At 37.7% G+C, this 126,145-nt stretch overlaps 3 protein-coding genes across 8 annotated transcripts; 1 reads left to right on the top strand and 2 right to left on the bottom strand.

Moving 5' to 3' along the window:
• Positions 1 to 8,909: 8,909 nt before the first annotated feature.
• LOC127662101 (protein NDNF-like) lies at positions 8,910 to 26,756 on the bottom strand. 2 transcript variants are annotated; one of them, XM_052153078.1, is made up of 4 exons: positions 26,582 to 26,756; positions 22,118 to 22,315; positions 13,320 to 13,444; positions 8,910 to 11,015 (listed from the first exon to the last, which is right to left on the bottom strand). In XM_052153078.1, the coding sequence occupies exons 2-4, from the start codon at positions 22,279 to 22,281 to the stop codon at positions 9,568 to 9,570; spliced, it is 1,737 nt and encodes a 578-aa protein (XP_052009038.1). In that variant the 5' UTR covers positions 22,282 to 22,315; positions 26,582 to 26,756; the 3' UTR covers positions 8,910 to 9,567. The 2 variants fall into 2 exon arrangements, with proteins under 2 accessions (XP_052009038.1, XP_052009039.1); XM_052153079.1 differs by lacking the exon at positions 26,582 to 26,756 and having other exon boundaries at positions 22,167 to 22,298.
• Positions 26,757 to 37,143: 10,387 nt separating this feature from the next.
• On the bottom strand, positions 37,144 to 51,620 carry sparcl2 (SPARC-like 2). Of its 5 annotated transcripts, XM_052153082.1 has the most exons (10): positions 51,573 to 51,589; positions 51,399 to 51,444; positions 50,463 to 50,561; positions 47,772 to 47,844; positions 47,521 to 47,632; positions 46,344 to 46,480; positions 45,047 to 45,201; positions 43,000 to 43,112; positions 37,968 to 38,062; positions 37,144 to 37,425 (listed from the first exon to the last, which is right to left on the bottom strand). In XM_052153082.1, the coding sequence occupies exons 3-10, from the start codon at positions 50,541 to 50,543 to the stop codon at positions 37,373 to 37,375; spliced, it is 819 nt and encodes a 272-aa protein (XP_052009042.1). In that variant the 5' UTR covers positions 50,544 to 50,561; positions 51,399 to 51,444; positions 51,573 to 51,589; the 3' UTR covers positions 37,144 to 37,372. The 5 variants fall into 5 exon arrangements, with proteins under 5 accessions (XP_052009042.1, XP_052009043.1, XP_052009040.1 ...); XM_052153083.1 differs by lacking the exon at positions 51,399 to 51,444 and having other exon boundaries at positions 51,573 to 51,620; XM_052153080.1 differs by lacking the exon at positions 51,573 to 51,589 and having other exon boundaries at positions 51,399 to 51,566.
• Positions 51,621 to 55,308: 3,688 nt separating this feature from the next.
• Positions 55,309 to 118,559, top strand: LOC127662099 (serine-rich coiled-coil domain-containing protein 2-like). Its single transcript, XM_052153074.1, has 12 exons — positions 55,309 to 55,964; positions 72,513 to 73,592; positions 73,720 to 74,002; positions 74,982 to 75,190; positions 93,200 to 93,299; positions 101,570 to 101,675; positions 104,003 to 104,174; positions 104,412 to 104,477; positions 104,677 to 104,775; positions 106,013 to 106,123; positions 109,426 to 109,507; positions 118,324 to 118,559. The coding sequence occupies exons 2-12, from the start codon at positions 72,555 to 72,557 to the stop codon at positions 118,410 to 118,412; spliced, it is 2,355 nt and encodes a 784-aa protein (XP_052009034.1). The 5' UTR covers positions 55,309 to 55,964; positions 72,513 to 72,554; the 3' UTR covers positions 118,413 to 118,559.
• The last annotated feature ends 7,586 nt before the right edge of the window (positions 118,560 to 126,145 follow it).

Below are 126,145 nucleotides of genomic sequence, written 5' to 3'. Positions count from 1 at the left end.
CAACATTTGGAGAACTTTCCCGTGTGCCTGTTACCTCGGGATAGACCTCTCCTGTGCTTCCTCTAGCATGATCTGGACTGCAGATCTCATCCAACTGTATGAATGGCATGTTCTCCAATTTGGCACGACCTCAAGCCCTTGCTGTGCCATTTACACCCTCCAGAGGATAATCAAAGATGCACAAGCAGATGTACGCATTATCCATTCCATACATAATTGCTTCTACGTGGATAACTGCCTGCAAAGTCTCCCCACACCAGAGGACACCAGAGACCTTCTTCACAGCTTGCGCACTACCCTCTCCTCCGGTGGCTTTGAAATCAGACAATGGGCCAGCAACGACCATGGGATCATCTGTGACCTACCTCCAGAAGCCAGGTCAAATCAAACTGAACTCTGGCTGTCACACCATCCTTACCTTGATCCCTTGGAGTCTACCCTAGGCCTCCCCTGGAACTGCCAAGCAGACGCCATTGAATCTACCACTCCAACTATTGCCATATTTACAATGTTCTTGGTAGCCAGTATGATCCTCTCGGCTATATCCTGAGAATGGGATGACCCAAACCTCCCCCATGATCTTCTAGAAGCCTAGCTTTTGTGGGAAAGGGAACTACCTAACCTCTCCACCATCATCTTGACTTGATGACTCAAACCTCAGTCAGTAGACACCTCCTTAGCCATCCAAGACCTTCACATCTTCTGTGATGCATCAGAGCAGTCCTATGGTGCGGTTGCCTATATGCGCAAAGAAGATGGTCCGCAGCAAGTGGATGTGTCCCTCCTCATGGCGAGGTCCAGGAGTGGTGCTATGTGGATTCTCAGAACAACCCAGCAGATGACCTAACTAGAGGAATGCTACTGGCTGATGTTGGTAGGCTCTGCAGGTGGAAGCAAGGACCTGCCTTTCTGTTTCAATCCCCTGAGCTTTGGCCCACTAGCCCTGCTGTAGATCAGTCTGATGACCCCGTAGAGCTGTGTAAGCCCAGTTTCTGTGGTACCATATCCCTCAGTCAATCCCCCTCCATCCCTGATCCCAACCAATTTGCCACCTTCCAGGACCTCCTTGACATCCCTTCATGGGGCGGCAAAGCCCCCATCAGCAGAAAACTACCGTGATGCAGGGATGGGCATCCTAAAACAAGCCTAAGCGGATTCCTTTGGGAATGATTTAGCCCACCTTCAGACCCAAAAGCCCATTCTACCTTGAAGCCGTCTGCTCTCCCTTGCTCCGGAGTTAGACCCAGCATCAGGACTCATTCGAGTAGGCGGAAGGTTACAGCAAAGCAGTGATGTACCCCATGATGCCATTCATCCAGTTGTCCTGCACCCTGCCCATCCAATCACAAAGCTTATAATTAAGGATTGTGATGACCACCTACAAAATACTGGATCAGAGAGGCTTTTTGCTGAGTTAAGGAGACTGTACTGGATCCTGAGGGGTTATGAGCTGGTTTGGAAACATCAGCATTTTGCCAGCAGTCCCGTGCCAGCCCCTTATTCCACAAATGGCGGATCACCCACACACTCACAAACTCCCATAAATACATAAATAATCTGAAATCTTACCTGACTAGACTGGATCTGTTCTCACTGACAGTCCCACTGGTTTCAAGCCAGCTACCTACTCATTAAACGGTCAGCTGTCCTCCATTAAACAAGCCTCGTTTAAATGAGACGGCCTTCTTTGGACAAACGGAATGTAACACAGGTTCTGGCATATGGTTTTATAAATCTGATTTTTTTTTTTTTTTTTTTTTTGTGCGTACGCAAAATCTGACTTTTGTGCTTACGTATAAGTTTTACATTCTTTGAGAGCATTGTCTGAAATCATCGGACTACTAAGATTTTATATTTGACTGGTATAAACAGCTGAACAGCAAATGTACTTTTCATCATGTTTTTATTAGACTAGAATGGGGGTTTCGTTGCGATGAGGGTCAGGATGAAGTGGAGCAGACAGCACATTTGATGCGCATATTATGTGCATTGCTGTACCTGTTTACAGCTGTACAATTCTGTTTCTGATGAGGCATATCTCTCCAATGGTCCGTTCAACTTCAGAATGTGGCCATCAGTGCCTTATAGCTAAGAGAGTGTGAGAGTATTATAGCTATACTGTCCGTTTTACTGAGACATTTCACGTCAGAGACAAGTGCACATCGCATTACAGATAATCTTTATTCAAATGCTGTTCTTACATCAGTACATGATTGTAATAGAACAGAAAATATCTTAGCTGTCTTCTATTTCATACTTCTTTTTCAAGTGCTTAACTACATAGGTTTTATTCTAAATGTGAATTAAATGAAAATCAGAGTTTAAAATCAGTCTGTTCATTTAATTATTTGTCCAGCTGAAGTCGCCAACACACACACACACACACACACACACACACACACACAAGAGTAAAAGAGTGCGTACGCACAGTCAAGAGTGTCCGGACGGATTTATTTTTCATAAATCACGATATGTTTGTGGGAAATTGCTTACGAACATTTCAATGCCAATTTTGTGCATAGGGGCCTACGCAACTTTTAAACATCAGGCCCCAGAAGACTCAAGAGGTTGAATATTGAAAACGTATGTGAATTTTGTGGTAATGCCAAAGAATCTGTAATGCATCTTTTTTTTGATTGTATATATTCAAAAATGTTTTGGTTGGATGTTTCAAATTTCGTTTCTAGGTTGTTTGAAACATGTTTACAAATTAATCTGTATGATGTAGTATTTTTTTTTGTACAGGAAAATGTTGATTCCAAAAGTATGATGTGCTTCCTTATACAACTTTTTATTTTACTAGGAAAATATCACATTCATGTGAAAAAATGGACTAAAGCTAAGCCAAGCTTTGAACACTTTATAAAAGAGATTAAACAGTATGGTAATACATTAGATCAAATTAAGAACAAAAAAGCAAGAAAGACCTATGAAGCTTTGTGTTACTACAAATTATTGTAATTTTTTTTTTTTTTTCATTTTCTTATGTTTGTTAACTTCTATTGGTTGAGAAGTGTATATTCATGTACACATTTTTTGTATATTTTTTTGTTGAAAAAAAAAAAAAAAACTCTTGTAAAAAATAAATAAATAAAAAAAAGACTCAAGAGATAAACAAATAATTTCTGTTTCCTGTGTGTGTGCATAGCATAGGCTATACGGCTGTCACGTGACAAAAGACCGAACGACTAGTAACAAACGAGTTGAAAGGTGAAATAATCAGTTTCATGTTCAACGCCTATGCGGGTTTCATGTAACAAACGGAGGTTTCATAATGCGCATGCACGGGCAAAATAAAAAAATAAATAAAAATAAAATACATTTTACGAATCACTTTCTGAAACTACTCGTTCTTCTGAGTCACATAAAAGATTCGAATCATTCATGAACGGCACAACTATAGCACAATCTTCTGCTGGCTGGAATTTATTAAGGGAACTATGCGCCGATTCTTTGGTATCTACGGTTTTATAAATCTGATTGTTTTTTGTGCGTACGCAAAATCTGACTTTTGTGCTTACACACACACTTTTAGGGAGAAATCTAAGCACACTGTTCTCTAAGTTCACACTGGATGAAAGCAGCACACAAAAAAAGTGTAAATCAAGTTTCCCAAATAGGCCAAAAGCAACCACAAAAGTGATGGGGAGGGAAACCATGGCAATGTGCATAAAGGTTTTTAATACAGCATTATTAATACAGTCTTTTCACAGCATTGTAGGATCATACAAAAACACAAAGCCTTACATCTACATAAATTGCACAGCAATGTGTTTCGAGTTGCACTCTTTTTCAGGCAGCAATGTTTGCTTCATAAATAATGTATGTAGATTTAAGGCTTTGTGTTTTTGTATAAGCCTACAATGCTGTGAAAGATGAGTATATTGAGGGTGTATTAAAAATATTTCTGCACATTTCCCACTTGCCTTATCACCTTGCTGGTAAAATACAAATGATTGAGTACAAATGATAAATAACACATCTGCTAATAAGGATGCATCTGCAGTGATGATACTGTGATATGAGCAGTGTACATTGTTGTTGTTAGGGGCATTCCCAGACGGCATATTAACATGTGACTGCAATGAGATGGGTGAGTTGGAGGTAAAGGTGTCAGCAGCCTTCAGAATAGTACTTTGATGGAGAAAAGCAAACAGGATAGCACATTTTGAGTGGTTCACATTAACAAGAGGTTAAGAGTAAATTTTCAATTAAGAGGGACCATCAATACTTCTAACAGGAGCAGACTCAAATTAATCTGACACAAGCAAGCTACTGTGACTTTGCAGTCTGGGGACCAGGGAAAGGAGGCAAAGGGGAAATCCACATTGAGAGAATTCTGCCTGATACTGACTTTTTTTGAAACCATGTGTGAAAAGGTTCCATGTGTGAAAAGGCTAGTAGCAAAAGTGTTTACAGCTCCTATTCTAGCAACATCACATGATGACACCAAACCATCTGAAGGCAAGGGCTGATACTGTAGGGTGCCTGTCATGCATAATGAAGAAAGACTTCAGTGTAAATCAGGATTCTGTAAAAGACAATACATTCATAGAAGTTGTTTAAAACTTGACACCACTCATTTAAAAATTTCAAGTTGGAAATGCACTATGCAGACAAATAGCTAAACAAAAGAGGGATAACAGAAAACAACTGAAAAAAGTATAATTTTGAAGTGTTTTATTGAACACAGGACACATACTAGTGTATATGTGTATGTATGTATGTATATATATATATATATATATATATATATATATATATATATATATATATATATATATATATACACTCACCTAAAGGATTATTAGGAACACCATACTAATACTGTGTTTGACCCCTTTCGCCTTCAGAACTGCCTTAATTCTACGTGGCATTGATTCAACAAGGTGCTGAAAGCATTCTTTAGAAATGTTGGCCCATATTGATAGGATAGCATCTTGCAGTTGATGGAGATTTGTGGGATGCACATCCAGGGCACGAAGATCCCGTTCCACCACATCCCAAAGATGCTCTATTGGGTTGAGATCTGGTGACTGTGGGGGGCATTTTAGTACAGTGAACTCATTGTCATGTTCAAGAAACCAATTTGAAATGATTCGAGCTTTGTGACATGGTGCATTATCCTGCTGGAAGTAGCCATCAGAGTATGGGTACATGGTGGCCATAAAGGGATGACATGGTCAGAAACAATGCTCAGGTAGGCCGTGGCATTTAAACGATGCCCAATTGGCACTAAGGGGCCTAAAGTGTGCCAAGAAAACATCCCCCACACCATTACACCACCAGCCTGCACAGTGGTAACAAGGCATGATGGATCCATGTTCTCATTCTGTTTACGCCAAATTCTGACTCTACCATCTGAATGTCTCAACAGAAATCGAGACTCATCAGACCAGGCAACATTTCTCCAGTCTTCAACTGTCCAATTTTGGTGAGCTCTTGCAAACTGTAGCCTCTTTTTCTTATTTGTAGTGGAGATGAGTGGTACCCGGTGGGGTCTTCTGCTGTTGTAGCCCATCCGCCTCAAGGTTGTGCGTGTTGTGGCTTCACAAATGCTTTGCTGCATACCTCGGTTGTAACGAGTGTTTATTTCAGGCAAAGTTGCTCTTCTATCAGCTTGAATCAGTCGGCCCATTCTCCTCTGACCTCTAGCATCAACAAGCCATTTTCGCCCACAGGACTGCCGCATACTGGATGTTTTTCCCTTTTCACACCATTCTTTGTAAACCCTAGAAATGGTTGTGCGTGAAAATCCCAGTAACTGAGCAGATTGTGAAATACTCAGACCGGCCGTCTGGCACCAACAACCATGCCACGCTCAAAATTGCTTAAATCACCTTTCTTTCCCATTCTGACATTCAGTTTGGAGTTCAGGAGATTGTCTTGACCAGGACCACACCCCTAAATGCACTGAAGCAACTGCCATGTGATTGGTTGATTAGATAATTGCATTAATGAGAAATTGAACAGGTGTTCCTAATAATCCTTTAGGTGAGTGTATATGTGTGTGTATAGTTTTTGTATATAGATGCATATAGTTATAAAGATGTATATAGTTATTTATGATTAAAAGTATGAATTTGTCATAATAATAATAATATATAATAATAATTTCATTGATGGAAATAGTGCAGTAACACACACTTTTTTTTCTCATAGGACCTAAAAGGACCTATTGAGGGAGCCAAATTTGTCTTATGGACAATTTTTTCTAGAGGTGTAAGACCTTTAGGATGCTCAGCTTGGTTGGTATACCGATTCCTTGCCTCACCGATAACTCTCTCTACATGGATCCTAACCGATGCAAGTCCTTGAGTGGACTCCAATTCCAGTGGACCCAGTTACCTTTTCCCGTTTGTAAAAGCTGGGATCTTAAGCTCAGCATTGTACAGACCAACTAAATCTGCCACATCAAACCCTCTATCAGCTAGTATCACATCTCCTGGGCTGAGGTGATCCAAAAATCCACTTCTTTCAGTCAAGTGGTTGTCTGATATTCTTCTACCCCGTCCTTTTGATATCAAAGAGACCATTTATTATGGTGTTATGCCAATTATACACCAAATATAAATGCACCATGCATTGAAAGCTAAAGCTCTTCTCGATTTGGCCAAAACATAAATGCTGGAACAAGCCTTGCATTCAACACTTCTGCTGGCAGTTGGAATTAATATCTTAAAGATACAAGATCAAGCAGTGAAAGGGGAATGTTCATTTTCAGCCTCATAAGAGTTACAGTTGTTGGAAGGGAGAGAGGTTTGTTCCAATCAGCAGAAATGATATCACAAACGTTAAAACTACTTGTAACTTGGAATTCCAGTCGTTGCCTTCACCGTTTCATCATCTTTTTCAAAAGCCAGTTCATCAAATGTTCCTGATTTAATAATGCTCTTCAGCCTATGATTTTCCTCCCTGAGGTCATTACATTCCTTTTGTAATCTTGCAATCTTTTCCTTGCATGGTTTGTTGTCACACTGTTGTTTGTCCTCAACAGGTGCCGCAGGCTCAGCATCTGGCACTGATGACAATTCTAAGAGGACATCCACTGCATCTTGTTCTGCTGTGTTGCTCATACCTTTCCATGTCTTTCTCACTTTTCCTCTTCTTGGTGGCTGGTGTGTGCGAGAAGATGGATGGAACCCAGTCAGGGTACAACGGGTCATCAGATTTGGCACCTACGTATATGATACAAGAGGGTTTATGTCCAACATATGCAAACATGTTAGAAGTAATGTTAGTAAGGTTTGTGACATCATTCCTGCAGACTGGCAAAACCCTATCTACCTTCCAACAACTGCTGTTAACTCTTCAGACTGAAAATTAACCTTCCTCTTAACTAGATAACTTATTATTTAGCTAGTATAATTCGTGTCACTCCGCGAAAATGAACCATGTCTGAACTATTACGTAAAGATGCAATGACTAAAAATACAACAATTAAAATTCTCAGTGTTTACTTGAGCATACCTTTGATGAAATGGTCACTACAAACTTAAGACGTGTGTACTTTGATGGTTGCCATTCTTTGCCCTCCCCAGGGACGGAGGCACGTCTAATAGCACAAATCCACAATCTCCTCCTGTCTGGGTTTTCTTTCTCGGACGGGATTCTGTAGAAGCATCACCCAGGCTTGTCTGATTGTCAGTTAGTGCATCCGATTGAACAAAAACTATCCAGCATTTTGGCTAAACAAACCGGGTAACAGAAGAAAGCCTTGTTTTGCCATCCATGTGGGCGTTCCTATAAGGAATTGCAGCGTCACATGAAAACTATGAATTATGATGCCAGTGAGACTACGGCTTTGACTTTTTGTAAAAACTGTATATACTGTATTTTTCATCTGATCAATCCTGGTTTACATTAATAATGCCTCCCCGTTTTTATTATTTTTTGTATTGTTACTTGTAAAGCTTGCTATTGGCTTTTGGTAAAAATGTGATAATACAATATGATTCTTATTTGACATAACCTAACCTAAATTCAGTTAATTTTAAACTCAGAGTCATAGACCTTATTTGGTGTAGCGCCCTACTTAATATTTGATGAATGAAAACAAGGTTATAAGCGATAGACTACAATTTCTTCAATGACATTTAAGGATAATTCACCCCAGTATTACAATACTCTCATTCTCTCAATATAGGTCCACATAATGCAGTGAATGGTGGCCATAACTGTGAAGCTCAAAAAGCACATAAATGCTGAATAAAAGTAAACAATAAATCTTCAGTGAGAAACAGATCAATAGTTAGGTCCTTTTTTTACTATAATCTCCACCTTTGACCAGTCTTGACCAGTAGGTGGCGATATTTCTCCAAAAAACAAAAGAAGAAGAATGTAGAAGTGAAAAGGAGATTTATAGTAAAGTGTTAAATATTGATCTGTTTCTCACACACACATAATTAACCACTGAATTTTTATGGATTAATTTTATGCTGCATTCACATGCATTCACATGCATTGTATGAACTTGCAGTGCTGAGATTTTCAAAAATCTTTGTTTGTATTCTGTAGAAGAAATTAAATCATACACATCTGGGATGGCATGAGGGTGAGTAAATGATGAGAGAATAAAAATTCTGGGTGAACAATTTCTTAAACAGTAAAAACTCGCACAGGCCGAAAGATCCTAGATCTAGATCTAATTTTCACAACTTGTGTTTTTTTGTCTTCTGAATTTTTTTTTCAATGTTTTGTCAACGGAATGATCAAAAACAGTTTAAACAACAGAACAATATGTTGAGCAGACAATGCTTGTATTCTTCACAGTCTAGTTTTCATTCCAGTCTAAATTAAAAATGGCGCTACTCCGATTAAGCGACATGAACATTTTGCAAAAGTAACTTTGAGTCAAGGCTTGACACATCTTCAAATAATTTTCATGTCTGATTGGTAACTGGGTTTTTATTAGTGTGCAAAAGTGCAGCACAACAATCACATCAAAGACAATGAAGCAAAATGTTAACTTGTTTTTCCCTGCCGCATGCTTTAGCAGAGCATAATCAACACACTGACTTCAAACAGCACTTTCACACTCTCTCCATCTCTCCATCTCTCTTCTCCCCCTCCCTTCCCTCACTCTCTGGGACTTTCTTTGATACTGCTGGTAGATTGAGAGATCTGATACACAGCTCTGGTTAGTGCTCTCCCCGTATTTTGGCACAGTCTTCTTGGGTGTAAGAGATGAGAGAGTTTCTCTGTTATTCAGACACTCAGTACTGATAATTAAAAACAGAGACAGCATTACACACATAAACAAGTACATAAACATTAGTACAGCAACATCGTACAGTAAAGTCTTTGCTGGTGTGAGCTGGATCTCACCTCTCTTGGTATTGGTGTGTTTATGAGTGTTGGCATATGTCTCATTGATCTCAATGAGGATGTAGACTTCCTTTAGTGTGTTTATATGTCAGTGGTCACATCTGACCTCCACCGCATCAGATCTTGGCCCCCAACAGTTCCCTCTCTGGCCTTATCATGACTTTCCTGTGGCTTAATGTCTCTTAATTGAGTCCTTCTCTACTCAAGTGTGAGATGTTTCTGAGATGTCCCCTTGTCCAATCAGCATTTACTCCTGGTTCTCACCATCTTGCTGTGGTATTTAATTGGAAGTCCCCAGCGTCTCATAAGGTAGACGTCAAACACATGTGCCACCCCTGGATCCAGTCCTCCAATCACAGCTGTTGTGACCGCCCGACGTGGGTTAAGCTCTTGGAAATACTTACAGAGGACTCTCTCTTTGGCTGGTCGAGACTCTGGGTCAGTGCAGCGTCCTGTAGAGCTGTTTTTGTCTTTTGAATCAAGTGGGATCTGCCTCCGATAAACACAATAGAGACTTCGCTCTTCTGTCCCCATCCAGGCAATTGTAACGGAGTTGCAGGTGCGCAGCTTGTTGAAAGACTTAATCTGCAGCGTGGCAGGAAACACTGGCACGTCTCGGCGGTGGTATGCTGATGATGCCTGCATTTTGAGACTGAATTTGGACTTACTTGAATCAGTCTTAGAGACTGAAGATGAAGAGGAGCCTGGAACCAAAGCCTGAAGCTGGATGAGGTATGACGGGCCACCATGCAACCATATCTGGGCAAGTTGGTGTCCCACCTCCTCAGAAGACAGCACCCGTCCTTTACTGGAAATGGTAACTTTGACTTTACTAGTGCCAATGCAGGTGTGCAGGGTGAGGAGGCCATTCTGTTGCCACCCACGAGGCTTAAACCGGAACAGTTGTTTCCCCTGTTGACTGCTTGCATCCCCACTCAGGGTGACCCATTTGACCTGGCCCTCTCGTAACGATGTGACAGCTGGCCGAGCCTCCTCATGTGTGCGGGCAAAGGTGCCAGTGTATGCCGCACTAGTGCCGTTAACTCTGTCCACCACAAACACATCAAAGTAGTATTGTGTATCTGGAAGCAGGTCTGATACTGTGCACACACTTTCTACATCCCTGCACACACATCCAGGATCCTCAAAGTTGTCCCACAAGGATGAATCATGATCCTCAAGGGCATCAGGTTGCTGCCACCACCAGTCTTTAAGCGCTGCCAACGGAATCGCTTCGCCATGTTTTTCTCTCCTCTCTCTTTTCTGTACATTCTGTCTCTCATTTCTGATTCCATCACGAGCAGCGCAAAGACTACGGTAGTTATGTTTGTGGTTTACTAAGACACAGTATTCCTGATATGGCCGATTACCATCATGACCATTTTTAAAAACAACAGATGAGCTAGGAGGCCAACTCAAGGTGACACTGGTCATGCCCACCCCCAGTGTGTTCACTCTAGGGTCGGACGGAAGCTCTGGGAAAGCTCCTGATGGACCAGGGCCTTCATGGAGGTACGCAGACACCTGGGTGTCCTGCTCGTTTGATTTCAGCCGTAGGATGTAGATGGATGCTGGGGCATAGGCGGGACCGGTGTAGGTGTCTACAGCATTGCCAGTGTAAGTGTAGATCCTGACATCTCTGCCAGATCCTCTCCACCAAAGCTCTGGCATGCTCTTTTTTGAGCTCCCTGCAGAAAAGAAGCATTTTAGAATATGGCCGTGTCTGGATCAGTGGCTTAGTCACGGGTGTGCCAGGGTGTGCAACGGCCACCCAAAACATGTTGCACACCTAAATGAAATGACTGTTTTTTTATTAAGCTTAATTATAGTATGTAGGGGTGTAAAATGCATCATTATCATACTGAAACTTCAATGCATTGATTACAAAATGTAATAATCAATTATAATGACTATAATATTACCCAATGTGTTACAGAGGCTGTCTCAAATTAAATCGCTACAGACGGCGGACACATGACTGAGTTTATGCCATGGAGTTCGGATTATAGTTCATTACTCATTATTGCATGTGCTAAATAAAGTTAACTGTTGTTCCTTTCTTCTCCAATTACAAAATATTTTTCATATTGTGGAATATTTGGAGAATATGCTTGAAAAGGTAGGCAATATTGTCCTGCGTACCTTGGTTCAGTAAATATTGCCCTCATGATCTACAAATCTATTGCACATAATCAGCTGTCTTCTTACCTTCTGTTTGCATCAAGACATTATATTATCCTTTGTTTATATTGGCTTAATAATTCACGTAACAGTATTATTTTTCTTTTTGTTTAAATTATGATCCAAACCTCCCTGTACTCCATACAACTACAAAGAATGTTAAAAAAAAAGGGTTTGAATCTTCTTACTGTTGTGCATTTCTCTTTTCAACACAATGTATTATTGATTTATTTCTTATTCATAATTACGTTTTTAAACCAATTCATGTAAATATAACCTGGTGTATTTTTGTAATTGTTTCCATATTTTGCAAATTGTATCACCATTGTAATGATGAATTATTAAGCCTCATATTTTGATATATTAACAGACCTACCTATTTCATTTGATTTATTATTTTTAAGTCATTTAAACATCGCAGCATAAAAAAAAAATTATAGCCAAAATAACTGTTTTATTATATTTCACTTAATTGTACTTTAGTTCTTGCACACCCAGTTTTCTCTTTTTGTTTCTGGCTACACCATTGTTCTGGATCAAGCTTCTTTAACAGTCAGCTCTAATCAATAGACAGACCGAAAACACATTTGGTCTGCATACACACACACAGTCCTGTTTTCATGCAAACCATCATTACTTTTGTCAGCACACTTTTTGAGAGAACCTTTGATAATAAAAGTTAATAATTTAAAGGTGTAAATGGGGACATCCAAGTTCACAGTCTAAATGATTTATATGCCATTTTATGACTTTATAATGCTGCTTTGCCTGCTAGACTAACCCTTCATTGCAGTACATGCGTATGATTATGAAAGCAGAGTGCAGAAAATGCAGTCACCATAAACACCCAACAATAGCAAGAGAAGTCATCAGAATATTATTGAGATAGTTTGCCCAAAAATAAAATTCTATCTAAAATTCAATTTACTCATGTTGTTTCAAACCAACCCATGTGATTTCATTTCTTCTGTGGAACACAGAATATTAGGGACTGACTTTATGCCCTTTGTGTTCCATGGAAGGAAGAAAGTCACCAACAAATTATATCATCATTTTCATTTAGTAGGTAAACACTCCCTTGATGATACATAAAACATACACAATCCATACAACAGACGCTGTTTCAGAATAGTTTTCAATTAGAGATAGTTGCATTTTGCAACAAATGAGTTTAAAGTGTATTTATTAACCAGCATTTAGCTTGAATTAAAATGGACAAATAAATGAGTTATTCATTCAATGTATTTATGATGTTAAACAGTTTGTATCATTTGAAACTGCAAAGTTCAAATGCTTGCATGTGTTGTGTCTCTTTCAGGGGCGTAGCACCAAATTTTGGGCCCTGGGTACAAACCATCTTGCTGGGCCCCCGTACCAAATATGTATGTATAGAAAACTGACTTCTAAGGGGCCCCCCCTGCCTCGGGCCCTGGGTACTCGGTACCCTTTACCCCCCCAGTCCGACGCCCCTGGTCTCTTTGTATCTGTTTAAAATATATTTCTTCGCTCGACCAGAGGAACAGCCTGGAGATTTGGAGATTGATAAGAGGAAATCTACCAGCTACAGAAGTCCTAAAGCAGCACAACAGCAGTTTTACACCTGCTAATTAAATCAGTGAGCCTCGAGTGATTCTTTGTTTCTTCATTAGAGTCTCTGAAGGCATGCAACCTCTGAGTTGTTAGCCCTGGTAAGGTCTATGCCCAGATTCCCTAAAACACATACACCAACAAAATTGTGTTCGCATACATGCACAAATAAACCTTCAAGCAGATTTCAATGAATAAGTGTACATATGGACACACAAACTCACAATGGGGTTTCTTAGGTGGTTTATCCTTCAGGGTCCGAACAGCCAAGCTCCATTCGATGGGCACTGCGCAGGGGCTTACAGTAACAAACATCAAATCTGCTCTCTTCGTTAATGTGAAAAACAGTCTGAAACACAGATGGATTCATAAGTCTTAGATTTTTCAACACTTCTCTTATATGTTTTTACCTAATTGTTCAAAAGAGCTCTTATAATCATTTTCCTAAATTAATGGGATAGTTCACCCAAAAATATAAATGGGCATCTTTTACGCAACCTCATGTTTTTACAAACCTGTATGGCATTCTTTATTCCATTGAAAACTAAATGTAATGTAAGGCAGTATCACCATTCCCTTTCATTGCATCTCTGTTCAGTTCAATGAGTGAATGGTGACTCAGACTAACAATCTACCTAACATCTTTTATGTTCCAGAGAAAACAAGAGAATGTTCCAGAGAAAATTTTTATTCAAATTTTGGGGTGAACTATCCCTTTAATGATCTCCTGACATTGCAGCTTGTGTTTTTAAGATTTAAAAGGCTAATTTAATGAGAATTTGTATTTTGTAATAAAAAAGCTTGCACTCTGAAGACATACTTTTCTCCCTACAGGTAGTTAAAAAAAGACAATCTTATTGATACTAATCTACAAAAATGGTTTGTGGAGAATTTGTTTTAATGTTTGACCTCAGAAAACCTAAGATGGAACACATGATGGAAACTTGACTCACTCAGTCATAGTTAGGTAATTAGGTGGAAAGAGGGATAGATACTTTATTTCTAAACCCCAGAAGAACTAATTATAAGAGTAAAATGTGGGAAAGTCTACCAAACTTTGTCCTTCTGAAGGATTCACATTCAAAGAGTGGCTGAAGTTTATTAACCCTAAAAAGGTTTTTGTATCCTGGGGAAGAGGAGCAATAAGTGAGTCAGTCAAATTTTTGTGAAAAACATTGAAAAGGGTGCAAATACTGTGGACATGAGACTTTGTATAAAAAGTCTTATATCTACTCACTATCTTCATATAAATGTAAAAAGGCAGCATTTTTTTTAGAAGGCAGCTGACCTCGAGGCAAAATCTTATATCTTTTCAATGTTATTTTCATGATTTGTACAAGCAAGTAATATTTTAGCAAAAATTAAAATATTATTGTTAATAACACTCCTTCGGAACAGTTTGTGGATGTATCTACACATTCTTTGTGCTTATGCCTCCTATTGGATGGAGTTTGTTTGACTGCCTGAGGAAACCAAACAGCCTTTTTTTTTGCTGGTTCTGCGAGTGGCTGGAGTTTTTTTTTTGTGGAGGAACACACCTTGGGGACGTTTATTTGGATGTATCTACATGTTCTTTGTGCTTGTGCCTCATATTGGCTGGAGTTTGTTTTATAGATTATTTTCTGTCTTGTAATTCTGGCACCAGACTCGAGCAGTCCATCAGAAAAAATGTTGCGGGAACTCTCAGTTAGAGCTGTCATGCGCAGGGTTAATGTGCACGTTTTTCTTTTTTCTGTTTGTTTGGTTCGGGGGAAGTTTGTTGTTTGTTTGTTGCTCTAATGTTGGAATGTGGTCTTTTAGAATTTTGTTTTTGAAACACAATACATTTTTTCTAATATGTCAAAATGTCAAATGTAAATATGAGTGGATGTCTCTCTCCACGTGGAATGAGAATGGGTTGGGGCACACCATAAAAAGAAGGAAGGTTATTTCTTTTCTTAAAGTAAGAAATATGATATAGTGTTTCTTCAAGAAACACATCTTTCCCTGCAGGAAGCTAAAAAATGTGGGATGATATGGGGTTGACATTCTTTCTTTAATGCTGCCTCAAGTTAGAGCAGGGGAGTCATTACATTGATAAGTAAATATCTACAATTCAAATATCTCAACATTGACACTTCACAGGATGTATAAAAATATGGTCTTACAGATATTTGGAGACTTTGAACCCATCTGGTAGGGACTATATATTTTTCATCAGTCCATAAGATTTATTCTAGAAAATATTTTTTAATATATCCAAGTCCCTCATTTTATCTGTTGTTGATTGCTTAATTGGAAACATTTTAGTCTCAGATCATGCCCTGGTGAGTTTAGAGGTGTTGCAACATATGGAGAAAAGGAAATCATATAGTTGGCACTTTAATGTATTCCTTTTACAAAATCCTGAATTCAAACAAATGCTAAAGGCTGAAATAAGTGTCTATAAGGAGACAAACTAGACCTCATTATCTGCTGTGGGTGCTGCTTGGAAGGCACTTAAGGCGGTTCTTAGGGGTTGGATTATACAGTATGCCGCATTCATCAAAAAATCCATAGCTTTGACGAGGCATGAGGATCTAAACGCAGCTATATTAACAGCAAAGTAAATAAGCTAATTTAGAATAAAAAGAAAACCAAAACACAGGGAACCAAGCACAGAGCATAAACAATACATGCAAAGACTGACAAAAGAAACAGGGGGAAAAAAGGCTTAAATACACAGGGGTGAACAAGGGAATGAGGAACATCTGAGAAAACAATCAGGGGAAAACCAATCATAAAATGAAACTACAAAGGACTACAAAAACTAACAGGAAACAGGAACTAAACAAGAATTTCAACATAAAAGTCAAGACAAAAAACAGGGAATATGTGACAATATTACAGGAACTCGTGGAGTTGGAAGGGAATATTAAAAGTGCAGAGGCAAAGCTGAAGCACCGAATGTCATCTGATGGCCTCAGAGTTGACCCGATTGAAATACAGATATAATCCTGTTTTGTCACGGAATTTGGCTATTCAGGGCAAGACAGTCATATTTTGAGTCAGGGGGCAAAGCAGGGAAGCTTTTGGCTAGATATATAAAGCAGAGAGAGTCTTTTTATACCATTCCCTCAGTGAAATCGGCTGGTAGTGAAATATTTACCTCAGCTATTGATATTTATAATACTTTTAAAGAATTCTATCTTGATCTCTATAATTCCATGTCTTCGTCTACTGATGAAGACATTAGAAACTTTGTGGAACCATTAGAACTCCTTAAATTGACGAATGAACAAGAAAATTATCTTGATTCTGAGATAAACTTGCAGGAGCTTGGCGTGGTAATTAGAGGGACTCTCGTATGGGGAGAGAGAAGTTTAGTTTAATTATGTATGTTTACTATATATTTCCTTTTTTTTTGTGTTCGTTGGGGGTCAGGGTGAGATTGGTGATTGGGGAGGGATATTAGTGGGGGTCAAATTTTAAATGTTGATTTGATGTGTATGTGTTTTTCTCTGTTGTGTATTTTTGAATCAATAAAAAATTTGGCAATGTGAACTATAACAGAAACCCAAGTCCATGTGTAAGCTCAGCAAGGCATGGTTACTCATTTCATATGCAAAGAGGGTTTTAAAAGAAGTCTTAAAAGCACAGCAACAAAAACTGCTTGTTTAATTAAAATGATCAAAGAGAGTGTTTAAAATTTTGAAAAAACAAATAATCTAAACATTGTCAGTGGATTTCAAGGAAAATAAAAATTATGAAAAAACTAATAATGTAAACATTGTCAGTGGACTTCAAGGAAAAGACAAATGATGAAAAATGAATGATATGACACCTTTAAATAATATTGCTCAGAGCTTCCTTAGGGACTACTTGGTTTCTTTTGTTTGTACAGATTGTTCTGCTATTAAAAGAGAGGGGAAACAAAGGCAATGACTCTAGAATGACTGATCTCTGATAAGCTTCTATCGATCCATCACTACTTTTTAGATATGCATCTCCACAAACCCTAATGTTTACAGATCAAAGCTGATGCCAGGTGCACCATCACTGTAGCATGTTCTGCACAGACAGGAAACACATTCACTCCCCCCACATGAATAACATCACACTGGGTGGAATCTGGTGAATCTCCCTCTGAGCATTCTGGTAACACCAGTCATTTGGCAACCACCACTTCCTCTGACCTTGAAACTATACTTGTGTGGCTGTCTTCCATCATTGGTCTTTGAGATGTGCTCTGCACCTCCAACTGCTTCTCATTATATTGTTTCTATGGAAATATCCCGACATCAGATTTAAGACTCAGCATTTGTTTTATGCGATTAAGATTAAGATCTCTTATTTGCATGCCACTAGCTCACCGACATAGCAGATTATCATAACATTGACTTCATCCTTCTGTGAATCAGGGTTAACCTTGACGATAGAATTGAAGGGTGCTTGTTTTAGTTTGAGGGATTACTGCCAGTGTAACTCGTGCTGGCGTTTATCTCTGTCTTTTCAGGTGTGTACACCTTTTAGTGATATTTTATTGTGGGAGCTAAAATTACAATTCTTGTAATTGATTTATTGATGTTTGTATGATGGGGTGCTCCTGCCCTGTGGCTGTACATGAGAGATGCCTACACACACAAACTTGCTGTGTTCTTCTTTCTCACTTTCTCTCTTTCTCACACTCAGACTGAAGCCTGACACCAGCCCTGTTACGGGTGAGGGAGCAGTTCTCACTGTGTGATTCTCACTGGCTAATGTTGCTAATGGAAAAAGAAAGCTGTAATTTTCTCTTCTTGAATGGGTCTGATAAAGAGGAAACCAGGAAATCTGTGGTGTGGTTTTAAGGCCATTAACAAGAATATATTTGATAAGTATAGAAATGACTCTGTCACTGATTGAATCCCTCAAAGTCCATGTGAGATCACTCTTCGAGCATCGTTTTAATTTCTGCATTGAAGAATTTCCTATTGAAACAGGATGTTGGCGACTTTCCAAGATTTGCTACTTGCAATTGCTAGTGTCTGGCTGATTGCTTTTGGTGTGAAAAAGATAAATATTTAAGTACTTTTTTAAAACTCTAAATCATGCTTCCGACCAGCAGTGGTATGCATCTGTAACATAATCGCATTGGTATTTGAGACTTGTGAGAACTGAGGTAAGTGCATCACAGCCGGAATAGCAGCGCTGTTTACAAGTGAGAAGGAGGAACGCTTGGTTGGTTTTGGTTTAGATCTGTATTTATCTGTTTCTTTACTCACAATGGTGCCTTTATGTGCTTTTCCTGGATGTCTCAACTGAGTGGAGAATTAGTGTGAGATTACATCTGTATCATGGCAATGCAAATACATCACACAAGAGACCGCATGATCTCCACCCTCTCATGAAGCTCACCGAAAGTGTTGGATTATAGTTAAAAATAACGTAAATATTAAAATTTCTTAACACCAAAAGCGATCCTTATCACTTTAGAAGACATTAATTTAACCGCTGGAGTCGTATAGATGACGTTTATGCTTACTGTCTGTGATTTTTGGAGCTTCAAAAGAGAAATCACCATCCACTTGCATTTAAGAGCCTACTGAGCTAAGATATTTTTCTATTTTTTTATACACACCTGGGATATCACAAAGGTGAGTAAATAATGAGACAATTTTGAACTATCCCTTTAAATGTCTCTTTGCTGAGAAAAATAGCTTCAATCAGTCTTAGCTGGTCTCCCATCCTGGTCAGGGCAACTTGTAGCTCTTCAGGCTGTGAGAAGTTTGTCAAGTAGCTAAACCACCTAAGCACCAGCTTGGCCAGGCTGGGAGACCAGCTTAAATCAGCTAAGACCAGCAAACTATTTTAAGCCGTAGTCACATTAAGGCTTTTAGAATTAAATTATATTGAACCAAGAGTAAGTCAGTGCATTCCAGTCTGCACACTCCTGCACTATTCTAGTCATTTTGTATTGTAAGTACAGGGTTGGGAGTGTTACTTTTGACATTTTTTCCACTACAGATTACAGAATGTAATTTGTAACGTATTCCGTTAGATTACTCAGGCCAGTAATGCATTCTAAATACTTTGGATTAATTCTTCAGCACTGGGAGATTTTTTTCACTTGTTTTGACTATAAAAACTCTGCCAGTACAGTGACAAAATACACATGTTAAAAATACATTCTCTGAAAAACTTAAATATCTTATGCAGTGTTGTTTCAAAAACAAGGTAAATCAAACTGATCTTGTTTTAAGGATTTCTTTAAAAAAAAATTACAGGAAAACAATACAAACATTATTATCAAGAATACAATTTTTGCCTTACTAGAAAAAAAGAAATTATGATCTAAAGTGAATTTTCTTATTAAAAAAATGTGCATGAAAAATGGCTAGAAATAGCATTTTAGCTAAGCTAAAGGTTTATTTCTATTTCTTCTGCTCCAAACATACTTCAAACCTACTTCTCTGTCTGCTCGTATGAATGTAACACGTCACAAGAAAGTGTTTATCGCTGTTCAAATGCACTTTGGATCGCATCATTTATGTGTATAAATGTTTTCCATCTGAAAGGACTAAATATTAAATGAAACAAATGACAATAAAATGAAAAGTAATCTCTTCAGTAATCAAAATATTTTTTAATGTAACTTTAATCTAATTACAATTATTTAAATTGTAACTGAAGTGGGATACAGTTACTTATATTTTCTATTTTAAATATGTAATCCCATTACATGTATTCCACTACTCCCAACCCTGTGTAAGTAGTATGATAACACTGAATAGGCAAGAAAAAGAAATGTAGTATATGTACCCAGATGATGTTCAGCTTCTACTTCAACCATCAACACAAAGAGTGGAATGTTGTATACTTCCTGCACTCAGAGCTTGTGGCTTGCCTTACATAACGATTCAAAGCGCATTTGAACAGCAGTGAAACACTTTCTTATGATGCATACGAGCAGACAGAGAAGTACGTTTGAAGTAAGTTTGGAGCAGAAGAAATATAAATAAACCTTGTGTAATTTGTCAGCTTTATGCTAAGCTAAAATGCTATTTCTAGCAATTTCTAGGTACGATCATATTTTTTATCAAGACAATTCACATTGGATGATAATAAATATTTTTCTAGTAAGACCTTTGATATTAGGGCAGATATCATATTCTTTCTAATAATTCTTATATTGTTTTCAGGTAAAAATATCTAAAAAACCTTTTTTTTAAATCCTTTAATTTGATTGATCTTGTTTTAGAAACAACACTGCATGAGGTATTTAGGTTTTTCAGAGAATGTTTTTTTAACATGTGTATTTTGTCTTACTGCACTGGCAGTAAGTGAAAAAAAATCTACCAGTGCTGAAGAAGTAATCCAAAGTATTTAGAATATGTTACTGACCTTGATTAATCTCACAGAATATGCTACATATTACATTTTACAGCATGTATTCTGTAATCTAAAGTAACCCTCCAACCCTGCTTGGTATGGACAAAATTATCCAGCGTGTTTAATTTGGAGAATGTCATGAGGCATCAGTGTATTACTCCCTGCTAATTCAGAGTCTGAGTGATGGAGATTTAATTTCTATCAAGAGATTATGGGAGAAAGATTTAAACTTGGTATTGGAGAAGGGAGTGTGAGCTAGGATAAAAAAAAATGTCAAGTCTGCATCTAGAGATACAAATATGCCTTATGCAATTCAAGATAATACTATTGTAAAATAGAATCTGTCCTGACCTGTATTATGATAAATACATGGACAGATTTTTTTAAGGGGATGGAAGTCAGCTGAAGCGCCTTCATTTCGGGAGTGGGGAACGGAGATGGGGAGGTTGGCAGCTTTCGAGGAGGTGTCAAGTAGAAGGCAGGGGAACTGGGATTCATTTGATGGGAAATGGGGCAGTTATCTGGCATTTTTGGGGGACTCTCGGGGAGGGGCTGTGGAGAGAGAAGCATAGTTTTAAATGTGTATGATTATTATATATTTTATTTATTTATTTTGTATTTATTTTTTGTGTATTCTTATATTTGTCCACAGGGAAGTTAATTGAGGGTCAGGGTGGGGTTGGTGATTGGGGAGGGGGAGGGGTAATAGTGGGGGTATATATGTTTTGTTTTCCTTTGTTATCTGTATGAATCAATAAAAAAATGTAATCTGAAAAAGAATGTGGCAAGTAGCTTCTGAAACTTCTGTGAAGACAGCACCTTACAAATGTGAATTGAATGCTTTACGAGCACCACACACTTTGTGAATATGTTAATTATTTGAGATATATGTGTTGAACTGAGTTGAGCTAATACGCTAAAGCTAGCGGCAGCACATCACATGGATTTGAAATGCCACTTCACAGCTTTTAAATGTGGGAAAAAAAAACATTAAGTGTCAATAGTGCATGAATGTGTTCTGTAAGTGCATAGTGTAGCTATAGTGCATAATTTTGGACACCGCTCTAGTGTGATGTTTCAATCTTTTATTAGTCACACATTTCTCACTATACAAATTCACAGGTCAGAGTTCACCAAACTCGAATTTTGGTAAGCAGCAGAATGTGAAATTTCTTTGCATGTGTTTGGATGTGTTTGAATGGGAGTGTAAGGAATGTAAAGTGTACTTTTGTCCAAGCTAACAGACAAAGACTAAAAGCCACAAAACTGCAATTTTTCTTTCATGGGGTCTTTCAAGTTTATGTCTGAGTAGATCTCTCTCTTACATAATATCTGTTCTATGGACTATGGAAATATTGCACTTTCACATGGACTGTGTATCATCCATTGTTGAGAGAGATTCCCCTTGAGGACAGCTATTAGTTTCCTGTGATTTTCTGGTGAGTCTATACCCTGCTAAGTGATACTGTAGTATTAGTGAACTCTCTGGAGGTCTGGAATGTTTCTTTAAACTCTTTCTCTCAACTCACTACTCCAGTGCGAATAGAAGCGGGAAAACACACCCAATCCATTTCTCTCTTCAGTTTTATTTTGTTTGCAATGTCCTATCTGTGCTTTCCTGTTACTGGTCCACTTGATTCACTTTAGCTGCATGTGTGTGTGTGTGTGTGTGTGTGTGTGTGTGTGAGTTTACCTGCGAGCGCGTCCTTTAGGCAGATGTACTGATGTAACCTTGTTCTCACCTAGCCATGTTGTGGGGTGTAATGGCACTTCATTTTCAGGTGCCAGGGCAACGATGGCACCAGGGACAGAAAAAAGGGCCACAGCCAGGCAGAAACACCAGTAGAGTGTCATCATTATTCAGCACAAATGGCCACTCATTTACACTTTTCTGGAAAACAGAGAATTGCATTTTAAAACAAGAGAAAGGAGCTTTAATATATAAGTATATATACTGTAAGTATCCTTTTTTGTCTTGAGTGGTTTTCTTTCAGTAGTCTCTTGACTGATAAATAATATTCTGATTGAAAACCACAAGGGTGACATGATCACAGAATGGGAATAGAGAACAATGATGCTTTTTTTACAAATATTTATAACTCTGAAAACTATGACATTAACATTGCATTTGGTCCAGATTTTCACTGACAACTAACACAAAGAGGAAAATAGTGATATTTTATGCAGCTCCTGTGGTCAGTTCTCCCTGGAATGAAAAGCTCTGATATACAGTATCTTGTCAGTCAGTCCTATCACCATCCATTTAGATTAAAAATGTGCCAAACTGCAACTAATGAAAGCTGCATGACAAACGAGGACATCTGGAAGTTTAAAAAGAACTGACACTTCTGAATAATTTCGACTTTATCTTGTTTTACAAAAAGTAAATCCATCACATTTAAAACATCTTGTCCCTGATGCGAGAGTTGAAGATAAACTGCAAACTGCTTTAATTAAGATTAAAATCTTCTTAACTTCTAAACATTAGTGTTATCTGTGAAGCCTGAAGCGTTAAAAAAAATCTGGTTAAATTCTAGGAAGAGATGCACTCGGGGCTGATGTGGTGCTGTTATTTATCTCCCATGGTGCTGACAAACTCGGGTGTTTGTTTCTACCGACATACCGCACAAAGGTTATTTATTATGGCTGACAAGCGACGAAAAGAGCCATCAGTCAATCAGTTGATTCTCACACTCCATCTGTTGTGAGGGCAAGGTGAGAAAGATAGAGGCTGGTGCAGAGACGACGAGAGAAAAAAATCCATGAGGAAGAGGGGGAGAAAGTTAGCCTCAACCCAGCTGATGATTCATTGATAGCAGGAAACATTTGCTTTTATTCAGAGAGAATTATTTATATGAGAAAAGAAAATTTGCTATCCACTAACACACTCAGGGATCCTTCAGTGCTCTCTGCTTTGACACTTCACACAGAACGCTCGCTCTGTGAGACTAGAACAGTCCCGAGCACTTCAGTAATGCATGGCAAACACTCTCATTTGAATCTGTCTCTATTTTAACAGGCAAATTGAAATTGCTTTACTGTTGAAATAGAAAGTTTTTTATTTTCTCTCTTATTGAATCTGTCTCCTCTCATTATGTATAAATGTACTGTAGGCTGCCTGGTGTTTTTAAAAAAACACTTAAAAAAAAAGAACAAAACCGAACCAAACAGCACCTGGAGCTAATCCAAACACAGAGCAGAGTGGCAGTTGTGGGGTGGTGAGGAAGTTTGGAACTCTTAGATGTTCTTGCTATGTTTATCTGCAGCTGATGGGCCCAGTGATGTAAGTTCACATCCCCGGGGAGAGAGAGGCAGCGATCAAAGCTGTCGTGCTGAAAAGTGTCCCCATAACAACTCGCATGGTTGTCGCTCAGGAAATGTTGCCCTGTAGATCAGATGACAGGGGGCGATGGAGTGAACGCACACAAGATGCGCTCTCTTACTCTCAACCTCTGCTCTGATTATGACTGCTCGACAAACCCTCATTAGAAACAGAAGAGAGGGATGGAGGATGAAGAAGCAGGGGGTGGAAAAAAGGCAAGGAAAGTGTGAAGAGAAGAGAGAGAGAGTGATGGGAGCAGGAAAAGGTCCAAGATGGAGATGTGAAGGATTAAGAAAGGTGAAAAAAAGACAGTGGAGGTGAGAAAGAGAGGATCAGAGGGAAAAAAGAGGAGAGAGTGATGGAGGGAGGGAAGAGACGAACATGGGCGTAGGAGGTGAGAGAAAGAAGCAGGAGGAGGAATGGATGGATGGAATTGTAGAGGAAAAATGGAAGACTAAATTGACACATGCACATAAATGAAGAAGAAGGAGAGAGAGAGAGAGAGAGAGAGAGAGAGAGAGAGAGAGAGAGAGAGAGAGAGAGAGAGAGAGGATGCAGAAAAAAACCCTGGATGACTGATGATAAAGCATCTGTGAATCTCATGAATCCCGTCAGGGACTTGGGTGTATATATATATATATATAGGTTTGGGGAGTAACGAAATACATGTAATACAATAATTAAAAAAAAATACTATTTCTACCATATATATATAAATATATATATATATATATATATATATATATATATATATATATATATATATATATATATATATATATATATATATATATATATATATATATATATATATACAGAGAGAGAGAGAGAGAGAGAGAGAGAGAGAGAGAGAGAGAGAGAGTGGGGAGTAAAGAAATATATGTAACGGGATTATGTATATAAAATACAGTTACATTCAAAATGTATTTTGATTACTGAAGAGATTAATTAGCATTTTATTGTCATTTGCTTCATTTAATATTTAGTCCTTTCAGATGGAAAACATTTATACATATAAATGATGTGATCCAAAGTGCATTTCAACAGCAGTGAAACACTTTCTTATGATGTGTTACATTCATATGACCAGACAGAGAAAATTCACATTTGATCATAATTCCTTTTTTCTAGTAAGACCTTTGATATTAGGGCAAAAATCGTATTCTTGATACATTTTTTTTTTATTGTTTTGCTGTAAAAATATCTAAAAATCCTTAAAACAAGGTCAATTTGATTTATCTTGTTTTTTGAGTTTTCATAGTCAAAACAAGTGAAAAAAATCTACCAGTGCTGAAGAAGTAATCCAAAGTATATAATATACATTAATGATCTTGAGTTATCTAACGGAATATGTTAAAAATGACATTTTACAGTATGTATTCTGTAATCTGTAGTGGAATACATTTCAAAAGTAACCCTCCCAACCCTGTATATATATATAATGTTTTTTTTTTGGACACATTATAATAATGAGACTTTCAGGGGAGAATGTGCTTACTTGTCATGAAAATAATGTCACAATGCAATAATAATAATATCATAATTCTCATCATATTTTATTCAAAACAGAATTTCTTATTTTTTTCTTCTGATTTTCCCGTGAAATGTGTCCTGGACATATTTTGGTGAGATTCACCTATTCATATGTTGCTACAGTTGACTAAATGATCTGTATGTTCACTAAATCAATATTTTCTTATTTCTGTCTTTATCGCTCATTCTCTGTGTTTACTGTGTCCAGCAAACTTATGTTACTGTACACACTCTCTCTCGTCTCTCGATCTGTTCGAAAGCTTGTTGAGGCCGATGGTGGCTGTGGTGTCATGTGACACATGCTCTTTGCAGGGGTCCTGACTACTCCCAGGGGAGCCAGATATAAAAAGAGAAAGAGAAAAAAGGGGAGAGGTGGAAAAGAGAGAAGAAAAGACATAAAAGTGCTGAAAACATGAATGATATAGAATGGAAATGTGAGAACTCATGTAAAGATATGGGCTGTAGGGGGTTACATAGATAGAGAGAGAAAGATGGTGCACAGACCAAGGAGAAAAAAGGTTTGGTAAAAGATTGACGGAGAGTAAAGAAAGAAAGAGTGGCGAGGAGAGGAGATACCAGAAATGATTGTGGTCATGTAGTTTACATGATCTAATGTTTGACTTCAACAAGTCTCACTTGTCTCTCTCACTCTCTAAATTCAATTCAGTTCAGAAAAGCATGACCATCATACCTGTTCAGTTACAACACTGGCACAGCATACTGATGTCAACAAGTATAGAAAATGCTGTAATATTATAATGTAATAGAATCTTTAAAATAACGTTTCCATAAAGAGGGTTTAGCATCGATGCCATAGAAGAATCTTTCCACTACGAAGAATATGTTGTGCAATGGGAAGGTTCAATGGATGTTACAATCTCTTTTTATTTTGTGATTTCTTCATATGTTAGGATTGAAAAACAAAATTGAGTATTTCAGGTGTCAGTCTAAAATTCCCTTTTACACCTTAATTGTAGCTTTTTCTATTATTTTGATTCAGTTTGAGTTTCATCAGCACTAACTGGAGTTTCTCAGCCCTGTTCTGGATTTCCCAAAAACTGAAACATCATCCCAAACCACAGAGCATCTCACTGCTGTATGGTTATTTAATGGGCTGTTTAATGGTCAAACTGACATGGGTAAAAATGAGATAGCAGTCCCATAGCAAAGTATTTGGAAAAAACTGAGAGAAAGGTCTACCATGCTTTCGTTCATCTACCACAATCTTGTAGCGCACTAATCCTTGATCTCCACTGATATTTAATCACAGATATGTAAACACACACTACCACATAATCTTACCTCAGCCAGCACTCAGGAATTCTCTGAAGAAAAGCAATAGAGATGCAGAAGAGCAGAATTAAACTGAGCCTTATGTCTCCTCCACTTGTGTTCAGAGTCACAGAACTCCCCTGTCCTGCTGGAGGACAGAGTGAAAGAAAGAAAAAAACAAAGCCCTCCCACCCTTCTCCTCTCCTCTTTCTCTCTTATCCTCTCTCTTCTCTCGTTTCCTGTCCTTTTCTCTCCTCTCTTCTCTCCCCCGACCCAAATCGGCGCAGTCTGACAACTGAGGCACATTAGTCAAACATACACATGTAAAGTGAGTGTGTGAGTGTGTGAGTGCGTGAGAGAGAGGAGAAATAGATGGATGATGGATAAAAGAATGGATAAAAGTGTAGAAGAATGGGAGATCTCTTGATAAGAAAAGAGAGAATGTGTGTGTGTGTGTGTGTGTGTGTGTGAGCGTGTATTTATCACTTTGTGGGGACCAAATGTCCCCATAAGGATAGTAAACCAAATTTTTGACCTTGTGGGACATTTGTCGTCCCATGAGGAAAACAGCTTATAAATCATACTAAATTATGTTTTTGAAAATGTAAAATGCAGAAAGTGTTCTGTGAGGGTTAGGTTTAGGGTAGGGTTAGGTTTAGGATAGAATATAAAGTTTGTACAGTATAAAACCATTATGTCTATGGAAAGTCCCCATAAAACATGGAAACACAACATGTGTGTGTGTGTGTGTGTGTGTGTGTGTGTGTGTGTGGAGTTATTGCAGAGAGAATTGGGGAGGGTGTCTGGAGATGTATGTGTTTGTTGAAGATCAAACATGGATATCTTAATTACATTAGATGACCTAAACCCAAATATCATTTCCCATTGGTTATCATACAGTAGATTTGAGATAGAAATGGTAACACTTAACAATAAGGTTGTATTCGTTAACAACAGTTAACACAATAGATGGCAAGAACTAACAAAGAACAATACTTTTATGGCATGTAAAAATCTTGGTTAATGTTAATTACTACATAAACAAATGCACTATTTTATATTAAAAGATGCGAACACTATCATTAGTTAATTATCATTTGGGACATTTTTTTCTTCAGTTTTCTACAACTACACTGTACAGTAGTAAATAAAAAAATAATACTTAAATAAAAATTAATTCAATAATAAATAACAATTAATAAAAGTAAATAAATGACAAGTAAAAGTTATAACAGACGTGACATCACACAGACATTTCCAGTACAGCAGGGACTGAAAAATACACATTTCAATACACATTTGCACATTAACATTAGTTAATGGACTAACATAAACAAACAATGAACAATAGTATTTTGATAAATTCACTTTAATTGAGAAAAATAAATGCTTTGAAACATAATTGTTATTACTTCATAATACCTAATGCATTTATTAATGTTAAATAGAAGTGTTACAATAAAAGCTTACATTAGAAAATTGACATCTAACATATGTATAAACTCTCTGACACTATAGTTGCTTTATAACCTTTAGAGTATGACAACTTTTCACCTAATAGAACAGATTCTATTATTACATTTGCTCTGTAGGTTACATAAGCTAAATCATACAGCCCTATATTTATTATAAATATACGCATTGAGAATAAAGTCCTTCCACAGCACACACCCAAAGCGTGGGTGTGTGTGCATTTGTGCATATGTGTATTGTTCTATAGGTCAAGTGCTCTTCTCTGAGAGATTGAATATGTACATGTAATTGTAAGTGTTTATCACGAAATTGACACTGTGCCTCTCCTCCACACAATGCTATCACTCCATCTTCCACCCCTCCTTCACATTCTGTCCATCCTCCACAGCAGAATGAAAAGGGCTATATGCATTGTGTGTGCATGTGTGAATGTATTCCATGGGTGCTTCAATCATGCTATTGAAGTAATGTGAACTCTACACCCATCTGGGCATTGTGTGTGTGTGTGTGTGTGTGTGTGTATGCATGCATGTGTCTGAAAATGTGTGACCCCAGATCCAGCATGGCATTACAACACTCACAAGTAAAACCAAAGCTCAGATATCTTCCAGAACTCTGTCCAGTGTTTTTCCATTTTCTTGTCCATCAGATATGTCCTGATCATGAGAAGTGATTTTCCATAGCTGACCGCAATCGGTGGCTTTGGTTCAGATCAGGACAGCAGCTCTGCAGTGACGAGAGGAACCTGATATGACTGACTATCAGTCAGCATCAGTCGGTCCACTCTGTGTTCTCCAAAACTCACCAGGATCCTAATGAATGCAGAATGATCTTGAAGGTCACATTCATGCTAAATCCACTAATTTGAAAAGGGTCACTTCATCAAACGAAACACTCAGAATGTATTTGATATTGGCCTTGATTATAATTTTTTCTTTTGTCTTAGCTGCAGAAACTCTGTGGGTCATTTTTTTGTCTAAAACTAGAATGTTTGCTGGGTATGTGTGGATTATAATGTGTGGTTATTTGTGCTGAGATGCGTAAAGTGAAACTTTTGCCCTTGGTTCAAAATGGTCTTTTTTTAAACCCTGATTGGGGATGTTTTTAAGTGGGTAAATGAGAAAAAGATAAATGTACCCTTTTCTAACCGCCGCCCTCCTTGATTACAGTTGCTCGCTCTGACAAGCTCAGCGGAACTCCTTATAGGAATACATTTGACATTACCATGAATGGTGCAGTTTTTGGCACAATATTCTCATAAACGGAATGAATAATATTTTTACATTGGCTGGAATTAAGAGTGACACAGCAAGGCATATTAAGCTGACAATTTTGTAAAATACATGGGTAAATAATACTGTAATTTGAATGAAAACTGTGGAGACTGTGAATCAAAATTGAGGCAAACGGTTATTACAGTCACTTGAAAAAGAAAATTGTCTTTATATTGCAATTCCACATCTGATAAAATAAATGTAAGTGAAAAGAACTGTTTATAACGTTTCATAGCACACTCATTTACATGAGTTGTGAACTCTTTATTTACTATCACCTTTACTATAACCTGAATCAACACATAAATGAATTAATTAAGTTGTTAGCTTTAATTTACCTTGGAGCAAATTAAGGTGTCATAACATGCTCTTCTTCAGATTTATTTAAAGTTTTTTTTTAAAGAAAGAAAAGAACTGCATGTATCCTCTCTGGGTACATTCTATCACTATTACCAGTGACCCAGCAACATCTTTTTTTAATATTTGTTTTGATCATTTCGATAAAATTCGGCTTAAAACTATACTTAAACACACATTACTCTCATAGGCAGGCTATCATTGGAAAACAGCAAACGTATGTCAGAAAATTGGCGGATGTCAACAGTTGCTAAAACAGGATTGGTAAGAAATGCTTTTAAGGCAGGGCTTAGCAAAGGGTCAATTAGCTTTGTTCCAGAACATAGTCGGCTACTCAATAAGCAGTTGCCTATGAAGGCAGCATCCTTACTGAAATGGAACATCTCTAAGTGATTACATAGAGAGTAACTCTGTATGCCACATAAATAGTGCTCATCGTGTGAAGTGCACAGGAGAATCAGCTCACAATTCATTCCAATTGAGTTTGACATTATCATGGTCCTTAGGCCAGAAACATACTCTATGCAAGTATTCATACGCATGTCCAACACATTGCCATTGCATCCTTTAATTACTGTGGTGTTAAAAAACCTCATAACTCAAAGGGGTTATAGAGTTACCTTCAAAAGTTTGTTCCATAAAACTGGATGTGTTATTATTCAGGTAAGTTGCTATAAATGTATTAACTTGCTTGCTCAACAATATTCCCTTTAAACTGTTTTTCTGCCATGAAAGTAGTTGATCTGAAAGAGAAAACTCACTGTGGAAGTGGACAGTTTACACATGTCTGCTATAGCCTTTTGCAACAGCGTTGAGAATGCAAGGCATACTTCTATTGAAATAAGAATTGTGGTCTGGCACATTTTGAAAAGCAATGCGCAAAATCTTGCTTGAGTAGCTACAGTAGAAGCATCTGCGTTCACGTACTTAAATACAGTGTGCTTTGGCCTTACGATAACAATGACAAATACTCCTATAAATGAGCAATGCATATGGAATATAATATGCAATGAGGCTGCATATGGAACAGTCTTTGCATCAGGATCATACACATGATACTTTAAAACAATATATCAGTTTTCATGTTGGACTGAAATAGACCAAACTTACTCAGACAATTTATATTTTAAAGGGCCATGCTTTAATCAGGCAAGTGCTAAATCTTTGGGTGTTTTGATGTGCCCCCCCCACCCCCCCACCCACCCCGCAGAGCTGGTTGAGTGCTTTAAATGGGTCTGGCCCACTTCAAAATCCCTTTGAACTGCCTGAAGTCTGTCTCTCTCTGATACCGCAGGGGTTTTGCAGTTTTCATATATAACTGATTAACCTTTTTGGATTTCCCCAGAAAAAATGAAACCGACACACATGTACATGAATGCACACATACGCATCCCACCAGCTTTCCTTCCTCTGTCTCTAATTGAGGCTCTGTGTTATTCTCTCTCTCATCTCTATCTTTCTCTTTCTCTTGCTGGTTAGTTTTTTGATCATGCAGTTTTTCTCTTCTCTTGTGTTCTTCTTAATAATTCATTCCCCACAGCTGCTGGATGTTTCCGCCTCAGTACAGCAATGCTTTCAAATTAAAATAATTGAATTTTCAAGTTTTATCAGTTATTCATGACTTGTTAAAGTTTTTTTTTTTAAATGCTGCCATTAAAGAGGAGAATGTATTAAATGTAATATAATTTAAGTTCAAAGAGTATGACATTAAGACCTCTGTAGCTCAGGGAAAACTTCTGCATAACCTTACATAAAGAGAGAGAGGAGAGAGAGAAGCACAGATAGAAGAGAGAGATGTGATATTTGTGATAGTGATCCGAATTTTAACAGCAGATGATAAGCAGTTACCCATCTGCCAATGCAATACTGAACTCTCCCCAGGGACGGAAAAAGAGAGATAGGGAGAAGAGAAGATGCAGGTGATAGAATACACTACAAAATTCATGTTCTTAATAAGTATTGTCTTGTTTTCCTGGAAAATAAAATAAGCATAGTTAATAAAGGTATATTTACCTGACAAGCTAAACTTCAGAAGATATAATTTTTAACAAAAGTGTATTTTGTCTCATGGCACTGGCATATTTTTTCCAATTTGAGTTTTCGTTTTTAGGTGTTTTATTGGCATATGATCAATGTTTGTACATTAGTATTACAGCTGAGCTACATAAAGATAAAACAGTGGGAAAATAAACCCCAATGTACATAAATTAATAAAGGAAAATATAGTGTTTTTCCTCTAAAACATGTTTAGATATTTTAACTGGAAAAGTATACAGAGATTTTTATGATCTTAAAAGATTAGTTAAAGTACAGATAAGACAAGTTCAAGATTGTCTTTTGAAAGAATGTTCCAGGTTCAATATAAGTTAAGATCAATCAATGTTTCATGTGGACTATACACATATCTGACGAAAGCTATTTCAAAAAGTGGAGAGGACACGTCTCACTCTTCTCAAACCATAACTGACAGCGATGTATCTAATAATCATTCAGTGAAAATGTCTGCAACTTGAACTTTTGGTCGGATTATAGGAGTGAATGCACTTAGCTGAATAGGAAAGCCATAGGATGCTCCCTTGCTCCCTATTTAGTGAATGACTTGCTGTGTGCTGTCTATCTGCACTGGTCTCAGAACATACAACATCTACGCATGTGCACGCGGGGTCGCACAAGGTTAAGTGAGGTTAATGAAAAAATAGTATTTTTTAGGCATAATCTACAATCACGTATTTAATCAAACCACACAATGATGGCTTTAAGACATTTACAGACATTACAGCATAATTTTCTGTAAAGCTGCTTTGAAACAATCTGGGCTGTGAAAAGAGCTAAAGAAATTAAAATGACTTGAAAATTTATTTAATACCATGTGTAAAAATACAATCTATAAAAAGTTATTTGTTGTAATCTTACTGCTTGTATTTAAAAAATAGAATGTAATCTAATTACAAGTACTTGAATTTGTGTAATATGATTGTCATACATATTACATGTAGTACATTACTACCTAACACTGTGTGCACCTCTCTCTCTCTTAAACCAATCAACACGTCACTTTTACTCAAAGGTCACTTCAGCTTGACCTCCCAGTGTGTGATGTCATGGTTGCAGTAGGTCATGGTGTTGCTATGATCTCTCGTCCGATGGGAATTCGCTGAATGACGTATGAACATGATCTCATCCATACAGCATTTCCATTCCATATGGATCTGTTATTTCTGCATCTGTGTCCATTAAAAGAGCAGGGTATCTGTGTGTGTGTGTGTGTGTGTGGCCTCAGAGAAACACTGGAGATGTGACTGTAGAGGGGGTGTAAGGTTAAAACATGTGTGAATGTGTGCGTGTGTTCTTACAGGAGTCTAAGGCAGAGTATATGACAATGGAGCTGTTAATGAGAGAGTATGTGTGTGTGTGTGTGTCACCGTGAAACAGTTATGGCTGATTGAGTGGGAGGATCCCCGGAGAGCCGAGTGGGGTCTGATCTGACCCCAGGGGTTGTGTCTCCCCTCTAGACCTCATTTCATTATATTTTTACTGATAAAAAGACCCTTGTTTTCTCTCTTACACGCACATTCATTAAAAATCTGCCAAGCTATCAAATGTTACAGAGAATAGATGTATTATACTGCTTATTATCTTCTTAAACACAGACAGGACTAATTTCCGAACACACACCCTTAAGACACATAGTCTCATCTGAATAAAAGCATTAATTAATTAGACAAACACTCTTACACGACCAAACTAGACATCTGAAAATTCTGTTATCATTTACTTACCCTCATGTCATTCCAAAAATGTACCCCTGCATCTGCGTAATATCAGAGTGTGTACTGTATACGATGAAGAACTTCTTGACCATTAACAAAGTATGATCTTTAGGTATGCAGGTGAGTTTGAATATGCAGAACTGCAAATGAGATTTTAAAGCTTTGTAATAGAGAAACATTTCTAACTACTAGGGGTGTGCAGCGAAGCCATTATCTGTATCTGTATTTGCATCTGTTCATATGACAAAATGATCTGTATCTGTCTCTATATTTGGCGGGAACCGGGTGCGGGTGCCTTAAACTGGAACTGCAACAAAAAACTATTGAAATGCACATTTTAAAATGTTACTCTTAATTTATAATAAGAGCCTATAAATAATAATAATAAAAATAAATTATTATATGAAGCTGAATTTGTAGGCTAAATTAACTGTGGAATATGTTCCGGTTTCTCCTGTTATTTCTGATATTATCATCTGTCTGAAACAGAATTTTCATTCATATGTATAAAAACTTTATTCTGGAGGCAGAAGATGTCAAGCAAAATGTGAAATGTCAAGCACACATTTTGCAGTGAATAATAAGTACAAATTCAAACATTAAAAGAAATGAAAATAAATCAATAGCCTACAAACAGTTGAAAGTCCCATAAGTCTATCTGGAATTTTACAATAGGACACTATTATTTAATTAAATAATAATAATAAAAATAATTATTATTATAATGTTACATTTACAATGTGCCTTTCCAGAGCTCAAGAAATTTAGCACTGTTTAAAGAAGAAGATGAAAACAGACAGAGCATATTTCAGGTTCTTTGTTTTACATAAGCAGGAATATTCCGAATAGATCAATACTCTATGGAGCATTTAAAACTTTATGGAGCATTTTAATATGTTTTCAGAATAAAGTCTTAACCAGATAATAACCTTGTATATATGGTCTAAATTAGACCATATATACATGTGACGCTCCTGTTCTACCTGCTCCGTACGGGACTCGATCAAACGTCTCCGGCATGGGAGGAAGGTGCTCTAACAAGGGGGATAAAGGCTACAGCCTCTAGCGTCAGTGCACCATTTGAGGTCAGGAGAGTGAGGTTTACACCCTGCACAGCTACTGTATCTACCAGCTGGCTCCCGTTACACTCACCCCCCTAAACCGTACTCCCATCCGGGTCACGGCACCATTGTTGCCGGTCCTTCTCACCCTCGCTCCGAACGGGACTCGAACCAACATCTCTGGCGTGGGAGGCGGGTGTGCTAACGAGGAGGCTAAAGGCTACAGCCTCTAGTGTCAGTCGCTAGTGCACCTCTTGCTCCTGCACAGCTATTTACCAGCTGGCTCCCGTTACATACATATGGTCTACTTTAAGAGACGGATGGATGAGTTCCGGTGTGAAATCATCACTTCAGGTCAGGAATTTAACATCACGCTCAGGTTTAGGCTATAAATTAATACAGGGGAATCACTTGTGAATTGTGTGATACATTAACATAGACATTTCAAGAAGTGGAAAGTGTACATGATGTTGTATCTTAATGTTACCCTTGACAAGCTCCAGATGTGCACAATTAACGGAGACCGCAAATAGAGTGGAGACCGTGCCCATCCGATCTGAAATCACATTGTGGGCATTTTCCGGTGCACATTGTGGGCATTTATATTGGCTGCACAGATTCATAAATTTGTTGTAATTTAGAATATGTTACTTTTTCAGTGTTGCTTTATCCTTCTAGGTTAATCAGTCAAATTAATATTTTTTATATTATTCGGATGAATCCGTTATTAATTTTTAAGTCATTATTCATGCCTTTCCGTATAAGGTATTCGGCTTCGGGCACATCCCTACTAACAACTTAAATTTCTTAAGTGTCTGTTCCTCACACAAAGCTGTCGTCTAGCTTCTTGTGGAATACAATAATAAGTGACAATGAAAGGGACTGTAATAAGGGACAGTGAAAGATCTAGACAAACACACACACACACACACACACACACACACACACGCACACACTGTGATGTGGTCAAATAAATAATAATAATAATAATAATTTATATATTGCTGTTATTTATATATTACTAATAATTATATTATATACTGTCCAAGTTATTGGACAAAATGTATTTTGCTTTTATTCTATTTTATTTATTCTATATGATGCTTTGGCAACATTGTTTTTGAAACTTTCATGCCAATAAAGCCCATTGAATTGAATTGAATTGACAAATAAGTCATTTAGACAATTTTTATGGAACTTTTTTGTTCTTTTTAAAGCTTTACAGCCAGGGGCATAGATTAATCAAAAAAAGCAAGTACATCCCCCCATTATTTATACAATAATCAAATGGAAACATGTAAATGCTTCACACTGCAACCCCCCCAATATTCAGGGTAAATCTACACCCTTGTAACAGCTCCTGGTCACTATATGCTTTCACTGTATGAAATGGAGCAGCATAAGCATTCTTCTGAACACATTTGTGTTCCACAGGAGAAAGTCATGAGGGTACAGGATGACAGAATTTTTATTTTTGTTTGAACTATTTGTAACCGGTTCTGCCGACCTGCTCTGAGTGGGATTTGAACTGGGGTCGAGGTGAGCACGCTAACAAGGAGGATAAATGCTACAGCCTCTAGCGTCAGTCGCTAATGCACCTCTTGAGGCCAGGGGAGGGAGGTTTTCACACACTGCACAGCATGTACCAGCTGGCTACTGTTACATATTATATTATGTTATCAACATAATATAAGCGCATAAGACAAACACATCACACCACACATTAATAACAACTCACACAACACATAACCCCAAAATGTAAAAAAAACAGGGTAAAAAAAACCCACACCATAAACCAAACAATGCAGAAAAGGCAGCCAGATGAGTACTGATTGTTGACTGAACTATTTTGAAACCGAACCCAATTGAAAAGCTACAAATGTAATCAGATCTGAATCTGATTACACCACACCACTTCTTGGACTCATATTTAAATAGAAAACTTGATCAACTAGTTTTCAAATGTTACGCAGAATTTTTTTTCACACTTTGGCTGCAATGATTGGAAGCATTTCGTGTTTAAACAGTGACAGATATCAGGGATGTCCTGGAAGGTTACAGTAAGTTACTTTGTGGTGAGATGCCATTTAAGTACTCTCATGTTCTTTCTCTCCCTCCTCTAACAACCTCTTCCCACCCTTTAACACACCCTTCTGTAACTCTTTCCTTCTCTCCCTCTTACACCCCCTCCCCCTACCGTCTCTCTCTTTTTCTGATCCATTTTTCATGCTGCAATCTATTTTCTCTCCTTTGCTATGGTTTACAGTATCTTGTCCCCCTCCCTGTCTCATTCTCTGAGTGCATTATGAGATTATCTCTATCTCTTTCTTTGTCCTCTTTCTCTGCCATATTATCTATTTTTCTCATCCCTGCTCACGTAGTCTTTTATCTCTCTCATGGGTCATCCGTCTCTCTCTCTCTATCTCACTCCTATTAAACACCACCCCTCAATTAATCTGCTCTCATCCCTCTGTTTAAGGTTATAGCGCAATCTCTCTCTCTCTCTCTCTCTCTCTCTCTCTCTCTCTCGCTGCAGTACTTACTTGTGTGGTCCATGATACATGCCCTCTGTCCCTCAAAAAGCAGTTTCTGTTAAGCCCACACAATGGCACACAAATACTTCTGCAAAATGACAAAACAGCAACATGAATGTTTAGATGTTTATTATGTACTATTTGTTTAAAGCATATGAATTGATATCTGTCTTGAAAATGTATTTAATATCTCTGATAAAATAGAACCTAGTAGAATCATATCCCATTGGATGGAATCAAATATTTCCAGATTCTGATCATCAGCAGTGTTTCGTATCAGGAATTTGTACTGTTCCATCAGTACTCTATGAACAGCTGAAAATATGATGCCACCCAGCTAAAACGTCTGCGATCAAAGGTTATTTTCTGGCACAGGACATAACTTTGGTGAGCCCATCTTCATGGCTGAGATAGAGAAAAGAAGAATTGAGACAATGATTTGTACTGTATGTGTCTGTGGGTTTACTTACAGTAGCTAAAGTTTTGAGACAAATTTGTCCCCAGAAGTTGCCAAATCTGGTAGAACCTTACTTTAGCAACATTGTGGAACATCCTCAATTGGAAAAAACAATTAATGTATAAAATAAACATGTTATTGAAAAATAATTATAAAATTGATTAAAAAATATAGAAAGATTACAATTAACTATAATTACAGTAATATTTATAGTCAAAAAATCTTCTGTAGAATTTTTTGACCAAAACGTTGTTAATTAATAAAGATTTGCAATTTTTCTGTTGATCTCAATTCTAAACATGTATGAAGGTTTTAAATTAGAGGTAAGGTTAGTAAGAAGTATTTATAATTAACTTTAAATAAACAATAGAAGTCTGTGGTATATCCTCATTTAGATCGAAAAATAAATGTGTGTATGTGTGTGTGTGTGCGCATATCTGTACACGAAACTAGAGAATACCTTAAAAAAAAAAAAGAATCTTAGACTTACACATGAAATCCTGAAACCAGCGCTCTGAACGATTAACCAAACAGGAAGTCCACTCCCTCAGGGTCACCTTCTTATTTTTGTTCTTGTCACATGACCTGCACACACACATTATATTTGAAATCTACATGTGGAATCTCTTTGTCTCTCTCTCACTTTTGATTTGTATATCCCTCTATATCTCTGTCTGCAACTATCAGGCATAGAGGACACTATTCACATTAGAAGAGTAGGAAGGCAATAAGCATTCACAGCTCTGAATAGAGAGATATTGAGAGGATGAGTGAGAGAAAAGGATAAAGAGAGAGAGAGAGAGATTGATGGAGGGCTTGATGAGATGCTGAAGGCATGTGTACTTTAATCTGAATGATGTTGGGGGGAGTAATATTATGCAAATACATAATAAAGACAGGAGAAAACTTCACAAAATCACAATAGTGACATTACTCTGTGTGTGTGTGTGTGTGTGTGTGTGTGTGTGTGTGTGTGTGTGTGTTTACTGTCTATAGGCACAGACAAGGGTTGGTGTCATTTTCTTTTTTGATAATAAAATTAGTATTGATTCTTATGTGAAATATGATATAAACAGAACATACACACAGAATCAACTTAACTCCCATTGTATCCCCTTACCCCTACCCAACTCCACCTTGCCCCTCAACAAATATCCCTGTGGTCCAAGTCTACATCACACCATGCACACATATAAGCAAACAAACAAAATAAAATATTTGTGAACATAAAAAAAATATAAAAATCACCAAACAAAGTGAAAAGGAGGTATTCCACAAAGAATAGAATTTACAATTACCACCACAATTCTATTTCTCTCCACATGGTCCTCACTGAGAGCCCTCTAAAAAGGCCAAATACCTGTCCCATTTCTTACCATATGTGTCTATTTTGCCAAGCTATTTATATGACATCTTTTCAAATGCTGCCATCCTTGGTAAACCATACTTGAAATGAGGGAGCACTAACTGACTTCCATCCTCTAAGAATTATCTGTCTGCCAAACATTACATTAGTTTGGACCCAGCCTTTTGTATATTTGTGAACTACTTTAATGACTGCCCCATCACCCAATATACATAGTCTAGGGCAGAATGAAATTTGAGCATCTAAAACCTTACAAATCTTAGTGCAGAATCACAGATCATGGGCCATGTCTCCATCCGCCATCGCCTTCAGGTAGGTGTGTCTTTTAGACCAAGCCTAAACAATCTAGAGGGAGTCCAGTAGAAACGATGCAAAATCTTAAACTGAATAAGGCACACTCTTGCATCCCTAGATATAGTTTTAATATTTTTTATATTTCCCACTCCCCATCCTCCAATACCAAGTTCAAATCTCTTTCCCATAACCTCTTAAGAGCAGATAAAGCCCAGTCACCAAGACTCTGATTAAACGAGAAATAATACACCAACACTTCATGTCCCTTTCCAAAGGCTGTGAGCACCACACAGAGGGTGTCTGCAGCTTTAGGGGGCTGTGTACTAGCACCAAAAATAGTAAAAAGTAGATGGCGCAACTGTAAATACCTGAAAAATTATTATTGTAGCAGATGATATATATATATATATATATTATAATACCAGGAAAATCATCTTCTTTTCCTATTGCGGCTGCTAATGTTTCCAAGGCAAGACAGAACAATAAAGGGAAAAGAGGACAGCCTTGTTGGGTTCCCCTATCCATTATTTTGCACTGCCACTACCAGTTGTTTATAAAGTAACTTAATCCACCCTGTGGCAGGGTGGAGGGCGGGCCAGCGTGATTCAGCTTCCCGTAACTCTCGCTCTGTCGCACTGTTGTCTCCGGTCGCCTTTATCCCGCTAGTGCTTCATCAGCCTGGGTGTGTGGAATCACGACCCGGCCCTGCCCTCCGCCCGGCCACACTCGTCTGTGACATCGGCCTTTGCTTGGTAGCACCGTGATAATGGCTAGATCGATCAAGAATGAAACCTGATCACTGAGGGGCGGGGAGGCATATATTTAGGCTCATATTTTCTGCCTTTTTTCTCTTTCGGCCCCAAAAAAAATTTGGCAGCCGAAATTTCGGTGCATCCCTAATAAGCAATATCACACTCGCAATCGTGCGATATGGCCCTATATCAGCATTGCTGTGATTCGGCCACAGGGAATCACAGCAGTGCTGATTTAGGGCCAAACAGCATGATTGCGAGTGTGATATTGTATATACACTCACCTAAAGGATTATTAGGAACACCTGTTCAATATCTCATTAATGCAATTATCTAATCAACCAATCACATGGCAGTTGCTTCAATGCATTTAGGGGTGTGGTCCTGGTCAAGACAATCTCCTGAACTCCAAACTGAATGTCAGAATGGGAAAGAAAGGTGATTTAAGCAATTTTGAGCGTGGCATGGTTGTTGGTGCCAGACGGGCCGGTCTGAGTATTTCACAATCTGCTCAGTTACTGGGATTTTCACGCACAACCATTTCTAGGGTTTACAAAGAATGGTGTGAAAAGGGAAAAACATCCAGTATGCAGCAGTCCTGTGGGCGAAAATGGCTTGTTGATGCTAGAGGTCAGAGGAGAATGGGCCGAATGATTCAAGCTGATAGAAGAGCAACTTTGCCTGAAATAACCACTCGTTACAACCGAGGTATGCAGCAAAGCATTTGTGAAGCCACAACACGCACAACCTTGAGGCGGATGGGCTACAACAGCAGAAGACCCCACTGGGTACCACTCATCTCCACTACAAATAGGAAAAAGAGGCTACAGTTTGCAAGAGCTCACCAAAATTGGACAGTTGAAGACTGGAAAAATGTTGCCTGGTCTGATGAGTCTCGATTTCTGTTGAGACATTCAGATGGTAGAGTCAGAATTTGGCGCAAACAGAATGAGAACATGGATCCATCATGCCTTGTTACCACTGTGCAGGCTGGTGGTGGTGGTGTAAAGGCGTGGGGGATGTTTTTTTGGCACACTTTAGGCCCCTTAGTGCCAATTGGGCATTTTTTAAATGCCACGGCCTACCTGAGCATTGTTTCTGACCATGTCATCCCTTTGTGGCCAGCATGTACCCATCCTCTGATGGCTACTTCCAGCAGGATAATGCACCATGTCACAAAGCTCGAATCATTTCAAATTGGTTTCTTGAACATGACAATGAGTTCACTGTACTAAAATGGCCCCCACAGTCACCAGATCTCAACCCAATAGAGCATCTTTGGGATGTGGTGGAACGGGAGCTTCGTGCCCTGGATGTGCATCCCACAAATCTCCATCAACTGCAAGATGCTATCCTATCAATATGGGCCAACATTTCTAAAGAATGCTTTCAGCACCTTGTTGAATCAATGCCACGTAGAATTAAGGCAGTTCTGAAGGCGAAAGCATGGTGTTCCTAATAATCCTTTAGGTGAGTGTATATATATATATATATATATTTTACAAGTGTGATAGAAAGAGTCTTTCACTATAGAAATCGCAGTGTCCTCCTTTTGAACAGTACTTTTTCTCCTATGTGGAAACTCCAGTAAGAGGTAAGTAATGAGTTGTGTAATTAATCTGTCTGTTGTGCCTCTCAGCTGTTGTGCCTCTCAGCCATAATGCTGAAGTTGTTTGTTTAAAGCCATTTAAAGCTATTTTCTAGCTGTAGTTGTGTAGTAGTAGTAATACAAGCGATCACGGAGTGCTGTTGTATGTAAACAATGGCTGACGGATTCACTTCACATCACCAACTGCTCATATACACACAAAAATTATCTTTTGCCACCACCTGCTGGCTAACATATGTAATGTCAAAAAAATATAAACATGTAAGAGACACTTATACAGTAACTCTTAATAGATCTGCACTGCTCTTACACTTTAGTTTAGAACGGCACACACACAAGCAGAGTGATATACACACACAGTTTTCACACAGTTTTTTGCCCCAGTATTTCAGCCAAAACTATAATGATTCTTCCTAAAGGATTTTTGTGGGGATGGGGGCATGGTCGTGTGTCTGTTTGTGGGAGAGAGGGAGTGGGTTGACGTATTTCTAACAGCTGTTTCTTGTTACAGTGATAGTGGAGGGAGACAGGAGCTCAGGAAATCGTAGACCCGGTGGAACTGTTCATCTCCCAGCTACCTTGTGTCATGGCTGAGTGTGTCCGGTGCCACCATCCGGCTTCACTGGAGGATGCAGTCCAGCTGGCAGAGGACTTCATAACGGCGTTTCCGAGAAGCAATAAACCGGTGTCTCTCTTCAAAATCTCTTCCCCGGTTAGGGGGTCTTTTCCCTCACCTGTGTCCCCTGCAGGCCCTGTCTATCTCCGCTATCCCTCCCAGGTTGGAGAACCCAGCCCCATGGGTATCTGAAACAGCTGGAGCTGGATTAATTTAATTGTTTTAATTTAATTGATCATTTGTCACACATTATACATACATTTCTGCATATACATGGTGAAATTATTTATTTTTCACATATCCCAGCTAAGCTAAGCTAAGCTGGGGTCAGAGTGCAGGGTCAGCCATGATACAGCACCCCTGGAGCAGATAGGTTCAAGGGCCTTGCTCAAGGGCCCAACAATGGTGTCTTGGTGGTGTTGGGGCTTGAACCCATGACCTTCTGATCAGTAACCCAGAGCCTTAACCGCTGAGCCACCACATGCTCCACAGGTCACCCCTAATTTCTACAAAGCCCTCCATGTCAGTCGAGATTTTCATCAGCACTGCATAAATGTTCGAGATATCCCGTCCAACGTCATGAAGCTCGCTTCTGTCACTATCGACTGGACCTCTGCCATCATGACACCTGCAAGGTGTCTGACGAGTGAGAGCGTAAGTGCTTTTTAATGTCCCCACAGGCTGACAATTTCAAATTTCTTGACATCCTGCCCTCCCAGCACAGTTTTACAAACAAAACTGTTACAGATATGACTGGTTAAAATAGCTTAAAAAGATAACAGTACCAAAATTTAAGCGCAGCACGCCTTTAAGCGACCAACACTCGCATAGCGTCACATGACTCTGGTTGGTGTCATTTTCTTTGTGTGCATGTGTGTGACTTACTGGAAGAATCTTTGAGCGCAGTGCTCCAGTGGCATTCGCTTATAGTGTAGCTTTCTTAGATCTCTCCTGCTTAACTTCCCGTCCCTGTTACGGTCCAACAAAACAAACCTTCTCTGAAAGACAGTGACATTAAAGATATAGTGAGATCTTAATGCCTTTAATAGTGTATATTAAAAGTGTATATATTACAATTTAAAAGTAAATATTTGTATTTATAAGGATCCCATTGAATAATTTAAAGATAATCAATGAGCAGATTATCACTAAAGTATATTTATAGAGTTCTTTCAATAATAAATTACCTAAATAAATTTCATATCACCCTGTAGAGACAAAGTCATTTTCGTGCCTGAAGTTTCCTCCAGAGACCTGCTTGAATTACTGTCACCTTGATGTAATTTACACAACATTTACCGAAACAGCAACATGTGTTGTATGTTATATTTAGATAATTTTGTCAGTTTATTATGCAGTGTGTTTGTTCGTGCTTAAATGTCATGCCATCCTCTTTGACTATCGTCCATGGCAGAGACCTGGTTAAAATTGTTATAAAATGAATAATAAATAAATAAAACCTCTTAAACTGAATCTGGTTTATGCAGTTTTTAACAATTTACAAAATTTGACGTTACATCTAGGTTATTACATAACCCTGGTTCCTTGAAAGGAGGGAACGAGATGCTGTGTCAGAAGCTGACACTGTGGGAGTACCCCACAGGAGACGGTGACCTTGAAACCCCATACCATCATGCCAATTTGATTGGCTGGTGAACCTTGGCGCTTCGCCTTTGCCTATCTGAATCTCAAAGCCCAGTTACACACTGTCAGGATTTTCCGACTCTCATTGTCTTCCATCCCAAAACAACGAAAAATCATTAGCTGCGGCAAAGATTCGCTTTGAAAAAGCTTTTAATTTCCTCATCTAAGGTTGAGCCTTGTCAAGAGTAGGAAAATGGACTGAATGCGTTTGTCAGTCAGGTGGCGACATGATTACCAGGTCGAGTTTCATTCTTAGGAAGAAATTTTGCTGATTGGGCAGTCATATGCTTTTTGTTCAGTTGCCCTTGAAGCCTCAATGCGCTAGCAACTGGTCTATGCTGGCCCACTTGTAAATTTGATTAAGCTATCAACAACCAATCGTTGAGGTAATACAGATGCCGCTCGGCCTCATCAGAGTGAGTTTTGGCCACATGTACCCATTTCGTACAAGTGTGAAGTTACATGGACAACCTGAAGAGTAGGACCTTGAACCAGAATGCAGTTCCATTGAAGGCAAATCTCAAGAATGACCTGCAGAAAGGGAATATCTGCATATACGTGTCTGCAAATTGTTTGGCAAAAACCAGTCTAGTGGACGGATATGAGACAAAGTCTGTCTCTGAGTAACTACCTTGAATGGAGACTTACTGTATTAGTGTCCAATTCAATTCAATCACCATAAGTACAGAGAACAGAAAGCCGTTGAGGTGAGGCGGTCGTTTTATGAACAGAAGCATATAGCCGTGCTTGACTGTGCTCAGTGTGTGGCCGCCAGTGGCTGAACGCCACCCACCACCGCGGGGTGGCGGCTCAGCACAACCGAGTCAGCTTAGCTGGATTTCACCTTTGTGAACATGGTTATGCCTCGTGCAGCCTCTACGAGGTCTGTCAGTCATGCTGGGGCCTGGCAGTGGTCTGGCATACAGAACGGCAAAGAATGAAAATAGTGTTCTCATTCCCGGCCGACAACAGTGGGGAAAGCGTCTTCATTATTTCATGCTTACTATTCTTCTCACACATTATAAATGGGCCTTTATACTTTAAGATATACTGTATAACTGCATATTTTGTTTTTTGGAATTGGGTCCCTTACAAGTGGATCATAATATTCAGAAATCCTTCACATCAAAATGTATGAAACCCCCTGTCATTGTGGTGAACAACCACTTTAAAAAGTCTGGGGGACTGAAATATTACCGAAGCCCAAGTATGGCCCATATAATATTCATATCTAATGGCCCATATAATATTCATGTCTAAAGTTGCAGACTCATGATCTATGTGCTACCTGTGCAAGCTGAGTCCGTTGTGTGTGTGAAAGGCAGCTTTGTGAGGGTGCAACTGGAGTGTATCTCTTTCCCATTCTGCTGAGCAATAAAAACCAGTCCAGGAGACGGTACGGGAACTGACCGAACTCTTCCACAGAGCACTCTGCTTCGCTCACTGATGGAGAAACCACATCATTGATATTTTTTTATAAAACATCATACACGATACACAAGGACATTCAGTAAGAAAACAATTGCTGACAAATTCCTCCAAATATCCACCTTACTTTGCAATGTGGAAGCAAGAGGACATATTTTTGGCGAATGCAAGAGAGAATTTTTTGTTTTCTGACCAGAAAGGACAGTATAGTGTGCTTATTATTAACAAGGTGCAGTTTTGGCGTGATAAAAGTTAAAGCAATAAAAGTTGGTCCAACATGCTGAGTCAAGATATTTGAGGGCTGTCAGTTTCTGTGCCTTGCTCTCTCAATAATTGTTTTGATGGCACCGTTGAATTGTTGCAATTAATGACCACAAAGTGCAATAAACTGTAAAACTATATGCACATCGAACCCATGTGTTTATGAAAATAATAATGAATAATAATAAGATGATGACATATGTTGCCAGGCTGCAATTTAAAGCAGCATAATTTAGCATTTTAGTACCACTAAAATAACTGGAAGTCAAAGTTCTTTCAAGGCAAGTCAGTCTACTTGTGGCCATCTTTGGAATGCTTCTGGGCAGCTATTTTATTTAGATACAAGCAGCATAAAAGTATAGCTCATATAAACTTGGATGGGGAAAGACCAAAATCTCCAAAACTGTTGGCCAATATTATGATCAAAGAACACATTAAATCAAAGTTAAATCTGACAACAACGGTATCATAAATTGTGTTTCTTTTGCTCAGATAACATAAAAAACACATAATTTTTCAGGCTGGGCCAGCTAATGCGAATGCGACGATGATGTCTGTGTCAAAAATATGACTGGCTCTTTTACCTGAAAGGTACTTCCTTTCTACATCCACCATTTTGTGTGTTCCAAATTCTCCCATTCATTTTAATACAAGTGGTCTATCTTGGGCTAAACATGATTTGCGGATGTGGCTTATACCAGAAGCAGTATACTATCAAGTTTGAAAATGTCCAAATATAGATGAAAAATAAGGTGGATAGATGATAGTCATTTAGGCTTAAGAGATTTGAAGATTGTTTTTAATGTAACATACTGTGCAGTTGATACACAAGAGATTATGGGACTCTTTAGTGTTGAATGTGCATATAAGTGTACTGAAATTTAAATAAATGGTACATTTGTGTGAATTCCTACTAAGACAAGCTCCACTATGTGCCTTGCCAATGCGTTGTTTTTTGCTGCAGGCCTCCTTGTGAAGTAGACACTCGTTGCCGTATGTCTTCCCTAGAACGCTGCACACTGCTGCCCCCTGCCTGCAGCCAACAACATGCACACACGAAGTGGTATATTGACTGAGCCTTACAAACTTTAAGTCATTATTACAAGATTATTCATGTAATTATTCTTAATTAATTATCAGTAAATTAATTACATATTTAATTTTAGATACATATAGGGGAGACCTGGGCTAGTTGTCACACGTTTTGCTTCAGTGCATATTTCTCAGGGTAGGTTCATTTTTGAAAGTCATTGTAAGTTAAGTCACATGACTTAAGTCTTGGCTACAAAAAATATTGACATTTATTTAGTTATTGGTAATGATAATGAAGACACTGATCATTTCCAGCGTTACTAATTTAGGACTTTAAATGTTGACCTTTTGTGACAATATGCCCCTATAGCAGGACGTGTTGTCACATAGCATGGGGTAAGTTTGTCACAATAGGGCCTGCCATTAAACCAGTAGCGTTGGTTTCATGTGGACTTTGAGGGGAAATGCAAGCCCAATAAACTGAATACCCTTGTCCTGAGAACATCCAAACCTTTGGTAAAAATCTACCTTTACAGTTAATGTTTGCCAGAATGCATGCCAGTATGGTTTTATTGTGCTAAATTGTTTACCCAACAGCTATTAAATAAATATGATGTTACATAAAAAAAATTTTGGAGGATAGAATTCACAAAAACATATAATCTGGTGTATAAAACCAACAAACAAAACCATTGATAAAGAAACCACACATTTATGTATTTTAACATTTGAATCAAAAGTTAAAATGATCACCATTGTATTGCATTGTGTTCATGCTCTTCAGCATATATTTTCTTTTCTTGTGGCCTTTTATCTGAGTTCACAGTGACAGAGATAATACTCCAATGGTTTAACATCTGGGCTGCTGGCCATATTGGCGTGAGTTTGATTCCAAGGAGTCTGTGAGCCGTAAGCAGCATCTTACATCATTATTCTGTTCTTTATCATGACACTTTGGCTCACTGTCAACAGTCTGGGATTGAAATGTCAGTTTAGGTGTCATGGAAAGTTGTTATTAATTTGTCTGTGTGGGTGGCTTACCGAGGGCAGGTGTGTGGACACACACATTTTGGTACAAAAAGGCCTCCCTCCTTCACTACTTGGCACCAGGAACCAACAGGACTGTGACATTTCAACAACTGGCATAGTGATTCTGAAGACCGAGAAAGAGATAGATGTGAGTACAAAGGGCTTTAAAATATTGAAAGGCAAAAAACGTAAGTATAAATACTGTTATATGTTAAAAGGTATATAATTTATTGAATGCATAAAATGTGTTAAGCCCATCTCACCTGGGTCCACTCTGCCCAGATAAGGCCTTAACTTCTCTTCAGCCTGCCTCTGTTTACGCTGGGCTCTTCCACCCTTTCACAAACACATGCACAAATAAGAAAACATTGCAATAGTTTTCACTAACTGATACCATTGTGGAAATTCACTATTCACAGTCAACCATGATTAATTTAGTCCATGAGTCACTGTGTCGCATAACAGGGTGATTGCTGGGATTAATCTGGTAGTACTGGGCTGGTCATGTATTATTCCGAATATGGAAGCCCCAGAGGACCCTCTGTATAATGAAACATTTATAAGGTTAATAACTGCAATCTCTTATGTGAGTGGTTATGATATATATGTGTGTTTGTGTGTGTGTGTGTGTGTGTGTGTGTGTGTGTGTGTGTGTGTGTGTGTGTGTGTGTGTGTGTGTGTGTGTGTGTGTATATTCTGTATTATTCATATGTTTCAAATTACAATTAATTTCCTAAGGATAAAATATTTTAATCAGGAGTTGCACCTTTATTAAACCATTAAGAAACTAAACCTGTACCACTTGAAACAATATAAAATTGTTGTTACAGGGTACAACAGGGCTGAAGACAGCCCTTAAGGAAATTTAGATTTTTTTCATGGTCACAAACTGTATTACAGGTAAGCCCAAATAATTGTTATTTTTATTTTTATTGAATATTGATGGAGCAACATAATTTGTGTGGAAAAAAAATGACAGAAGATTGTTTCAATTAAAATTATAAAAAAAGAAAAAAAAAAAGAAAATGGTGGTTAGGGAGAATTTTACCCCACACTTGGGTTGAAAGGCCCCTGGGGGGTTAAAGTCAAATTGTGCAGATATAGGGGCACAATTTGACAACCAATGCATATAATTTTGAGACACCAAGATGCTTTTTTGAGTAACAAATTAAGATGACGCTTACTCAAAATAACAACTTCAGAAAAAAGTCAACCATTTCCTGTTAATTTCAAACATATTTGACATTTTATTACATCTTTACATTCTATAAACAAATTAATCTCTATTATGATTGGATGAGCCAATGTGAACCCACTTTGAACATTTTTCATAATAAATCTATTCGCCCCAATTAAAAAAACAAACAAACATTGTTTTTAATTGGGGCCTTAAGCCCTGCAACAGGGGGGCTTTTTATCCCAAATACTATCCTTTAACTTATTGGAGAGTTATTGAAAATTATTAAATTTAATGACCTTAAACAAACCTGGAAATGATAAATTAGTATTTTGTCTGAAAAAAACGTGTTAATTTCAAGGATTTTCATTAGTTACATACATTTGTTGCATTTTAAAAAAATATTAAAAACGAGATCAAATTGCCTCAAACCTTTCAACCTTTAGACACCACATCCAAAGATGTCACAGAACAGGAAACTTTTGCTGTGCATTCTGTTAAACATGTGTTTTGGATAGTGCAGTGGTAGTTTTTGTTGCTATTTATTGTTTTGGGAGAAAATAAAATCATTAGAGCCTTCAGCCCCTCTACACCCTATAACACAAACAAACAATGATCAATTTTCCAGCATTTGTTAATCTTGGTTATTGTTAATTTCTTATTATACTCATTTATTTTTCTCTATAAACTTGTGTATATTAACATTAGTTAATACCTTATAAACTAACATGAACAATACTATTTTGATAAATTGACTGTAATTAAGAATAATTAATGCTGTGAAATATCATTGTTCATTGCCAGTTCATGATACCCAGTGCATTAACTAACAGTAACTGTCAAAATTCACTGCTGTTACATTAAATAGATTGCCTAAACCATTGTTTTCTGTACCAAAGAGCTGTAATTTATTTTACCAAGCCAATATTATTCTTTCTAATTCCCTTTTTATGTCTGAAAATTTGATGTGTTTCAGGATATCAGAGTATTACTGAGCAGGTTTAGGACTTGATGGATGACAGTCTATTGTGACAGACTGAAATATTGAAAGCATGTGTGCAGAAATATGAGCTTTAAAGAGAGTGTGTGAGAGAGAAAGAAGAGAGAGAGAGAGAGAGATAGGGATCATACATTTTTCCAACAGTCTGTTAGCAATTACAGCACAGTAAGTGTGAAAGCATTAAGAATTTTTTAGACCTCTGCTCTTCCTCACACAAAAACTGTACTTCCATTATTTTGGTCATCTAAAAGTCTTCCTCATTCATAAACTGCACCTCCTTCCATCTCTTTTCTTATTAAATTGTCTTTTTTGTCAAAATATAATATTGACTTCTTTTGCGTTTTCAAAATAACACATATCATATCAATACCTTACACTACATCAGACAAACTGTAAATCACACATGGTTTACCAATATCTGAAAAATACATTCAGTAACACCCAAAAATATATTGGCACTCAATTTAGATTATTTATTTATTTATTTTTTTGCGCCAAATGCACACTGGGGGAAAAATCAAAATGCTTCATGTAGAAACATCTAAATTAAATGATTTGATTTCAGTAAAAAAAAATATTTAACATGTATAAATCAACATGAAGACATTAGTTTACACCAACAAAACCAATTTTAAGTGTTGGATCAAGTCATAATTGCTTCATAAGGTCACAATTGCAGGTTACCACTTTTTACAGTGCAAGTCAACATGCTTATTAAAATATAACATAAGCAAATGAACTAACACATTATCATCATAGTGAGTATAAACCACTCACCGCGACGACACCAAGGTGTAGGCTCATTGTGAAGAATAGCACATGACAGAGCAGGTGCATAGCTGCTGTGGCAGAACTCATGACAGGACGTTTTTGAGTCTGAAACATGCATTTAACATTAAAATGTTCATTAAAACATTAGAAAAACATTAAAAAAAAAAAAAAAAAAGTTCTCTCCAAATTAAAATATTACCTGGAAGGCATCCAGTTACACAAAAAGATATATCACTGATGTGTAGGGGAAAAGTTTGTTTCTCTAAAGTTTAAAATTGTATCATTTTCCAAAACAAATTTTAAATCTTCCTGAGGACATCCTGAGAGAAAATGCATAACAAGACATATAGAGAAAGCAAATTCTGTTCAATGTTAATATTTAAACAATCACGTCAACCAGAAATTCAAAGTGTGAGAGATCATGCTTATAAAAGTTGAGACAACAATCCTCAAAGCATGAATTTTGATTAAAGTTGATTCTGACTGTTCACGCTCTTCTTTAAATAATTTAAATTAGTCTCCATATTGTGTGTAAGCCCTGGAGTGCTCATTAGATGTGTATGCATGTGTGTAGTATGGAGTGGCCACATCACTGGGAAGTCATTACTGTATGTTACAGCTCTGAGCAGATAGAGTTACATTAACAGAGCAGTCGTCCACTGACAGAATCTGACTCTTTCATTCCTTTGCTATTTCCTTTCATTTGTGTTAAAATTCTTACCAGAGCTTCTCCTCTCTTATGATGTCTCTTTCCCTTTTTCTGTGCCTTTATTCTCTTTGCCTCCTTCCTCTTCACTTTCTCGCTCTGAACTTTCACTGTATCAGACAGTCACATACCTTTCTTTTTCCCTTCCACTTCTGCCCCTCCTTCAAGTTGTCTTTTTCCCCCCATCTTCTCTCTTCTCTTTTATTTGATCATCTTTTTTTACCATCTCCTCTTACCTGGCCCTCTGCTCCTCATTTCTTCTCCCTCCTTCTCTGGCTTCACCTGCGAAGTCCTTAATTAGCAAACCATTTACAGGATGGATGAGCACACACATACACACACACACACACACATACACACACATGCATGCACGCACGCACGCACACATGCACGCACACACACTCACTCACCTCGACTTACACATGGACTGTGAAAAACATCTAAAGAGACCGTGTAAACCTGTACTCTCTCTTTCTCTCTTTCTTTTCACTCCTCCTTCTCAGTACTGCTTGATTCCTTCTGTTTAGTTGGCCTGTAAATCTTTTTGTCTATGGAGCAATGCCAACCTCAATGAGAACCAGAACTTACTCACTCAATCTCAATCCTTCTCTCTCATACACACACACGCACACACACACACACACACACACACACACACACACACACACACACACACACACACACACACACACACACACACACACACACACACACACGCACACACACACACACACACACACACACACACACATATATATATAGTCACTGGAGACTGATGAAATTGAGGGCACTGTGCCGGATGGCATGACTTTAAAACTATGCTTTGAAATTCCAAAACAAAAAGCTTTTCTAAACTGTTGCATTTATCATGTCATATTTGTCCACACATCTTCACATGAAAACAAACTAAAGAGTCACGAAAATGTCTGATGTCTGAGTTGTGTGCAAAGCTTTCACAGGTGTTGATGTGCCTATACTGTATGTTTAAGACCTCTGATACTGAAAGACAAAAACATAAATAATAATGACCTCTGTGGTATCCTGGAGACTTAAGTCTCTGACCTATTTGCCCTTTGACCTCTAGTGTTATAACATGAATTGGTTTGACAGGATAGATTATTTTCCATTAATTACATTTGCTTTTGTTTTTATCACATTAGTGGGAGCGCTCCCACACGTTGATTCATATGTTTTGAATTTAGCATAAACAGGAGACATGCTCTCATATTATGCACACAAACACAAATGTTGGAGGCCCCCATGAGCAGGATTGAGAAACACTGCATTACAGCATGAGCTTCAGAAACAGTTGTTTGATGGCACCATCTGGTGTTCACTGTACAAAGTGTTAGGAACATTAGAGGAATAGCTCACCCCAAGATGAAAATTCTTTCATCATTTCTTTCTTTCTTCTGCAGAACACATACGAATAATTTTTGGAGAACATCTCAGCTGTTAGTCAATTCAATGCTAGTGAATGGTGACCAAAACTTTGAAGTTCCAAAAAGTACATAAAGGTAGTATAAAAGTAATCTGTATGCTCCAATGGTTTAATCCATGACTTCTGAAGCAATATAATCAGTTTTGGGTGAGAACAGACCAAAATAACTCTTTGTACTTTTTCAAAGTACATCTTGCCATAACAGTGTGACAGGGCGGAGGGCGAGGCTGGGTCGTAATTATGCACACCCGGTCACTTATCAGGCTAATTAAGCCTCCGAAAGGGATAAAGGCCGATTGTGGAGGAGTGGCCGCCTGGAAGCGGACTGTGAGGGGAGAAGGGGCTCGCTGCCGACCACATGGAGTGGGAGAACCGCATAACATTTATGATGTAACCATGATGCACACTTACCAGACCGGCTCAATCTAGCACTGAATGCAGAGAAGGAGCTTAGCCTACAGGCTCAGAATGACTGGTCTAGAAAGGACACAGCCTTCCGAATAAGAAGGACCCAATTATCGAAACGTGTGAACTCCATGGGCCATCTACCATCCTGCCATCCACTGTTTCTGGCAGGCTACTCAGCCTTACAGGCTCCATATGGTTAGGATTAGGGGGAGGGTGGGGTTAGGGTATCTGCTGCCTGCTAGGAACAAACTGTGGCCCCTATGTACAACATGGTGCAATCCCTTCCCCCATCATAACTGAATCTAGGCAATTTTTCATCTGCTCATTATTACACCCCTCCCCATCCCTACTGTTGTTGTTTTTTATATTTAGATGTTTATTTTTTGCTTTATAATTGTTTTATATTGCTTTATATTTGTAATTTATGCCGAAAAACTAATTCATGCATTTATGACCTCAAGACTAGATTATTGTAATGCATTACTGGGAGGATGTCCAGCAAGATCAATAAATACACTTCAATTGGTTCAAAATGCAGCAGCCAGAGTGCTGACGAGAACCAAGAAATATGATCATATAGCCCTATTTTATCATCGTTACATTGGCTACCTGTTAAATTCTGTATTAATTTAAAAATTCTGTTAACTGCGTACAAAGCTTTGAATGGTCTAGCTCCGCAGTACTTAAGTGACCTGCTATCACGCTATATTCATCACGTTCATTACGATCACAAAATTCTGGCCTGTTAATAGTTTCTAGTATATCAAAATCCACAAAAGGATGTAGATATTTGGCTCCCTAACTATGGAATATTCTCCCTAAAACTGTTCAGGATGCAGACACACTCACTCAGTTTAAGTTTAGACTAAAGACTCATCTATTTTGCCAGCCATACACCTAATTTATCCTCAAACACACAATTTGGCTGCTTTAGTTAGGTCTGAAGGAACCAGAAACCAGAAACATCATGATCTATAAATCTGCAATAAATTGAATGGCATCTACGCAAATATTATTATTATTTTTTTCCTGTCTCAACCTCAAGACTCCTATCCTGAGGTCACAAGAACCGGCTGGATCCAGCTCCATTCCTGCTTTGTGTTGGACTCCACTGCTACATGTCTCTGAGTGATGATGTCTACATGCAGTCGGTGCCAGCCATACATCACTTCAGTCGATTATGATGGACTTCAGAGGATGAACTGATGCCAACTCCAACCATAAGACTTCATATGCCAATGGGATACTTCATATGCCATTGTCTGAACCTTGGACGGACCACAACGACCCTCACCGAAATTACCGGCCAGGTTGAACTGCGATGCACCTCACTGATCTCTGCCTGCATCACCTCGGTCTATTGATGGACTACAATCTTGAAATGGAATACATAGACTATCAATTACCAACAAAACCCTTCATCAGTCAATTAACAATGACAATTGCTTCTATGTGAACTTCTATGTGCAGTTAATATAGGATGGACTTCAAAGACATTAGTCATTAATCTTACAGTTCATACTAAATCTATGTTTAAACACTGACTCTTAACACTTACTTAGTTTAATAATTTTGAAACCATGACTTTAACTATACATAAGTAATATTGGCATTATATTCATGATGTTAGCCAGAGGGGAACTGGCACCCACAGTGAGTCTGGTTTCTCCCAAGGTTATTTTTCTTCCATTAACCAATGTCTTATGGAGTTTTGAGTTCCTTGCCACAGTTTTTTTTAAACACAATTCAAAATCGTATTTTATCTAATTACACAATGATGACTCATCGACATTATAGACATTACAGTTTTATCTTCTGTTAATGTCTGATTTTCTGTAAAGTTGCTTTGAAACGATGTGTGTTGTAAAAGGCGCTATACTAATATAACTTACTTGACTTTATTTTACATTATAAAACTTCTCCGCTTAAATGTTTAATTTCTACCAACTAATATGCACATTTGCAATTACGCTTTCAAATATATTCTGATGATTGGTGTAAACTGCAGAATGTATAATATCCAATAAGTATACTAAATATACGTAGGGAAAAGTTTCTATTCAACTTTTGAATGTCGGTATTAACATTAAGATAAGGGACTCTACCCTTATCTTAATGTTAATACCGACATTCAAAAGTTGTGCGCGCTCCCTGCCAGTCTCCAGCGCGCAGCTCGTGCACGGACAGAGCGCGGCTCTCGGGAGTTCATTACGTCAGAGTCACTTTCAACGCGCGTGAGAGTATGAGGTCGCTGCTCTCGTGGTGTGGGTGTCGATAGGTTGTTTGTAGGCGCGAGCTCAATAGCTAAGCGGAATTTCCGCCAGTACATCAGTTTACCGACCTGTTCCAGCTTCATAAACCAACTCGCTTTAATGTACGCTTTGAAATGTAATGAGACACGTTTATTTTGAAGCATAAGTGAGTAGCAGTGAGCCAGGTTCTGATGGACGCTCCGCCCTTCAGATGAGGATGCTGGAATGAGTCGCGAACATCACAAACATCATGATGGAGTCTCACTTCAGTACATCATCAGTGTTATTCCGCTGCTTTAGCTTGTTGAAACTCCGTGCTGTGTGGTAATGGAGATTTATAATTGCATTGCTCACCCGTTAACGTAGAATGCAAACGTTGCACTTCTTGGTCCTATATAGAAATGTATGAATATCTGTTTTCGGACTGTTTATAAAAACGTTCATTTGGTCGTGTTGTTAGTAAACCGTTTTAATGGGCAGGCTGGAATGATCGCGCCGGTCAAGAGGAAGCTTCTAATTTCTCTGGATTGTTTCATAGTTTCTCAACAATAACTTACTGTTCCAGAGTATAATATATGTTGAACTTTATAGAATACGTATATTGAGTACTCCAGTCTACATCAGCTGTGTTAAATAAGAGTTTAAAGTTAAGCTCTTGACATTGACCTCCTGGATAAACACAAATGATCTACATTAAACAGGTGAGTCAAAGGTCATGCAGGATTGAAAGCTGATTCTATCTTAATGGGTCATATTGGATTAAGGACTCTTAAATGTTGATTTTAAGAATTCAATGGTCAAGTATGTTGTTGTTATGGTTATTTCTGTACATTTATGTATGTGAGACAGATGGCACCTTTTCCTCTTTACAGTAGCTAATTATTTTTTTAACCATGAAACCTTCTTCATAGTCCCTAAAATTTGTGTGATTTCTTGAATCTGCTTCAGTTTGTGTGGTTTGCCTATTTTTTTTCTATTCAGTTGAGATTCATGCTAATGTTGAGCTGGACTGCTGTTTTAAAAACAAATTACCTTTGCCCCCTGACTGCAACTGCTCTTTACATTAGTTTCCAGTCAAGCTGAAGTCCGAACAGAGGAAAAAAACATGATTTACGTAACACAGAGAGCCTACAGGGATATGTGTGACTTAAGAGATGTTCACACGTATTCAGCAAACCATATCAAATATGTCTATTCAGAGCAACTTATGTCATTTCAAAAGTGCAACACACGAGTTACGTATAGTATTAAACATTATGGACACACGTTGTGTTACTAAATAATTAGTTGAATTTCTGCATTGTTAAACTCTCTGGAAGCTTATCTGATATTTGCCGGAATAATCAACGACAGAGGCTACAGAGCATTTTCACTTCTTGAATGTTAAAATGTCTGTGTGTTATGCTTTCAATTTGATAACGACTTATCAGCCATAATTTACTAGTATGTTCATGTGACCCTGTCACCTGTGTATCTGCCCCATGTGATGAATTACGCAGGGGCATTATGGGAAAGTGTATTGTGGGGGAGGCCTAAAAAGACTTTGATCTCTGACATAATGACTTCCTCTGTTGTCTTGTCTTTATGTAACCAGCCCTGCATTCTTCAATCACTCTTGTAATAACCAGTGATTATAGTAGTGTTTTTATGCTTTCTGTAGTAACATCACTCTAATTATAAGTGGTTTAGGCCTTTATTAGAAGTTCTTTACTTCAGATGAATGCTCATCTCTATTTACCTAAGGATGAGACCACGTTGTTTATGGCAGCATTGCACAGAGAGAGAGAGAGAGAAAGAAAGAGAGGGAGTGTGACAGAATGTGCTAAATATTTATTAATATGCACATTTGCTCTGTGTCTAGACTGAATAGTGAAAGCAAAGCACATTTATCCGTCATCTTGTCATTTGGCACTAGGGTGGGGACATACCACCCACTGTACATATAAACACATACACACATGTTGGTTTCACTGTTAATGAGTACATCTCATAAGCACATGGAGGTGATGATATTTGCTGAGGCCCAAACCTTACCCCTAAACGTTAAACTTAACCCTCACACAAACCTGTTGATATCAGAAGCTATAAAGCAGAACATGATAATTCTGCCATAATTTCCTCACCCTCATAGCAAACCCATCTTTCTTCTGTGGATCAAATACTATATATTGTAAAGAATGTTGCTATAATTTCCATGCAATAATAGTTGATAGTGACTCACTTCACAGCTTCAAAAAGCATCCGGAAGTGTCATAAATGTTGTCCAAGCGACACGTGCCTCATATTCCAAGTCCATTTGTATTATGAACAGACCAAAATTTACTGCAAGTTGTTATTCACTCTCAAATGAAATGAAATTAAATAATTGATAAACTCATGTAGCAAAGCACAAATCAAACATGGCGACTCATTAATAATAACAGACCTCTTTGGTTCTTATTTCATAACGTTTGGTATCAAAATGTACATGAACCAATGAGATTGTTATTGACGTGTTGTCATATTTAATAATAGTTCATTATACAAAGTGGTCACAAGCTTTCAGAAGACTTTTCTGAAGAAAATTATGCACAAGTCAAATGGACTATATTTGTGACTCTTAGGTGCTTTATAAGCATTAAAGTGAGTCCCTATTAACTGCTATTGTATCAAAATCAGCAAATGGAACTTTTAAAATATCTCCCTTTCTGTTCTGCAGAAAAGATAAAGTAACATGTAGGGCTGCAACTAATGACTATTTTGATAATCAATTAATCTTCGATAATTTCTTAAATTAATCAGATAAATAATGACTGTTTCTGTATTTTATTAAAATGTTATTTTTTTTAAGAAACAAATGATAAAATGCATACAGGTTTGGTTTGGTTTACTGTACTGAAGGATTCTATACTCTCACAAAACTTTGAACAAAGTTTGAATAGTAATGTTTGATTATTATTACTTTCAGGACAATGCAAAACAGTTCCTTTCCATTTTGTAACTTGTAAAACTTAAAAGTACTGTTTATTAAAGAGTAAAATTATCCATCAGGGATGGAGTGGGACAAACAAATCAGCAGAGCACAGGGCAATGGTGACACCAGAATAGAAATATTAATAATTCTGCCCAGCTGAAAAATACACAATTATATTTTAAATTAAATTAATATTGTTATTTTAAGTTTAAGTTTTAAAACCATATTGTCACTGATTACATATTTCTAAATTATTCATTTAAAAAATACATGTTTAGATTGTGGGGATGTGCTAAGGATGGGCATTCATCAATAATATGGTATTAGAATATTTAATCTCATAAAAAATAATATTAGGTAGAAGGTAATTAGTAGGGCTGCAACTAATGATTATTTTTATAATCGACTAAACTAACGATGATTAGAATGATTATTCGACTATTCAGGTGATTATTGCAAAGATTAATCATTAGCTCTTAACAAACTATTCAGCTTGTGCCTAGAATAAAAAGGTTGTATTAAACGTGCTTACTAACAATAAAGAGGACAAAATCATCTTTTAAAAATACCTCTAAATGACATTCACTGAATTAAAGGGGAAAACAACTTAAAATTTCACTGCAAAAAATCCTATTGTTATCAAGTGTTTTTGTCTTGTTTTCCATTTTAAAATAATTAAAACAAGATCAATTTACTTGAGAAGCAACATGTAATATATTTAGACGCGAGAAGTTTTAAACTCTTTTTTTATTTTTCACACTACTCATATACTCTGACCGCACAGATAAATGCCAGTTTCGGAGTTTGTGCTCATTTATACAGCCCAATTCCTTATTATTTAAACTTGAATAAAGAATGCATTAAATATAGCATATAACGGCGCAATGTTTCCTTTTTAGACGATCTGACTGGTACAGCTTCAGGTACGGCTCCACTTTATTTCACGACGACACTGCTTCTGTATTTACTTATTTTGCATTTTTGTATTATAATACTCTGCGATCTACATCACTTTAGTATTTTTGGAAAATTCGGAGTGCATTTGGACTGTGAGCTGTTCTTTCTTCCTCTCCTCAATCAAGTGGGAGTTGAAGTGCTGCTCTCCCGCATCATCATTAGCGTTTCAAATTCATTAGCGTTCATGTTGTTAAATTAAATCAGTCGACTATTCGACAATGATGATGATAATGTCGACTAATTTTTTCAGCCCTAGTAATTAATAACTACGTTTCCATCCAAGGATTTTTTGCAGAAAAAGTTTTAGCGCATCAAAATAAAGCTGATGGAAACGCCGGCATGATGTTAAAAACAAACATTTCATGTAATTAAATGTGCTGTGTCTCTGTTTCGCTGCAGGTGGGCGTTACGTCCGTGAGCTGCTGTATGCGACGGGTGTGATGGTTTTGAGTTGGTTCGTCACTCTGTTGACGGTTCTTATCGTGTCTTTGCTGGTGACGTTGATGGGGCGCTCCACGTTCTGGTACAGTCAGTTCTACGCCTCCGCGCACATTATCACTAAAATGTCACAAATGTCGACATAATATTTTTCCGTTTAACTCAAGCACATAAACTCTATGTCGCTACGTCAAATGTCTCGAAAACTGGTTTGGAAACACTTTTTGTCAAAAAATTGGCATTAACACAAAAATGTAGTGTCACATGACAAAGTTTGCCCCAATCGTTAGCCTGTGTAAATCATGACGACAGTATTGAAAGCCAATTTTTTGTACGCGATTATGGATTGAACTTTACGCGTATAGAGCTAAACCAAAACCTATGCGACAAAGTGTTTTTTTTAGGCATGACGTCATCAATATCTTGAAAATGCTTTATTTCCATTAAATTAAAAGTCCCAAACGTTTTCATTGATTAAGTAAATGGTTTCAATTGTGTTATCAATTTACTTCCTATCATTAAGTTACTTACAATCGTGTTTCAATTTACAAGAACCACCACAAATAAATAAGTAATAAATAAGTAGGCAATGGTGAAATGTTGCTGGCAAGGACGAAGACGATGGAGTGACGAACCTAAGTGCAGTTTATTAAACAAAAGTGAGATCCAAAAATCCTAACTAGAAACATAAACATTAACATGACTAAACTAGACTTGACACAAACAAAACATGACTTGACTAAATCTTGACTTGACTTGACTTGGCTTGACTTAAAACAAAACTACAACAAAGTTACATTAACAATACTCCACAAAGGACAATGGCAAACATGAGGGCTAAAATACATTGACATGGGTAACAAGTTAACAAGACCACTAATGAAAATACAAGACTGAAAACAATATAACAAGACAATGAAACATGAACCAATAACAAGACAAGACTAATAAACAAAGGAACCAATGAGAAAAAGTCTTGAGGCGTGGTGCGTGGCGAGAGGCGAGAGAGGGCATGGGGCAGACTGAAGCTTGGCTGTGACATGGCATGGGGCAGTCAAGGGTTTGCTGAAACATGGCATGGAGCAGGCTGAGGTGTGGCTGTGACATGGTATGGAGCAGGCTGAGGTGTGGCTGTGACATGGTATGGAGCAGGCTGAGGTGTGGCTGTGACATGGTATGGAGCAGGCTGAGGTGTGGCTGTGACATGGCATGGAGCAGGCTGAGGTGTGGCTGTGACATGGCATGGAGCAGGCTGAGGTGTGGCTGTGACATGGTATGGAGCAGGCTGAGGTGTGGAAACTGAAACTGAAAGCGCGTTATGATGTTGCATGAGTTTAATCAAAATGATGGCGCTCCCTTTCTCCATTGCGATTGGTTTGATCGACATGGATGCTTGTGCTCATTTGCTCAGTGAAGTTTAACGGATAATTGCATGTGGTAAAAACAAACAGTTTTGTGAAAAACCCTGAAATATGCACCTGATTTTGAATTCATAAAATGATACATCAGGGGCGAGGCCAGAAATCTCTAAATGAGTGGACCTTGGTGAAACTGGGTGGACCTCTATTCTATGCTTAATTTCATCATGGATCAAATTAAGCACGTCCCTTTCCTCAGCCTTTGAGTCAATATGGGCTCATTTACTTTTATTATCATTTTTTTTTTACAATTAATAGGTCATATTGTTGAAATTGTAATGGGGTTGTCTCTGCATTGTGTTTAATAAAGCACTCAATTGACACATTTACATTTATGCATTTGGCAGAGGCTTTTATCCAAAGCGACTTACAGTGCAATTATTACAGGGACAATCCCCCCCAGAGCAACCTGGAGTTAAGTGCCTTGCTCAAGGACACAATGGTGGTGGCCGTGGGGATCGAACCAGCAACCTTCTGATTAACAGTTATGTGCTTTAGCACACTACACCACCACCACTCCAGAGTGACAAAATTTCACTCCTTTGGTGGATTTTATTATGCCTAAACGCAATGAAAAGTGGTGGTCAGTCCCAATAATCATGCTCACGCATATGAAAAATGAAATGACCATAGAAATAAATTCAACAAATTAAAATAAGAGATATTGCAATTAACATTATTATTAGACACTTATCAGTCCACCTGCTTTTAACAGGTGTTGGCTGGGTTTCCCAAAGCACTAAGAAGAAAATTAGTTGCACTTAAGTAGTACTTAATCTTTCTGGTGCCTTTCCCAACAGCAAAGTAAAAACGTTTGTAAATTAACGAGAGCTTTGAATCACTCTTAAGTCCACATAAATTGCTACTTAAATGTGTCTTTCTTGCATCTTTTACAGTTTATCAGAGGTAAAGGGACATCGAATAAATTATATTAATATATTTTGATAATTGCAAAACCATTGTTCACTGTTTTAGAGGATAAAAAGTGTGGGAAAAAAATCGCATTAAACTGGCGGTCTCCTCAGTCTGCGCATGCAGCGTGATACAGTTAAAGTCAAGAATTTACATACACCTTAGCCAAATTACATTTAAACTCAGGTTTTCACAATTCCTGACATTTAATCATAGAAAACATTCTCTGTCTTTGGTCAGATAGGATAACTACTTTATTTTAAGAATGTGAAATGTCAGAATAATAGTAGGGAGAGGTTTTTATTTCTTTCATCACATTCCCAGTGTGTAAGAAGTTTAAATACACTTTGTTAGTATTTGGTAGCATTGCCTTTGAATGGTGTAACTTGGGTCAAACATTTTGGGTAGCCTTCCACAAGCTTCTCACAATAATTTGCTGGAATTTTGGCCCATTCCTCCAGACAGAACTGGTGTAACTGATTCAGGTTTGTTGGCCTCCTTGCTCGTACGCTTTTTAAGTTCTGCCCACAAATTTCGGATGGAGTTCAGGGCTTTGTGATGGTCACTCCAATACTCGACTTTGTTGTCCTTAAGCCATTCTGCCACAACTTTGGAGGTATGCATGGGGTTGTTCATTTGGAAGACCCATTTGTGGCCAGCTTTAACTTCCTTGCTGATATCTTGAGATGTTGCTTCAATATACACGTCATATTCCTTCCTCGTGATGCCATCTATTTTGTGAAGTGCACCAGTCCCTCCTTTAGCAAAGGACCTCCACAACATGATGCTGCCACCCCCATGCTTCGCGGTTGGGATGGTGTGCTTTGGCTTGCAAACCTCACCCTTTTTCCGCCAAACGTAATGGTGGCCATTATGGCCAAACAGTTCAATTTTGTTCAATTAGAGCAGAGGACATTTCTTAAAGTAAGATCTTTGTCCCCATGTGCACTAACAAACTGTAGTCTGGCTTTTTTATGGTGGATTTGGAGCAGTGGCTTCTTCCTTGCTGAGCAGCCTTTCAGGTTATGTCAATATAGGACTATTTTTTACTGTGGATATAGATACTTTATATAGAATGCGTCTCCTTCCTTAGCGGTATGATGGTTGCGTGGTCCCATGGTGTTTATACTTGCGTACTATTGTTTGTATAGATAAATGTGGTAACTTCAGGCATTTGGAATTTGCTCCCAAGGATGAACCAGAATTGTGGAGGGCCACAATTTATTTTCTGAGGTCTTGGTTGATTTCTTTTGATTTTCACATGATGTCAAGCAATGACTTTGAAGAAAGGCCTTAAAATACATCCACAGGTACACGTCCAATTCAGTACACCTCCTATCAGAACCTAATTGCCTAAAGACTTGACATAATTTTCTGGAATTTTCCAAGCTGCTTAAAGGCACAGTTAACTTGGTGTATGTAAACTTCTGACCCACTGGAATTGTGATTAAAGTCAATTAAATGTGAAACACTTTTGACTTCTGTCTGTAAACAATTGTTGGAAAAAAAAAATTAGTTGTTATAAAGTTAGTTTTAATGACTTCAACCTAAGTGTATGCAAACTTCTGACTCCAACTGTAGGTCTTAAGATAAATCTAAATTTACATAACACATAATACAGTATAACTTTTTATTGGCCTTATTTGATGATAAAATATGATGGCATGTATGATTTAAACAGATTTTTCTTTTGACTCATGTGAGTAATGTGAGCCTGCATGTTAAAACTTAAATAAATAGGCATAAATAAATAAATAAAATATTTTTCAAAGGAGGTTAGAGTGAGTGTGCAATGAGAGATTGCCTTTATTCTGTTTAGAAAGGTCTAGGAGTAGTTCAGTACTGATGTCTGTCATTTTTCTAATGAGTTTCATCATGCAACAAATTTGCATTGGGCTGTGAAGTGACATCATTGGCGGAGCTTCTCCGTGCTGGCTGCATATATCCAACTAATCGATAATGAAATTCGTTGTCTTTGATTTTCATTATCAATTTTATTGATTAATTGTTGAAGTCCTAGTCACATAGATTTGGAGTGACATGAAAGAAAATGATTTAAAATATTTGGGCAAACTATTACTTTAAAGAGTGAGGTCACTACTACTGCACTTTATGTTTAGCCATCTGGATAGAGCAAAAACTCATGTCAGACTTTTATTTGTTGATTTTACTTCTGCTTTTAACACTATTCAGCCCCTTTTGCTCGCTGAGAGACTGATTGCAGATTTTAACCTGGATTTGAATTTGGTGGGCTGGTTATTGGATTTTTTAACAGATAGATCTCAGCGGGTGAGGGCAAACAGCACCCTATCTGAAGTCACTTTTACATCTACTGGTTCCGCCCAAGGATGCTGTCTGTCTCCTCTCCTGTACATCCTGTATACAAACCAGTGTCGCAGTTTGTACCGAGATAGATACATACTGAAGTTTGCTGATGATTCTGTTATTGTCAGCTTGCTATCAGGGAATGAGCGGGACCATGTGCCAGTCCTTAGTGACTTTGTAGAGTGGTGTGATAGTTCATCTTTACAGCTGAATGTATCTAAAACTAAGGATATGATCATTGACTTTCGCAGGTCACCACTTTCCCCTACAGTCACGGTTATTAAGGGCATGGATATTGAGCCCGTGGAGACATACAAATATCTTGGAGTCATTCTAGATAACAAACTGTGTTTTGAACCGTTGGTTGATGCTGTCTCAAAGAAATTCCAACAAAGAATGTACTTTCTTAGGAAAATGAATACTTTTAATGTTTCGTCAGACATGATGATTCTGTTTTATCGTGCTTTTATTGAATCGGTTTTATCTTTCTGCATATCTGCTTGGTTTGGAAGCCTCTCCCCTGACAAATAAAAACAGACTTGGTAGTCTGGTCAAAGTGGCGAGCAAGATTTCCAGGGGAAGTCAGGCTCAACCAGGGGAGTTATACATAAAACAGGTACAGAGGAAAGTTAGAGCTATAGCTCATTCACAGGATCATCCCCTTAGAACAGAGTTTGAGCTTTTGCCCTCTGAGCTGGCGTTATCGAGTTCCTAGATGCAGAACAAAGAGGATGCACATATCTTTCATTTCGGCAGCTGTGAGGCACCTTAATGGCAATTAGCACTTCATATTAACTTGCACAAGTTGCATTTTTGCACTTGACGGTGTCCTGTATTTTACTTATTTATTTATTATACATTATGTATATTGGGCGCTAATGTGAATTCCTTCTTTGCTGGTTGGTTTTGTTGGTGAGTGTTGTTGTATGTTATGTGTTTTATGTTGAGCATTGCTGCAAATTCAATTTCCCCTTGTGGGACAATAAAGGTACTTTGAACTTTGAACTTTAAAGGTCCTTTAGTAAATAACAGACAATAATCTCACTATGCTTTTGAGGACATTTTCAAAAGTTTTTCCCTCTCGTACACCTGCCAAACCTGTTTACACACATTCTCTTTTTGCTTATGGAGATTTCATAGCTTTGGTGCTCATGTTAATGGATGTGAACTATCAGAGATGCAGACCAGACAGTGTAAAGCCAACGCACCAATCAGCCCCCTCCCTAAATTAAAACTCCTCACTGAGCACTTGTTTTGATAGACTATGTGTGTGTCCTTGACAGGTGCATGGATCCCTGGTTAGCATGTGTGGCAGAACTGTGGTCTTGCAGCTGTTGGGCATATTTATGCTAGTGTAATAGTGCTCCTGCACTTGCTGGTCACCAAAACCGTCTGGCACTCTGTGTTGTAACTGTAGGCTGCATATTTGTCTATGAGATAACATGCCATGCATATGCAAAACTGTTTGGACGTCTCTATCAAACTACCTCGATAAAATTCATCCCATAGCTGTTTTGTTCTTGTGACTTTACTAGTGTCAGATATCTCTAATGGTGTTTATTAACCGCAGTGGCTGTTAGGTGATCATCCTGAGGCCTCACCAGTCCGTTGAGTTCGATTTCTGTATTGAATTACAGTGAGTGTATTGTGGTATGATCTGAAGTGTCCAGGCAGCTAAATGTCTGTCCTCAGCGCCAGACAGCTGTCTGGTGTGGTAAATTTAGTTGTGTATGGTTGTTAGAATGTGTATTTCTGTACACTAACATTACTGAAAATATAACTGATCATCATTGTGATGTTTTTGGACATTACATTGTGTAATCCTGAGCTATCAACCATGACATGTTAATAAAGCGTGCTGATATATTTGATTTAATCCATTGATATGTTTAGTTAGTGACATGAAGCAGTAGTGTGGTATGTGTTTAAAAGGGCTAGGGTATTGCCCACACATGACAATGCTCTTTGGGTTTTTCCTTTACCTATTGTTAATACAGCAGTTTTTATGACAGCCACTCACAAATATACTGCTGACATTAAATGTAGACACTCTTTGTCATTATCAGATATCTGTCTTATATAAAGACATCTGTGAGTGTGTGTGCATATGAGTTATTGTAGTAATATTCATGTGAAAGTAATTTTTATGCCTGCTTCGTATATTTATTCACATATATATGAGTTTTAAATTCTTTGTAAACCCATCTTCATGCTGTCCAAATTAATAATTTACGAAAACAATGCTAAATCATAATGTGAAATATTACAGCATTCAGTTGATTGGTTGAATGCCTGCGTTCTAACTGCTGAACACAGAAATGGTTGTGGGATATCATAAACAGCGAAAATATACATCCAAACCTAACGTAAACCTTACCATAAAGTTTAAATAACTCTTGTGTAGCATGGAAGAAAAAAAAAGACGTCAGGGTTATTAATGAGTGTTCCTACAATATTTCTTAAGTTTAACTCCTAACCCAAACTCCTCCTGAAATCTTTCTCCTCTTGGATTTTTTAAATGTTTAGTGAAGTTGTTTACATGCTGTAAGGGTTGTCATGATTATGAAATTTTGCTGACGATTAATTGTCATTTTGACAATTAATTGTCCTAATAAATTGCAATATTTATGAAGATACATGTGTGCTACATACACCTTAAGAAGTCTTATATTATGTTATGTTATATTTTATTATGCAATACTAAGATATTTCTGTCCTAATTTCTTCACTTTCACATGCTCTTTCATTAAACCCACGAGCCCTTATTTCTCATGAAGCAAAACCTTTGAGATTTCGTTTCATCATTTCATTACTCCACAGAAATAGTGCATCTCCTCTGTGTCACTGCGTGTCATTAATACTGTATGTATAAACCCCTATGACCAGTTATATTTGCCATTACACGATCGTTTAAAGTGAAGGCGGATCGCTTTGGATTCACTCTCAAAGTTTATATTAGTTTGTGCATGTTTTCGCAGGAGTTTGGCGTGCCCATCTGATTGTTTGAAGCGCTCTTCCAGACAGGAGCTGATCAGGTTGACATCCGCAGTACTGCTCAGTGATGCGCGGAGTTCAAAAGAATGACACAATTGGCACGGTGTTCATGGCATTTATATATTCCCTTAAAATTCCCTTATTTGGGCATTAAGATGCGATTGGAAATTTATGTTGTCAATAGTCACGTTTAGATCAAATAACCAGGATCAGAAAATTATTAGAAAATTGCAACAGGCCTACCTGCTGTAATGCGTGGTTATGTTTTCTGTTAGGGTTTTTATTCTTTAATGAATCTAATGTATCCCTATCATTAAACAGATTTATAAGTTTCGTTTTTCTCCTGGTGAAGTTTCTGTTACATGTTTACTAATATTCATGACTTTTTCTCCCAATTTGTAATTTCCAATTCCCACTACTTAGTAGGTCCTTGTGGTGGTGCGGTTACTCACTTCAATCCGGGTGGCTAAAGACAAGTCTCAGCATATGCGCTGTTTTCTTTTCTTTTTTTTACCTCAGTCACAGAAATGCACAAGTTGAAATATATTATTTATTTTTATTTATTTATTTCCCAGATGAAGATGTTGCATGCAAGAGTAAGCAAATAAAGGATTTTTTGTTGCGAGAAATCTGTGAACAGACACTTGCCCTTCTTTTTCCTTTAAACTGATCCCGATGAATGTATGCCCATCTCAAGTTGTTTATAATGTACTGATTTCATAGCAGAGAAATGCTCTGTATTAACTTGTTTGGCATGTAACCAACTCTCTGTTGCAACTTTACTTCCAAATAAGTGATTACATTCTTTTTTTATTGTAATTGTTTTCATGTTCAATTAAGTATTTCATCATTATTAAATCCTAGTTTTGCGTGTTTATATTACAGTGTTATTGTTTGCAGTGCATAGAATCAGCTTTATTGCCAAGTATGCTTACACATACAAAGAATTTGTCTACTATAGACCTACTATTGTAGTATTACGGTACACTTGCATTCTCCACTGAGTCTGTAGATTAGAAAATAAAAATATAGTGTCTTCAATTGAACTCCTGTCAGCCATTTCACAAGTTTCATCTCTTAAATTGATACATGTGGTACAACACAAACATTTATGTGTATTGTGTAGTGGAAAAAACACTTTAATAATCATATTAATATATGATTGAAAATTTTGTTTATCTTCAAAATAAGTAATATCGCTTATAAATGTTTAAGCGAATAACATGTCAACATGAAAATAGCTCGATCTAGACTCTGCTCTGTAGGCAATCTCAGAGTCTCGTGCAACATCATACCGTGCTTTCAGTAATAAGTAATAAACCGTGCAGCTTTCATGGATGTCACTGATGTCTCAGAGGTCAATGTGGGCTGGGTTTTGAAGTGTTTTAGATCGTTTCTCATCATGTAACCGCATGTAATACAAGCACGATAACACTTTTCAAGGCAAGAGTGAATTTGCACTGCATTTGCAGATGAATGTGCTATAATAAGCCTTATACAATGCTGAATATAATGTATAATAATGCCAAGGGTCCTGATATTTTATAGTCCTGATAGTGCTATTTGTAATGTCCGATTTCACCTGTAAATTTATACTATGGCAAATATTATTTTAATGGATATGCATGCACTTCTCTAAAAAATTTATTTTTGAAGTGAATATTTTAGTTAATATGTCAGTTAGAATATAGTTTTAAAACTTACAATAATTGAAAATACAAATGTATGTAATCAGTGACAGTGTACAAGCATGTGTATTTAACATAATTATGTATTTTTCAGCTGGGCAGAATTATTAATATTTCTATTCTGGTGTCACCATTGCCCTGTTCTGGGCTGTGTTTTTGTCCCACTCTATCCCTGATGAATAATTTTGCTCTTTAATAAATAGTACTTTTTATTTTACAAGTAAAGTAACTTAAAGTAAATATGCCCTAAAAGTAATAATAATAATAATAATAACAATCAAACATTACTATTCATGATTCAGGCTTTATTCAACATTTTGTGAGTATAGAATTGTTCAGTAAAGTGAACCAAACCAAATCCGTATGCACTTTATAATTTCTGTTTCTTAAAACAATTACATTTTAATAAAATACATGAAATGTTGTTATTTATCTGATTAATCATTTTTCAAAATAATAGTTAGTGCCCTACTGCTGAGGTCTAACTAACTAGCATTACTGTGTTCTGTGATTGTTATTAGAGACTCTGGTTTGAAAGTTGTTAGCAAATGTGAAGTCCTGAGTGCTGTTAAACAGTAATTCTACTTTATGGAAAGTCTATATTACTGGTAGGAGACTAATTGTGAAAAACTAAACTGACATTTCAGTTTGATGTCCACAAGGCAGATACCAGGAGTGCTTTTGAGGAAGAACTAAATACTGGATTTGCCAAAGTTTGCCTGATTAGTGGCAACAAATCTTTGAAAGATACTCAAATTTTATTATGAGGCACTTATAGCAACAAGTAAACCAGATATCCATTAGGGCTGGGGAAAAAAATAGATTCTGTTACAAATCACGATTCTTGGCTCAGTTGGTAGAGCGGGTCAGCCACTAATCACAGGGTTTGTGGTTCGAATCCTGGCCCACACGACTCCACATGCCGAAGTGTCCTTGGGCAAGACACTGAACCCCAAGTTGCTCCCAGTGGCAGTCTAGCACCTTGCATGGCAGCTCTGCCGCCATTGGTGTATGAATGTGTGTGAATGGGTGAATGAGTCACAGTGTAAAGTGCTTTGAATACCGTTAAGGTTAAAAAGGCACTATATAAGTGCAGTGTATGTATTTACCATTTGCGATTAATGAATCAGGACACCATGTAATTAATTCGATAAGAAATGTTAATTGATTGACAGCCCTAAAAATGATGGCTTGTCTGATTTTGAACTGTAACAGACACTCACACACAAACAATGGCCTAGTTGTGCTAATTCTGGCCTGTGTTTGATTTTGCAGGCAGATATCCAGCATTGGCAGATGCTGGAAATGCTTTGCTCAAATAGCAACAACAAATGAGATATATATAATATGTATTTGAAGAAACTAGGGGAGTATTTTGGGGAGCGTTTCTGGTCAGGCCTGATGTTTAATCAGATCCATTTAAAATCACATTTAGGCATCACATCAAATTCTATTTTGTTGGATTTGAAGTGACTTGCCTTCTACCTAAAACTCTGCTCAGTGTCTTTTATTATTGCCTTAGTTCTACCTAAACTCTGCTCAATGTCTTTACTTATTGCCTTAGTTCTACCTAGTCAGAGTGTGGATTGCTGGTGTGTGTGGGTGGGTTTCTGTGTCTTGAGATGCAGGTATCTTCACTTTTTGTTTTAATTACTTATTTGCTGGAGTGAGTAGGTTTTGTGCCAGCTGACAGATGGTCTGATGAGTTGTCATAGTAACCCTGTCTATGACATCATCTGATCTTTGGTGATTACCCTCTTCTGTCCTCTAAATGTGTTTGGGTTGTTTATGCAAATGTATGCTGTGGTTTATTCAACACAGTAGGTGAGACATGTAGATGCTTTATTACGCATATCTTTGACTTGTAGAGATTTAAAGTGGCCCCATTTAGCATTTGGAGGCATAAGACACACTTAAATGCTTTTAAATGTTTAAAACTCTGCATTAGAAATCAAAATATCAAACCTTTGGCATCTGCAAATACATTTTGCTAGGTCTTTTTTCAGAACTAACTTAATCTTTCTAGTCATTTTAGCAATGGGTTTTAACCAAGTGGTCCCAAGGTCATGTTTAGTGGATGTGTGAAGGTACCCTCATGTTCACACGTGTGTCCTAGCAGGGTAACAACAGTGCAGTTCAACACTAACTATGAACTTGTTCCACTAGTGTTTGAGAACCAGCAAGTGTACCAATACGTCTTAATTCTAAACTGTAAATGTATTGTTTTATCAAACCTAACAGACTTCTTTTTGTGAAATGTGCTGCTTTTTAAGTGTACTACTGCTGTCTTTCTTTAAAAATGCCACTTGGTTTGACATTTTGTCTAACTGCATTTTAATAGAATAAAATTACATTCTAAATTCTTAAGTGTGGCTTAAGCATTCAAATACTTTTTGGGGCCACTGTATTTGGCCCTATACATCTGTTGAAAAATAGAGGTGTGTGTTTTACACAATTGAAAATCTGACAGCAATGTGTGTAATAGGCTCACTAGCAGTGTTGTTGGGTTAAGTCAGTCAGTCAGTCAATCCGTCAGTGTGAGTGCTGGTATAATCTCTCATCACAGAATGTGGGTCAGTGTGTGAATAAAGGTTTCTGTATACATCCTACTTTCCCCCTCTCTTCCTCCCCTTCACACAAACTTCCCTTGTTTTTTGTTGTCTTAAGATATTCTCTTCATCTGTCAAACTGAAGCAGGTAGTACAGGTGGTGGGGAAAAAAGATATTTCAAAGTAGCAATAGCAATATTTCGCCTTACGATACCACATCAGTTCTATGGCTAAAGTAAAGATCTCAGTGCTGAAGTTTTTTGCTACAACAACTCTTATCACTGGTGAATAAAATCTGAAGATTTGTGTGCAAGTGATTAATTCGCATCAATCTTGGGATTTATTAATCAATATCAGGATCGCTCAAAATAAAGATTGCGATTCATCGAAATATATTTACTTTTACCCACCCCTACTTTGTCAAGTCAATACAAATGCAGAATAATAGTAAATGATTTGACTTTGGAACATTGATTTTTGTAAAATCTCAGCTTGTTGCTTTCTTACCTGTCATTCATACAGAGGCACATGTAGATTTAGGGCATTTTCAAACCTGTATTTCATTTGATTTTTTCCGAAACAGGAGCTAAAATTGTTACTTTGTTTCATTTTCTCCTTGGTTAAGTTCACTTTCGCAATTTCTGAATGGAACTACATTTAGTAAAATCAAAAAACAAAACAATGTTGTATTTAAGCAAACTTACCTCTCATTGGTCTGAAGTTTGTAGGCTGTTCCAGGGTCTAGCTCATACAAGTAGCAGTTAAAATGTTTCAAACAGTACAGTTATATCACAGTGATGCATGTGTCATGATTATTTTTCATTGGTTATTAGTAACTTTTGCATTGTGTCTGCATTAACAAGTGTCTGTTCTGTTTCTGCAAAAGATGGTTAAAATTAAAAGGCAATTGTTCTATTTCATGCCTCCTAGTTTTCTTTCATAACCTATTGTTACTAAGAATCAGTTCTTCTCTCCTTTTGCATCTCTCACCCTCTCTCACTTTCTCTCTCACTAGATCCCTTTTTCTTGGGTTCATCCTTGACTCTACTGTTTTCTGATGGAACAGAAGGTCCTCAATAAGCCCTCCATGGTGTCCAGACTGCCCAAATTTGGTTCCCGTCCTGCCAATGGCATCCCCTCCTCCCTTCCCAATGGTACGACTCAGACTGTGCCCACCCAGGAGGGCAAGAATACGCGAATGGTCAGAGCCTCCTCCTTTTCCATGAAATGGAAGAAGGTGAATGGTGGGTCAACGGACCCTTTAAGCCCAGATGAGGACACTCCTCCTGAAGAAAAGAAGGAAGTTTGCTCCCCTCATTCTCCATGGAATAGGGAGTTAAAAAGTGCTGCCTCTTTATCCACTGGAAGCCCTAAAACCATGAACAAATCCCCAAAGTCTATCTCTAGTCTCAAAGCAAAGCCCAAAAACCCTCAGATCATGACAACCACCAACAGCCAGGACACATCCCCAAAAAACTCAGGCTCTAAGCCAACTCAAAACGGTACGCTACCTGTGGGGTCATCAACTGGTCGTAGAGTCTCTTCAGTGATCCAACGACCAAGAGCAAACTCTGGCTCTACTCGAAGCAGCTCCAAAGATAGCCTGTCTCAGTCCAGCGACAGCCTCTTAAGACAACCCCTCGAACTGGACCCTATGGTACGGTCTCAGAGCTTCACCCATTTCAAACAACTGCCCTCGCCAACCAACAAACCCATGACACGGTCCTTCTCTTTCAACAAGGCTGCTGAGCTTGCCAAACCACTAGCAAATACACAGCTACGCCCACCACGGACACTTGGACTTAAATCGCCCCAGAGCAAGGGACGGCTTCTACTAGGGTTAGGGGGATTGGGGGTTGGAAAGGGGCTATTAGATCAACTCCCTGCTGAACGTCCTCCCTCAGAGGGCTTAACACCATCTAATAGCATTAAAAGGCCTCTTCTACGTAACTCTTTGTTGACAAAGCCATATAGGCTAAATCGACCAATTGCTGCCAAACCACAGTGCCCTCTAGTGGCTGGGAAGACTCCTGTAGAGAGTGACGTTTTAACCCCCCCTCTCACTCCAGAGCTGCCCCAACTTACCACGAAGAGCGTAAGTGTCTGATTTTGTGAAAACAATACTGTTTTGGTACAATTTGGTACCATTTTGGTTCCTATACATAATATTAAGTGTTACACATGTTAAAATGACATTTTTCTTATTATTGTTTTTAATAAAGGCATCAGCTCCTACAGAATTCGCAGAGGGGCCTTTCACAGAGCAGGGGCTGGATGGAAACCTCTGTTATGCTGCGGAGGGACCGGAGGACATGTCAATCTCCTCTGCATCATCGCTGGAAAAGAATGATACCAGTGAGGAGTTCCTTGATGACTTCAACAACCTAGGGGACCAATCACAAAACGCAATCCCACATAAAAAAAATCCTGGGGCCACATCCATGCAGACACCCCTTCAGAGCTTCTTAAGTGAGACCATGAACTGGCCTGGGATTGGTCTGGCAGGTATAGCTACATATTATGACTAGGCTAGAACTGGGCACTAGGGCTGAAAAGATTAGTCGACGTTGTCAACAATAAAAAATTGTCTACAACTTTTCGTTCTGTTCACCATTATACATGGCAAAAAAATATATCTAAAACTCCTTTAAAACAACGTACATTTACTTTAGCATCTATTCTGCAGAAGAAAAAAAAAATTCTGACAATTTTTTATATAATATTTAAAATACAATTATTTAAAAATATCTAAAAATATTGTAGTATTTAGTATTTAATTAAAAAAGATTCATTCACCTGAGAAGCAGCATATAATATATTTAGACTTGCTTTTAGAGAATAGATCTTGAATATGTGTATATTTTGTCTTTTCTGGACTCGCAGAATTATGAAAAAATTAAGAAACAAATACACTTATATACAAAATACACTTATATTAAAGTTACATTATCATAAAGCATGTCTAAATACCTTATATGTTGCTTCTCAAGTAAATTTATCTTGTTTTAAGGATTTTTAGATTATTTTAAATGAAAACAATACAAAATACTTTAACAATTTTTGCACTGAATTTCTTTATTGAAGTAAACTTAATAAAAAGTATTTTTCTTTCCTTTAATTCAGTGAATGTCATTTAGAGGTATTTTTAAAAGATAATTTTGTCCTCTTTATTGTTTGCAAACTCGTTTAATACAACCTTTTAAGTCGGGGCACAATGATTTGAAATGATGGTTTGTGTCATTGAAACAAATAGATATTGATTATCATAAAAAGTCTGAAAGACATTGAGATATCATTTTTAGCTATGTTGCCAATTTCTTATGTATAGTTATTTCTAATATTTTTGTATTTATGAGACAGTTAGTACGGTACTCTGTATTGATACTTTTCCCTGTTTGTGTCAATCATGTAAGAAGATAAAATGAAATGGCATACCTTTTGTTAACTTAATTGCATACATTTGTTAATGTTGGTCTGTTCTCAGGTGGTAAGGCAGATTTGAGTTGTAGACCACCCTGTGTGCCACCACTTATGTCGCCAGATGTGGATCGTCATGCAGCCTCCTCTCTGGAGCTCTCACCTTCTAATAGCTCAGGAGGAACATACATGTGGGATGAGGAGGGCATGGAACCACTGGGGAATAACACACACATACACCGCTGCAGCAGCTATGAGTCAGACCTCAACAGCATGGTGAGTACACACCAACACAAACACATGCCCACCAACAATTATGTTTCATGAAAAGTAGCATGGCATTATCAGACCTGAGCTTGACATTGCATACTAAATGAATTGATGGACAGGGGAGCAAGAATGCATTAGAAATATATGGATTGCTTCCTAATTTAACACTTAAGACTACTGTGGCAAACTATGGTATAGTAATTGCTTCAGATGGCAATACCATGGTGCTTTGTCATTATTGACATATTAATGTACCATGGGATTCACAATACATGGCACTTCAAAGAGTGTTGCCAGCCCAGATTTTTAACCACACCTACGCTACTCTCACATTATGGAACTTAAAATGCAACTATATGACAACATAAAAGGTGCTATAAGGGATTTTTTTTTAATGAAACAAGCACAAAACGTCCCTAGAGACCTTATTCACAGCAGCATCAACTTCGTCAAGGCTTTAAGGGATAAATGTACTGTCTCTTCATTGGGTTGTACAGTTGTTTTGTGTTTTTGGATAATTCCTGTGTTGAAACATTGAAAAAATATATTTTCATGAAATTTCATGAGATGAAAAAAGCTCCAGACAACATGAGCTGTGAAATATCTGATTTGATCTAGGAGCTTTTTGAAAGCTTTAAACGGTGCACGTTTAAGAGATGGAAAGTCTATCCCTCACAGCCTCATTTTCAATCCGCTTAAAAATCAAAGATGGCGCTACAGTGAAAAAGTTTAATTACCTGTCAGATATCACTGAAATCTGTTGCTATGAAATATCACGGCTGTCTCTGTAACAGTGTGAGGATTGGTAAACAGCTGTAAATCAGAAGACTTTGAAGCAATTTCTGCCTGTCAATCCTGCATTTTCTCAGGGCAGCCAATATATGGGCAAAAGGAAGCTGTGAGTCTCGGTTTGAGAGTTGTCCCTTTGTCGCATGAGAACACTATTTTGCTACCATTGCTTTTGACAACTAGCTTACTAGTACAAGGTCAGTTTAACTGTTTGGGTTTTCTGACATCAAAGTGCTGATTAAGTTTTCTTGTGAAATTGAGCTCTCCTGCTCCATCTGTAATTACAACAGTCTCCAAGCGTATCTGTGTGGATGTGTGTGTGTGTCTTTGGAAAGAGAGGGTGTGTCTATTGCAACAGATAAGTCTTGTGGAATTTCTAGAATGGCTAACATCACGTATAGAACCATTAAACTTTTATCTGAGCTTGTGGGTTTGCAAAGCCCTTAGAATTGTGTACTATGCCAAATACTGTGCTCTTCCCCAATATGTGGATGTTCCTCCACACCGTGTGTGCGTGTATATGCATGTAATATGAGTTTCTGTGCATGTAAGACCTCTCTTCTCTGATCCTGCTAATTATCTTCTTGTTAATTAGGGATTAGCCTCTGTGGCTCTGACTCATGACTCTGCAGGATTCTGAATCCAGTCTCTGCATTTCATAATGGATGTCCTGTTCTCAGCTGTTTCCGAGGCACCTGATGGGGCAGGAATGCAGAACGGTGCCACTTAACATTCCAGCTTTTGATTCCACATTTTGATCCCAGTGAAGCCGGCTGAGATATTGTTCCCAATTTCCTAATTTCTTTTGTTCTGTCCGATTGGTTCTGTGGAATGTAGAGAGAGAGAGAGATTGTAAGGCAGGATTTAAAACTAATCAGATTTGAAATACCAGTTTTCTCTTGTAACAGATATACATACATATATTTATCCACACACAGACCTGCTGACAATACATTATGTAATCGGGTCCTGTATAAATTTGAGGGTGGCTGAGTAATTGATATCATTGCTTGTGTGGTTGCTTGGCTCATGAGGAGTTCAGTTCACCTAATCGGCTGCACTTTAGGTTGAGTTGGGCTCGGGGTGACATCTGGTGGTGTACTTTAGGTACTGCAATAAATTGAACATCCTGCATGTGTTTCTTGCAAGCCTCTGTATTATTACTGCTCATGCTTGGGGTTCACTCTTTATGCTGTGGTCAAGACTGATGCCTCAAATCATGAGGCTTGTTCAGATTTACTATTTTTGACTGACAATAAAACAGGTGGGGGAAAAAAAATCCCACAAACTTGCATTACAGGCACCCGACACCTTTCTAATGATTAGGGACTGGAATTACAAAACATTCTTAGAATAAAATTCCTCTTAACTACTATTTTCTAGCTTAATATAAAAGTTAATATTTTGTATTTCCAAAGACCTAAGAATGTTCCTATCGTTTTCTTAAAATGTTTACAGCAAGATGCCTTCTTAAAAACTTGTTTACCCTTAGAACTTTCTTGTTTTGTTTCTTAAGATTATTGTGTACCCAGCCCCAGAATATAATAGAGACTTTGGGGGGTGGACTCTTTTGACTTGGACCGGTGAGCAATGCCATAGCAACCACTCATAGCTCCATAGCCATAGCATAGCATGTGAGCTGAGTCAGACTATTTCGCCCAAGACGGACCACTGGTATTAGAATGAATGGGAGAAATTGGAATGCCCAACGGGTGTAGAAAAGGAAGTCCTGCCTTACAGGTAAAAGAGACAATTACCTCAGTCAACTCGAGAAAGTGCATGTGCGTTTTATGAGTGATCTGTGCTAAGTACATTTGCTAAGTACGAAGTACAATTATGATGCCACATTTTTCTGATTTGTACTGCTGATTTTTAATACATTCTTTGATTGTAATCTTAACCAACTGTTTCAGAGATCTCGGTCTTTCTCCATTCATGTTGATAAAGGAGGTGCTTTACTTTTATGCCGCTTGTTTACATAGAAAATTGTTGCATGGGTGTGTTCCAAAGATTGCCTCTGAGTAGACTGACTTGCCTTGAAAGAAACTTTGGCTGAAAGTAAAAATAGAATAGCTGTTTCTGTCTTTAGTTTTACTCTTGTGATCTCACTGATACTGAAATGTAGGCTGGGCTTTATTTAGATCTGATTTTACACGCAGTGATTGATATAACATCAGACTTTGTCTGCAGCATGAAACAGAAAACATTTTAAGAAAGAGAGACATAAATATTGTCTGCAGCTAAGGCCAGCGTCACACCAGCAGACTTAAAACAACTCGATTTTGGCAGAGGGTGTCACACTTGCCGACTGTTTTGCTGAGATGTCGCTCTGTTCAGTTGGACATATGACACACTTGTTGATACAAAAACGTGGAGGGGTGACAAACATACCGACTCAATGCAATTCTCTCAGATTCCCTGTAATGTGGAGCTGGCTGAAATAACAACAGGAGTACCTCCTGAGCATAAACAATTGTAGTAGATTGATTTAGGATGTGATTCATAGAGTAAATTTACCTTGTGAAAGTGTGGGATTGTGTCCATATGCAGCTTTTAGTGGGAAAAGAAATTAAGTTGTGTCTCCGCTTTCAAATTTCGTTATATTTAGTGTATGAGAAAAATGCTTGATGACAGAATTATTATGGATTACAATGGTAATTGTGATGGTATGCAGCTGAGTGTGATTGCAGATGAAAACATTCAGACCAGCTTGATGTTTTGTCAATTCTTCATTCTGTCATGTTGGATCCTTTTTTCTGTTGCTTTTATCTTTTAATTCAGCAAGGAGTACCGATGAATTAATGATTTCCCGCTGACAGACTGTAATGCAAGGTTTGTCTCCCTCCGCCTGGCTGGCGATTATGTAAATTAAGCTCACACCGGAAAACCACAGAACAATCGGCTGGTGTGGTGCCTGCTTAACCTGCAGTTGCTTTTATGTATAATGTCATTAAAACACTGAAGCTAACACCTCATCCTAACTAGTCGTGACGCGATAAGATTCCAGCGACAAGCTATCAGGCTGTCCACACCAGACGCGACATGACATCGCAAAATTCATACACTAAAATGAGGATTATTGACAATAACATTTTGAAATCAGAGCAATCACAGATGGAACAGTGTGTTTATTGAACGCAACACATTTTCTCACTGATGCTCCATAACGCTTTCTACGGCAAGCCCAGAGGGGATAGATACACAATCACACACATACACAGGGCAAAATTACTTTATGAAATGCATCCTCCTTCAGTCTGTTACGCTTGTTCACACAGTACTCCTGTTGTTATTTCGCCGATCTCCATGTAACACGTGTGTGTGTCTGTGTGTGTGTGTGTGACCGAGCTCTGGCTAAAGAGAACGAGACCTCAAGCACGACATTCGGTAGGTGTGTGACACCCTCAGCCAAAATTGTAATTGTTCTGAACCGGCTAATGAGATGGTGGCTTTAATATACTGCAATAAGAATCATTTTAGACCTATTTGTTGACTGCGCTGCCTGGCGCAACGTAGCAGAAATAGAAACCATTATTAGCTATTTAATAATAGATATGTAGCAAATTGGAGAGGTTTCGTGTAGATTGGATCTGGCTGGCCCCTTTGAGAACTCCTAGTGTTGCGCATGTGTTGGAACGCGGGAGAGCTCCCAGTTTTGTTTGTTGGTTGTAGTGGTGCACCGATCTGGAAATTTGAGGCTGATACCGATCTCAGATTTTTCTTCGGCCAATACAGAAACATTTTGTTTTTTATGTGCTCTTTGCCCCACTTTTGCAAGATATATGCTGCAGTTATATATTTATGCCCCACACAGTAAAATTACAGTAACTACAAAAAGGTTCCATTTGTTAATGTTATTTAACAAGAAATTTTTCAAAAGAAAAATATATAACATACACTCTCTTACAAGTATAAGATATACTATACAAGTATTTTATTACCAACGTTTTGGCAACAATCCTTTGCCAAGGTTCAATTTTCTCACAATGGAGAGCAATATATATAGAGTCAGTCCTTACACACTGGTGAAAGCAGTGACATCACAATGGGCATTTAGTAATTAGTTAACAAGCCTGTCTCAACCAATTAAGACAATGAAATATCATTGTGACATATATAATCGAGATTTGTATGTCACAAGAAACATTACTTTAGCACTTTTAAAACCATGACATGACCATTACATACTTAAGAGCCACCAAATCATATAAGAGAGCTTATACTAAACACACACACACACACACACACACACACACACAACTATCAATTTATTTTAGGGAACTCTCAACCTTCAATTCAAGATGTGTACAAAATAGATTTAATTTCCTCATTTATAAAAAAAACTACTTGATTCAAAATCAACATTCAAACCATATGGCACCAAAGTTTTTAATCTGTATTCAAAAGGCTTCTCGTTTTAGCAAGAGTTGATTCAAATCCCCACCTCTTCTTGGTAGTGACACCATCTCAATTCCTATATAACGTAATGATGCATCAGGATGATTATTTTCTATAAAATGTGCTACTAATAGTACTATAAGATATAAAAATATAAATTAACTATGATATTCTTCAGTTCATGTTTTTTAACTTATTACATTTACATTTACATTTCTGCATTTGGCAGATGCTTTTATCCAAAGCGACTTACAGTGCACTTATTACAGGGACAATCCCCCTGGAGCAACCTGGAGTTAAGTGTCTTACTCAAGGACACAATGGTGGTGGCTGTGGGGTTATTAAGTAACCTTTTGTTTTGCAGCTTATTATACCTTTTATCAGATTAGATTTTCCAGTATGAGGATGTTTGAATGACGTACATCGGTATGTATAACTATATAGGTTACCACAAAGACGTTTACCTTCTGGGATAGGTGTCAACATTGAAATTTCTATTAAGATTCTCTGGTCTACTTCATATTGTTTTTACCTGACAGAATTGACTATATGGAAGACTATTCCTTAAAGATAATGGATGGTAAGGATTTAGGGTGCACACTAATGGTGGAAATTATAATCATGATTATTTTGTAAAAACATTTAATCACGATTATTTCTCACAATTATTCTGTTATTTAAAACTTTTTTTAATTGCAGGGCTGCACAATTTGAAAACATAAAATAAAATAAATAAATGCAGTTGCCACTGCTTAGATCTTTATTCTAAAACAACAAAAAACATAAAATTACATTAAACAGTTGCTCGGTTAAAAAGTTTTTAGAACTGCTAACTAGTAAATTAAGGCATGTTTTGCCTATTCTGTACTGCTAATAGAAACAGTTACTCGGGTGTTTACACTTGCAGCCTCTTTTAAGATCCATTCTTTAAATTATTATTATTATTATTAACATTATTATTATATCCCCATACTCTACAGTAATATATAGGCTAATAGTAATATATTTCTGTAGTAATTGAGTGCACAGAATTGCTATACAGTCTCAAGCATCTATTTTGAAGGAAGCCTACTTATTTTATCAAGCCTTTTATTTTGAATGAAGACAGTGTTTTTTTCTGTGTGTTCTAGCAGAGGCATTTTGTGCTTCTTCCAAACATCTTTTCCTCGCTTCACATAACCCGGTGCCATGGGGTTACTTTAGATTTGTTCACACTTGTTATGGCCAAATATATTTAGAATAAGGCAAATGTGCAACTTAGGTAAATGCGTAGCGCTTTAAAATAACGCGGTCAGCGCACGTTAGCGACGTGCACGAACCGAACTCAGACCATATATGTTCTGTATAAAACATACATTATCAAAGCACGAGATGGAATTAATTTAATGTGCATCGAGCACAGAATACCGTATCATTATATTCGTAAGCCGCACATACAAGACTCGTAAACATCTGCTTTGCAGTTCTGTATTTCAGCGCTTGCTTGAAACAGAAACAGTTATTTGTTAGTAGCATACTTCTGAAGAGAGCGTGATTGGTCAGGTGAGGTGAAATCGGACTCAGGGTTGCCAGATTGGGCGGTTTCCCGCCCAATTGGGCGATTTTGCAATCTTTTTTGCGGGCAAAAATGGGTTTGGGCGGGTGGGCAAAAATTGGGCTGGTTTCGGATCAGTTCGGCGGGTTTTTGTAGCCGAAAGATCGGTACTTCAGATCCTTCTTTCGGCGACTCTCCGTTCAGTAGCCTACTCTCACTCACTCACTCTCACACACACACACACACACACACACACACACACACACACACACACACACACACACACACACACACACACTACAGGTCTGGCTGACGTGCCCCCTAAACTCACAACAGACACTCCCTCCCTTCAGCTCACGTCACGCACGCCGGCACCGCCCTCCCCTCAAACACACTAGATTGCGCGGGGTTTTCAAACTTAGCTAGCTGACTGACACTGACAATATGCCAAAGTGGGCAAAATATAGAAAAAGTTACAGGAAAGAGTGGGAAAGAGATCCAGACTTAAAGTCATAGATTGCACCGGGTGCAGAAGAAAGAAAGGCACACTGTAAATACTGCAACGCTGATATCCGTGCTCATTTAAAAGATCTTAAAGATCATGCATCCACCAAGAAGCATAAGGCAAGGTGCCAGCCAACGGTCAGACAGTTAGCAGAGTGGGTGAGTCCAGTAACCCTGACAACAATGACCAGAAACGACGAGAACTGCGGATAGCAACGTACATTGCGTGCCACACTGCCATTAATGCTGTTGATGAACTATCTGATATACTGAAAGTCGAGACAGGTGCATTCCAGATGCACAGAACAAAAATCTAAATCACCTCTCTGTATTGTTCCAGAGACATGGCTCTTCTCATTCAGCACTGCGGGAAAAATATAATTTCCGGGTTTGGCCTTAGAATTAATTAATATGGACATTTTTTCCATATTAATTTGTGAATATTTTAAATGTTTAATAAAGGGGCAAAAAGTGATAAACAGTGCGTCAATATTTTTTTTAAATTTATTTTATAAAAATAAATATTTATTATATATTTATTATACTATATATATATATATGATATATATATGCAAATGCTGCAGTTATATATATATATATATATATTTTAACTGCAGCATTTGCAGTTCAAATTCAAATTTTGGTGTTCAACTTTGTGTTTTAAAAATACAACAACCGTTAATTTTTGATTACAGGTTAAAAAAGGAAAAACGAATGGACGCAAAGTACACGGACCAATGGGTAATTTTAAAACTCGTTAATGATTATCATGTGTTTAAACGAGAAACCATAGCGAGAAACAAGCCAAAACAAATTTGGGCGGTTTTTTGTGCATTCTCGCGGTTTTTGACGAGGTTTTGGGCTGGAAAACCTTGCTGGCATCTGGCAACCCTGATCGGACTAGGAAAGAGCTTGTGCTTTCGTCTATCATCCATAGACACATGCTATAATGAAAATGAACAACAATTTGCTACTTTACCTGGCTAGCTTCTGTTTGCTAGCTTACTAATATCGCAGACGATTATGCTTAATTATGCTTTGAGGCGGCTGTGGCTCAGTTGGTAGAGCGGCTTGGCCACTAATTGCAGGGTTGGCAGTTCGATTCCTGGCCCACATGACTCCACATGCTGAAGTGACCTTGGGCAAGACACTGAACCCCAAGTTGCTCAAGAACCCCAAGGCTAGCGCCTTGCATGGCAGCTCTGCTCTCATTGGTATGTGAATGCAGGCATCCCAACCTGCAAAAAGTCATTTCATGGAGGTATCCCGGACCCCTCCTCCCCTAAAAGATATAAAAGCATAATATATAATTTCTTTAGGCTATAGGCCTATGCAATTATTTGTTAATTATGTAGATTACTTTTAATATAAACTGCTTATACTATTTATGTAAACTGCTTTTATTTATATTCCATTGCAACTTTAAACAGGTCTAAGGAGTTTATTGTTTTCATGTAGCCTAGGTAACTAGCCGGCCTGAATAATATGCACATGAAATGAAACTTGTTTAACTCACCTCAACATGTCTTTTACAATCATTTAACCCGCCATGGGCAATGCTGAAGTCACTGTTACAATCTGTACAGAATGTTTGATGGACACTGAGAATGCTCATGTTAAAGAAAGTCAAGCTACAAGCGCTCATAATGGCTCAAACGGTCTCTATCACTCCACGCATGATGATGATTTTGACATTACCCTCTATTTCATTGAAACGTATTTCATTACTTCATTGTACCGTATTTCATTTGTTATATTTTGTTGAACCATATTTAATTTTTTTTATTTAATTTTAATTTAATCTGTTTCTGTATATTCTTATTTATTTTTAAAATACAATGTGGCCCATTCAACCACTGTTTTTCCCTTTTTAATAAACAGCCATTAGATAAGACCCTCCCAAAAATAGTTTTGTATCTGTGTTTTTTTTAATTTTTTTTACAGCCTACCAGCTACAGATATGATGATTATTAAGATATACTCTGCAGTCTGTACAATATGACTGTTCTCATGATAGCGTGTGAAAACATGCTGCAAGAGCAATTTGGTTGTGTTGAAATCATGAAAATACTTTAGGCCACTGGGGGGCAGTAGAGATTCAAAAGACAAACATTTTCAGCATCTCCCTGTTTCTGTCCGCCTCAACATTTCTCTCTCTCTTTCTCTCCTTCTATCATATACGTGTGTGTTTGTGTATGTGTTTAATGCCTTGGTTGACTTAAGACTTCAAACACATCCCCTGTTAGGCTCAGTTAAGAGTTGTTTATTTGTTCTTAATATAGTCTGTCTTGCAGGAGGCATTTACAGGCCAGTTCATTAGTCTCTTAATGAGCTAGGTGCATACACCTTTGTGTTCAAGACAGTAAGTAATTCTGGAACATGCCTTTTTAATCTGCTTCTGTTTCATTATTAATTTGCAGAGAGTTTTAGTGCATTGTTTACGCTTTATCATCAGCTGACATTACTAATACTGTAAACAGGATTTGTATAATTTTCATAAATATGTCACCCCTAATCACAGTCTAATTTATTAGACTAACTGGTTTATTGACTCTTTATGTAGCTTAATCTCTCTGAGACCTGCAATATCTAATTGTATATTGAGAGCCTTTTCTGACACAGTCTCAGAGGTTGTTTTGTCTGAGCATTTGGCACAACTGTGTGTGGAACTGCCACTATGAAATTTAATTTAATGCCCATATTCAAGATGACAGGAACACAAACTCAATGAAAGCTGTTTACTCTCAGGCAGTGATGAAGCGCGAGCATTTTTAAGTTCTGAGTTGCTGGTGGTGCTTTTAAATGCATGATGCTAATACATTTGTGCATGAATCTCAGCTGAGTAAGTGTGTTATGTCTGTGACGATGACTCTGGATGTGCTGATTGGGTAATAAGAGTCGGTCCTATCCTGTAAAGTGTTTCCCCTAGGATTGTTTTTAGCAGTGGTGGTGTTGTGCACGTGTCCACAAGCCCGCAACGCCCGACCCATATTCGCGCATGTTAGTCAAAGAATAGATTAAAACAGGTGTGTCGAACTCAATTTCAGCCTGAGCCACATCAGGGTTCATTTGTGCCCTCAAAGGTCCCTTTGGTACTCATGCAAATTATATTACATGTTATGTGCATTGAAATGCACATTTGACAGTACATATTGATTTTGATATTGGGATGCAGCAAATTATTATATTAGCAGCAGTAACATCAGTTGAAAAATGAACACCTTTCATCAGGCTCCTAATTAAACTACAGCCATGTCTTGGAATTTCTGAAAGCAAACAAAACAACATACATTTTCTTACAATCAGGGAGTGTGACAAGAGTACAGATTTTATACAGATGGAAAACTGATAGCTTGATCCATAATTATGAAAATGCACCATAGTTCTTCCATAATATCCTTGGTTTTAACAATAACATAATTTCCATCCACTTTTCATACAGTTTTGTTATTGACAAAAGTAAAGTCTCTGAGCATGATCAAAATATATTTCAAAATTTGAAAGGTTTTCTAAAAATTAATAAACTTTTTGATGCAATTGACCCTCTTTTTGCACATTTTTATTTTTTTATGAGTTAATAGCTCTTACTTTTGGGTATGCCATTTAAGCATGAAATCCTTAAAAATGCTTTCAGGGTATACGTTTCAGCTAGTTTCATCAACCAGATAGAACAATTCTGTACTGCATACAAACGGGGTTCACAATCCCTTCCACACATCACACTGGTTCACAAGCGCATTTAAAATAGTCTGTGCGGTTGAGATCTGTACGCGAATTACCACAGCTGCACTGCCCTCGTGCTGCTTTAAGGTGCGTACACACTGCCAGCGACATCGACTCAATACCATTCATTTTCAATGCGAGCACAGCGACTTCCGGCGACACGAGCTGTCGCGACCGTTGGCGCTAGATGTGGGCGTGTCCAGTGACGCGACAAAGTTGAGAAAAGTTCAACTTTGGAGCGACTAACGGAAGCGACAGCCAATAGGAGAGAAGACGGGAGAGCTCACGTGATCCTTTCTCTCTCTCTCAGCTCCTGCAGTAACGGAAAGGTGGATGAAAGGCTAATTCTTGCTGTTAGAAATTTTCCAGTGCTCTGTATGTCTCTTCCCACGTACAAGGACATTTTTAAGAAAAATACTGTGTTGGAAAGGTGTATCTGAGATCGCGGGGATTTTATGGACCCAGACAGACCGGCGTTTGCATTTTCGCCGCAGATAAACAGCCGCTATGGCAAACAGCAGGCCTTGTTTCTCATTCATCTTTGATATAAAGCATTTTATGTACTGATTCCATTTATATTTAGTCTTTTCCCTCCAAAATGTTTGTTTTTAGTGGCAAGAAAAGAGATTCGCTGTCAACAGCAATGGAGTGGGGATTTTATGGACCCAGACGCACCTTAAAACGTAGGATGGCAGAGGATTGCAACGTTTCACTAAACAATCAGTTAGTGCTTTCCTCGTGAATATAAATGAGCCATCCCATCATCTGAATGTATTGAAGTGAATTTTGCTCACTTCAAAAGCGTAATGAAACCGCGCTACATGGGTCAATTATCAACACAGCTTAATCATGAGTAAAGGTGCGTACACACTGCCAGCGACTTTATCGCTGCAGGTCGCCAGTGGCTGGCGGTGAAGTCGCTAGTGGGTGTTCCCACTACTGGTCGCCTAGTAACGTTTATAAATGACATTCACGGATGCCACTCCATTGCTGTTGACAGCGAATCTCTTTTTTTGCCACTAAAAACAAACATTTTGGAGGGAAAAGACTAAATATAAATGGAATCAGTACATAAAATGCTTTATATCAAAGATGAATGAGAAACAAGGCGTGCTGTTTGCCAGAGCGGCTGTTTATCTGCGGCGAAAATGCAAACGCCGGTCTGTCTGGGTCCATAAAATCCCTACGATCTCAGATACACCTTTCCACGCAGTATTTTTCTTAAAAATGTCCTTGTACGTGGTAAGAGACATACAGAGCACTGGAAAATTTCTAACAGCAAGAATTAGCCTTTCATCCACCTTTCCGTTACTGCAGGAGCTGAGAGAGAGAGAAAGGATCACGTGAGCTCTCCCGTCTTCTCTCCTATTGGCTGTCGCTTCCGTTAGTCGCTCCAAAGTTGAACTTTTCTCAACTTTGGAGCGACGCTGGACACGCCCACATCTAGCGCCAACGGTCGCGACAGCTCGTGTCGCCGGAAGTCGCTGTGCTAGCATTGAAAATGAATGGTATTGAGTCGCTGTCGCGCGCAATGTCGCTGGCAGTGTGTACGCAACTTGAGCTTGCGGGCCGCTTGAAATTAAGCGAGTTTGACAGGTGTTGTTATGCGGTGACGTCACTGAGTAAGTACGTGTATGACTTTTGAACTAATTTAAACTATATTTTTAAATCAACGATAATTAGCTATTAATCATAATAAAAATAATATTTTAAAATTTTTATGTTAGGCAATACAGTGTGTAGTTAATTTATTAGAAAATGTTTTGCAATGTGTATATAAGCAGCAAGCATGTTTCATACCTCTCTTCCAATAGACCAATATTCCAATATTTTTTTCTTAACTGCATCTATTAATTTTTTATATATAGAAATAAAGCTATTACAGAATAGCAATGCATATTCAAAAATCAGTGCGTATTGATTCGCCATTGAAAGCTTGGCTTGGTTTGTAAGACCCAAACTCTTTCATTCAAAATATACATTATCTGTAGGCATCAGAGTGATTTGTCCTTGATGTAATATGATTCAGGAATTCCCCCCTAAATGATGTTACATTTCTTAGTGCACCACTTTGCGTGAAATGTGATCAGGATTCTGGGCTTGTCCGATTGGACCTTTCTTAAATGTTATCTGAGGTTCTGTCTCTAACAGTCTGGCTCTAAAAGGACCTTTAATCCGATCTTTCCGGCTGATTCGTCCAGGCCTATGTGAAATGGGCTGCGTTATTCCTGCTCTTTCTTTGCAGAAGGAGGGTGCTGATGGAGCTCGGCCTGCGTGTCTAAGCTGCCGCCTGGCGCAGTGAAATGTCATTTCCTCTGAAGCAACCTTCTGTGACTAAGCCCCTTTATACATTGAGAGCGTCAGAGAGAGAGAGACCCGGGAGACTGTGTGTGTGTGTGAGTGTGTGTGTGTGTGTGTGTGTGTGGGTAGGTAAAGAAAATGAACTCTGGGTGCATTGAATACACTTTTTACACTTGTTAGGTGGAGTACAGTGTGTTGTGCATGTAGGAGAGAGGCCTGTCTCTATATAAGTAGATATAAATATGATGGAAGGGATTTGAAAACAATGTGTCCGCTTGGAAGGTATTTTGTTTTTTTGTACGTCTTCTGTATTTTGTGAATGTATCGCAGTTATATGATTGATGTTTTCTAAAGTGTGCTTAGAGCAGATTTGTACAGTGATGTTTTTCCAGCTGCCTGCTATTTGTGAAATCTGGATTATGCAAAAATGTTCACACTTTCAATGCTTTTGTATTTGAAATAACATTTTTTTTTGTGTAGAAAATGTATTTAATGTAGCTTAATAACCTCTATAATGTAATATGATTTATGTGTGGTGCATATTAAATGGCATTGAACTGATTTTGAATTGAAAGAAAGAAATACTGTTTTTGTTGCAGAGTGTTCCACTAGCTCTGGGCTAGAAACATAAAGGGTGCAGTTTTAAACCAATGTAGCACATGAACCATGAACAGGAGGCTTACTGAGATCCGTTATCAGCATTGTGCCATTGAGCAAAACACTTAACCCTGCATTGATTTGTAGGAAGTTCCCTATAATAATCACACTGTTCAAGCATATACTAAATGTCAAGTAACCAATTAAAAAAATAACAACCCTTTTCAAGGTGTCCTACTTCAATTGTTTTATGTAAATTTAGAACAAGAACCTGTAAGGGAAGGGCATTTTAAACCCCCTAAACCCTACATACATGGCTGTATGACAATGAATTTTGACTTGAACTGAAATTAAATGAATGACGATCATATAGTGTGTTTGTTATTAACCACATTTGTTATTTTTTTATTTAAACCTGAATATAAACAGAATTTTAGGATTTTGAAAAGAAAAAGTCCTGCAAAGCATTTTAACAAAGAAAATGTATGTAATAAAATTATATTTCCAAATAAAGTTATATTTCCAAAAATGTTTTTTTGGTGATGCATAATATTTTATTTGGGGGTTCATTTATTGTCAACAATGTCCTGTGTGGTGCATTCTCAGCAAGCATTTTTCACCCAAACAAGTGTGGTTGATAAATATTTATTTTTAAAATTTAGTTCACAGTAGTTTGTTGTCTCCCACTTTGCTCGGTACAGTTTATGCATGAAAGTTGTTGCCATGCCAACTTACCAATACCAACACATTTTCACTCGTATGTTAAGATGATAATATTGTTTGTAATTAAAAAGTTTGTATTGAATTTCAAAAGAATGTGAAATAAATAAGTTTTCACTTATGTTCTCAAAATAAGTAAAATAAATAAATGATTGCTATCCTAATGATCGGCTGTGGGTGCTGTGCTGCGATACAAATAGTAACTCAGTGAAGGGGTCATAGTTTATAAAGCACGGCTATAGACCAATCGGCACCCAGGACTGGAACTAACCATTTAATAAATTAGATATGTGGCATCAAACAAGTTTTTTGTTGTTGTTGTTTTTTTTAATGCCGTTTGATTTACACCTGTTTTTACATAATATACTTGTAAACTTTGGTAATAGAAATTATCAAATTAGGCAATGTTTAAAAAGGATTCTGCGGAGAATAGCGTGAAGCCTTTACACACGCTATGTCTTCGCGGTAACGCGCTCAACAAGCCACATGATGAGATGTGCGGATTGATGGTCTCCGATGCGGAGGCAACTGAGATTTGTCCTCCGCAACCCGGATTGAGACTAGTCACTATGCCACCACGAGGACTTGGGAGCGCATTGGAAATTGGCCATTCCAAATTGGGGAGAAAATTTTTTTTTAATTAATGCATTAAATCGGCATCATCATTATGATTTTATTGTGATAAAATCGCTTACTAACCTTTTCTGTGTAAAGTAAAAATTGTACAACTTCATTGCCATGACGATGTAATGTCAACCAACCCTAAAATTACTGTAAAAATTACAATTGAAACAACTTTACAGTTCAAATAATACATGTGTTTTAACAGAAGAATTAAAGTGCCTTTATAAAATTATAAGCTTGAGATTTCTGCCTTTTTAAACCCTCCAAAAATTGGCCACATTCATGTAAGATATTTGGTATGCTATATTGAGACGGGAATCGTTAAAGTGCCTTCATTCTCACACCTTTATATGTAAGGAAATTTAGGGTCTTGAAATATATGAGCTATGAACTAAATTAAACTGTCCTTATTGTACATTATTAGTTAATGAAATGTATAATGGAATTAGTCGTGTTCGACAACCATTATAAATTAGATAAATGACAAATAACTAGATTATTCTCCATCATAAAATCGTATTACAACGTCTCGTTGTATCTGCTCACAATTTCTACTGTGAGGAATTAGCTTTAATAAGTGAATTATGATTAATTCACTTATTGGAGTGATATTGTTCTCATGGCTTATTGAAATTAAGGGATTACCCAAAGTATTTAACAAATACACCAGCACTTTGAGCACAATATTGGAGATGTACTTGCGTTCTTTGTGTTGCTTGGTTCTTGGCTCTTGGTCAAAAGTTTGTTCCGTCGATGTTTTGGACCTCCGTAAGATCGGATAGTTATTGTCTGTATGAATGATGAGGTTGGCTTTGAAGTGATGCCTTCTCTGAACCTTAGAGATTGAGAGACTTCCTCGGGACTTCGAGTCCCGAGCTTCCTTGGACCTCACATGGCATGGATCTGGTTCCAATGAGATCCAGAGAAGACCTCGAGGGAAGAGTCAGAGTGAAGTCTGAGCAGTCAGAAGAGCAGGAGAAACAAGCAGAGAGGGAAGACCACAAGAGAAGAGGGCATATTCTTCCTGTTTGGAAACATTTGAACTGAAATTGGCCACATCCCCAAAGGTGTCCTGCACCAATCAGAAGTGACTTTTCAGAGTCACATGGTCAACTTGACTTGACTTGACTTGAACTGTCTTTTCCGACAGTTGATTTTAAGGTCCTTTTTTTAGATTCTTTTACATAATTCCCGCTCAATATAGTGTATGTTTAATCATTCACTTTTTATCTTGCAAATGGTACAAGAGGCATGACATTCGTTGTCGTCAGCTTTCTCTGCATATGCCAGCGAACGTTTACAAACTAAACATGACATTCTTTCATGGATATTATATGTGTAGGTAACAAAACCTGACAATCCCTGGTTACAAATCATACTGGTTAATTCATTGGTTATACAACATGGATAAAACATTACACACATTTTAAAGAGGTATGCTATAATCATTAATTTGTCAGTTATACAGGTTACCACATTTTAAAGCAATTGTCAGAATTACCAAGCAAGACTAGGTATTTTATGTGGGTCCATGCAGTCTTTTATCTTTAATAGGATTGATTCGGCAAAGTACTGTGACTTTGTGTGAGATGTTTCTGGATTAAGGAATGTCCTTTTTAAGATGCTGTTTGCTGAACAATGATCACAGTGTCACATGATCTGATGAGTCTTAAGTGTAGCAAACTGGTTTATATCGGAGGACAGAGTCTTGTTTGTCCCGAGTCTCTCGGGAACTCCAAGAGTGTGTGTTCTGTCTTTTATTGCTTTGACCTTAGGGCAGAGAAGTTTTTTGCAGATGAGTCATATGGGATCTAGACAAGTATCTTTGTTAGTTTTATTGGCCAGATGTGAGACTCATTGGCACCAAAGTCTTTCAATTTATGACGTTGTGGAATTCCAGGATTAAGATTGGGTAAATCCCAGATTCAAATCATGTCGTTTCAATTCCTCTGCATGTATAATGAAACATTCACTTCCATTCAAAGTGCACTGATTTGAGCTTTTTTTTCTTTAAAAAAAAATAAAAAGGAGGGATGAGTTAAAATACATTTTTGTGGTTATCAATATTATGCCACGAATGCTGTTGATTGAGCTCAACTTGTACTGAACCTGGAACATACCTTTAGCTAAATATCTCTGAACAGGCTCCAGTTCTATGAGACTCACCCATGCACTCAAATTTTACTCAAACTCCAAAATAAATACTGAATGGTTCTTAAAGAGATGCTTTAAAGCTCTTTTACATCAGAGTAATATCTTTCCTTGGTGCTAATTGAGGCTACGTAGTGAGGCCACATTTTATTGTATTTGGTTCCAATATTTTACACAAAGAAATGTAGTGAATGTCTTTCAAAACGTCTCCTCAAAGAGATTATTTTGATTTGAAGTCTTTGAGCCAGACTTGATGTTGAGAATCGCTTTAAAATGCATTAAAATAACTTGCAATACCTGATAACTGCCCCTGTGTGTCTACCACACACTCTCATTTTCTGTCCGATTTTAAGGCGTATTGATTTTCACCTTGATGCACTTTTGCATTTTCAAATAATCAACTAGGCAGAAAAGTCACCTTTTTGATTTAAGCTCCTTATCTTGGAAAAAACCCCCCAGAAAAACAAGAAACTTTTTTTTCTTTTTTCTGTTTATGTAGCTTCCACTGTCTCTTTCCTGCATGGCCAGTGACTTCTGCCTGATTTTTCTTAGTCACACTTTCTTAGAGCGATTACCAATATCCATTAATTACCACAAATATCGTTCATGCTAATTACTGAATGCTGCCTTACTCAAAATGTAACACTCTTTCTTTGGTCATTTCTCATGCTCAGGACATTCTGAATAACTTGGAAAACACTGTATCATGTGACCTGGAAGATGATGACCTCATTCTTGATGTGAATCTGCCAGAGGATGGCGCCTTACACAGTGGTTAGTACACACACACACACACACACACACACTTACACTCTCACACACACACACACACACACACACACACACACACACACACACTTACACTGTCACACACAGAGGGAGAGAGAGTGTGTAATTGAGTTCTGTAGTAAAAATTGCAGTCAATTTGAGGTCCATAGTCCATGCAAAACCGAGATTACAGGTATGGAATTTTCAATAGCATTTCTTACGTAAGATGTTGACTTTATTTTTCTGTAAATGTTTTAAAAAAGACTTTATGAATGTTTACCATTGTTTTCTCAAACTTGTTGATCTGCCCAAAAAATAACAATATAAATGCCTCTCTGAGCCAGTTTTGGAGGGGTCGACCGATATGTTTTTTTCAGGGCTGATACGATAATGATTAAGTAATCAAGGAGACCGAAAACCGATATTTGGGGCTGATATACATTTGCAGTAAAAATTTTAAACGATAGTGTCAAAATTTACTCCAACACAAAACGTCCTTTAAATGCCTATGAACATGTGTTTAATTAAATACTGAACATTTCAATATTATCTTCTGATAAATACTGGAAAACAACATATCGACATAATTTTTTTCAAACATCAAGTGAAGTGAGCTCCTCACTGCATTTCATTTGAGCTGAAACTGTAAATATATAAAAATAATGATCTAAACCGCTCATAACAGAATGTTATTTATTAACATGTGAAATGAGACAAGAATCAACGTTATTGGAGTTGACACTTAATGTAGTTTGCAGGCTAGCCCATTTAGTCAAGTCCAAAAAGGGCAACATGATTTTATTCACAACGGATGTGAAATATTTAACGCTATCAAAGTTGGCTAACGTTGGTTAGCTAGCTACAACTATCAATGCCATCGTTAGCTATAACATGAAATAACTCCTACTCTACCCGTGTCTGCAGCTTTACTATGCGGCGCCTCATGTTGCAGGCTGGGGTAGAGAGGCAACACATGCGGTGCGTGTAAGGGCATTAATGAAGTATGTTTGGTGCTAGAGAAAAATATTTAAAGATATAGTGCTGAAAGATCAGTGCTATCTACGCCCCAGTGCGCTTGCTGTGTGCACAGCTCCGTTGTTTTTTCACGCTGCTAACCTAAATTGTAGAAACAATGACATGGGGCAACCATTGTCATTATGTCTCGGGGTCAGGACCAGCTAATTGGTGACTGCTGGCATAGAGCATTGTGATGTTTTTTGCAACTTCAGTATCTGCATCTTGATTATGGTAAGGGGCGTTACATTTCCATCACACGCTCTAAGCAGTTGACCAATTACAACAGACTGGGCCAGCTGAACAATCAGAGAAGTGTGGGCTTTTCGGAAAGGTGGCTTTAAAGAGACAGGAGCTACAACAGAGTGTTTCAGACAGAGGGTGAAAAGAGGTGCTGTTGCAATGTACAGTATGAGAAAAATCATGTGTTTTTTGAACATTAAAGCATGTAAACCTATTCTAGTAGACCCCCCCCCCCAAAAAAAATTTAAACCTGTAACTGAGCATAATATGGTCTCTTTACTATCGGATCTTATTATAGGCCAGGCTGGTCAAACGGTCAACCCCTACTATTTAGCACCAGTACAGGACTATAAATAAACTACTTGCCTTTATAACCATAATAGCGTACTTAATGAATCTGTAATCTAATAACCAATGTGTTCATCTTTGATTTATTAACTAACTTTCCATTTGATTTATGTTCACATGGACAGTGAGAGCTGATCAGATATAAAGGAATCTTCCGGGTTCAATACAAGGTAAGCTCAATTAGCAGCATTTGTGGCATAATGTTGATTACTACAAAGATTAATTTAGGCCTGTTCCTACTTTTATTTAAAAAAAAAAAAAGAAAAAGCAAAAATGTTGGTTTCAATAAGGTTCTAACAATTGAAGTGAATGGGTACCAATTTTTGAACGTTAAAATACTCACTGTTTCAAAAGTATAGACACAAGACAAACAATATGCATGTAAACATGATGCATGTCAACAATTCCTAAAACCATAACATGACTGCAAAAATGACAATTTAAACAACTTTATAGCTCAAAAACAATGTTCTGTTAAAGTTTTAACAGAAGATTTGCAAGTGCTTTTATAAAAGTATAAGCTTCACATTTCTGAGTTTATACCCTCCAAAAATTGGCCACATTCACTTTCATTGTCCCTATTCACTTCCATTGTAAGTGCCTCACTGTAACAGATTTATTTTATTTTTTTAAAGAAATGGAGGGACAAGTTGAAAATAATTGTTGTGGTAATCAACATTATGCCACATTGCTGTCGATTAAGTCAAACTTGTATTGAACCCGGAACATTCTTTTTATAATTACGCTGATTGATCACATCCAAAGTACAGGTGATGATCACCACTATGAATGTGAATGACTTTGAGTTTAATTTGAATGGCCATGTCAGAGTTTTTATTTTTAATGAAATAAACATAATGAATAGATTTGTGATGATTTACAGTGCATATTTACAGGTGTTTATGACTTTTCTGTTGTGTGGAATGTACATTTTTACAGTGATCTAACACAGCTGGCTAACACAGAGCAACAGAACATGTTTTTCAGCAGCTTGGTTATCTTAGTTGTATGTAATTTCAAAGCAATATGAATTTCTTCTGTGGAAAACAAAAGGAGATGTTTAGCTCAATTCTAGAGATTGACAGCCTCAGTCACCATTCACTTTCATTGTATGAAAAAACTGTCATAGTTTTTTGGGAATTCATGAGGAAGGAGAAATTATGACATCATTTTAATTTGGGGTGAATGAATGTGTGAATAAGTGGCTCTGAGTATATGGTGTTGAGGGATTTCCTTCAGTCTAAAGGTGTATTTTCCTGTGCAAGAGATGTCCCCGGCTTTACACAAGGCATTTATGGGATCTGCAGTTGTCAGAGTCTTGGAAGCAGAGAGAAATTACCTGAAATAGCAGAGATCTACATAGCTGATCCCACAAGCCTAGCTGATCCCACAAAAGCTCAATGGGATTAAGATCCATGACACTCTTTTCCAATTATCTGTTGTCCAATGTCTGTTTCTTTGACCACTCTAAAGTTTTCTTTTCGTTTTTCTGTTTTAAAAGTGGCTTTTTCTTTCCAATTCCTCCCATAAGTCCTGCACTCCTGAGTCTTCTCTTTACTGTTGTATTTGAAACTGGTGTTGAGCAGGTATAATTCAATGAAGCTGTCAGCTGAGGACATGTGAGGCATCTATTTCTCAAACTAGAGACTCTGATGTACTCTCTTGTTTAGTTGTACATCTGGCCTTCCACTTCTCTTTCTGTCCTTGTTAGAGCCAGTTGTCCTTTGTCTTTGAAGACTGTAGTGTACACCTTTGTACAACAATGAGTGACTGACGAGTTTCTACAGAAAGCCGTTTCTTTTTTGCCATTTTTTATCTAAATTTGACCTTAAGACATGACGGTCCATTGCACACTGTGGCATCTCAAAAACAAACACAAAGACAATGTTAAGCTCCATTTATCAAACCAAATATCTTTCAACCGTGTTTGATATAATAGCAAGTGATCTTCTAGTACCAAATTAGCAATTTAGCTTGATTACTCAAAGATAAGGTGTTGGAGTGATGGATGCTGGAAATGGATCCTGTCTAGATTTGATCACAAATGACTTTTTTCAAATAGTGATGGTGCTGTTTTTTACATCAGTGATGTTCTGACTGGGGATGTCCCGATCCGATACCTGGATCGGTATCGTCTTCGATACTGACGTTTTTAGACGGATTGGGTATCGGTCCAACGAGCCCGACCCAAATGGGATACTGTGTGTTAGTCATGTTTGTTACTGTCAAAACACCATTAAAGCAGTTCATATGACTCGTACATTTTATTCAAAGCCACTTGAAGACGTGTGATAGCTCTGTGATCGCAATAGGCTGTGTTTAATAAGTAAACGTATAAAATGTACGCGCAGCTCCAGCGCGTTAGTGAATGGTGCTTCTCTGTTTACACACACACACACACACACACACACACACACACACACACACACACACACACACACACACACACACACACACACGCAGCTATTTTTAGCATTCACCGGTGCACAATATTTGAACGCTACAAACGAACAACATCTCAGATGTAGATGCTCAGCAGTTCGGTTCACTTGTAATATGGACTTAGAACGGCACTGGAGGTGCATTTTACCAGAATTTAAAGAAGCAAATTAAACTGTGAATAAAAAGAGTGAGGGTTTAAAAGTTAAAGCTGTCACAAAGAGACCCACGAAGGTCGAGATATGAACTCCGTAGCAGGGTTTATTTAGCAGAGGATTGAAACAGTGATGTAAATATTGAGTAAATCCAGTTGAGCAGAGTGGCAAACAGCAGGTAAGTAATATCCAGACAGTGTATAGACACGATGAAAGAGATAACTTGCAACAATTTTATGATACTTGCAGGCAATAATGAAGACACAGGTATGTTTGACATAGAGTCTCAGAGATACTATCGATGAGAACAGGCAAAGAGTGTGTGTGTGTGTGAAAGCGGGGTATTTATGCAGTCTTTGATTAGCCACTAATGATATGCAGGTGCGTGTAATCAGAACACAGGGAGTTCTGTGACAGCAGTGACCAAACGTGCACGATTGAGATATATTACTATACATTACTATTATAGTATATTACTATTATTGTTAGAGATGCACCGATCGACCGGCCAGGGACCGGAATTAGCAGATTTTCCGCATGCTCGGCCCGGATTGGTGATCGGCCGGTCGGCCTCACATCTTTCCGATTCCAAGCCGGTCCGTTTTGTTGCCAGCGGCGCAGGCAATATCTTCACAGCCGCACATAAACATGTCATTGGCGTGGGAGATCTTCACTGTGTGAGTGATGAATACATAAAGTTTGAAATGTGTAATAATTGTAAGGCCAAAGTAAACCGTGGGGGAACCATCACAATAACTTTCGGATCAACAAACCTAATTAGACATTTATAACACCATTTATAAAATGCCCATTTTAAAAAAAATAAGCTAAAAAGTGTAAGCAGCTAAAGCTAGCCAGAGCTCAGAGCCAGTCACAAGTCAGCTGCCTCTCCTATCATTCCTTGGTATGAGCAACAAAAATACCAAAGCAATTACGAGGAAAATTATGGAATTCATGGCCCTGGATGACCAGCTGTTCTCCATAGTTGAGGACAGAGGTTTCAGAAATCTGATAAATTTCCTCGATACAGAGTAGGAGGTTATTTTCCGACGTCGCGTTGCCCGAGTTGTTTAATCTTGTGTCATGTCACACACAAGAATGTTATCTGTCAACATTTGGGTACCCATATCCGGGAGAGGGGAAGGGGGGTGCTAGATGGCAGAGGCAGGCTAAATACATACAAATTGTGCCGTTGGCATTTAACGTAATTTTTCCCACCATGTCCGATATAAAAATCAGTGCGACACACATTGCAAAAGGCGTGGGCATTGTCGATATGGCTTCGGGATATGAAATAAAATTTTTCCATCCAGCTGTTAAATGTACATGTATATTTTGTTTTTTTCGCCGGAGCACCAGCTGATTCTTCTCCTCCCCTCTACCAGTGATGCTTGATTTAACATCCCGCGTCTACTGCCTGCGCGGATATCAACAGCGCAAATGGGTTGTAGGTTGCCAGATTGTGGTCATACATGATTTGTAATTTGTATGATGTGTCGATTGTGTGAGTAGGATGCGTTTCATTCAAGATCTGGCAACTGGACCACCTTGGAACAATATATTGATGTGATTATTCATATAACGTGGTTTGGGCCTAACAAATTACGGGAGTTTTTTTGGGAGAAATAACAAAACGGGAGACTCCCGGGAAAAACGGGAGTGTTGACAGGTATGCAAGCCGTTCCCGAAGCAGTGCTCAGTTTTACAACTGATATTTGTACATCTAATGTAAGTTGAGCGTATTGGACACTTCAGTTTTTCAGGTCTTTGGAATTGTTTTGTTAGACAAGTAATAAAGAGAAAAAGGTCCATTTATAAAAATAGTAGAAAATGAAATTTGTTATATAAAGCAACTCATTTGCAGTTAATTGTTATTTCTACCTCTTTCCAGTCACAGAGCACTTTATTTTGAGAGTTGTTTAAGTGAGAGAAGATCCTGTAACTTAGTGCAGTTTGGGGGAAATTGTAATGTTTAATAATTTATTTTATTATGAAAATAAATTTTAGCTTTGAAGAAAGGTAGGTTTGTTTGTGTATGTGGTCAATAATAGTTCTTAGAAAGAAAATCGGAAAAAATCGGTATCGGCAGGTCACACTTGCAAAAAATCGGAAATCGAAATCGGCCAAGAAAATTGCAATCGGTGCATCTCTAATTATTATTATAATTTGTTTTACAAATTATAATAATATTTAAGTTGAATGGGTTCCAAAACGTGACTGTGTGAATGAAAAGTGAGCTGATAACTTACAACTACATTGAACAAAAAAGAGATCTGAATCCTTTAAAGTCCAGATAGAAAATAAAAACATCTTGCCAAAATTTCTACGGATGACTTATACTGGAATTACTGTTAATGTTGCTGCTACATTATCCAGTATATTAGTTAATAATAAAGTGTTTCTTTATAAGCTATACATTTATATTGAAATAACACCCATTTATTTCCACACAATTATGTAAAGATATTATAAACTGATTATGCAAAAAAAACACTGGTATTGGATCGGGATCGATATCGGCCAATACTGAGATTTCCAATATCATAATTGGATCGGAAGTTGAAAAAGTGGTATCGGGATATCCCTAGTCCTGACTATATTTTGTGATCAGTTAAATGCCACTTTGGTCAATTAAAGTATAAATTTCCTTCAGAAAAAATTACATTATTCGAAGCTTTTGGCTGCCAGTGTAAGTGTGGACCAACATGAGGGTTAGTAAATGAAGACACCTCATGTTTGGGTGAACTATATCTTTAATAGATGATTATTAAAGTGTCTTTCTGTGTTTCTGGTTGATTTTGTGTGTTTTGTCTAGTTTACATTTTGGCAAGCGCCACCTGAGCAGTAATGCCTGTATAACAGTTTCTAATATGTGTGTTTGTTGTATTTTTTGCCCCGGGCCCCATGCCCTACAGTCATGTGAGATTGGGACTTAGTCAGGGCCTAGAGGAGGGAATAGATGACATCAGGCTCTCTCCCATTTTTCCCCTCCTTCTCTGTCTCTCTCCTTGCCTTCTTCATTCCTTCAATGGTCGATCTGTCCGCTTGGTTGGCAGGAAGGCCTGCTGTTTTGACGGCGATTCTCGTGACCAGAGGGAGGCCCTGCCTGAGGGCTGTGTCGACCCAGGCAAGAAAACCACTGCCTAACCGCCACCAAGTTCATCCTAAAGGCCCCGGGGCTCAAGGATTACAGCTGCGTGTCTCTCTGTGTGTGTGTGTCTTATTATGATCAGTGCTCCCAGGGAGTTCCCAGAACTCACAAAAACACACACTTTCCAACCGGTTGGAAAGGTTCTTGGATTTACAGCTGCTCAACTGAACAGTGAGAAAGTTGGAAAGAGTTTGACAAGACTTTTTAAAAGTTTTATTAATTTTTTGTTGGAGTTCTACTGTGCTCTTTTTAGGGCTCTGTTGCTCTGGGAATTTTTGTTCAGCTGAATTTAAACACATGTCCTTTTTTTAAAATTTGAAATTTTTGTAATTCCTTTGGAAATGTTATTCTAAACAGACCGTCTGTACCCTTAGTTCCAAGGTTATTTGTATTCTTAAGTTTGAGTTTTGGCTTGTTTTTAAAGCTGTTTCTTGGAGCTCTTACACAGAACAAGCTACAAGGACAAGAGGAATGTAGCAGGTCTGTTTTGGAATAGCTTAGATGGATATCTGTACTGCTTGCTGTCTTATCCGTAGTATGTGAGACGCATAGAAAGAGATTGAGAGAAAAGTATATAAAGAATTTAGAAAGGTGGTAAGATGGAGGTAGAGAGTGTTTGTATGTGTGAGAGATATTTTATATGCCTCTAGAGTATGTGATTGGTAGTCTGCCCTGATATCTTGCCTCAGGCATTGAGAGTGCTTTACATCTAAACATTAAAAGACCAAAATTTGGAAGGACACTGCAAATTCTCCCAGAGAAAAATTACCTTGATACCAAGAAGTGCTTGTGTTTGTGTCTGAGTGTGGTTCGGAGACTAACATAATGTGGAAATAGCATGTTTCAAAGTGAATTGGCTTGTGGGTGTTTGTTCATTGTGTTTGCTTATTTGTCATTGACTGGTTTTGACCCCTCTGTGGATGTAGATGGAATGGCCCACTGTGAGCGCTCTGAGAGGGGGGGCCGGCCGGCTCAGTGGAGGAGGAGACAGCAGAGATGGAGTGGAGCTGATCATGCTCACAATGACAACAGGTGACAACAAGCCTTAGAACATACAGTATACACATACATACTCAAGGTGAATGATGAACTGTGGATATAATACTTTAAAGGAGCTATATCGTATTTTATTTAGAATGAGAGGTTCCTGTTGCTCAACTGGTAGAGCATGGTGCTAGTAACATTGCACTGATAAAACTTACTGTATCTTGAATGCATGGAAAGTTGCTTTGGATTAAAGCATCTGCCAAATGCACAAATATATGTTTTTCCTCTTTGATGTCCACTCACAAAGTTTTTATTTTTGCACCAAAATAGATATCTTTTAATTTACATGACAATTTCCCACATTTTCTGACCCTCAGAATGAAAGAATGGCCATTTTTTGCTGCTTTACCTTAATGAATGTAAATGTGCTTACACACAGGCAGGTTTGCTGACGGGTCCATCATAGTTTGCGCTGCAACATCTTATATTGACAGCCTCTTTGTAGGGCCTGCATTAGATTTTGACTGGGTCTGCGCTGAAACATGCGGCACAATATGTTCAGATCAGATTGATCTGTGTTCAGGGACCTTAAATGATGAACTTCACTCATTCCTAATGTTAAGGTCCTTCAGAAGAAGTATACTCTTATTGGTACATATTAACAAATTTGAATGATAGTATCATCGGCTGGTGTTTTGAAAAATAATAGTATTACTATTACCCCACCGAGACTGAGTAGGCCATGTTTCTGAACATGCCAGCGATCAAGTATTCAGTGTTTGAATGTGGCATCAGGAATCCACACATCTGGCATTTTTTAAGTTTAGCTTCAATAAATTGACTTTTTATACTGGGGAGGGGTTTTTGAGTATTAAAAGTTACATTGTTGTCATCAAACGCTTTTATTAAAGGGGTCATGACATGAGAAACCAAATTTGCCTTGATCTTTTGGTATATAAGAGGTCTTTGTATCATTAAAACGTCCTGCAAGTTTAATATTTTAAGACGTCCTCCCCATTCTAAACGAATCATTTATTTAATCAAGCTCAAAATACAGCTCGTTCGGGATTCATGGTTAGAAGTGACGTGACGGTTAGAAGTGACGTACCAGCGTTTGCATATGACCGCCTCCAGCACAAGATAACTACGCTTTAAGCGCCAAGACAACTACGCTCATTTCGTATGACGCCGTCGCCTCACAAGTGTTCAGTCGATGGACAGCGAGCTCTGACAGAGACTGCTTGTGCACAGGAAAATTACGATGCCACACAGATGTGCTGTTCCTGGCTGTGGTCAAACAAAACCTCTGAATAAGCTGCCGAAAGATCCAGACGTCAGGGAAAAATGGATGCAGTTTATTTTTTGCGGACGTCCCAGTCACGGCAGTGTTAACTTAAGCGTTTGTTCTGTACATTTTAAGGATGACTGTTTTGAGAACAAATCTCAATATGATGCTGGCTTTGCCAGAAAACTGTTGCTCAAAGATAAGTCCGTGCCGACTATTCTGGGAACAACGACGACGCAAACTGTAAGTAATCTATTTTAAACTTTAAACTACTTTTTAAAGCGCAATTTCATTCATTATGAATAATCACAGTGTTTTTACGTAGTTTACTTGCATATTGTTCTGGCTGGGGGCATCAATAATTGATACATAGGCACTGACGTTAGCCAATCATAACAGTGGGCGTTAACACTGAAGTCTTAAATGGAAAACGCCCCCAAAACAGACTGTTTGAATCAGAGGATGAGAAACAGGGTGGGAAAAGGTCATAAATCACTAGATTTTAAAGGTTTTTCTTAAAAAAAAATATATTAATACTATAATTGCACCTAAGGGAACATAATAATACAATAAAAAAACCCATGTCATGACCCCTTTAAACAAGTTAAAACTGAAGTGTGTTACTTTTTCAATGTTAAACTACTTTCTCCTATCCCCGCTTAATATGCAGAGCCAACTATAAGAAGTTGGCTATTTCTAAATTTATTTTCTCAAATTGTAAACACTAACTCCGTGGCATTATACAAATTTCAAAGTTTTGAGCGACCCTTCCAGCCTGACGCAACAACTCAACCAATGGTGCAAGTTTGGTGCGAGTTGGAAGCGGGGCAGGGGGTGGGCATGGGACTATCTGTTTGATTAACGGCAGACAGGTGTTTATTTTTTACTTAATATGTATAGTGTTTATTTTTGCAATTCCATTCAATGGTGCTAGTGGTGCAGAAATCACACTCTTCAGCTTTAAAGGGAAATGAGATTTATTTTCAAGATATGACCCCTTTAATACTGACGCTTTCCCTTAAATTAGGAAGGAACATGATTTATTTCTTTGTTGTAGTCTAAACCTTATTTTCTCTCACTCTGTTAGGCTGCTTGGGTTGCATTACGATGGGTGTCGTACAGGCCATTGGCCTCTCCATCATGCAGTTCAGCATGACAGCCACACAGTGGTCTCACTAGATGAGCTCACTCTCAAGCACATGGCTGAGGACTGCTCCTCTGTCAAATCACAGCTGTTCAAACTCAAGAGTCTACTGCAGGTACTGCACACACACACACACACACACACACACACACACACACACACGTACTGCAGATGCAAAAACACAGTTGACTATTCTATGGCAGCTGGCAATACATACACATACACAGCAGTTGTCACCTGAGTAGCTTTTAATGTGGGTGTGAAGTAAATAAACCGCAAAATAGACAGTGAGCTAAAAATGAATTATAAACATGAGAAATGCCTCTTGAATAGTTTGTGTGTTTTTATTTAGATGAATGATGGTGAGATTACTCCAGAGAATGTGGAGTCCAGCGAAGATGACAGCAGAGCACAGCAGGTCCGTAAAGTTCCGTATCGTATTTTCTGTCCGAAAAGTTCCGGTGGCTCAACTAGTAGAGTATGGCACTAGCTAAACCAAGGTCATGGGTTCAATCCCCAGGGAAAACACTTACTGATCAAAAGTATACCAGAAGTGTATTACCTGTATAATATTATCTGCATTTCTGTGTGTGTCTCTACTGCTATTTGTGTGTAAGATGGAGGAGCTGATGGAGGAGATAGCACGCCTCAGGGAAGAGCTGAAAAATAAAGATAAAATCATCACTCAGCTAACTCAACAACATCGACAAGAATCTGTGAGCCATCAGCAGTCCAGACACATTCACTCTCACTCAGTTCGACCATTTTGTAACAATTGAAAATACATAATACATGAGTGGCTAATCAGAGCCTGCAGTGTCCATGTGTGATACACTAGTCATGCTAAAACCTTGTCTGCAAGAACCACCCATTTAGACAGGAAGAGACCAAATATAAAATGACCAAATGTTCAAACACAGTTATTTTCATGGAATATGTTTAGGCTATTTTACATAAATGACTCCGAAAACAAAGTGGAATAAACAGTTCTGGCTATGGATATCTAGTCAACATGTTACGAAGTGCCTAAACAAAACTCATTCAAAGATCTGATGCCATTAACTTGGCAAGCTTTGGCGAATCCAGTGATTGTTTTTTTTTTTCATCCTCAAAAGCACTTCTGGCATCAATCTGATTCCTTGTAGACAAGTGTAAAGAAACGTGTCAGCCAGTCAGATTAAAGCATCCCAGATCAAGAAAGTACTTTCCAGTTTTGTGTGCAATATGTATGGGAAAAATAGTAGTCGCTTCCACATATACAGCCTTTTCCAGAAAATTAACTGCAGATTTCTTGTGTTAATACAACCTGTTCGAAAATACTGTTAAATGTTGCACTAGATAGTTCCCTAAATGAGAAGCTGAAACATTACCTGAAAAGTTTAGTTTTGATGCTATGTGTGAGTCGTTAGATTAAAGGTTTGAGCACGTACGAGGTCAGGTTGCTAATGTACATGGAGATGATTCAGTTACCAGAGTCCAAAACAATGTCTTAAAATTGGACAGATTTTAAATGGTATTTAGTCTGAGGACATAAATAGTATTTGATATTTTAGAGCCGACTTTATAGAAAATCTCTGTCCGATGCTTGTTTTTCCAAGTGAGTTTTAGATCAGATCAGCAACTAGACAGCCGGAGTTATCCTCAGCCGTTTAGTGTGTTACCCAGTTTTTGCCTGTGTATGTGATACATAGTATATGTAGATTCTTTTCAGATTTTAGAAGTGTTGTAGCCTAAAAGTGCTTCTTTGTTATAAAATAGCCATCTACTTCTCAGAGTTTAATTGCATTTTGTTGCTGATGTAAAAACGTTGAATGTGTGAAAAGTATATGTGGTACATTTACCAGTGAATGCAATCCAACAAATGAGACAACATTAGTTTGAATGAAACGGAAAGATAGGAAAATACGGCTAATTTTATTATTTATTATTACATAATTTTTCTCTTTCTCTCAGCTGGTGAGATGTCATTGTCAACAGAAGAAGACTGGGGTCAAAGGTGAGAGAAGAACACATCATGATAAATCCACTCAGACAGTGTTGCGGCCGCCCCATCATCGCCACGCTGTGAGTCCTTTCTTTTTATCTGGCTAGCAGCATGCACATCAACATGATCACATCAGTAATTCACACAAAATGTCATTGTAGATTGTGTAGGTTTGTGTCTCTGATTAGCTGTCTGCCTCTGTCTCATTTCCTGTTTCCCCTGCAACTCTTAAAGCTTTTAGAGGTGGCTAGTTGTTTACAAAAGAAAGAAGCAAATGCTTTGTCAGGGCTGACAAATCAGACAAAACATTCCTTCTGTTCTTTTCCTTTTCTCCATCCACGGTTGCTTTAGTTTTTCATAGTGAAATAGCCCAGCAGTCTCACGGGATGCCCCAAGCTGAGACTCGTTTGTTGAGGTGTCGATTTGGCCAATTTTTGGCCGCTAGGGGAAAACGGGCAGCTACTACAGATCACAGAATGATTGTCATCTCCTATTTAAGTGAAGCAGCACAGCACCCACCCAGGTGGTTTAGCTTTCATAGCCCCAGCCTGGGCTGTTCACCGGGGGACATGTTCTTATTGAAGACCGACATACAATCACTAAAGCTAACAGCGCACAGCGAAAGACCAGAGTCAGGAGAGATAAGAGGGAGGGGAAAAAGATAAAGGGAGGTACAAGAGATAGATGAGGAGAATTTGAAAGTGGAAATGAGGGAGTGAGGGAAAGAGAGTTGTTGGGGATGGGGACGGAAAAAAACAAGGTTCACACTGATGTTCTGCATGTGTTAAAGTTTGAAAATGAAGACATGTTTTTTGCTTTTGTCTGTTTGAAATTAAACTTTGCATGACTTCTTTGTTAAATTAAGAGTTTTTGCAGATTTTATTTTTATATATGTAAAGAATGTATGCAGCAAACAAAATTATAATTTGTGGTATGTTTAATCTTTGTTGAATGTGTGGTGGGTTTATTTATCATGAGAAATGTTCAAATATCTATATGTGATTTATGCAAACATTCCTCTCATCCCATCATTAGGGCTGGGCAATTAATGTGTTCATTTAAATTATCCCAATTGTCTATTCTCTTTTATTATCTTGATTATTCTTAATATCCTAAGATCAATCTTTGACTTTTACTTTAGATTTTACTTCAGTTTTGCTTGTGTTGATTATTATAACTGTTTAAAAAACAATTGAGCAGCCTAGATTGGGCCCTGTTGTAAAGTGTCATAAATTAATATTTTCGGAATGTGCCAAGCTTAATTTACAGTATTAGCTGTGACAGATTTTCTTTCATATGTAAACAAAATGGACATATAACTGAAATATAATCAAATTAATCAGGATCAGATTAAACTAAATCTGTATTGAAATGAGAGGTTGTGAACCTGAATCGAATAAAAATTTGAAATGTGTTTTGATGCCTGCCCCATCAAACCTTAACACTAACCCTACCCCTGAAGTCACATGGTGAGTGCCATCTCAGAAATGGGCTGTCTTGTGTTAACTTAGTTTACATAAACATGCACAACTTTCGTTCCAAGAAGGTAAACAAGTCTATTTTCTGTCAGAAATGTCTGTCTACACTGGATGTGTCAAAGCGAATGTTTTAAACCTGTTCTAAAATGTTCTGCCGTTTATATTGGCAGGAGTAGTGCCAGCGCGTGTAGCATAAACGTGTAAAGCGTAACTCCCAAAAGAAAATGTAATGCAATAAATCTCAGGACAGCAATTCCACTCTTGCTCCTTGGCTGTCAGATTTAATTAGCATTGATTAGTTTTATTGGCTTTGTCTCAGGAGTTTCCCTAAGGCACACCTAAATCATATTTAATCATTAAACTATAAGGTTTTTATGTTTATGAGCATTATGGGTGAGGGTCAGAAAGTATTGGATGGAAAGGTACATACACTGTAAAATCAATTTGGTTGACCTTAGGTTTTTCAAGGCAATCGGTTTGTATGCATAAAGTAGTACAAGTAAACTTAACTCATCTGTGATTAAAGTATAGTTGTTTTGATTTAATTTTTTAAATTGTGTTATAACATGTCTTATATAGTGTAAAGGAAATTATGACTGGACTCTAGGTTAGTCATATGGCACATTTGATTCTACTCTGTAGAAAAGAGGAATGGACTAAACTTTACAGGCTCCAAGTTCAATAGAGGCAACATTAATTACCCTTATGGTGATTTCACAAAAATCTAAATGATCTACCAGCTACAACAATACAACAACAAAAGGGATAAGAAATATAACAATTTAACATTTTAAAATAAAAAATCTTTATTTTTCTACATAAGTTCCCTTTGTTTATATATATATATATATATATATATATATATATATTATTCAAGAGCAAGGGCTTATGGGTATTCCACACAGATGCAGTTTTGTACTTGATGATTTTGAAGAAATTAAATATGAGTTATGATTCCAAAATGTGACATGTCAAGTAATATTTATAGGCACATTTAATTTTTTTATTAATGACAATAGTAAAAATACTAAAAACTTAAGTTTAAGTTGAGAAAACAATTTCTTTTTATTTATTTTTTTTTTACAATTTGAGATTACTATTACTTCAGTATTTACAGTGTATATACTACTTCAAAACACCACATTGACAGCCCTGATTGCCTTATCTTTTATATATTTCCTCAGGGTGCATGAGTAGTTTACATGCAAGGTGAAGTGTTATCTCTACGCTATCTTATAATATTGTGCCCACAGAGCATTGATAGCATGCATTTGTGTATTTTGAGCAGAGACTAAAAACTGTTCAAGGAACTAAAACGAAAAATAATAATGAACACATTTTTGCAGAACGTAACTAAAATGGGAACAAAGTCTTTCAACTGTTCTGGAATGAACAGCTTGTTTCTCTCGCCAGTCCCTGATCTGGAGTATGTTTGTGTTTTCTTTGGTTCTCTTGCATGCTTGGATCCATGATGGTTGATTCTTACTAATATTTAAGTCTGATATTCAGACATTTGTTGTCCAGAGAGTATGTGTGTGTGTGTGTGTGTGTGTGTGTGTGTGAGAGAGAGAGAGAGAGAGAGAGAGAGAGAGAGATGTGCTTGCAAACAAGTTTTTCCTTCTAAATGTTTGTTTGTCTAGGTTCACTGGGGTTTCTTTCTCTGCAGCTGTGTATGTTGGTTGTGTGTTTGTGTGTGTGTGTGTGTGTGTGTGTGTGTGAGAGAGAGAGAGAGAGAGAGAGAGAGATGTGCTTGCAAACAAGTTTTTCCTTCTAAACTGTGTTTGTCTAGGTTCACTTGGGTCTCTTTCTCTGCAGCTGTGTGTGTGTGTGTGTGTGTGTGTGTGTGTGTGTTTGTGTGTGTATGTGTGTATATGTGTGTCACTGTTTCTCTGTGTGTGTTGCAGGCTGTAGCCACTCCTCTCCACTCTCCCTGGCAGTGCCAGTATCAGTCTGCACCCCGTGCCAGCATGCCTCAACGCCGACAAAGTGAGTCATTAACCCATGACCTCTAACCCTGTTCCCTTGGCAAAGGGCTTCTTTTTTTCTGTCTCTCTGTTTTTCTCTGTCTATCTTCATCTCTGCTGTTTCTACCAGTCTACTGTTGCTCTGTTCCAAAACCTAGTAAACCGCTTCCTCAGCCAGCATTTTAAGGCCATCTTTGGCGCACTCCCAATGTGAAGTCTTCAAAGGTTAACAATAAGTTATGTTCCCTCTTGAAGCCAAATTCTATGGCAGCATTGTAGGGCCTGATTATTAACAATACTCAGATTATATTTGAGTATATTTTGTATTCTATATGAGCTGCAAAAGGACATGACATTAGTGTTAGTAAATTATGAGAGAATTATCATTTTTGGGTGAACTATTTCTTTAAGCTGATCACCAGATTTTTAATCTAGGTCCACAAGAGGGCGCAACAAAAAAATATAAACCAAAGATCCATGAAATATTGTTTACTGGAAAAGAACCTGTACACTTTGCAAAAGGAGAGCTATTTGCATAGTGCACAGATTTTCTGCCTCAGATTTTTCACTCACTTATTAGGCTCCAATTTCAGTTAGGATTCTGCCATAGAAGACAGCTGACTATAAAGGCAGAAGGCAGATTATAGGTTTTTGAACAGACCTATTGTCTCCATATGTTTATAAATACATATACACAATAGTTATGTCAGGAAATTAGTCAGGGCTGTGAAAGTAGGATATCAGTTCAGTATCAGAGAGAGAGAGAGGATGGGGAGATTTGATGTGGGAGGGAGAGAGAGATGGAAAACTTGCAGGGGGGCTTAAAGGGTTAGACAGAAAGTAAGCAGTTCCCAGCTGGAAAAGCTTTGAAGTGTCTGTCGGGTCTAGGTGGGTCACTGCATCCATTACTGTGTGTGTGTGTGTGTGTGTGTGTGTGTGTGTATGAGCCGTGCTGTGAGGCTTCAGGTGTGTTTTGTTTAGGGATTTTGTGTAAACGTCTCTGTGCACCAGAGCGGTCAGTCAAAGAGCAACACACATTGTTGAATCAGTGTGAACACATGCAGCTGTAATAGATTGTGTGAGGGATGGAGGGAGAGAGATATTGTTGAGAGTAACCAGAATTCTTTAGTAGAACAAAAGAACTGTGTGTATCTGTTTATTTATTTTTTGTCTGTGAAATTAATTTATTGTTCTAGATTTCAATGGCAAACTTATATTTTGTAGAGAGAGACAGAATGGAAAAAACATAGGGAAAGTGTTATCTAGAGTAAAATTGTGTTTTTGGTAATACTACTATGTTTAAAATGTTATGTTTTTGTTGGAGTCTGTCTTTGTATTTTAGTTGAGCATGGGATCATGGGAGATGCATTATGAAAGATTTTAAACAGGGATTAGTCTGATTCAATCTGGAGGAACATTACATTTAAAACTTTATATTTAGTATATGTTTTCGTTACTGAGCAAATAACTATCTAGGAAAGATATTCTGTGTGAATACAAACTGTAAATTACACAATTGAGCTGCTCCAAATTACAGTTGCAGATTGCTTAGGCTTTTCGCAGTCCTTGATGTTTGGTTTTGTGTTTGGGTGATTCTGAAGAAATTGTCCGTGTCCTATTTGACAAAAAATAAAAAAATAAAATAAAACATTTGATTTTGCATATGGTAATGAAGTTTTAGTGCCATTGAGATTTTTCTATTCTGACATTATTTTGTATAAGTTTTGCATATTAAACCCCTCTCATTGCTGCAATGTGAAAAATGGTGGCCGTCATGATATTCTCATTACAACAGTGTGAAAAAAAGATATATTATTTAAATTGAATAGTGTTTTTAATATATGTAAAAATGACTGTTATGGTATTGAGAATCATCATCAAAAACAATGAAACTAAAATGAACTTGCGTGTTATCATTATGAGAAGTTTGCTTGGGTGTACTGAAAATCATGTCACAATGCAAAAATCTAAATCATAGTTCATGCTTCATTTTTATTAGGTAAAATATTATTTTTTGTATTGATCTAGGTTAAACATTTTAACATCAAGTTTAAACCGATGAGCTTTGTTAGAATACTGCTGTGTTCGAAGTCAGGGCGTGCCAAGTGAATCCAGTCAGGCTTCCTAAGCAACCCATTGGCCCGGATGCTAGGGTGGGTAGAGTCATGTTAGGTTAACCTCCTCCTGGTCACTATAATGTGGTTCTCTCTCTCAATGGGGCACATGGTGAGTTGTGGGTGAATGCCGTGGAGAATAGCATTAAGCCTCCATGCACGCTAGATCTCCGTGGTAACACGCTCAACAAGCCACGTGATAAGATGCGCAGATGGATGGTTTCAGGCGTGGAGGCAACTGAGATTCGTCCTCCGCCACCCGGAAAGAGGCGAGTCACTACACCACCATGAGGACTTGGAGTGCATTGGGAATTGGGCATTCCAAATTGGGGAGAAAGGGGTGGGGGGGGGGGAGATACAGCTGTGATGTAATAATTGCTAAGTGTGTGTTTGTGTTTTTATGTTGTAAGCATTGTAGTTCAAATAGAGGTGATTTCAGACTGTGTCTGCCTAAATAGACCTGACTGCAATTTTCCTCTCTCTTTCTCTTCACCCTTGTCCGCTCATACTCACTAATGGATTCTTTCCTTTCTCTTCTCCTGTTTCTCTCTCTCTCTGTCCATTGCCTCTCCCTTTTCTCTTACTATTACTTGATTGGATGACCTTGCTCTATGTGTTGTTTCTCCCCTCTGCCTATCCTATAATGTCCCTGGATCAGGGGTGGAGCATCTTGTACATTACTTCCGTGACTCAGCGTGGTACAGTAACCGCTACTAAGAGCTTCACCCTTTGTGTGGTCATGTCATTTGTGTGGCCAGTGCATGTTTGCTTGGATGCCTCTCTGCATGTCAGGAATGAGAGTATGATTTTAGTTTTAAGGACCCCATGAAATCCAAATTGCAGTTTTGCAGCCTTTACTCCGTGTGTTAGCTTTGAGGCCGTCTTTATGTCTAAATGTTTACTAAGTTCATTTTTAGCAGATGCACACATTTAAAAATTTGCAGTCTTTCTCTTCCAGGAAAACAGGTATAAAATACTGACTCTTTGATTATAACTCATCATCTACACAGTTTTGTCCAATTGAATGCTCTCTAGAATGAGAATATCCCTCCATCTAATTTGAAGCTTATGGCTGTGACGTAACTAAAGCCTATTGGCAACTTTATTTCAAAAGGGGATGAGCCCTTCTTTATGTCCCACCCAAATGTTGGGAATGCATGAAAACAGGAAAGAAAACTGCACTCATCAAGCAACTTCATGGAGTCTCTAATGCATGGATCCAATTCTCACACATGTACATACAAAAATAAAATAAACACTGCTAGCATGTCTTTTTTTCTGTCTTTCCTACTTTTTTGTCCAAAACTACCTGTTTCTTATGCTGTGATTGCTGTGGGTATGTTACATCTGTCTGTACTGGTGCGTTCAAGGAGAAGCATGGCTTTCCTCAGTCCACTCTCAAGAGACTTTCAACAAACTGTCATCAGTCTGCACAGGTCAACCAGGGTTTAAACTTTAAACACGCATACATACAAGCAAGAAATTAGCCACAATACAAATGTCCTTGGTCCTGTGACAATTTTTTAAGCTTTAGAGGACCATTAAAATAAAATGATCCAATAACTCCTCAGGGATTCGTAATACAACCTCTTCTTCTGCAAACCCAGAATTTTAAAACTCTATTATCTAAATGGCCACATTTCATCACGCAAACTCAACAGTGTGACGAATTACTGTATTAAAGTCTGTATTACAGCTTTCTCTTAGGTAGTACTCCGCAAAAGTGTTATGAAGGTTATCTTGTGAACACTTCTGAGGTAGTTGATTCTCCCTGCTCCTCTTAATAGCTTTTGGAAATTTTCTAGCTAAAATCAGGCACTTTTTAAGAGCCATAAAGTCTGGCTGAATGAAAGTGTAACCTGTGGTCCTCACAGCACTGGGCAAGATGTTATTAATATCCACCATCAGGTATTTATAAAGAAATCTTTTTAAAAAGAGAGTTTATGACTTCTGTTTCATAACCTTTGGCAAAAGTTTTGACTGAAACTACAAAGGCAGAGCAGCAGCCAACAGCAAGTTTTGTTTTGCTCATTTTGGTCTTTAAAGTTTAAGGACAATTGCTGTACATTGCATTCTTTACTGTTTTTTTTCTTCTATTTTGTTGTTATTCATTGTAAGTGGTGCTGCATGTTCGGTTGTGATGATTTCTCCATTGTTACATAATGTTAAAAAATGAAGTATAAAATTAATAGTTTTGACTGCAAGAAATAGTTCACCCAAAAATGAAAATTTTTCAGCAGAAAACTAATTAAGATTTTTAGAAAATGTTGAAGCTCTGTAGGTCCTTATAATGTAAGTAAACAGGTGCCATCAGGCTGCTGGCTATTTGTCGGTCCAAAAGGCATATTTAGGCAGCGTAAAAGTAATCCACACGAATCCAGCCGTTCAGTTAATGTCTTCTGAAGCAAATCAATAGGTTGGTGTAAGAAACAAATCGATAATTCAAACTTAATTAACATAAAAAAAACTCACTTCCTGCCATTAGTTGACACATCAGTGACGTAAGCGCAATGGCGTGTTCACCAGGGACAGTTCTAGAGGGGGGACGATATAACAGTCGCACAATGAAATGAATTCAGCAAATTGCTACGTTGATTGGCAACGCTAAAACAACCAACAGGTAGAATGATGAGCTGTATTACTTTGCAGATTAATTGTTTATTGTATGTAAATTATTTATTGAACAATGGTATGTTGTATAGCATCGTTGCAGCCATTTTGTAAAAGCATTCCTCTGCTCAAGGACGCACCTTACTGCGATTTTACCACTTCTGAGGAGCTTTAAGTTGAGCGAGAGTCTCACTGTTGTAACACCCATTATCACCATTTCCATTTATTTCCATTTATGCATTTGGCAGACGCTTTTATCCAAAGCGACTTACAGTGCACTTATTACAGGGACAATCCCCCCCGGAACAACCTGGAGTTAAGTGACTTGCTCAAGGACACAATGGTGGTGGCTGTGGGGATCGAACCAGTAACCTTCTGATTAACAGTTGTGCGCTTTAGTCCACTATGCCACCATCACTCCACTCCACCATCACTTTTCTTGAAAATCACAGTGGTAGACGTTCCTACTGCTTTGTGTTGACACTAAGAAAACCCCTTAACCATGGTTAATCCACTGTAATGCATGGCCTTGAGTGGCTAATTGGTTTAAATGGGAGAGACCTTTTCCGTTTGAACATTAAATTGTAAACGTCTGTGTTATTTGGATTAGCAGGAGGAGTTTCTGTCACACAGGCGGTGCTCCTCTCGTCTGCTATCACTCTTAAAGGAATAGTTCACCCAAAATCATTCTTTATCATTTACTCACCCTTATGTCATTTCAATCTTTTATGACATTCATTATTCTGTGGAACACAAACAAAGATATTTTAATTGAGATTTTATGTCTGTTTGTCCATACAATACCACATTTTCAAACTCCAAAAAGGACTTAAAGGCAGCATAAAGTTAAGCCATAAGACTTCAGTGGTTTAATTCATGTCTTCTGAAGTGATCCAATCGGTTTTGGGTGAGAACAGTCTAAAATAGGCATGATCATGATTTCAAGCTCGATTACAGTTCCTAGTGCTTGATGCATGCACAGAGAGCGCTAGATGGTGCCAGGAAGTATAATCAAGCTTGTAATCATGATAGCCAAGGAGACTACTGTCAAGATTTATAGTGGTAAAATGTGCTATATTTTGATCTGTACTCACCCAAAATTGATTGGATTTCTTCAGTAGACATGGATTAAACCACTGGAGTCTAATAGATTACCTTTATACTGCCTTCATTTCCTTTTTTGGAGCTTAAAAAATTTGGTCACCATTCACTTGCATTGTATGGACAAACAAACATCACATCTCCGTAACCTCACTGTTGAATGTCGCTCCTCATTTGAGTTTATTGAAAATGAGTTCAGGTCACTTGGTTGCTGCGAGTTCCTTTCAGTGTGTGTTGAACAAGGCTTTAGGTGCTCACATGGTTAAAAATTCACTGTCTGTCATGTTCTCACTAAGAGAGTGAAAAGGACAGAGATAAATGCATTATGAATGTTAATGCACCCCAGAGACTCGATGGTGTCATGCAAAGGGGAAGTGACTGTCTGCACTGTCGCACAACTAAAATCACTGACATCTCGCCTACCCCTCATGTAGACAGCCTGTACCAGCACACACATACATTGCAGCTCCAGAGCAAACACCCACACTGAACCCCCCGTTTGTTTTTTGGGGCTTTTCATGTTTTTATTTACCTGCATTCCTTCTCCAGCATTATTTTAAAATGCAATTCCTTCCCCTCTCTCATCCTGACACTTTCTCTCAGCACTGCAGTTTGCTGCCTGTTTGGCTGTGACTGGACATGATATAAAGCTGTTTTTTTGATGGTAGCTGGAGTAGGGATGTGCACGAGTTGTCGAATATTCTAATATTAGTTCTGCAATTATTCAAATTAAAATTTTGCAAACTATTCGAATTCCTTAAAGTTTTGCTTTGCTGGCCATATATACAGTGAGATGCATGTTACATCCTGAACACACAAACAAAAACTGGCAGTTATAACAGAAAGCAATGGGTGGCGCTGTTGAGTGTGGACACAAGTTGATCACATTTGTTGAGCAAACGGTTCTGTCAGTATGTTCAGATGGACACCAATATGTGGGTTATTGCGAGAATGTTGCTTACTGTGAGAAAGCTGGGTTCCTGTTTAAATGTACTGGATAAGCGGTGTACATTTTACTCTCGTATATGTGCAGCGCATCAGAAAGCAGCATCCCTGTAGCAACGTAATCCCATGCAACACTTCTGTAAACAAAACACATGGCAACCGAGAAAGACTTTGCTAGGGGAGGTAAGGGACATTCTATCATTTAAACTGGTGTGTATAAATGAGTATAGTTTACTGAGCACGTGGATTATGCTTGTTTTTCTCAACAAAAAGTGACATGAGATACAATATAAACATGAAAACTATTATATGCCGAGTGTTTATAATTGTCCAGGATGTTAATTGCGTCAGTCTACTTCATTAGCGGTCTCTTTTTCTTTGCTTTGCGTGAGCTTAAATGCTTTCATTCTATTCATTTGTTTTCACGCATTGTTAGTTTAAATATTTAAAAAAATGTATTTATGGTGATGTAAAAAATGTTTTTATGGTGATGCACCCTTTGACTGAAAAATTATTTTACAACGTCTCTTTCTCATTAATTACCTTCATTTAAGAATATTAGTTTTTTATGAGCTTAAATATTCGAATACCACATTATTGATGAATACCCATCCCTAATCTGGAGGTAATGTACACATTACAAATGATTTCGTACTGAATAGAAATGTGTTGAATGAAACTATAGGTTGCCAGTAGGGGGTGCTGTGGTTTCAGTACAGCTCCAGGCTCTTTCAGAATAAACTCTCTGTAGGAGACAGAGAGCGTGATAGAGAGAGAGGGAGCACATATCTTATCCTGTCTGTCACGTTGTGTTTAATGCAGAGTGTGTTTTGTTCACTGAAATTCAGTAGTAGACATGTTCATCTGCCCAACACCTTCCCAGTTATACTCCTTTGAAACATGACTGCCAATAGCAGGATCTGACCTTTCTGATCTCATCACATTCTGATTGGTGTGGATAAAAGGGCTGGGTAATATTGCTAAAATCATTATATCTCAGTATTTTTCAGCCTTTTAGTGATATTAAATATATCAATATGTCTCAATATTTATTTATTTGCTCTAAAAATTAATTTCTTAGAAATGTAAATCTTTAAAGAATTTTATTTTCAGAGGAACCATCCTTTCAACCAAAAATCCATTGTTGCCAAATAGTATTGAAACCATTTTAATATAAGGAGTAAAATACAGTAAAATATTAGCTGTTTTGCACACGTTTTCAGTAAGTATAAGTAATAAGTATATACGAGGAATCATGTTATTTTATCATTTTCTTATATATGCTAATAAAACAAATCATAACAATTAACAGCAATATTGAACAACATTTTAATTATGTAAAAACATTTTAACACATGAAAAAATGCCACACAGAAGCTTCCGTTAAAATGTTTGCATAAACAAACCATTTTAAATTGATTCATTAAAATGGACAGTTTGAACTGAATCACAGAAATTAAACTAATTATGTAACCCCTTTTTTGGTGTTGAAATTTAAATCTGAGTAGGGCTTTCAATGATGCTGTGAAACTATATTAGATTTTGTGTTACTTAAATATAATTTTTTTTTTAATTCTATTCAAGGTCTATTTGAATTTTAAATATTTTTTTAATCAACAACGTCATTGCTTGGCACACATCTAAATTGCTTTCAAATGTGCATTTTTGTCTTGATTAATTCTTATATTCTAATTTTAATTTGACAGCCTTAATTCCTAGATGTAATTAAAACATCTCTGCCTTGTCACTTTCATACATGCAAAACTAGTCTAATGATGCACTTTTCAGGAAACTTCGAGGACAAATGAAACACAGATGGCAATCATTGTGATATTCATGATGATGGATGATTTTATCTAGCAAGCATATTTATTGCAAATATATTTTGAGTATTCAGTATTTATCCCAACTCTACTGGCAGACATGTTTATTCGGCCAACACCACCATGGGTGCGCTTATTCTCTGTTCAAACTGAATCACCAACAGCAGATTAGACCTCACTGATCTGTGTGCTGTGATACCGCCTTAGTTTATGGTATGACTAATTTTATCCTATGTCTTCTACAGCCTCAAATACTTCAGCCCATCAGCCACATCCCCAACGGGACCCTCATCCAGGGAAGACTAGCAAGAACAGTCCCCACCGGGTGCTCTAGTGATGCCTGTACTGTGGTGGAGAGGTCTTCTGTGTCCTGTCCTTCCGCCCCTTGTTGTGGTACAGTTTCTCCTCTTGCTTTGAACGATACTGAAGAACCTCACATGGAGTCAAGATCTCTGCCTGACCCAGAGGAGCTTAGCCAGTTGCTTAACACCCATTTTCTTATCCAAGAAAACCACGAGAGTGACTCACAGAGCACTGGAGAACAGTCTGTGAGACCAACCCCCGACAACGACCAAAAAAAAATGCAAACCCCTCACTCCTTGTCCTTGTTCAGCCCTCTTGTCCTGCAGCCTCCCCATCTACACAAATGGGTAACTATCCCCCCTAGCTTCTAGGGGGCTGTAGTGGGGTAAACCCAAGGCCTGGACCCACAATGAACCACAAGGTCAAGCTGCTTCCTCCTCCATCCAGAGGTTTACCATGCTTCAGTACCGGAAACCACATCAGTTCTCTCGATTTCCTGTCTTAGCCCTGGCCTACAGTGGTCAGTAGAGGTTCTGACCCCATCGAAGACATGCCTGACCCAGGACACAAGACTTCGGTACTGCTTGGTGTACAAGAATGGCAAAGCCCAAGATCCACTGAGCATAAGCTTCAGCCATAGACACAGATTAGGCTTCCTCCCTGAACACATGCATACGCACACTGACTCACACAGCTTGCACTAAAGAGTGTTTTTTAATTGGCAAGACTCGCAGGACAAAGTTAAATAAAAACTTTTAAGCTAAACAAAGCAGCTAAGCTATTGCCTCTAACTATGCAACAAAACCTCTGCATGTCACAATCACTGCTTCTGTTGCACAAAACAGCTTTTTCACTCCTAGGTCATCTTATATCATTCCATAACCACTGAATATCCTTTGCCATTCATAATTACACAGTATTCCATACAAAGCCCCGTTATAGGACTAGTTCTCCCAAAAATTACAATTCTCATAATTGACTCACCCTCATGCATCCCTGATGTGTATGACATTCTTTCTTATACTGAACAAAATACAAAGATTTTTAGAAGAGTATCTAAGCTCTGTTGGTCCATACAATGCAAGTGCATGGTGACCAAAACTTTGAAACTTTGTAACATGAGGATGAGTAAATGATGGGAATTTTCATTTTTAGGTGAATTATTCCTTTTACACAATACATGAAAGAGAGAAGACGGCAAATGAAAGAAGGAATGTTGAAAATTAGCAATGGTAGAGAAGTCTCATGTCAGGATATTTGTCAAGGTTATAACTGATGTGAGAGCAGCACATAGAGTGCCTGTGAAGTGCCTGTTTTAGGCTCTCAGTGTATTGACATTTCCACATGTGGCATGCCCTGTGGACACCTGCGGAGATTCGGCTCACACATTTAGTGGGTGTATGACATTTACATCACCAATCTCCTGGGGTTTAACAGAGAAAACACATATTATTGTCTTTTCATCCTCCTAGAGCTCCACTGAAAAATTGAAAGCTTTTTCAGGGGTTTTGCAGAAGGGTGTACACACTGTCAGTGCTTCCATGATTTTCACCTTGGCTTCAGTCGTGATCAGCAGATTTTCATTTTAATTAGGCTTGTGCCACCCGTATTAATAAGGTTATTTTTCTTGATTATGGATCATAGCATGCATGAAGCTGAAACATGCATTTGTTTCAAATTATAATGCTTTTTGATTATTAATACATTATAAAGATGTTTACCATTAAAATGCTTTAAGCTACTCCCTTTGCACCAGTGCTGCAGGATGAATTTAAGAAGCTTTCTGGCCTTTTCTTTGGTGTAGAGTTAAAGGAATAGTTCATCTAAAAAATTTAATTCTCACCATTTACTCACCTTCATGTCATTTCATATGTATATGACTCTCTTTTTTTTTCTGTTGAATGTAAACAAAGATTTTTAGAAGAATATCTATGTAGTTTCATCCAAATATTTGAAGCTCATAAAGCATATAAAGGGAGCATAAAATGAATCTATAACACTCCAGTGGTTAAATCCATATCTTCAGAAGCGATGGGAGTGGGTGAGAAATGGATCAATATTTTATTACATATCTTTGTCCCTGCCCAGTTGGTGGCGATATGCACGAAGAATGTGAATCCGCAAAAACAAAACGAGAAGAATTCTTGAGAGAGAAGAGCGTTTAGGAGGGATGTTAGAAAGTAAAGATATAGAAGATATATAGGAAAAAGAACTTAAATATTGATCTTACTCTCACTCACACCTATCATGACACTTCTGTAGACATATTTAACCACTAACTTTTATGCTGCCTTTATATGCTTTATGGGATTTAAAGTTTTGGACCCTGTTGACTTGCATTGTATGGACCTAAAGAGCTGAGATATTCTTCTAAAAATCTTTGTGTCCAGCAGAAGAAAGTCAAACACATCTGGGAGAGCATGAGGGTGAGAATATGATGAAAGAATTTTAAAGATACTGTTGCAAAGACTTCAATAAGCTTTTGAAAATATCAAGAGTTAACATGTCATATTGTTGCACAATTTTCAGTTCAACCTCAGAGATCAAACTGTTCAAATAATTTTTTTTTCTGGCTTTGTAAGCAATGATGACTTAAAAAATAGCAGGTATTGTATTGATGTTGATGGTAAGATGTTTGGTGAATATTTTAAGTTTTCACTCTATTGTCAAGATGGACAGTTTGAATTGTTTGGTAATTTCTCTGGACAACAGTAGATTTATTTAGTTGTTTTTACATTCATGATGGGGGTCAGATTGCAGCTTCAAAACTGTCTTAAGTTGTTTCATTGTTTGAAGTTGATCTGAGATTAAGATTGTTGGTCTTATCTTGGTTTCTTCAGAGAAAGGTTTTCCATTCTCAAGATTTCATAAATGTGTCAGAAGTTTCATATGTGAGGTTTTCAAGCTTGTGTTCTGGAAACATACACACTGTAATACACAAAATTATTACACAAAGATCCATTGCATGGAAACACATGGACATCGGTATCCATGTTGTAAATGATGTTACAAACAAGAACCCACTGTTGTGTGCAGTATAAGTACTACAGTTATGGTATGTATACTATGTATCAAATATGTTTTCCTGAATGTAAGGAATGAAAACTTATGTATATTTAATAAATTGATTTGCTGCCACTTTCCCTCTATTGAAGGGGCTTTGGGAACTAAAATACTCTCATGGTCAACATACTTCAAGACACACCCAAAACAGAGATGGGCAACCATGCCTAACACCACCTAAAGAAATCAATGAAACAGGTGTGTGTGTGTGTCTGTGTGTGTGTGTGTGTGTGTGTGTGTGTGTGTGTGTGTGTGTGTGTGTGTGTGTGTGTGTGTGTGTGTGTGTGTGTGTGTGTGTCTCAGTCTCACCAAACTCTGGTTCTACTAAGCAGAAAATCAATGGAGGGCTTGTTTTGTAATGCTTTGGAGACAGTTTGTTTGTATTTCTCTCTCTCTTTCTGTCTCTCTTGGTTTCTCTGTACGTGGACAGGAGGAAAGTGTCCTGAGTAATGTGGTGTAGTCTTGCTAATAGAAAGTTGCAGAAGTGCATTGATTCCATCTGCTGTGGTCAGAGGTGATTTGCTTATGTCAGTAAGGTGCCTGTTTGCATCTTCCCTCATCGTCTTTTTCGTTTGCCTGTTAATGAGACACAAATAAAAATCACTTTAACTGATTTACTGTAATTCAATATTGAGCTGGAGAAAAATATAATCAAGCAGCATAAAGTGTTATAAGAAATGCAAGCCAAAATTTTGGGAAACTGCATTGTGGCATTTCTTAAATAAGTTATAATAGTGTAATAGATATGTTATAGTTGCTTTATAAATGTTAGGCTTTATACATCTATACTGTTTTTGCAATAAAGACATTTTCAGTCAAATTCAAATGTTACTGCAAACCAAACTATCAAAACAGTCATTATTAGATTTCCAAATCACAGAAATAAATATGCTCATACAAAGACCTCATAATGTTGTGTAAAATTCACTTGACTTGCTGCCCAAGTGTGTATTCATTCCTGTAGGGTACTTCTCACATAAAAAATTCCCTTAAGAGCATGAAACTTAAAAATATCACTGAAAAATAAACACTTGTCACGAATTCTTTAAAAAAAAATAGCCAATTTTTCTTCCATATAGTGCATGTCATACCTTGTTTTTCACCCGTTGTTACTGAGAGTGTGCAGTATTGTGAGAGCACTACCATACTCCATTAGCTTCATGAAAACAACAGCTGCCAACCCATGTGTGTGTGTAGACCGAAAAGACGTTTACTAATGTCAGGACTGAATTCAAGCACTTTAAATGACCTGTTTTAACCTCCAGACAGGAGATGACTGTGTTCTTTTTGACCTAAATAAATGATGTTTGATTTGCTGTCTTTTTGATTGTTTAAAGTCTTTTATTTGGCTGTTAATGTATTTTAATGATCTCTCCCTGTGAGCCCTGTTCCGGTGGAAGGTGTGAGACTTTAATAAAGTGAAAGAATGAGATTCAAGCTGTTGAAGTGTTTTTCATCACAGTGTTCAATGTCTTTCTCAGTTGCTTTCTTTCTGTGCGTCACAGATGTTCACCTTTCTCTAACAATAATTTACTCTCAGAATTATTTTTCTGCAGATCCTAATGCATCACTTTCAGGACTGGTTTATACCTCCTACCCTGTTCATTAACTATAAATCCACACATTGTGCAAGGAAATGTCTAATATTCTCAAGAGTTTTTCCCCAAACACTGTTAATAAACAGCCTTGTGAATATGAACAATAAGAGCTTAATATCAGCACTTATAGAAGAGAAGTATGTTTTAAAAAAAAATTCCATCATACCTAAAGTTAAATGAAAGGGGTCAGTTAGGTTCTTGGAGTAATTGGAGACAAGAAACTGCAGTTAATATTTTTGCTGCAAAGATTTGTTCTGAAAGAATAATTTAGCGAAAAATACAAATTCTGCAATCGTCTAGGCAAGGCACGTTTAAGTAACACTTTATTTTATAGTGCCCTTGTTACAGTGTAATTACCCAAGTAAGTACAGCATACTAAATAATGTAATAACATTACATTAGTACTTAAGCCTTGTGCCTCAATTAAAAAAAAAGTTACTCAGAGGTCCTTAGACTTAATATTATATATTAACATTATTGTCCACTTTCAATATTTTTTTTTAATCAACATCAGCCTTGATCATAACTACCAAATATTCATTCATTTTCAGGATTTTAACCATTTAAATGGCAGTTTGTTTACATAATACCATTGTTGTTTTTTTACTCACATACACATTTCTCAATACACATACAAAACACACCCACACAATTTTAGCTGCATCATTTATTGAATTTGCCTGCAGTGCTCCATAATACATCAAAACAGAAAATATGAAAAAAGCATTTACTCCTTGTATTAAATACTAATACTTGTATTTACTCCATAGGCTAAATACATGATAAAAATGTCACCATCTGGTGGAAAATTAAAAAAATTAAAATTTTGAAGCCAGTGCGGGCGGCTCTGGAATGAAAGCATAATATCATAGAATTCATAATTTTATGCTTTAATGCCACTGGGTTCAAATATTGAAGTTTTATTGGGTTATAGATTGGGTTATATACATTATTGATGTTTTTTAGGATATGAGGTTGAAATATAACAATTTACTCAAAAATACACACCTTTGACAAAATGGCATGATCACAGACAAAAATGATAAAAAAAAATTTTTTAAAAAATGGAAAAGACAAAAATGTCCCGAAGATCACACAATGGTAAATATGTAATTACTTATGGAACAGCATGTACTTACAGTAAAATTGTAATTATGTATGTGTAATGGACAATAATTATTACATGTGTGTAACAGGCCAGTCTTGTTACATACCTATTGTGTAATAGGACAATCTTGTTACGTATGTGGAACAAATAAATGTTATATACTGTATAATGTAATAGCATTATGATTACATTAAAAGTACACAGCATTAATCACTGTAAAATAAAGTGTACTTTATGTGTGACTGACTGGAGTCTTCATCTCATGTGAGTGATCATGATTTAATACATGTTTCAAAATTACAATTAATTGCTTTACGAGTACAAATATTTTATTGAGGAAAATAACACTTAGTGCATCTTTCAAGTTTAAACTGGCTCACTAGTACACAGCTGTACATGTATACATGTAATAGCTTCATAATTACATTAGAATTACACAGTATTACATAGTATTAATCAGTGTTGTATTAAGTATCCATTTGTCATATTTGAGTAAAAGTAAAGTAAACTTCATGGAAACTGACTCCAGTAAAAGTTGAAAATAGCTCATTAGAAAACGACTCAAGTAAAAGTATTAAAGTAACTGATATTAAATTTACTTAAGTATCAAAAGTACATAGCATGCATTAGAGAACATTTTATTAAACCCATGGAAACTTGTTTGATTGGTGGTGCTCATAATTTACTCACCCATCATAATTTACTCACATGCCATCCCAAATGTGTTTGACTTTATTTCATCTGCAGAACATATACAAAGATTTTTAGAAGAATATTTCAGCTTTATAGGTCAATTTAATGCAAGTGAATGGTGGCCAAACATTTCAAGCTACAAAAAGCAGATTAATGGAGCATAAAGTTATCTATACTACTACAGTGGTTAAATCAATGTCCTCTGAAGCAATTTAGTTAGTATTGGGTGAGAACAAACCCAGTTATAACTAATTTTCACTGAATATGGTGCAATCCCTAGACATGATCATGATTTCAAGCTTGATTTCACTTTCTAGTGCTTGACGCATGCGCAGAGCCCGAAAAAGTTTTATTGTGATATTTGGTAGTGACACGCCTGTATTAAGCCCCGTACACACATGCAGCAGTTATATCACTTGAAGCAGCATACACATATGCAGCAACGTCCAGCAACAAAGCGACGACCTCTCTTTAATTTTCAGATAAGCGTTCCTGATGGGCACAACCCTTTGAAGTGGAAAGCAGAGCCTGCGAATCCCTCCGGGTCTGCTCCAAAAAAGGCTCGATTGGAGAGACAAAAAACACTGTTCCCCATTTCCCTCCTATTGTTTGTCGGGATAGGGATATTGTTGTTCAAAATGTTGTTTCTGTGTCTTGCACTCAAATAAATGCAATAACAAATGCAATAAGTGCAAAAAAGAATACAGTATTCCTTGCAAGTGCATGAGATGCTCACACATTCTCAATAAAGAGCCCCTTTTTCTTCTTCAAAGCACACACATTATGCGCAACCACTTCCCTATAGTTAGCGTCGCATCATATCATATGGTGAGTAAACCAAATTGCCCTCTGTCCCATTACACGTATGCGTGGCGAGCCCTAACGGGTATTTCAGAATGGGCGCAAAAACGATCAAACATGGTCATATGGTCCAATTTTGCACACCAGCCACCCCATTTCAACGGTGTTCTGTCTTCCACGGATTTGTCCAATGACGCGCCAGTGTTACGAGCCAAAATACACCACCTTGTTCCAAAGAAACAGGACCTGGATCTGAGACATTTAAATAACACACTTATAAAGCACCTATTCAAAATGATTACTCAGAAAAGGATCTTATCGCATGTACGCCCACACGGTTGTTTGCGTTGATAGATTTGAAGGATGCATATTTTCATATCAAAATTGTACGACACATGACAGGATGATTTTGAGATTCACATTTGAGGGAATAGCGTATCAATTCAAAGTCCTGCCCTTCAGACTGTCTTTGGATCCTCGTACATTCACAAAGTGCGTTGA

This window comes from Xyrauchen texanus, chromosome 22 (genome assembly GCF_025860055.1).
Source record: "Xyrauchen texanus isolate HMW12.3.18 chromosome 22, RBS_HiC_50CHRs, whole genome shotgun sequence".
Lineage (NCBI taxonomy): Eukaryota > Metazoa > Chordata > Actinopteri > Cypriniformes > Catostomidae > Xyrauchen > Xyrauchen texanus.
The sequence above is the reverse complement of the archived record's forward strand: the minus strand, read 5'-3'. Positions and strand labels throughout refer to the sequence as shown.

Bases quoted from the DNA above. Each gene is read 5' to 3' on its own strand.
- LOC127662101 (XM_052153078.1), bottom strand. From the start codon at position 22,281: ATGATGACACTCTACTGGTGTTTCTGCCTGGCTGTGGCCCTTTTTTCT. The intron at 13,445-22,117 runs GTAAACTCACAC...TCTGTGTTTCAG, and splicing joins CCTAAAGGACGCGCTCGCAG to ACTGTTTTTCACATTAACGA. The intron at 11,016-13,319 runs GTGAGTTTGTGT...TCTTTTCTGCAG, and splicing joins ACCACCTAAGAAACCCCATT to GGAGCTCAAAAAAGAGCATG.
- sparcl2 (XM_052153083.1), bottom strand. From the start codon at position 50,543: ATGAGTTCTGCCACAGCAGCTATGCACCTGCTCTGTCATGTGCTATTC. The intron at 46,481-47,520 runs GTAAGCCACCCA...TGTTGGCTGCAG, and splicing joins TGTCCACACACCTGCCCTCG to GCAGGGGGCAGCAGTGTGCA. The intron at 43,113-45,046 runs GTAGCACATAGA...ACTGTCTTTCAG, and splicing joins AACGGACTCAGCTTGCACAG to AGAAGGTTTGTTTTGTTGGA.
- LOC127662099 (XM_052153074.1), top strand. From the start codon at position 72,555: ATGGAACAGAAGGTCCTCAATAAGCCCTCCATGGTGTCCAGACTGCCC. The intron at 73,593-73,719 runs GTAAGTGTCTGA...TTTTTAATAAAG, and splicing joins CCCAACTTACCACGAAGAGC to GCATCAGCTCCTACAGAATT. The intron at 104,478-104,676 runs GTCCGTAAAGTT...TTTGTGTGTAAG, and splicing joins ATGACAGCAGAGCACAGCAG to ATGGAGGAGCTGATGGAGGA.